The sequence below is a fragment of the Saccostrea cucullata genome, unplaced genomic scaffold (assembly GCF_032062105.1).
Source record: "Saccostrea cucullata isolate Sc308-1 unplaced genomic scaffold, CSIRO_AGI_Scuc_v1 ctg1386, whole genome shotgun sequence".
NCBI classification, from domain to species: domain Eukaryota; kingdom Metazoa; phylum Mollusca; class Bivalvia; order Ostreida; family Ostreidae; genus Saccostrea; species Saccostrea cuccullata.
In genome coordinates this window covers 32,700-159,686 of record NW_026923571.1, presented here as the reverse complement: position 1 = coordinate 159,686, position 126,987 = coordinate 32,700, and the positions used below count along the sequence as shown (strand labels likewise).

Here is a 126,987-nt window from a genome sequence, read left to right as displayed (position 1 = left end):
TGAGACTTCCCCCTCTGATTATAGCGCCCGGAACATTGTTTTATTATTTTAAAAATTCTAACAGTGTTAATTTATGACGATATTATCTTCCATATATGTGCATGTATTTATATATATTTATTTTATATGCATGAACAGTTTGAATATCGTTTTAACTGTTTGATATCCATTATAACATATGCATGTATATTGAGATGATATAATATGAGTCACATATATGAAATGTCCTGATTGTTTTCAGCATTTGAATAAAAAAAACTTATAGCATATATAGTTTTGTTTGTTTGTTTTTCTGTTTGTGTACAAACATTAGCTATTAACACATTAGATATGATTCAACTGATTTAATAAAAAAAAATGTTGCGAAAATAAGAAAAATGTATAGTACTTTAAGACTATGCGAGAAATAAAATAATTGTGCTCGAATGTGAAAAATAAAACATGCATATGCATTCCAAATCTCACTTATACGGTGGTATATTTAGGACACGCAATTATTTTTTTTTAAATACCAGAAAAAAATTATCTTGTGAAAACGACATAATTTTCTTGTGGAAACGAGATATTATCTTGTGAAAACGACTTATTATCTTGTGAAAACGAGTTATTATCTTGTGAAAACGATATAATATCTTGTGAAAACGACATAATATCTTGTAAAAACGAGATATTATCTTGTGAAAACGAGAAATTATCTTGTGAAAACGACTTATTATCTTGTGTAAACGAGATATTATCTTGTGAAAACGACATAATATAATAAAAATATTATTATCTCGTTTTCACAAGATAATATCTCGTTTTCACAAGATAATATGTCGTTTTCACAAGATAATATCTCGTTTTCACAAGATAATATCTCGTTTTCACAAGATCATTTTTTTCTGGTATTTAAAAAAAAATAATTACTTGTCCTAAAATACCACCGTACAATTATCATGATTTTCTAAGTTCCTGACTATATTTATCAAAAGTTTCATGTACTCGTACATAAAGTTTAAATCTACTTTAAGGATAATTTTAAGCATCATTTAGATATGCTAAAATGTAAAATTGATGGGAAAATATTTCATTTACTTTATCCACAGGGACGTTTACAATATTAAAGACTTCATAGATCAGTGGTTCGACAAAAAATTACACTACAGCACACAAATCTCAGATTTTTATGAAATGTCCGTAACTGATCATGATTCAATTAGCTGAAATCACGTGAGAGTCAGTGATTTGAGCGCCGTGGTCGTTTTTCTCCAATTGACGAAAACCAGTATGCACGCATTTTATAAAACAAACTTTAAAATTATTACAACTTTATATATTAAGTATAAGCAGATAAAATCCGTTTTGATAAAAAATATTGGAAAAGTAATAGTTCACCGATTTTCTTGAAATAATATATTATTTAACTCAGGATCAGAGGCGCTTAGAAATATTTTTATTAAACACATATATTTCAGAAACATATACGTAATTTTATTTAACCTGACTGAGGAGTTTAAAATTTAAAAAAAAAATACAATATAGGAATGACTAAAATATACATGTTTAATATGTATTTTGCATATTTTTTTGAATATCTCCTCCCTGGCCCTCTCTCTCTACTAATATATGTACGTGTATATCTCTCAGTGTGATTTTTTTTTTAATTCTGTCTGTCCGTTTGTAATAAAGTCCATGTTTTTCGTTCTGTCTATTCCTTTTTAGCTCACCTGAGCCGAAGTCTCTGGTGAACTTTTCTGATCAAATTTGTCCGTTTTCTGTCATCGTTGTTGTCATAAGCTCTTCACATTTTCATCTTCTTCTGAAGATCCACTGGGCCAATTTCAACCAAACTTGGCACAAAGTATTCTTGGGTGAAGGGGATTCAAATTTCTTCAAATGAAGGGCCACGCCCTTTTCCAAGGGGAGAAAATCATGAATTAGAGAAAAATTATTGGCATTTTTAAAAAATCTTCTCAAGAACCACTGGGCCAGGAAAGATGAAACTCATGTGGAATTATCCTCAGGTAGTGTAGATTTAAGTTTGTTCAAGTCATGACCCCGGGGGGTAAGGCGGGGCCAAAATGGCCGATCAAAGTTTTACATAGGAATATATAGGAAAACACTGGAAAAATTGCGTTTAGGATTTAAACACTTCCATGACGTGTTTAGATCTAAACATGTATAGAAATATGTTTAACAACTAAACACTTATGTCTAAACATGTTTTATATCTAAACGTGTTTAGAAATTAAACACCTTCTGATGTAAAGTACAGAGTTATCTTCCCGGAAATGACACAAAATACTCGTATAATTGAACGTTATTTTGAGCGGCCATCGAAACAAAGCAAATCACAAAAAGCTTATGTGACGTATCAAGGAGAATTACTGACAACCCATAGGATAACCATGAAGAAATATTGAAAATCATTTGAAAGGCACCTTCTTACTAGCTGTATTATATCAAAGGTATGTTTCCTTTTTCTACAAATTTACATTTATAAACCACGATGAGCAATGTAAAGAGTGACTTGGGGGTTGTTTATAAACTTGTAGGAGAGGAGTTTAAATTGAATTTCATAGAAATTAACCATTTTAATATCAGTTTAGTTTGAATACAACTTGATAAAAAATTGATGTCAACTTCAGTGGGCAGCGTACGGTACTTTCGTTTAAATCTAACTTTCTTTCATACAGGTTTTGTGAATAGTCCAGATCGAACTTAAAGCATGCTTCAAGTACATGTACCCGGCGTCATCTTCAAGTGCAAATTGTTGTTCCATGATCAACGCTAAGAAAAGTATTCCTATGAAGTGCATTGGATTACCCCTAATTCGGCAATGTTCGACAGTTTTGAATACATGTACCTTAAATTATCCTTGTGCATTTGAAATGGATTACTTTTCGTCAGTTACTGATGATATAATATATCATGTGGTGCTTTAGGACTGCTGAAAGTTAATCAAGTTTGACATTTTGGTGACAGACATATGGGAAACTCTGCAACCAATTGATACTGTAATTAATCATAATTATGTATAAAAAATAAACATTTTGTAATTTTGATTTAAATATCTATAATAAATCATTTTAAAAAAGATTCAGTGAATTTTTAATCTAAAATTGCCAGCTTATTATTTTTTAAAATAAAATACTGTGTATTATTTTGAAGATGCATAGTTCGTTGCCCTGCCTGCGTTATAAATATAATATATCTTATGCTGATTGAACTTATGGAGATAAAATTAAATTTGTGTAAATTAAGTACATCATACAATTGTAAAGTATCTACATATATAAACATTCAGAGGCCTTATGATAAATAATTTAATCAATTACTATTTTGAAAATTTTGACAATAATATTATGTATTCTTTGTGTCAAAATTTACAAATGTTTATAGTTTTTTCTGCAGGTACACTTGTTTTAATGTGTTTAATCTAGATATGTTTATTTTCTAAGCACATGATTAAGAAATGTGTCTAGAATCCATACACTTTTCTAAACACTTTTTTGTCACCTTCTTTTTTATATGTTTAAATCCTAAACATGTAAAATTTCTAAACATGTATGAGAAAGTGTTTAGAATCTAAACACGTATGTGCTTCGATTCTAAACGATTTCTCAAATGTGTTTAGAAATTAAATATGTTTAGGAATTAAACGTATAAAAAAGAAGGTGACAAAAAAGTGTTTAGAAAAGTGTTTGGATTCTAAACACATTTCTTACAGTGAAATCTTTAAAAATCTTCTTCTCAAGAACCACTGGGCCAGGAAAGATGAAACCCATGTGGAATCATCCTCAGGTAGCGTAGATTTAAGTTTGTTCAAGTTATGATGACCCCCGGAGGTAGGGCGGGGCCAAAATGGCCGATCAAAGTTTTACGTAGGAATATATAGGAAAAATCCTTAAAAAATCTTCTTCTCAAGAAACATTGAAACAGGAAAGATGAAACTCATGTGAAATTATCCTCAGGTAGTGTAGATTCAAGTTTGTTCAAGTCATGACCCCGGGGTAAGGGTGTGGCAAAAATGGCCGACCACAGTTTTACTTAGAAGGTTTATTCCCACTTAGCCAAAATTCTGAATTTCTTATTCCCATCTAGCCAAAATTGGGATTTTCACACCTGAGTGGTCACCTGTATATAGTCTGTTTTAGGCTTATTACCTGTAATATTTACCTGTGGTGTAATGGTTCATTAATCAAATAAATATCATGAATATTTGTTTTAGATATAAGACTAATAAAGTTCTACTTTGTATCAATTAAATATTTAAAAAGAACATAAAATAATATTTGTATTTTAAAGCACAAGTTATGGCAATAGCTATGAAAAGAGAATGGAGAATGTTAAGTATGATTTATTTAAATGAATTAATTAAAAAATGATTTAATAAATTGTTTTTCAACATTGATTTAATTTTTTTTCTAATAACTAAAAAATAAAGAGATCGATAGAAAAATTGCAAAGAATAGGAATTGAGTTAAATTTATTGTGCAGAAATATTAATGCTAATTATTAGAACTTGTGTACATACATGATTGAAATTGAGATAAGTGCTTTTATGCATAGGTGTTTAAAATTAATTTATTATACGCATAATTACAATGCACATGCACTTGTTTCGGAATAAAATTTTATCACACAGTATGTTATTACTATAGTATGGTTAAATTTTTTTAGTGCTTGTGGTACAATGCCATAGAAGTCTTTTTCTGATAAATTTGTTATCCGATAAAAATAAATATTGACAAAAAAATCAAAACATTATAAAACACAACTCAGATAATCCTCTATTGTTGTAATATTGAATTTGTTTATATGATCATGATATATTTGATTAATTCAGTATACTAGAAAATGTGTCCGAACTGATATTTAATTCATAATGTACAAAAAATCTTTCAGAAGTAGAATCTTTATAAAAATGTCCATATTCCTTTGTAATTGCTTGTTTATAAGGATTAGAAATCCAGCATTTTATGCATGAAAGAAAAAAAAAACTTAGTATCAAATGCAAATTTAAAATGAACACTATTTGCAGTAACATTAATTTTATAATACAATCATCCTATTAAATTCAATTGTTTTTTTTTTTATTTGATTTTTTTTTTTAATTACATGAATCAGAATTTTCTCATTTTCATTTAATCACATGATTTACGGTACAGATTCCAGATTTCAAAAGCATTACCAGTACCTTACTTTTGCATGACTGTATTAATTTTTTTCCCCAGTACTGTGATACTGAGTGTAATAGAACTGGCACTTAAACATTTCAAATAAGTTAATATATCAAATCTCATGAATTAAAAATGAGTAGATATAAAATAAAAAAAAAATACAAATTAAATCAATGCAAATAAAATTTAAAAAAAATTATTATAATACTTAGTAACTATTAATTTGAATTAATTAAAATATGAATTCATTAATAAATATTGATTTCAATACAATTCATTAAATTGTCAGACTTTTTCTAGTGTTCATCTAAAACAGACTATAGGTAACCTGTAATTAATTTCTTTTGTTCTCTCCCTCCCCTTACCTGTACACCATTCCCACTTAGCCAAAACCAGTTACCTGTACATTTTCAGAATTTTGGCTAAGTGGGAAGACACCGTCTAGTCAGACTTCCCGGGGGGAAGTCTCACTATGGCGGAAGTCTCACTTATATGACACCGGTCTAATGATGTACCGGTATTTCAGACATAATTAAGACCTCTTTAAAATCAACTTCTAGATTTATTTCGATGAATATTTTTAACCATTAGCTTTTTAACGATAAACAATTCGCATGATTCTCAGCAGAATTTAGCCATATTTTACCTTCTGGCTGCGACGTTAGAGAGCTAATCACTTAAATGATTCACCAATCTAATATGCATAATAAATACCACACAAAATGACATTATACAAAGCTTTCTAAAAGGTATTTTCTAATAATTACATGAGCAAGAGAAATTACAAAATGTACGATAAGTGCTTCCAAACAGGTGAATATAACATAAATGCAAACTTTCCGTGTCTGAATGTTTGTTAAATGAAGGAAGAAAATCATACATTTATTCATTGCATTCATCTTAAAATTGTATGAACTGTATACCTAATGATAATACGAATCATTTTCGAAACAAAGTGTAGACATAATCAGGCTACTTACCTTCAACGAAACTCTTTACGTTCAAATTTATCAATGAGTGTGTATAAATAGCAACCACGATAGCAACCGGTAATATACTGTAGTGTTTCGAAATACATCAAGCAGATCCAGAGAATATGGATAACAGGCACATGGGTCACAACTCCTACCAAATTCACGATGTTCTTGCTGTTTTTAGTAGAGTTAAATCCCGAGATAATAATTAAGCACCACCCTCAGATTAACCTGTCTGTATTCCCCCGTCAATCAAGTGAATTAAAGGTCCATCATTGTGTCACAGGGTGAATTATAATTAATAAATTAACATTACTAATTATCATTTATATCATTTTCATATCTTATTATAAGGCATCATATTATTATAGTAACTAGTGAATTCCGTCGTCACTACGGAATTTACTACCTTCATTCACTGCCTTATTCATTCATTCATTCATTTATACGGGTGAGTGGTCAGTGAGAGTATCCGAGTGTGTGAGTGGTCAAACTGGTTTTTCTTTATGTCTCCTGCGCATTCGCGCCAATACTAACTTCTCGAGCACTCCAACCTTAGATTTTGGGGAGGGAAGACGTTCTCTCTCCCCAACACAAATTATTTTATGATATTGTGACGAATTCAGTCTAGGATTACGGTCACCCTCTTCTTTTTCTGATTACGTATAATATATTAAATAGTATCGAACCCAGCAGCCGTATTTGTGTTCATTATTACAACTACAATACCTAGACTAGGCTGTGACAATGGCGCCCACACGTTGGTATATATTAGCTACGTTGGATTGAGGGTGATTCGTTAAAATTTTACAACATCGTTGGAGTTCATCATCCATTCATTATATCTTCCATTTTCCTTGGATAGCCGTTTTGTTTTTCCATTTTCCACTACTACTATACCTGTGCGCTATTTAAACCCGCTCGAGCATGACTGAACATTGGTCACCATTCAACAAACTTTTCGCCGATCAGCTGTTTAAATATAGTGATCGACATGGATACACTCGTCCGTTAGGCCTGCACCGCTGGAAAACGTGTATATCTTGACATTCCGCGTGCCATCCGAAATTCCAGGGACTGTGACTTTTCCTATAATTTAAATATTTATTCTATTAACTGTTAAATTTAATTCTATTGTGTTTAACTGTTTAATATTGTATTGTCATTGTTTTTATTTATATACGTGAGTGAAGTGTGCGCGCGTAAGAAAGTGTAAAACTTAAATAACGCAATTTAATTCAAATTTAGTACATTCTCAGGTATTACAGCGAAGTAAGTGACAGATTAACATGTCAGCATGTGCTAACATTTTCATTGCACTCTATTAACGTTCTCATTTTTTTAAGCAGAGGAAATTCGAGTGAGCAGGTGCGTGTTTGATTGACACAGTTTAAAATCATCATTTAGATCATTCATTTCATTCATCATAGTTATTATATTGACATTGCTAATATTTGACTAATTTTATTGAATTGTATTTTGTATTTAGATAGTATATCTTTTGATTTACAGGCTCCTGATACATTGCTTGCAGTATTTACAGTTCTAATATTTAAAGGTACTTGGACACAGATTTGAAGTTAATATTTTCTCATTTTTTCTGTATAGTATCACGAATTATATATTTTAATAGCATTTCACACAAAAATGAATTAAATATCTTATTTCATTTAAAAGTTATTAAAACTTTAAATTTTTTGGCGGGTTTGATTGACACATCCTAGCACTTTCACAAATTTTAAATTTATTCTTAATCCTTAGGAAAAGGGGCAATTTTGATGTCTTTTAATGAGAAATATTAAAACTTTTATCAAGAAAAATAATTTTATTCAGGGTAGAAATGTTAAAAAGCAAAACACCTTCACAAGTATCGTCATTCCGAACTAAGATATGCGTACAGAGTTTAGCAAATCGAGCACACTCGTGTTATGTACACAGTTTTTGTAAACAGGGCTCGAGTTCTGTTATTGTTTATATTTAGAATTCACCGGGTGCGTTCAATCGTCACAGTCTGCTTACCACAACTGCACGGACTGACAATATATTGTGTGTTTGTTTTGCTTTCGAACGTGTCTACTCTGAATTTTCTGGATTATAGTATTAATATTTTTCATTTATACAAAACGAGATTGCAACTTTTCCTAAGGATTAAGAATAAAATTAAATTTGTGAGAGTGCAAGGATATGTCAATCAAACCCGCCGAAAAATTTGAAATTTCAATATCTTTTAAAGGAAATAAGATTTTTAATTAATTTTTGTGTGAAATGCTATTAAAATATATAAGTCGTAATAGTATAGAGAAAATAATAACTTCAAATCTGTGTCCAAGTACCTTTAAGATTACGTACGCGATACTGGGGTAGCAATTTCAAATATATAGTGTTTTCTATATTCCAGATTACCAGGAATTAGCAGAATTTAAACCAAAACTTACATTTGTATTTAGTTTGTATTTATTTGTTTAAGGAGTTTGATTTACTTTACTTAGCTTTGATATTTAATGAGTAATAGTAAATTACAGAAATATTTAGATAAACCAGTAGATTAGAAGAAATAAGTCAGTCAACCAGTATTGATTAGTACAAGTTTAGGTAACTACCTGAAAAAAACATTAAGATCTATTGAAAGAATTTCATTTATACTTGCATTTTGAATGTAGACCTGGTGCTCGATTTACAGATTTTTACCGTTGGTTAAATTACAATTTACGTGCTCTTTTGGAACAGTACGGTCATTTGACGTTGTATATTTGGCTGGGTACAATGCAGGACACCAAGGTAGGGATAAGACATTATGGTTAGCAAAACAAAGATTTATTTTGGAATGGGATGGATAATGATATTAAATCTAGAGTAGAAACCTGTGGAAGGTGTGTAAGAAGAAAAGTAGGTGATACCCCAAGGGCTGATCTTGTTAACATTCAAAGTACCAAACCCTTAGAAATTCTGTGTATAGATTTTTTATCTCTTGAAAGATCAAAGGGTGGTTTTGAAAATATACTGGTGATCACAGATCATTTTCACTAGATATGCAATGGCTGTGCCAACAAAGAACCAACTTGCGAGAACAACTGCAAAAGTATTATTTGAAAATTTTATATGTCACTATAGTTTTCCTGAAAGATTACATTCAGATCAGGGAAGAAATTTTGAAAGTAAAGTTATTAAAGAACTTTGTAAATTAGCAGGTGTGAGTAAATCACGTACAACACCATATCACCCCATGGGTAATGGTCTGGTTGAACGTTTTAACCAAACTTTGCTAAAGATGTTAGGATCTTTAGAAAATTACAAGAAAGATGATTGGAAGTCTTACATATTTCCGTTGGTTCATGCTTATAATGCAACCAAACAAGAGACAACTGGTTTTTCGCCACATTATTTAATGTTTGGTTGGCACCCAAAGTTGGCCGTTGATGCATTTTTGAATTTAGACGCTTCTGAAATATCTGATAAACCAGTTAGTCATCAAACTTATGTTGATAAACTGAAGAAAAGATTAAATTTTGATTATAATGTTGCAAAATCTAATGTGCAGAAGAATTCTTTCAGACATAAAGAAAATTACGACAACAGAGTTCGATTTTCAAAATTAGAAATCGGAGACAGAGTTCTAGTTCGACTTTTAGCAAAGACTGGGAAATGCAAACTATCTAATAGATGGGGAAAAGATCCATATGTTGTATTAGATATTCCCAGTAGTGACATTCCTGTTTATAAAGTACAGAAGTCATCTGGCAAAGGACCAGTAAGATTACTTCATAGAAACTTACTGTTACCGTTTATGTTCTTGTCAGATGATGACTGTTTTTCAGATAACAAGACCAAAAAAAGTAAGAAAATCAGTAAACAAAAACATACTGTTTCTGCAGAAAGTGGAACAGATTCTGAATCAAGTGATTCTGAATCAGAGATATTACTGCTGACAACACCAGCAAATACAAATAAATGTAATAATGTTTATAACACTTCTCGTGTTAACCATAATACTCATCTCAATAGTTCAGATGAACAAATGAGATCAGATGGTTGTACATTTAACACATTGAATATGTCAGATTTTAGTAGACCTACCGTATAAGTAGAATTTTTAGCGAGGATTTAATTTTGGCATTATTAGCGAGGGTTCTGATATCGCTAAAATTAAATATCGCTGAAAAATAAACTTTAACTAAATTGTAATAGCTTCTTAAGTGAGGATTTTAAAATCGCTAAAATAACTTCTCGCCAAAAATAAAACACCATATTTTCAGGACAAATCGCTAAATTTGCGTCTCGCTAGAATTTCCACTTATACGGTATTTCAAGGTTAGAAGATAATTCTTCCGTTGACCCTGGATATCAAATTCAGGACAGTGGTTCTTTTAATTCAATATCGAGTACAAATTTATTCGAAACGCGTGATAATTTGTCGCGAGATTGTACATCGAGCCCGTCTACTATTCAGCAAGGTATAAGACGTTCCACTAGAGTAAAAAATCCTCCTGATAGATACGGACAATGGGTTATAGGTGAGCATAAGGCTCAAGTATGGTATGTCTAGGAGGAGAATGTCACAGGAATATTACAGACAGAAATTACTTAGATTTCAGATAGTTAGATGTATATAGTTTTATGACGTAGTATTATTATAGAATATCTTAAGTTAGTAGTGCTAAGATGTACTGATATACTTGATAGTTTTATGACTTACGTGATCGTTAGTTGATCATAGTACTTATATTTTAAGATACATTATTAATCATGGATTGCTTTTCAGCTTAGCCATTCATGATGCCAGTTCTATGATAATTATACATACATGAATTGATTAAATTATTTTGTATTTCTGCTTGTGCTAATACAAAAAGGCTTTCTTTTCTGCTACAAAGCAGAATATGTTACAAAACATTAGAAATCATTTGTATGATGATATATTTTAATATTAATAATTGTTTTATTTCAGTTGATATATTTTGTACTTAGTCTATATTATTTGATGAAATGTGAGGACACATTTTTCTCAAAGAGGAGGAGAATGTCACAGGGTGAATTATAATTAATAAATTAATATTACTAATTATCATTTTTATCATTTTCATATCTTATTATAAGGCATCATATTATTATAGTAACTAGTGAATTCCGTCGTCACTACGGAATTTACTACGTTCATTCACTGCCTTATTCATTCATTCATTCATTTATACGGGTGAGTGGTCAGTGAGAGTATCCGGGTGTGTGAGTGGTCAAACTGGTTTTTCTTTATGTCTCCTGCGCATTTGCGCCAATACTAACTTCTCGAGCACTCCAACCTTAGATTTTGGGGAGGGAAGACGTTCTCTCTCCCCAACACAAATTATTTTATGATATTGTGACGAATTCAGTCTAGGATTACGGTCACCCTCTTCTTTTTCTGATTACATATAATATATTAAATAGTATCGAACCCAGCAGCCGTATTTTTGTGTTCATTATTACAACTACAATACCTAGACTAGGCTGTGACAATTGGAAACTTAAAATTTATTGACATTTAGCTACTAGTTCTTGTATATATACCTTGTCAATCGGAATATCACTCGGCCTTTTCCCGCCCGGTGGTCTAGTCGAGAAACTTCCGAATCGATAAGTCGGCATTTTTCCCGTCAAGTCGAGAAGATTCTGATTCTCGACTTGACGGAAAAGGCCGAGTAATGTTGCTTGTGATACCTTGTTTGACACTCATGGCGACCATCAAAACAAAGGGGCATGTTATCCACTCTTTTCTCTACATCTCATTTTTATATATGAACATGATGAAGTAGAGAACAGAGTGGATAAGATGCCTCTGTGATCAAATTAACAAGTTTCGTGGAGACCAGTCCTTCGGATGAGACCGTACACATAAACCGAGGTGTCGCAGTAGGTGCTGGCACGAAAACGATCCCTCCCTGCTAAATGGCCTCGTGACGAGTATAGCTCTCCATCGGCAATTGGCGGTGTCTCCATATTAGTGAGAAATTCTCGAGAGGGACGTTAAACCAAATACAATCAATCAAATTAACTTTCGGTCTTCTGATGCTTACCGCATATATTACATGTACCAGCGCAATAACTGCATGATTCATTCATTCTTTATTTCCTCATAATTTGAGATTATTTCACAATCAGAACAAAATTAACTATTTATTATACAAAGGAAAAGAAAATAAACAAACAAAAAGAAAACGAAACTGAAAATAGTTCATGGTTATATACTAAGTACTACATGTACTTCATACAAGAGGGAATTTGTCAATTGTCCCCCACTGGCATATGTTGATGTATCGCCATGTAGTTATGTGCCGATGCATCCTGTATAAGTCGGAAGTCATTGGAAATCTACAACGTCCTGTTCTACTTTCCTGGTGTTTGGAGCGCGACCGAGGAGTATGACATACAGATCTTCTTCGGTGAGCGCACATAGTTCAGCTGAAAGTTCAATACAGAACGTGTTTATGATGTCACTCCACCAGTTGTTCCGGATGTCCGAGGTGATAAGGCACGAACAGCTAACATGGACAAACAGATCACGGAATGCACTCCCACAGAAGCGATAGATATCCACTGAGTCACGCGGCGGGCCAGGAGTTTGCATATGAATTTGTATAAGCGAATTTCATAGCAATTCTTTGGTGTTCGCCATAAGGAAGATGGGTCGTTATCACTGAAGACTGCAAGAAACCTAGAGATATCAATGTTGTTCGCCATACGACATTGTCTAAGATCTTTCTATTTTCTGCTGGTTGTAGATCTTACAATGTTTCTCCAAGTTAACTTAGAAGGGTAGACGCCGTCAGCTACCCACTCGTACAAGAATTGAAGAAGACCATATGCACACAGTAAGTTAATAACATCTGGAACAAATCCGTGTTGGCAGTTGCTTAAATTAGCAAAGAAGGAAAATGGACTAAAATATTTTTTGTGGTAAAATATTGCAGTTCATGCGGCAAAGACGTCCAACGAACAAGAGTTTCTTGGCGTCTACCTCAACACTTATTGGAAGGACGTTGAAGAGGCTTTCACAATTATCGGATCTATTTTGGCGTGGAAGGTTCTGTGAGGACTTGCATATAGAATGTTGGAAAACATGAAGGCGTTGGGAATATGTTACTGACAAGTTATTCCACAGTTCGCAGCCGTACAATACAGAAGGGATGATGACCGATTTGTAAAGACGGACTAAGATTAGAGAATTATAAGGTAGAGAGATCCAATGTCTGTGAGAGCATAAAAGGAGTTTCTTCCTTTCCTGCAGGCAGCATCTATTAGGTCTGTTAAGGAGCAGTTTCGGTTAAGAATAATTCCTAAGTGATTGCAGGAATCGATCAAGACAGGGAATAAAAACATCACATAAAGTCCAAACATGTTGCCGGTTAGCTTTATTGCCTTTAGCTCGGAATCGAAGAATGCAGGATTTTGGATGCGTTAAATTTAAAGCGCCATTTTCTGGAATATTCAAATGCCATATTTAACATGATTTGTAGCGAGTTAGGTGTTGAACCTATACATGAGATGTCATCTGCCAGTAAGGGGCAATTGCTATAAACATTAATTTCGTACATGCTGAAGATTGTTCAAAAGTATAAATCAATTCATTAATAAATACAAAGTACAAAAATGCAGACAATACACCATCCTGCTAACACCTTGTTGAACAGAGAACCATCAAGACTGTGTTTGGTAAACAATTACAGCACTTGACGTTTTATAATGACAGTCATTAAATTTTGGCCCCGCCCTAGCCCCAGGGGTCATGATTTAAACAAACTTGAATCTACACTACCTGAACATGCTTCCATAAAAATATGATGAATTATGGCTTTGTCATTCTTGAGAAGAAGATTTTTAAAGAATTTTCCTATATATTTCTATGTAAAAGTTTGGTCGGCCATTTTGGCCCCGCCCTACCCCGGGGGTCATGATTTTAACAAACTTGAATCTACAATACCTGAGCATGCTTCCATATAAATATGATGAATTATGGCTTTGTCATTCTTGAGAAGAAGATTTTTAAAGAATTTTCCTGTATATTTCTATGTAAAACTTTGGTCGGCCATTTTGGCCCCGCCCTACCCCATGTCATGATTTGAACAAATTTGAATCTACACTACCTGAGGATGTTTTCCCATAAGTTTCATCTCTCCTGGCACAGTGGTTCTTGAGAAGAAGATTTTTAAAATATTCAAATTTTCATTAATTCCCAATTATCTGCCCTTGAATGAGGGCGTGGCCCTTCATTTGAACAAACTTGAATTCCCTTCACCCAAGGATACTTTGTGGCAAGTTTGGTTGAAATTGGCCCAGCGGTTCTTGAGAAGAAGTCGAAAATGTGAAGAGTTTACAGACAGCAGACGGACTCTGGACAAAATGTGATCAGAAAAGCTCAGGTGAGCTAAAAACCGATGCACAGAATCATGTATCTTAGTATAATCTACTTCTGTGCCAAGTTAATATGAAATCAGACCAAAACTCCAAAGGAGGAGTAGCATTTTGAAAAATTTTTTACAGACAGACACCTAGACAGACAGACGACAGCTAGATGGACGGACAGGCACATTACTATCAAATAAGTTCTGGTCTCTGACCAGTAGAGCTAAAAATTGCATGTTTAAAAAATTATATGGAGTTTTGAGGGTTTGTAACTGTTCATCATAAGTAATATTAATGCAGCAACATTCCAAAAAAGAAAAAGATTCTCCTTTCGTTTTCTGAAGTGCTGCTTGAAAATGACTAAAGTACACATTTTCATTGCTCTAGTTGAAAAATCTAAAAAGCAACAAAACCGATATACAGAATTGTACATATGTATATCTTAGTGTAGTCTACTTGTGCCAAGTTATATTGAAATCAGACCAAAACTGTTGTAAGAGTAGCATTTTGAAACATTTTCACAGAAATTTCTATTTTTAGTAACCAAGTGCTAATCGAAAATCTACTTGATTTGGATCACTAGCTATATTTGTTTGGATCATTCGAAGTTTCTGTCTGCACATTTAGACAAAAAATGTCTTTTATTTACGTGTTCTAACTAAAAGTAAAACTACTTCAACCAATATGAGATTTCTTCTTGGTATATTTAAAGATTATCATATTTTTGTGTCATCTACCCCTCCTTAAACACCGGTAGCACGCGTTTTTCACGCATCTGATGATCATTTTTCGACTAATCATCCATTGGAATGGACTGTTGACATAATTTAAAAAAAAAAAACGTTTATTGTAATGTTTAACATGAATCTTTATCAAAAGTAAGCTCTCAAATTTGACCACAAGGTCCTCTTTATATCTTGACAATTACATCAAATATGCACCTACCAAACTTTTCCAGAGTTATTTTAGGTTTGCGTAGAAAATATCCAGAGAGCTATCTTTGTTGTCATGACAGCTATGCTTTTTTCGAGTACACATATAGCAATTAGGCCTAGTGCAGTTAGCAAAATGATTTATGGAAGTTACTTTGTGTTTACAACAGTATTGTACAAATTTTCCCCCCAGACTCCTCTTACATTTCAACAATGGCCCAGTCCATAGGAGGTCCATGTGTCATATGCTCACCTTAAACGTTTTATGCTCAATCGGTGAGTGTGATACATATGTATTTATATAAAATATAGAAAAAGTAGTGTGGCCTCTTGGTAAGTTACTAAGGTACGAAAGAGAGAACAAACACACAGGCATCTGACGTTACTTATTAATCTTTAAATAAAAAAAAAATTATACCCCTATCTAATAACATTTTGAACCTTTCGTTAAATTATCTTTTTTAATTTCTAATGGAAACAAATTTATTCATTCCGGAATAAAGGATGGATCCAGCATTAATTTCTTCGGGAAACAGGAAGGGATTTGACATTGTTGTCCATAACACTAAAAGATCCCAACACAAAAACCCTACTTTATGACTGGGGATGGGGTCGGCTTAATCGGTGGACAAGCTACATTCTCATTTTTCCTATCTACTTATGACAGTCATTTATCAACAAAAACAAACCAAATCAAGAATTTTAATGTCGCTCACCAATTTACTATAATTGTAAAATTTTATACAATTTTAAAGATCGATTTCAACTCTTAGACTTTACTTCAAAATTTTGATATGAAAATATCAAAGGCCTGAAGGGCCTGCGAGTTGACTCGCTCGAGTCAATTGAGCTTTTTCATACATATGGGCACTTAATATATTTGGTTTATTTTGCATCTTAAGAGATTGAATATTATATGTCTGATCTATGTTCGGTTCATAAATAAAGTGTATATTGCTTTTCCTTTATTTATACAGGTTGGCACTAATGGTCTTCCGTATTATTTTGACTGGATTCTATAATGAATTTCAGCACATTAGTTGAAGTGGTCAGTGTTATGGGATAATTAGGTTAAAGATTCCCACAGCAAAACTGGATTCTAAAAATAGATTTTCAACAACAACTAGCTGCAGCTAATGAGAGCATCAGGTGTTTGTGTTAGGGAGTATTCTAGGTCAATTATAAATAAACTTCAGATGGGAAGATTAGATCCGCCTAACATGCTTGAACAATATATTCATACGCAGTAATTTTACATCATACAGGTATTTAATCGAAATTTTCTTTAAAAGCATATGAGGCAAAAATAATGTTACAGTATGAAATTTTATACAGTTTTTACCTCTTAAGTTTATACAATCACTCAAACCAAAGCATTTTTTTGCTAGAACTATTATATCTGGCGTACGGATCACCTTGATGAATGCGTAAAAATTTTACAGCTCTGAAACGGCCATGTCGACAGGGAGTAGCTTGCTACGCGAGCCAACTCAATAATGATTAAAACGCATTCAACTTCAAATCTTAATGCCGTTTTGTTCAATTCAGCCAAATAAGCGATAAGAAGAGAGTGCATGGAATATTAAAAATGTTTTCATGTAATAAAAAGAAAACAAACGGTTACCACATTTCTCCAAGAAATGCATGGGTCTTTTTTCATAGAAATCATAGCATATCCCTGAAAATCAATAAACTTCCGTAACTATCTTCTTTTATCGTAGATCATGTAGATTGACTGTGAAGAGTTTGTATTTCTTGGGGAGGGGGGGGGGGGCAGAGTTATTTTGATATGATTACTTTAACAATCTTAAGTTTTAGTGAATTTTAAAAAATTATCAGGTCTTAATCCCCTGACCTATATCCGCTTTTCTGGATCTGTCTATGGGGATATAATGCCAAATTTTTTATTAAACTTTTTATTTTCATAGATTCTAATTAAAATTCTTAGTTTTAAGTTCTGATGTCTGATGATAGTGTGAAAATAGGTGAAATATTACAAAAGTTGCATTATAATCTATTTATCATAGATTTTTAAAAGAGAGAGAAAAGTCTATATGGCGAGGACAATCACTCTCTGTATGACGGAAAAGTTTTATTTTTCTAAAATTATGTTGTCGGTAATGTCATCTTCAACATATTAGATTCATATATTGTATTGAAAGACATATTGATTGAAAATTGTTTTTAAACAAAGGTACACAAAGATATTACAGTTGGGTGAAAGAAATAAGCCAAAAAAAAAAGCGACCAAAGATAAATTAAATGATAAGTTGAAAAACATTTATTTGTCTCAACAAATTTGTTTTTTAAAGCAAACTGACACACAAACATTAAGAAGACATCGTACTTATAGTGGTTAACGCATTCAGTCTTACGCCTATCATGAGCTTTGGAAAAAGTTCGAATAGTTTGTGAAGCCCTTTTTTCCGTTTTACGTACCTTTAAAACAAAAGTGAAAATATATAACGTGTATTTATCAATAAGTTATTTAATGACATAAACTTGAGAATGTGTCTTTGGATTATCTCCACCTATATACACCTCCATTCTTCAAGAAGTATTCTAGGCAAATCAAACATAGCATTTCTGTATCAATCGCAACAACACGCAAATCAAGTATCGCACAAACACCAGCAATGATAGCACATTTCATCAAATTCTATGATTATTTAATTCTGTTTAACTTCTCTTAAAAGTTTCTCTTATGATAATGAATGCCAAGATTTTTTCAAAACTGTTTAAAGCGCGATAATTTTATCAAAAAACAATAAATCTTAATTTCATGCAAATCACAAAAAGGATCCGAAAAAAGTATAGCCATCGCAAAAATATGTTGCAAACATATTATAGCATTCACTCAAAACAAGAATAGCTCAATTTCTCTAAAAAGCGTAATTTATAGAACTCAGATGATGTTTCGTGGGTGAATTGAGGCGAAAACTTAGATCCAGTAACTTTTACAACAGAATATAGTTTGAAAAAAATAAGAACACCGTCAATTGAACTAATTCAAAATGAGCGAAAATTCCATTTTAACTTATAAAATGAGAACGGTATCGAATTTCTAACATGTTTCAACTTAAAAATTTTCTCAAATAAATTTACATTGATTCTATAAAGGTTTGATAAGTTATCTATTATTTCTTAAAGTTACTTTTACCCATATTTTGCCTGCAGAATTTTCTTTTTGACCCATAATGCATCAGAGTACCCAAAGCAATATAGCTAGTGATCCAAATCAAGTAGATTTTCGATTAGCACTTTGTATACAGTGATGCAACAACGTTCATCGAAATCAAAAACCGATATTCAGAATTACGTATCTCAGTGTAGTCTACTTGTGTGCCAAGTTATATTGAAATCAGACCAAAACTGTAGGAGAAGTAGCATTTTGAAACAATATCACAGAAATTTCTATTTTTAGTAACCACCGAAACAACGTTCATTGACATCAAAAACCAATATACTGAATTATGTATATTAGTGAAGTCTACTTGTGTGCCAAGTTATATTAAAATCAGAGCAAAACTGTAGGAGTAGCAGTTTGAAAAATTGTTTACAGACAGACAGCTAGATGGACAGACAGACAGACGCATTACTATCGCTACAGCTCTTCTTTTGGTATCTGACCAGTAGAGCTGTACTGTCAGATACTAAGGATAAAATCAAAATTATATCTTATTAGTAATATCCTTTTTTTAACCCGGCATTTCTATATACGTGGGTTGTTACTTCCTATCCAGGTGTTAAAAATAATTTTGCACCATTGCTTATCATAATTATACCCTTAGCATGCTTACTTTGGTTACTTAATACCCAGAGGTCGATCAGAGTAACAAAGAGAAAATGCCTCCCACTTAATAACCACCAGCAGTGCCCCCCTCCCCTTAACCCACAGGAACCACTGACACTGGGGCCACATATTTCAAAATTTTGGAAATATAATAATAAATTTTAAATTTTATTTTATCATAAATGGTTGATTTTTACCAAAGAGCAGATTTCAAAGCATTACTTTATTTTCAGACTATGTACCCCCCCCCTCGCAGTACCCCTAACCCAGGGGCCCTGAAATGCACCATTTTGGAAGAGGCACCTTTCTTCATCATAAATATGTACCTAGATCATTGGCATAAATAACAGGAGCAAAGGAAAAGATTTCAAAAGAATGCATGCATTTTCACAATATAATCAATAGAGCTCAACCCTAACACTAATTTTTTTTTATTTCAAAAAGTGACATGTCAAGTTACATAATAAGATTTTTAGTCACATTCACACACACATTCACACTTCCCCTCTGATTTTAAACAAGAATGAAATATAAAATATTTAAAATTCAAGAAATATTTAACGTTGGTGTTTTAATAAATGTTTATAACTCAAAAATATTAATCCGTGGTGACCATAGATTATCAAAATTGTTCATTGTAAAATTTTGAATTGATATGCATTTTTCTACTTTGTACTTAAGAATTAAATGATGTAGCAGCCCAGTAATCATAGGCATTTTGTTCTGCTTTAAACAAGAAAAGATATATTGCTTTGTATATAAAATAATGAAATTTATCACCCTATTATGATAAGAAAATTGTGTTTCACCTAAAATGATATTGCATTTGTTAAATCCAACTCTTTTAGAAGTTTTTGTAAATATGTGCATGCTAAGATTACTCCATAGTGAAGAAATTTTTGTACAATTTAAAAATATATGTTGTATTGTTTCTGATTTGATTTGAATATATTTATTGTAATATAATTACAAAGGGATTGAGCACAAGTACTGAATACTTATAACGCCCTCTCCCTATACATATAAATTACATATTGATATTGATATTGTCACAGTTAAACATGCTATATAAAGTATTCAGAATTTGCAAAAGTAAACAGATTGATGCATTTTGCATATACGTATAAATATGTAAAATATATTGTTTCTGTATCCTGTTTACAAAAGGTACAGTGATCATTAGATAAAATACTTATTTTTCTTCAAATAATATTTCACTGGAAGGATTAATATTCTATGTAGGATTCTATACTGTAACCATTGAGCAGAAGTATCCATAGTTGTTTGAAAACAAACCTTAAAAACATCTTGAACACAAATATCAGATTCTAAAAACATTGATAGTTCCTGGTTCCATCTAAATATTGATGTAGGAATGATGTTGTTACTATTCAAATATCTATAAATTATTTTAGTGCACTTTTCATATACATTAATATTTTCAAAATACAAAGCAATATATCTTTTCTTGTTTAAAGCAGAACAAAATGCCTATGATTACTGGGCTGCTACATCATTTAATTCTTAAGTACAAAGTAGAAAAATGCATATCAATTCAAAATTTTACAATGAACAATTTTGATAATCTATGGTCACCACGGATTAATATTTTTGAGTTATAAACATTTATTAAAACACCAACTTTAAATATTTCTTGAATTTTAAATATTTTATATTTCATTCTTGTTTAAAATCAGAGGGGAAGTGTGAATGTGTGTGTGAATGTGACTAAAAATCTTATTATGTAACTTGACATGTCACTTTTTGAAATAAAAAAAAATTATTATAAATTGGTTGATTAATAGGAAAGAGCAGATTTCAAAGCATTAATTTATTTTCAGACTATGTACCCCCTCCCCCTCCTCTGACCAAGGGGTATAAAAAACCACTTTGCTAGATGCACCTTCCTTCATCATCAATTTATATACTTGGATCATTGGCATAAAACCCAGAAGCAAAGGAAAATACTTTCAAAGAATAAATGTATTTTTACTATATGATCAATAGAGCCCCACCCTAATATCAGAACCCCTGAACCTGAAGTCATAAAATTCACAAATTTGGAAGAGGCACTCTTGCATATCATAACTATGTACTTAGTTAGTTTATTTAATACCCAGAAGCAAAGAAGAAGATTTTCAGAGAATAATGCATTTTCACTGTATAATCAATAGAGCCTTGTCCTAACACCAGAACCCCTGACCATGGGGCCCTGAAATTCACAATTTTAAAAAAGGCACTCTTGCTCATCATAACAATGTGCTTACTTAGTTTATTTAATACCCAGGTGCAGAGAAGAAGATTTTCAAAGAATTAATGCATATTCACTATATGATCAATAGAGCCACGCCCTAATACCTCAACCCCTGATCCTGGGGCCATAAAATTCACAATTTTATAGGAGGCACTCTTGCTCATCATAACTATGTACTTAGTTAATTTAATACCCAAAAGCAGAGAAGAAGATTTTCAAAGAATAATGCATTTTCACTGTATAATCAATAGATTATAGAGCCCCACCCTAACACCAGAACCCCTGACCCTGGGGCCATAAAATTCAAAATATTGGAAAAGGCTCTCTTGCTTATTATTACTATGTGCTTAGTTTGTTTATTCAATACTCAGAAGCTGAGAAGAAGATTTTCAAAGATTTAATGCATTTTCACTATTAAATCTTTAGAGCCCTGCCGTAACACCATAAGCCCTGACCCTGGGGCCATAAAATTCACAAATCTGAAAGAAGCACTCTTGCTCATCATAACTTTGTACTTAGTTAGTTTATTTCATACCCAGGAGCAGAGAAGAAGATTTTCAAAGAAATAATGCATTTTCACCATATAATCTATATAGCCCCGCCCTAGCACAAGAACCCCTGACCCTGGGGCCATGAATTTCACAATTTTGGAAGAGGGCTCAATGCTCATTACATTCATGCCAACAGTTTGACTGCTTGATGTCCAGGAGTAAAGAAAAAGATTTTTAAAGATTGCAATAATTTTAGTGGTTTTGGCCCCACCCCTCAGGCCCCAGGGGGGCGGGGACCATGAAATTCATAATTATTGTTTCTCTTAACCCATAGATACTGTATACCAAATTTGGTTAAAATTGGTTCAGTGGTTTCAGAGAAGAAGCTGAAAATGTTCAAATGTTAACACACGACGCACGACGAAAACGGATAGCAATTAATAGGTCGCCTGAGTTACTCAGGTGACCTAAAAACAGATAGCAATAGGTAACCTGAGTTTACTCCAGACCTAATAAATTGTAACATTATTGAGCCCTTAATGATTATTTCTACACATAACTAATGAAAACAAGCTAAAAATTTGATAGATTTATTCAGAACTTGTGACTGAGATTCAATATTAACCATAATCAATATTAATAACACAATATTACCTTTACTGATACAAAAATCATTGCACATTGATAGAGTTCACTTTTCGACAAGCCCAGCATCCCTCATTTTACCCATGACAAACTTCTCCAGTGTGTTGGCACACTTGTAATACTCAGTGTCAGGTTTGTTATAAGATCTACAGTTTGTAAAGATCCGGGTCATGTCCGCTATAAATAGTCTCTTGTGGCAGTAGTAACGATTCTTTAAACGCTCAGCCATCGTCTTCAGATCTGAAAATCAGTTAAAAGCAATTTATCAAATGTGATTGTCCAAGTAAGACAAAATTAAAATACGAACAAAAAAAATACTTGTATGATTATTTAGAATATTCTTTTATTATCTTTATGATCAAATTAAAATTCAGATTGTTTTGAACAGTTTTCTTTTGTTACAATATAATTAAAAAATAAAAATTATATTTACTAGAAATGTCCAAAAGTACAAACCCATGGGAAATTTAATGTGGTCGTAATAATCAGGAGCCTCAGACTTCTCTACTGGCTTTAGGAATGGCCAGGCACTAGCATGGCTCTGTAAGTTACATAGAAAAGAATTTATTAACAACTTACTGTAACCCAGCTTTTATTCCGTGCATGATTTTCATGAGTTTCTCTTGAGTCCTGTCATTGCGAATATTTCTAGCCACTAACAAGTCTTTAAAGTTTATGTGCCTCTGTCATAACAACAGATCCAAACTAGGCTTGATCGCAAAAATTAATCGCCGTGAACTAGTTTATCCCCAGTAAATCATGAAATAAAGTTGTCATGAATAAAACTTGTTTTACAGCATACAATGTAAAAACCACTATATCAAAATACACTGGGATAAAACCAATTTACCCTGGCTTGTTGGATGATAGTCTTTAGAATATTGTGTAGTTGATCAGGGTCCATTGGGGGGTCTTTGCTGAAAAATAAAAAGTTTGAATTACAACTGTAAATTTTACAAGTACATTTTTACACATCTTTGGGATCATTTGTTGAATTTATATTTTGATTTAACTTTCAAATAGTTTTTCAAGCCAAAAAAAAACTTCTCACATATACCCCAATAGACTTATGTATGATTGTTCAAATTTAAATGCTTCAATATATCTTTAAAACACTATTTGCTCAAAATCAAACATTCCTTTTTTCTTCTCTTTGTTTATCAGTTTACCTATATTTTGCGTGTCTCTAACTTACTTGTATACTTTATGCATTTATTTTTGCCTTTAACCCTGTCTACTTTCTTGCCTATCCTCTGTCCAGGACTCCAGGTACATTCTCTATAGGTATCTACCCCCCTACCTTTTATCTGGGTCAGGTTTCCAGCCTCTGTCCAGCACACCTGGTATATTCTCTATAGGTATCTGTCTCACTCCCTCCTTGAAACATTTCAGCCCTGGGTACACCTTCTGCATTTCTTGCTGTTTTCTTTCTATTATTTTCTTTACAATCTGAAAGATCAAAATATAAATTCAAAGGACACTGCTTCACTATTTCTTAATTATAAAAAAGGACAATGAAATCAGGAATTAATCTATCATAAAAGATCATCTATGCCCCTTTCTTTATTTATTTGTACTTAAAAACACACATATATAGACTGTATTCAATTACATATACTGGTATATATATAGTTATTAATAACAAAATATTCCATGTTTATGTAATTTAATATTAATTACTGAGAATTACTGTAGCTACCTCTCTCTGTAAGTGTATGATACTGGAGAGGTTTGTATATGAGATCATAGGGTTCAGTACTTTTAATTACTGAGAATTACTGTAACTACCTCTCTTTGTTTGCGTATAATACTGGAGAAGTTTGTGTACGAGATCTTAGGATTCAGTTCACAACCCATGAGTGTGGCACCTTCATAGTCCTTAATGTACCCAAGGTAGGCAGACTTGGCTAATTTTATCTCCTTTGAAAAGCCCTTCAACGAAAACAAAGCAGATACTCAGTTAAGTTTCGCATTTCACTAATACAGTGTATACTGTATACATATTCGATTTACTTATACATGTACATGTTAGTTATGCATGCATGTATTTGTAAATGGATAAAAATGTTCATTTATTTGTTTTGAATGACAATTACAATATTATGTAGAGAAATACACTTTTTTTCCAAATAATGAAAATTTAGAAAAATGAATTTTATTATACAAGTCTCCTTGTATGAATACACTGACAATCTTTGAACAGTACATATATACCTGTTTTTTGAAGTACCCAATAGCGTACTCATCAGCGAATGTGAGGAAGTGTAGAATACTGTGACTGATGTGGTAGTCCTTCAGATGGTTCATCATGTGGGTACCATAACCCTGGAGAATACATTATATTAACTTCAGGTTCTTGTGTAATTATCATCAGGATCGTAAACCTGAGACTTTAATAAGATTTTATAGAATAATAGGAACTTCAATTCTTGTGTACCAGATTGAATCCAGAGATGCTAAAATACATGAACTTGACCAACGATATACATATATGTAGATAATCAAAGACAAATATCAGTGAGCAATACTGATCAATTCTTGTAATATTGTGTAACTTGTTTTAATGTACTTGTTTAAATTCAAAAATGAAATGATAATCTTTTTAGAAAATTAACAAGTTTTTTTTTCTCTACTAATGCAACTGTCACAATTCTTCATCCTACATCCGTCACTTTATTGCACCTTTAACATCAACATTTGTCATAAAAGTTAATAGTAGAACTCTATACTGACATCTCCTTACTATGACTTGTTTGGTATAATTTATTGTTTTTCTTACCTTGACTTGTTCGTTAGAGGAAACAGCACAGAAGACGATCTCCGTGAACCCCTGGGTGGGAAACATTCTAAAGCAGATTCCTCCTATCACCTTATTATCCTTCAGGAGGGCCAGGCATTTGTGTTTCCTGTCAAAAAACATCCCACTCAGTAAATAATCATAATATTATTATTTCCATTATTTTTGTTAACAAATTACAACCAATTTATTTTCATAATGTACTTTTGAAAATTTTTAAAATAATGACTCACGGATCAAACACAAGCCTGGTGATGTATTCTTTAGGCATTCTGGGTAGCTGGTGAGAGAAGACATTCTGTAGGCCGATCAGCCACACCAGGGTCTGTTTGGAAGGCTTCTTACTGAGACTGTTCCCCACCACATGGAACTCTATCACCCCCTTATTCTCCTCCCTCCTAGCGGCCTCATCACGAGCCACGTGGGCCGGGAACAAAGTGGGCTACAGGGAAGAAGGAAAATTAGTATTTTAAAGGCAGAAATCTTACCAAAAAATTTTGCAGATGAATTTTTTACCTTACCATATTTCACAGGTGTTGTTTTCAAAGATTTTCACAATGACATACAATGTTCTTTCATTAAGTTAGTGTTTTCTAATTTAAATTTAAACTTAAACAATTATATTTCATTTTAAGACTCCTTAATTATATTCAATACAGTTAAAAATTCACAAAGTTTTCAGCTTAATAAATAAAATAGAATTGCTGCAATAAAAATTTCAAAACTTGCTGAATACTTGTTTAAGGATATGCTATAACTTGAATTCAGATATACTACAGTAACAAGTTAAACTAGAGCAGTGTACTTACATCCGGTCCCACCATCTGCTCTGGTTCAGTGATGGTGGCTACAATACTAGTGACCATTTCTGAGGACACATCCCCTTCTATTCTCTTCCTCTTCACGTCCTCAGGACCAAACGACTCCTCAAGTTTACGCTTCAGCTCGGAACTTCCTGTTAACAACAGAATATTGTTAGATTATTGGGAGTTTGTCTATCTAATATTCTCATGTCTATGAGGAATTGATTATTAAATTCTAACTGAATAAGCATGACCAAATAAAAAATGTATTTCTAAAAAGAAAATACATGGTGTATACTGTATTTAAAAAAAAAATTAAATATTGTACACAGGGTTATTTTGGCAAGTATTCTTTTCACCTTCTTACATTTGCAAACAATTTTGCCCTGTTTTAAATTTGCCTGGTTACAATTCTGTTTAAGAAATTGTATTGTCTTTTTTTTATTTAGCCCCAATTTGAATTTCACCCACCTGTGAGTCGAGCAAAAGGGGCACATATAAAACAAATGCAAAAAATTCCCTGTATACAGTAGTCTGTTGGACAGAAATTTTCATAATCTTCACTTGATTCGATGATATTGATTTATACACCTCTAACTCTGATCTGGACAAACACCTTTACTTACCTGTGTCTGATCTTGATGATCTTCGTGCTGCTGCTACCCCGGGGCTGAGATTGATGGAGGTGAAGTTCTCCCCCGCTACCTTGTCTGTAGGGGTGGAGGGCACTGACCCAGTGGACAGGAATCTGTTTAACCCACTCACACCAGTAGCTGAGGAAGGGGTTGTAGCTATAATTAGTAAATAGGAACTTATAATTACGAAAATACACCATATTCTAATAATAAAATGCACTTAATTCAGTGATTTTTTTCTTTCGATTATCAATTCATTTTTATAATTACATATGGTGTCAATTCAAAATTAGCATTTTAGGAAAGTTTAAAATTCTTTCACTTTTAATAACGTAATACTCCTCAGATCATTTTCTGTTGAAATTTCAAGATATCATTTCTTAAATTTCACATGAACAGAAAATCTTTTTCCTAGCTATGTGAATTTGAAGATGATTTTCACTCTCTTTTATTCACTGACAAGATAATGTCCTGTATGAGTAATCTCTAATTACTTACGTGTAGTGGGGGGTGATCCAGCAACATTTGCTGCATTCTGTGAAAAGTCTGGGTCCCAGATCGGAGAATTTGTACCATAGACTTCCTCTTCCAACATTGATAAAAATCTTCAAGCATATCAATTTTGATATATGAAATCACTTTAATCAATATCCTATTTTTCCCCAACATCCAATGAAAAAAATTGAATACTGGATAAGTATGCTAAGCCTTTATCACTTTTGAAAGATTCATTCAACAATTAAGCTCTTAATTATACCCATCATATCTCATTCCTTTCAATACACCCTGCATAGACACGAATAAATCATTTATCTATCTACCAAAAAATGACTTTACACCCACAATTTGCTGCAATTTACTTCTTATGTTCACCTTGGAAAGTGGGTGAGTACTAGAGTTCTTTTCTCTGGAGGCATTCTCTCTTTTTCTGCCCGGAATTTGTCCAGGAGTTGTCTCCTCATGGTTTGGAATACAGAGCGCAGCACCGTCCTTCCAAAGATCAGAGTGGTCTCATAGCGAGGCAGACTGTCACAGAAGGCTGGCACATGACAGTAACACAACCATCTGCAGAGACAAATTGTATGACAAAAACTCAGATCTCACATGACCTGAAATAGTAAACATTCCTTCCTTTCTGATGTTTAGATGATTCTATGGGAGATACAGTAAAAGTACTTTTTTCTGCGTGGTATTAATTTACGCTATTTACGCAGTCACAAATTTTCTGCGGAAATAAGACCCATCAAACTTAATACTAATAAAAGTACGTAAGGGTTGCCCGCAACCCTGTGTCTCGCCTGCTGTCGCTGTGGTTAGTAAGAAATGATTGTCTGATAAACTGAAGCATTTATTGACATTTCAGAAGGAATAACTCAAAAAGTGGATCGAGTCATTTTGCTGGTTTTTAAAGAGATATTGTCATGGACTTAATAAGAACTGTAAAACGTTTCTATCTGGACTGACTATAGGTATATTTTATATGGATTTAATATATAACTTTTGCATACTGATGAACACAACATTTTCCTCTTAGTCAATGAAAAGATGCTGAAATGATTTTAATGAATTACATACATTGTAACATGTCAAGAAAGTTTTAAAATGTTGAAGTTATATTTACTTGATTAATATCTGGAGTCATGTGTAATGCACTGCATATGCCAACTGGTAAACAGAAAAGTAGGTAGGATCCAAATGCATCATGTAGGTTAAATCTCATATATATACATATACCCTGTAAATTCACAAATTATTGTGATGTTTTTATTATTGCGAATATTGCAACGTGTTATGAGTCGCAATAATTTGAACTTGCATTTTGAAATCAAATCCACTGTATATGTATCAAGTCATTCATGCAGAAAATGTAGGTGAAGATTACCTAATTATGGTACTGATATTGTTGGTTACCCATGATGTGTAGACTGACAAATTATCATGCCACTATAAGTTATAGTTGCTGAGATATGGACCTCCACCATAAATTTATGCAAAGTCACTCATGCGGAAAAATGTAGGTCAAGATGACCTAATTCTGGTACAGGCGTTTGTGGTTACCCATGATGTATCCACTGACAAATTATCATGCCACTATAAGTTATAGTTGCTGAGATATGGACCTCCACCATAAATTTATGCAAAGTCACTCATGCGGAAAAATGTAGGTCAAGATGACCTAATTCTGGTACAGGCGTTTGTGGTTACCCATGATGTATCCACTGACTAACTATCATGCCACTATAAGTTATAGTTGCTGAAATATGAACCTCCATTATCAATTTAACCAAAGTCATTCATGCAGAAAAATGTAGGTCAAAATGACCTAATTCTGGTACTGATGTTGTTGGTTACTTATAACCTGTACAATGACAAATCATCATGCCATTATAAGTTATAGATGCTGAGATATGGACCTCCACCAAAAATTTAACCAAAGTCACTCATGCAGAAAAATGTAGGTCAAGATGACCTAATTCTGGTACTGACGTTTGTGGTTACCCATGATGTATCCACTGACTAATTATCATATCCCTATAACTTATAGTTGCTGGAATATAGGTCTTCACCATAAATTATCATGAAAAAACTAAGTCCAACTTAAGGAAAAAATACGGAAAAATTTGAATTTTTTTTTTCAAAATCATACTTGGGATATAAATTTTTATCCATACTGAATATTGTGTCCAAATTTCAAGAAGACTGAATAAAATTTGAGAAAGTTATTGCAGTTTATAAAACTTTGACATTTGGGTTAACCAAAAGTTGGACGCCGACGACGACGACGACGACGACGGAATCTATGGTCGCTATGTCTCGCTTCGCGACATTCGTCGCAGGCGAGACAATAAGGAGAGTCTTAAGATACCTGCATAATTTTCTACCAGCGGATGGTACAGAAATAGAGATTCCGCAGAATTAGGACCTCGTGGAAAAGAGTATGTCTACAGTACCAACAAATTGTAACAATTGAAAACAACTGAACCTTGTGTAGTTAACTTTATAGGTCTGCATGTCCTCGGGTCCAGCGTGCTGTTGTCGACTTGTGGGTGTCTCTAGCTTCCAATGATTAAGGCAGTGTAGGAACATCTTGGCTAAATCGTACATGGTCTGCCATTCTCTCTGAGCTAGATGTCCAAATTTATACACCACAAAATTTGTCACCCCCTGTCCCAGAGAACAAATATTCATTTAAATTAATAAACAGATACTGTTGAAATAGTTGAATTTTACAAACAAAATCAAGATAAACTGTAGTATCAAGTTAATTCATTATTCAATTTAAGAATTTCTTTTATATGTTCTTATGTACACATCAGACCTTAGCTATAACTATGTCATTATAAGATATAGGAATTGATTGCCAATCAAACCTTTGCAATACTTGGTTTTTCAAATGGAGGGCTCCCCAGTGGTCCTTCTATGGTGGGATTACTCATGTTCAGTATGCATTTTCTTAAAAGCTGTGAAATAAAACAAATCTATGAACTGTAAATAAACTAAAAATATTAACATGTTCAGTAAAGCCAAAAAAAAAAAAAACCAGATTAGACAACTAATCAAATAATTTTTTGCAGCTATATCATTTTACCCTGTAGCACAAAACAAAATTACTTTAAACAGGAAGAAGTAAACTTGTTTGGTTTCCGCGTCTTCCTCTTTGTGAACACACATGAACAAGTTCTCGACGTCCACCACGATTCTCAGCAGGCGATTCAGTTCCTCCTCAGCTGTGTTGTCCAGGTGTGAAACGTGAGCACCTGTATGAAAGAGCATGAATCAATGAAAGATTTCAACTGCATTTTTGTCTGGTATTACAGTACAATCAAGCCTTGTTATCTCCCATATGATGGAACCAGGTAACAGCTTCAAGATATCTGAGGATTTCAGATATCTTCCGGGGGTAAAATACTTAATAGCGAGCGCAGCGAGGCGGCGCGAAGCGCCGCTCGCATAGCGAGCTCAATAGACTAACGTGTACGAACAGAGGAAATTCAGGTTGAAATCTGCACATTGTTCCAAGAAATTTTTATCTCACCGCGTGAAAAAATTCCAAACTCCCAATAATCCTTTGCGGTGCATAGCAACATGGTGGCTAAAACATAGCAACAACTTACTTGAAAAAAATTACAAACAACGTTTTAATGCAATCTCCATGCCACAAAACTATCGTTTGTGTTCTAAGTCAACAGGACTTTTTATTTGACGTCATACTTTCGTCACTTAAACGACTCGGGTATTTCCAATTTTGTCGGAAACTTCCGAAAAGTTCGGAATCTCGATAACGATGCCTGGGAAGTGATTTCTTTTTTTTTTTAAATAAACTGAGGGTAGGCAGTGCAAGTAAAAGCATAATGGTTTTTGGTAGTAAATAACTGCGCTCGCCCCAACGGTCGCACCGTAGAACATATTAAAGTATAAGTGGTTGAAACTTCCACATTCCTTCAAATTGTCAATAGTAATTGAGATATCTGTGTTTGAGATCGACCTATTGAAGTTCAGCTGTGTAGCGAGTAGAGTTACTTACTGAGTGTGTGGTTACAGCTTCTGCAGGGGTCTGTGAGATTGGCGAGCGGTTGAGATACATCAACTCTCGGAGGGGTGGGTGGGGGGTTAGGGTTCTTCCAACCATTGCACTTACAATTCTCTGTCTATAAAACAAGAAGATGCTTTAAAACACTACTTCCAGGACAGTTAGCTTGAAAATTCTTGTTGCACGATGGTAAAATTAAAAATAAAAAATAAAAACTGCATTTTGCATTTGATATAATTTAATAATTAAGGTCTTCCGTCTTCAGCGGAATTACTTTTGTTTTTGGTTTACTTAAAATGGCTTAAACATGCTCAACATAATGTGATAATTTCTGAAGATTTTCATTAAAACCTAAATATTCTCTTATTTTCAGGGAGATAACTCCATTGTTTACAAAATTGTGTACCTTGCAGGATGAGTACACGGCCAATTTCTCCAACTTTTTCGTTCTTGAATAATTCTTAACCATCGCCTTTTTCTGTGCAATTCGCTGTAGATTGTTGGGACGAGACATTTCTCCCGTTGTTCCCTGTGTAAGAAGTTGCTTTCCTGGATTCTGTGCATCTTGGTCATTTTGCTGCGGCTTCTCTTCGTCGGCCATACCAGTCGCTTACGTCGTTTTAAAATTTTGTAAGGCCGCTTACGCACGCAGAAAATCAAAACTTCCGGTTTGCAAACACGTGTTGGAAATTTTGACAGAATGGCTGCAGATGTACAACAAGCCCATCGTCCTGGGGCTCTGAAGCAACAAAATAAAACACACAAACACGGAAAACACAAGAGTAAAGGTCAACTAGACAAAGAAACGAAAGGTTAGTAGAATAACACTTGACAACAAAATCTGAAAGAGCCAGTTCGAATTTCCTTTAAAAAGTTAGAAAACCTTACATAAAATGTATTTCTCTAACATTTTTTAAGGGAGAGTCAATGTGAAGACATCTACAAAGAAAAATAAAGCTCAACAGAGAAAGCAGGACAGAAAACACCACGTGAGATTTTATTCCTATTTGAAATTTTTAGATTTCATGTTCATTATCAATTTCTTCAACTTTCATAACAGAATTTGTGATCAACTTGAATTTTTAAATCTGGATATGAATTGATGGATCCATGACTTAGAAATGAATTGTATTTAAAAAAATCTTGAGAGATTTTCTCATAGAAATTATGTTTTTCAGATTGCACAAGTCAGAAAACAGAAGCGAGATGAGATTTTAAGCCAGAAAAGGAGCAGGGGAGGCAACCTATCACCTCCTCACTTTGTGGTCAGTGAATCTTAAAATTAATATCTTAACTATAAAGGCCTCCATTGCAGATTTTTCAAAGAGGTCAAAACTTTTAAATGGGTTAACAATAGTTGATTCTGCTAAAAAGACATTGGATTGTAAGATTATTATGAACAAGAAAGATTCCTATGTCCATACATGCTTTGATACAGGTAGTGCTATCCCTACATGAAGATCTGGATTTGAGTAGTGTGTTAGAAGTCTTGAAGTCATGTGACGAGTCAGCTGTTGTCACACAGAATGAACAAGGGGTCATCCATGTCAGGTAGAAAGCAGAAATCATAGACAAGTCTTTGACTCCCTGAACAGAATTAAAAAAGGAAAATCCACTATCTCTAGATCTACTTTATATATTTCAAAAAATATTGATACTGCTGTTGTTTATGATGAATATTTATACACAATGTCATACTAAAAATACAGCAGAATATAATGCAGTATTAGGCCATAATAAAAATATTCCTAGATTCTCATCCCCGCCCGCCCCGATTTTATACCGCCGCCTCGATTTTTTTATTTCTGTTTTTCTTCGTCTTAATTCTGATCGGGATCGGTATTCATCTACCATTCTACTTTCCTTTTAAATCCCGCGAAAGTTGACATGATTTTGACAGCTAAAAAGATGGTAATTGCTGTAATACATGCGTGTATATTTTAAACAAGGGTCATTGGTTGAAAAAGATAGGTGATGATGTGAAGTAAGAGATAATTGAACATTTACTTTGACTTTTATTCGGGTATTGTAGATGAAATTACACAGAGTGACCAGGTCAATAAGAATTCTGCAAAATTGAAAAAATAAAAAATATAAAATAAAAGCCGCCCGCCCGCCTCGATTTTTAAAAAAATTCGGATGAGAATCTAGCTATTTATTTATTATGGCCTTACTTGCACATTTTTATTTATTTCATGTTTTAAAAATTTAGTCTAAATGAAACATTGAAATTTACCTATGAATTTGGATGCATGTGTACAATTTTATAGATTCTCAAATTGTTCATTACTTTCACTATTTGCTTGATTATTACATTGTACATGTATTATTTATGTTTTCTCTGCAGTGTGCCAAGATTTAAACAGCGAGTGTCTTTTTACGTCCCTGAGTTTTCAAACTTGTACGCTGTCATGGACGCGGTGAAAGTGGCGGACTCCCTGCTGTGTGTCCTCTCCCCAGAGGGAGGGATAGACGATTACGGAGAACAAGTACTGAAGTGTCTGTTCGGCCAGGGAATTCCCTCAGTTACATTTGTGACACAGGTTTGAAAATTAATCTCTCGGTAAATGTGAAAGCTTACAGCACTTTGAATATTTTTGCATTGGAATGGCATTATTAAGTGATTGATTGATTTATATTGTTTAACGCCGAGGCGGCAATATTTCAGCCATATTTCGGTGGACAAGTTTGTTTATTGAACAGTTTTGTGAAAGTGAATGTTAAAATGGAACAATTAAGAATTATAAAAATGACAAGATACATTTTTTTGAGTTGGCTCGCGTAGCGAGCTACTCCTTGTCGACATAGCCGTTTCAGAGAGCTCTGTAAAATTTTTCACGCATTCATCAAGGTGATCCATACGCCAAATATAATAGTTCTAGCAAAAATGCTTTGGTTTCAGTGATTGTATAAACTTGAGAAGTAAAAACTGTATAAAATTTCATACTTTAACATTATTAATGCCATCATGCTTTTAAAGAAATTTTTGATTAAATACCTGTATGATGTACAATTACTGCGTATGAATATATGTTCAAGCATGTTAGGCGGATCTAATCTTCCCATCTGAAGTTTATTTATAATTGACCTAGAATACTCCCTAACACAAACACCTGCTGCTCTCATTAGCTGCAGCTAGTTGTTGTTGAAAATCTATTTTTAGAATCCAGATTTGCTGTGGGAATCTTTAACCTAATTATTCCATAACACTAACAACTTCAGCTAATGTGTTGAAATTCAATATAGAAGCCAGTCAAAATAATAAGGAAGCCCATAAGTGCCAACCTGTATTTATAAAGGAAAAGCAATATGCACTTTATTTATGAACCAAACATGGATCAACATATAATATTCAATCTCTTAAGATGCAAAATAAACTGAATATATTAAGGTATGGTGCCCAGATGTATGAAAAAGCTCAATTGACTCGAGCGAGTCAACTCGCAGGCCCTTCAGGCCTTTGATTTGAGAGGTACATGTACATGTTAAGAAGATTGTTTAGCCTTACAATCTGTTTCAATGAATTCTACAGATGTATAGAAAGAATTATGTTTAATATGACATGCATATAAAAAAGAATTATGATTAGTAAGCTATGTTAAAAACTTGCGTCCTTCCAACAGAAATTCATGTATGATTGCATGATTACATATTGTCATTTGCTTGATTTTTTTAGGGTCTGAAAAAATTGGGAGGGAAAAAGCAATCAGAAGCCAGAAAATTTATACAGAAGAAAATTGAAAAGTGGTATGCAACTTGAAACCATATATCACCACCTTTTTCTTTATCACTCCATCTCGCCCTCTCCTCTCTCTCTCTCTCTCACATATTTCCTTTCTTCACAAGTTTCAGGCAAATTTTATCAAACATCTTTGCAGTGACAACAAATTTTTCATTCATGTTGACAGGTTTCCCCAAGAAAAGCTTCAAAGCCTTGACTCAGAACAAGACGGGCTGCTGGTGATGAGGAATATAACAAACCAGAAAATCAAAGCTGTACACTACAGAGACAACAGACCACACATGATAGCAGAGGAAATTCAGTTTGAGCTGGACAATGAAGAGGTGGCTGTCATGAGATTTTTTGTTTTACAGTGTTGTTTGAGAATAATAACCTACATGTAGGAGGGAAAAGAATATGTTATCAATATAATTAATGTAGTACACCTTTAATGTTACTACTTGTCTGTGTAGAATTTGTAGAAGAATCCATAAAATAATTTAAACTCAAGTTATTTGAAGAAATATATGAATCAGTTCCATCTATGGAAGTTTTGGACTTGCTTTCTTATCCTGATTGACAGGAAAATGTTAAAAGCTAATGAACACTCTTGTTAATTACAGGCCCCCACTGGAACTCTAAAGGTGACAGGATTCCTGCGAGGGAGGAGTCTTTCTGTGAATTCCCTCGTACATATAGTGGGCTGGGGAGACTTCCAGATGACACAGATTGATGCCAGGAATGACCCCTACCCCCTTAATGCAAAGACCGACAAACAGAAGGTTTATATTTCTAGAAATCTTTCTACCATGGTTGAAAAATTTCTTTTGGTACACAAATGACAAATGTACAAAATTCTCACCTTGTCCATGAAAGTCTTAGAATTGTTTTCTATGCAGCAAAACAAATATTGTACTTCTTTAAGCTATTATTTTAGTTTTGCTGAAGTAATATTTCAGGCAGATCTTTCTGTTTAGTTTTTACAGGTAGATTGTAAGCCTTAGAAAACTGACTTTTATGAAAATGAACATTTTGAAGTTTACTGACATCAGATGATGCTAATAACTCTTATTTCTGACCTGCTGTAGGAGGACACTATGGAGGAGGACACTGAGGACGTGCGGGTCCTAGAGCGGGCCGCCCCGGGGCGTCAGGAATCCCTACAGAGTGAGAACATCCCCGGGGAGATGGAGGGGGAGCAGACCTGGCCCACAGAGGAGGAAATGGCCGAGGCCGAAGGTCAGGCATCCATAGTTATTACTTTAGCCTGAAGTATTTGTCTGATTTGATCCCTCACAAGTTGAATTTAAAATTAGGTCTTGTTGAGAATCCATTCTAGGACGTACATGTACTTTTAAAAAAAGGGGGCATTTATTCAAATGTTTTTAGCTCACCTGAGCCAAAGGCTCAAGTGAGCTTTTCTGATCACATTTTATCCGTCGTCCGTCCGTCTGTCTAGCTGTCCGTCTGTCTGTCCGTCTGTAAACTTTTCACATTTTCGACTCCTTCTCAAGAACCACTGGGCCAATTTTGACCAAACTTGGTACAAAGCATCCTTGGGTGAAGGGGAATTCAAATTGTTAAAATAAAGGGCCAAGTCCCATCACAAGGGGAGATAATCAAGAAAAGACAAAAATAGGGTGGGGTCATTAAAAAATCTTCTTCTCAAGAACCACTGGGCCAGAAAAGCTGAAACTTATGTAGAAGCATCCTGGGGTAGTGTAGATTCTAAATTGTTCAAATCATGACCCTTGGGGGTAGGGCGGGGCCACAATGGGGAATCAAATTTTAGCATTGAAATATATAGGAAAAATCTTTGAAAATCTTCTTCTCAAGAACCACTTGGCCAGAAAAGCTGAAACTTATGTGGAAGCATCCTGGGTAAGTGTAGATTCTAAATTGTTTAAATCATGACCCCCGGGGGTAGGGCGGGGCCACAATGGGGAATCAAAGTTTAGCATTGAAATATATAGGAAAAATCTTTGAAAAATCTTCTTCTCAAGAACCACTTGGCCAGAAAAGCTGAAACTTATGTGGAAGCATCCTGGGGTAGTGTAAATTATAAATTGTTCAAATCATGACCCCCAGGGGTAGGGCGGGCCACATTGGGAAATCAAAGTTTTACAATGGGGAATCTAAGCATTGTATGGTAGTGTAGATTTCAAATTATTTTAATTATGATCAGTGGGATAGGGTGGGATCACAATATGTATTACAAGGGGGAAATCTTTTAAAGAACAGAATGATCAAAGCTTCTCAGGTGAGCGATGTGGCCCATGGGCCAATAAAAGAACTGCCCTAAAACCTCTGTTTGTCATCATTAAAGTATTTCATTTGCAAGATTCCTTAAAATGAGTGTACATAATGAATATGATTTCAACTTATATGTATTTTGTAACTGTTTTATTTGTATTGTACATGCAATATGACTGTACAAATGAATTCAAGAAATTTGTTCTTATGAAGCACATTATTTACTGGTAATGATTTTAATATAATTATTTTGGGACAGCTGCTTTAAAGGCTAAGACAAAACTGGTAAAGAGGGTTCCTAAAGGGACATCAGAATATCAGGCCTCCTGGATTGTGGACAGGGAGGAAGAGGAGGTAACTATTGTACACAAAGGGAGGTCACCAGTGGTTGTCTTATTTATACAAGCATGAGATTTAAAGGACATATAAAAAGAAGTTGAAGTTTAATATATCCATTCTTAGTGGCAAATACTGCAATTACACTTCAGTCTATAGTGTAGAATAATGATATTTTAATTTCATTTTATCAAAAAAGACTACCATTGCATAAAATGTATTGCTAAGCCTTGTATTATTCTATGACCTTCTCAGAACAGAGTTGATAGATGGTGTAAAGATTTTCCTACATTGTTTTAATCATCACTCATTCTAGATAAATGATGATGATGAGAGTGATGACAGTGATGAGGATATGGAGGAAGAAGACATGATGGCCGTTGATGCCTCGGGGTCAGAATCAGGAGAGGAAGTGGAGTATGACACAGTAAGTACACAAAGGAATTTACATTGTATACCTCAGTAAGTACATGGGTTCAGGTACGCAGGGATTTACACTATACAATGTCATGCTCAGCAGGTACACATTTGAACCTTTTGTTCTTTGATTTTATTTAGCTTTATTTGTGATTTGATCAATATTGTAATTTGTAGTTGACGGTAACAGAAGCTGGAGATGTGGCTTTATAACTATAACCAGACAATTATTTAGATTTATTTGTGATTTGACCGATATTGTTCTTTGTAGTTGACAGTAACAGAGGCTGGAGATGTGGCCAATTATGACCAGACAATAGACATGGATGAAGAAGAGAGAATGTGAGTAGTTTTTCTCACCTGTTTATTTTTCTTTTAAATAATACTATATAAAATGCTCTCATGTATACAAATCTTTTTTTGGTCATGATATAAGAGTAAATTAAGGTATAAAAGAGTTAAACAAAAAAAACTTAAAACATAAATTGTAAGAATCTAATTTTCAAAAATAAATTAATTGAAATGTAATTTGATACATTATGGTATATTTTTAGACTGGAGAAAATCAAAGAAGAGAGAAGTCATGTTATGTTTCCCGATGAAATTGACACCCCAAGAGAGAAGGATGCAAGAGATCGATTTCAGAGGTACATGTATTGAAATAACATCATATTTTTACGTATAAATTATTTTTTTTTTATTTTGATTTTATTACACATACAGCCTACTCCGGATATATTGAAATTCAGGGGACTAAGCAAATTATTTCAATATATCCGTAATTCAATATAAGCGAAATCGTGAAGCCGCCATTTTTACAAGTTCAATCCCGATCTAAAATTAGCAAATTAACAGCAAGCATTTTATTTCAAATTTTTTTTTTCTAGATCTGTGGGGGCTCTATTATAATACCCAGATAGCATGACTATGTTGGGCCAACGTTGGCGCACAGTTGTTGACTGCGTTGGTCCAACGTTGGCTACCTAACGTTGGCCCAATGCAAGTTTGCTCATCGGCCCTACGTTGGCCCAACATGTTGGCCCAACGTTGGCACAACGTTAGCCTATTTTATTACAGCATTTGGTCAACGTTGGCCCAACATTGGCCCAACGTCAATTACCAGCAGTGATTTTATCAACAAAGGCCCAACATTGGCCCAACGTACTTTTTGTGTTGGCCCAACAATGGCCCAACGTCCGTTCACCAACATACCATCGGTGGCTCAATGGGGGTCCAGTGTCCGGTACCTGTGTTGGTCAAACAATGGTCAATTATTATTTTACGGATAGTTATTTTTTCAATGTAGGGCCAACAGAGGCCCAACCTATCCTATATAAATAATGATTTCCATTCAAAATTAAGCCATCTTGACAAAAATTAATAACTAGCTAATGTTGACAATGAGGCAAAAGAAAAAAGTGAGTGATAAACTGTACAATTTATTTGTTAGTTTCTAACAAATTCTGTTAAGTTTGCTTCAATATTAGAACAATAATTAAACAAAAACATTTGCCAAAGCTTACAGAGTTTAAGAATAAATAATAATACGTCTTGCTTTCACGTTTCTGCCTTAAAATGTATTCAAGATGTCGATTTATACTCCACACTTCTTCTGCATCACTTGCTTCTACGATTGACTGGATTCGGCACACAGTCAAATCTAAAACGTTTAATATAATGAGGGAGTTGAAATTTCAATTTCAAACACAATCTTCTTTCAAACATCATCTAACATCAATTCCAGAACCATCCCTTTGTTCACAAAAACTTGTAAAATCCCATAACTATAGAATATAAAGGAGCTTAAAGTTCACAACACAACTTGGCAATATTTGAATTTCAATTTTTATCAATCCCTCTTTTCAGTAAAATATTGTTTAAAGACACAAATAGTATAATCCAAGAGCATTTGAAACGTCCTTCTTTAGTCTTGTTCGGATTGCAATTGTTTTTTCACATATGCACTTTTTTCCCATTTTCTTCCTCCTTCTTCATTGTCATCAATGAACCAGTATGAAGTTCTATATCTGCTGCAAATTAATGCACACTGACACAGCACATTTCCCCGTCTAAGAACAATATATAGCTGTTAAGAAAAGTGAATATATTAATATCTTTGAAAATTGATGAAATATTTATTTTTTTGATTAACTCATGATGCATTTAACCCTGTTTAAATACTTAAGAATTTACCATTAAACACACCTTACCATATATACTGAAATTTTCTTATCTATTTCATTTCTCGTCATGATATACAATGTAAGATATTATGTCTTTCATATAAACTGAATCATTTTATAAAAGAAGTAGCTATAGTTTTCAAATATAATAATACTTTACTTACATTTCTTTTAGGACTTCGCCGTAAGCCGTTGTGTGCACCAAATTTTTAAAATCCCAACCTTACTGTAACTTCCTCTGCATTTTGAGTTTATCAGCCAGCTGTGAGTAATTAAACTTGACAGCTCTCCACATTTTGGTGTTTTAAATTTGCTGCGACTCTTTCAGTTTTAGCGACTCGCCTAACTTTTGTTTGAATGCAATTATAAAGCTGGCTGGGTTATCTTGATTTATGCGTCATTCACATCCCGTCCCTGGGAACTTTTAGTTTCCATATTATGCTAACTTTTATTCGGTCGTTTATATATTAACGGGTAAACTAATGTAAGAAAAACTTTTATTTAGTCTCCTTTTATAATGACTTTTCGTTAATTGTATACGAGAGAAACAAATATAACAATTACACTCAAAGTTTAAGATAATTAAGATTTCAAAATTTATAAACAGACACTATATAGAGAAGATTTTTTGAGAAGTGGATACTAATAACAGGAAAGTATAATTGTCATCAATAAACCATAGTGAGTTTAGTCTCATTGCTATGGAAGAAATTAATGATCTTTTCATAAAAGCCTAGTGTATAACAAACACTGGGCCAATGTAATGCCCCCAACTCATGCACATCATCCTTTAGTTTGCAATCTAACTGTTGGCCCAACAATGGCCCAATGTACTTATTCTAACTATAAAAGAACACTTAAAACAAACACTCAAGCTTACATTGGGCCAACGTTGGGCCAACATACTGCTACCAGATTAAGTTGACAGTTTGGTTAAGGTTGCATTACAAACGTTGGGCCAACAGTGGGCCAACATTGAACCCCAACTTCATTAGAAAATATAACGAAACGAAATTAGTTGATGTTGGACCAACGTTGGGCCAACGTAAGAAACCCAACATGGTTGGGTACTAAAGAGGTTATTCACATGGTAACGTTGGTCCAACGTTGGCCCAACATTGTCTTCCCAACGCCAACTAAAGACCAACCGTACAACCTTTAGCCAGCGTTGGCCCAACGTAGTCATGCTGTCTGGGTACATGTATTATGTTAGATGTTTAGTCTCGATATGTCCGTATTATATACATGGACGCAAAGAATTTAACAGTTAAGAATTTATTTCGTAAGAACATGCAGTATAAAAACACATAAGGTGAAAACTTAATTATTCACACCTTTGCATATCACCTGGTCAATCAGGCATAATTACCGTCACCAAACGTAACGACAGCCGCCAGGGAGTACTTCAATATAACCGTTATGAAAACAACTCATTATCACCTGTGGGGACCGATCAGTGGCTTCAATATAAGCGAAATTTCAATATATCCGATTTCAATATAACCGTTATTTTAATGCAAAGAATATGAGAGGCAAAAACTGGGGATTTATTTCTAGTTCAATATAAGCGGAATTTCAAAATAAGCGAGTTCAATATAAGTGGAGTAAGCTGTATTTATGTAAAAAATCAACATAAAAACAGACCTCTGTTAATTTTGTTGAACTTTGAAAATGATTTTTTTTTTTCATTTTGCTTTGAATTTACTTGTTAGCATAGAGGAAGTAAAAAAAGTTTAATAAAATATTCATTCCAAGCATTCTTACTATCACTATGAATACATACCTGTATGATAGAACTTTCCTTTCCCCTGTCACAGGTATCGGGGGTTGAAGAGTTTCAGAACCTCCCCTTGGGATCCTAAAGAAAATCTCCCCTCGGACTACGCCAGGATTTTCCAATTTAAAGATTTCAAAAGGACAAAGAAGAGGATTTTGAAGAATTTAGAAGACGAGGGAGTCATGGTAAGTCAAAATGTTGATAAATACTGGAAACCATGATTTTAAGAATTTATAGTAGTTTATGTATCTATTAATTTGATTCGTGATGATTGAAAAATTAATTTTTTTTACGAATTTAATATATTTATAGAGTGGCTGGTATATACAAATCCATATTTCCAATGTGCCAAAAGATTTTATAAGTAAGTAGATCAATCAGCATTTATCAAAATGTCCCGACTTGAGAGTTAAGAGAGCTCTGAGTTTTTAATATTAAGATTTAATATCATTAATCAACCATTTAAATATGAAGTCATCTTGACTCAGCCTGGTAGACTCATCTTTATTTCAGCATCCTATAAACCTGGCACACCTGTTGTGATTTTTGGCCTGCTGCCACATGAACACAAGATGTCTGTTCTTAACTTCCTGTTGAGGCGGGTACCAGAATACAGGCCACCAATCAAGTCCAAGGACAGGTTTATCTTCCATGTTGGATTTCGGAGATACTCTGCATGTCCGATTTTCTCACAGCACACAAATGCTAACAAACACAAGGTTAGTAACCAAGGAGTATATTGCTCATTAAGCAGAATTGTTATAATATATTTTCAATGGCCTTTACTTAACAGGACCAAGTCACAATCTCTTAACCAATCAGTAAGCAGATCAGAATTCAGGTTTAACTTATTTCTAAGGACATTTATTTATTTTCCAGGTGCCTTACATTGTATGCCTGTTCTTGACATATATTTTAAATAGCCACTTTATACTACTCGATATCAGTTCTGAAATGGTATAAAATTTATTGATGTGTATTTTGTTGCAGTTTGAAAGGTTTTTTGCCCATGATACCGTCACCATGGCTACCATTTTTGCGCCAATATCTTTTCCTCCATGTCCTGTCCTAGTGTTTAAAGAACAACATGATGGTGAGATATTCCTCATTGTATTGCACCAATAAGAATAATAGTTGCATGTGTATAGAGAAGACTTTTGAAGTGAGTATATACCTGTTTAAATTTCAATGTTCACCATGCACAGATGTTTTGTATTTATGTATCATTAATAGGTCAGCATGAGTTAGTAGCTACGGGAAGCTTACACTCGGTAGATCCCGACAGAATCATCACCAAACGTATCGTACTCAGTGGCCATCCCTTCAAAATCAACAAACGGTCAGCTGTCGTCAGATACATGTTCTTCAACAGAGGTGAGTGGTCCATGACATCTGCACTGATAGTACAGTGAAATCTACATGTATTTAAGCATTGAATTCATATTTTTGTCTGTCTTCGGTCCTATAACACACCTGGCCGTGCCGACAAATTGAATACCACGCGTTAGCGCGGTATGATAAATTTGTCGGCACAGCCAGGTGTGTTATAGGACCGAAGACAGACAAAAATATGAATTCAATGCTTATATTTACATTCTTTAATTTTTGTTCTTCATAATTGCTTATTTCGTTAATCTTTAATGTGAATTTAGCGCCTTTCAAAACTGCCGTGGTTAATAGATGTAAGAGCCGTTTGCGACGTCAAATGACGTTGCAAAGTTAACTTACGCAAACAAACATTGCGAGGAAAAAAGTGACAAATTAATTCTTAACGCACGTTACGTTAATTTTTACGTTAATTTTTCAGGGTTATAGTTTTTCATTAACTTGAAGTAAAATATTTTACATTTTGGTGTTCCTAGAGTATTGAAATTGCATATAGTTCCTACTATGTATTCTAACGCGCGGTGACAAGGTTTCGCGTGTGTTATAGTAATTTGAACGTCGTGGATTTCTAATGAATTTCATAAGGAAAACCACACTGAATGTAAATATCTACTCTTACATGCTCTTGGAGACAAATGTTTTGTCAGAATGGACAGGGTGTCAGATTAAAAGGTGTAAAGAATCTCAGTGGAAAATATAGGAAATTTACAGTAGAGTAAAACAAAAAACCATCAGCTTAACTTCTCTGAAGGCATTTTGTGATTTGGAAAAATGAATAATTATGCTACAAATTGTGTACACATCTATATTTACCTAAAAACAAAACATTGTTACAGTATATCTTGGAAAACAAATGCATACAAGGACATGTATTTCCTTGGAGAGTGATTGCATGTCATTTAATCATCCCCTCAATTCGTATGCATCTGTGAGCAGAATTACATGTATCAGGAACATTTATTAAATTTGCAGTGCACTGATTTATCTATTTTGTTTGATTTACAGAGGATATTGAGTGGTTCAAACCTGTGGAACTCCGCACGAAATGGGGAAGAAGAGGCCACATCAGGGAACCTCTAGGTTTGTAAAAAATTCCTTCAATCTGTATTTGTACACAATCAGTTCATACATAAAGGTCAAATACATGTAGTACTACATATTAAAGTCAAACTTGTACATTCTGGAGTATGTGAAATTTTAAATTACTTAATATAAAGAAACTTTGTGTGTCACTAGATTCTTTCAATTTATTTGTGATATTTGTTGCAAGAAATTTTGAATTTAACTTTTCTTATTGATCTTTGTATTTAGATTTTCTGTGTGAGGGTAAATTTTATATTATTTCTATCAACAGGAACCCATGGTCACATGAAGTGTGTGTTTGATGGACATCTGAAATCGCAGGACACAGTGTTGATGAACTTGTACAAGAGAATGTTTCCAAAATGGTCCTACAATCCCACAGTACTAAACCCACCTCCAATGCTGGAGAGTTCTAATGCTATGACAGCTGAACCATCAGGCTATCAGTTGTTTGATGACTAGATACTTATGCTTATATTTGTTTTAATAAAGGCTCAAAAATTAATAAATGTTTGAGTTGTTATATAATTAAGGTGTATGTCAAAAAGCGAAGTGATAAGACTGAACGAACAAATGTATGGCTTTAATATTTTAAAAATACAGTATTTGTTAGGATCAATGAATAAGGAAACTTTTTTATACCATTTAATAAACTCTTCACATAAAATACATGTATGCAATTGAAATATGCAGTTATCCAGGTCTACAACGACCATGATATTTCCCGAATTCCCCAGCGTCTGGTACACAGATCAAGCCATGAGCACATGGACATTGTTCTATCGCGTGCTGGACATAGCAGACGTCATTCTCCACCAACAGAGGAGCGCAGTAATTGGTCACTCTCCGATGACGTAATGACATGGCGTCATATGACCCCCTTTTCCCCAAATCGTTCCAGATATGGAGGCAGCACTCATTTACACCACATTCCGGATGGCATTTGTACCAATCGAGATTTTGTGAATGGGCAGAATGAATAAAAACCTAAAAAAAAATAAGACCCTAAAGATATGAATTTATTCCAGGTCCAACTGAGTCTTACCGCATTGCTTCATATTTACGTGTACTTGATTTGGACCAATCTTTACCCAGAGTTGTAGCGAAGCGAACGACAACTCTGGGTAGAGATTGGATTTGGACCTGGACTTGAACAATAACTCCAAATTTAACAACATGTATTTATTATGATAAATTATACAGTGTTATATTAAAACCTAATCAACCACATCATCTGGGGTCTTTCCATCAGAGGTCACGGGTTAAATTTTGGTCTGAGAATCACCTGTCAGGCTCTCGTTCCGTATATGAGGCGTCCCTACTTATCAAATTATCATTAATAAAAACATACCCCACCCCTATCTAACCACAACCAAAATTTCTCTTTAGCATCAAACTCTCTAGCATACATAATGCCAAGGAATTGTGCATTGGGAACACTAACATAAGAGAGTTAATCATATTGTCAATAACATTTCGATAAAAATGTTCAATACTACATTTATATACAAACAGCAAAACTATTCTGAACTGAGAGTAAAAGGAATATATGATGGGCTGGGGCATATCCTATATGTGTCTTCATACATGGTGAATGAGTTGTATAAAATCATTTTTGCAACTTAAAGATCCGCTAAAATATCATTGTTAGAAAAGTCCTTGGCGTAACTGAAATACAATATTATCTAAAATGCTTACCAGGATATTCACTACCAAAAGAAAGTTTAGAAAGAACATGTCATAAAATCAAGGTGGTTGACACTGGAATTCCCGAATTTATCAAGGATCTCCGATAAGGTAAATGCGTGTAAAGATACATATAGATAACTTTAACACGATATTTACACGGTTCACTATTGAAGTCAATGTTATTTTTATATTCAACATTGAAATAGTGTCATTAATTTTTTTTAATCAATTTAAAGCGATATTCTATCAAAGTGAATGTGGAAATATTAGAAAAACGACAAAACACCTTATTTAATTTTTTTCCCTTTCTCCACATGCAATAAGTGCTGTAAAATACTTAATTATACATCTAATGTTATTACTCTATATAATTGATACCATATAAAGGTCTGTCTATTTCACCGAGAAGAGACTATTTCCCCCATCTGAGGACTACTCCCTGAAAAATCAGAGCGACTCCCTGTCAATTAATTTAATATACTATTAATTAAAATCCATATTTACAAGATACAAGATATTTTATTTACCAATCAAGGGGCCCGAACGGCTTTTCAACATATATAAATGCACAATTTAATTAAACATTTATTTTCTATATACAGTGTACGTTTTCAGTTTCACAGCCTCCGTGTCTAGCAGTGTATTCTAACCCGCGACGTACAGTATTCATGATCGTTATGACTGGTGGGTAATGGCCTAATGATTAATACAAAAACTTAAGTCAGCATTCGACGTAATGATAGATTTTGTTTGTTGAATGACAATAACGTTGTATCGAACAAGGGAACAAGGGTGTAGCAACGGGGGGGGGGGGGGGGGGGGGGGGGGGGGGGGGCTGACCCCCCACTTTTTTTCCCAACCTTACTTACACATGTAATATAGGAAATGTTAATAGAAAGCCTGGTTGCCCCCCCCCTTCCCCATGCACTTTTAGTGATATTAGAATTGGTACTAAAAGTAACACTGAGAAAAAGGAAACTTACCCCCCCCCCCCCCCCCCACACACGAAATAGGATTTTCGACTTTGGGCAACTTTTTCCTCATTATCTTTTTTTTTTTTTACTTTTTCAGGTAAGTAAAAAAAAAATTCTTTGCCCCCCCCCACTTTCAAAAACGACTGAAGACGAACATGACAAACAGGCGCAGATCCAGAAAATTTACCCAGGGGGGGGGGGGGTCCACCCCTGTCAAAAAAGAATTTCAATCCAGAAGAAATTTCTTGACAAGCAAAAAAAAAAAAAACCTAAAGTCGTCAAAATTTCAAAATCCTATTTCATGGGGGTTGGGGGTGGGTGGGTGGGTAGGCGAAGACTTTTCATGCTTCAAATCTTTAACTTTTCAGACAACTTTTATACAAGTTCACATTAACTAGGGGGGTCTGCGTTTTCTGAGGGGGGGTCCAAGTTAACTTTTTCCTTGCTTTTGTATATAAATTTAATAACCTGGAAATTCCAGGGGGGGGGGGTCCTGACCCCCCCCCCCCCCCCGGGGCATAACAAATGTTCAAAATGCTACTCCCCTATACAGCTCGGATCAAGTAGTTAAATTGCAAACATTTCTTTACTTTGTGAGCAAACAATTAAGCCTGTCTTTTTTTCTCCGTTCGATTCTCTGCAACCACATGACTTTCATTTTTACCCAGATGCGTGATAGTGCGCATATTACGTAACTGCTGTTTTGACGATGGGCAACATGATGTGGACTAGTATAGAATTGAGTGGAGTGGAGTGGAATGGAGTGTGTCATTTGAACGATGAAAGATATATATGTAAATATAACGAACAGTATTCAAGATCAAAAGTCCATAAAACAATACAAATAGGAGCAGAGGAAACACGGATCTCTAAAACATCAGAAATGGGATCAGGTGCCATGGAGGAGTGAGCATCCCCCTGCTGACCGGTCACACCCGCAGTGTGCTCATTGTCATGATCGGGAAATAACGGGAAAATCCGTCGTCAATTCACTGTATAAATAATGGACTAACGATTAGCATGGAAAACGTCAGTCAGCATTTGAATCAATTAAAAATTGTAATGCTGACAAGGTCATTGTATCGACAATAGAACTTACGAAATGACGACTTTAAACGAGACTGTTGATATTCTTGTTGCATAAACTTGATAGTCAATAATTTACCTCGTTTTAGAAATTGTTCATACGCAGAGCATGCTCTTGCGTATCGAATCAACTGAGATATATTAACTACGTACAGGTGATGAAGGTATATTACTTCATAAGTTAAGGAGGTTGACGATAGAAAATTTAAAGTCATCACTTTTATTATTGTTTTCAGTTAAGTGTGAAGTTTTACGTTACGTTACTCACAATCTATTTGACAGCTGCGCTCAAGGTAAATAGTACAGGTCTCCTAACTGCAAGCTTTACGACTGGAACTTTCTTCTTATCCCTGATTGGCTGCTCGTGCAACAGACTATTTCCGTGTCAATGTTGATAATATGAGTTGACCAATCACATGAATTGCTTACTCTGGATGCATCTGACGAAAAAGATCGTGACATAATGCAAAACTTCACAGTTAACTGCAAACTATTATATCAGAGCTTGGTCGTTAGAATACCCTTAACGTCTTTTTCAAGTAACATATTCAAATGTGAAACAGCTAGATGTGTCAAACTCTGTGGTATCTTTTATCTCAAGCTCACCAGGATATATCGCATCGACATAAGAATGGAAATTACAATAATTCATATGGAGAAATGACGTGCAGTTTATTCATGAGGTTGCTCCCGCGTGATTTACTTCTCATTAATATTCATATGATCCTGCAAAAACTCAAATTATACCATTTCTTTAATTTTTTAATATAAAAACATGCAAGACTTTTTTATTTAAATTTCTTTAAACACTCGACATATCTAAATGGGTAGAATTTAGCGTTATCGTCGGTTGGCGATTAATGATACCGTATAGGTCAGGCGAATGCAAAAAATTGCCGTTTTTGATTTTAAAAGGCGGTCGTAACTCTTCGTACAATTTTATAACAGCAATATTTTCTAAAACTAGACCTTCGTTTGCACCTATAAATCGGGGGAAGAACTCTGTCATCATGCAATAAACACTTACATTTAATCACCAAAAATGATAAAAACACTAATTCAATTATCTTTTCTTCAATAAAACATTGTACTCTCGCTTCGAATTTTCAAATCAAAAAAGGCGGTCGCAACTTTCACTTTGGCATCAACATTATTGTTATTTCCGGTAAAGGATATAAAGAAAAAACAAAAGATCGGTGGAAGAACTTTATCCGAAATAGTAAGAATATAAAAATTGGCAATTTTTTGTAAGTTCTCTATATAATCCTTTTTAGAATCTGCCGCCATTATAGCTCCAATATGGCGAATATGTAAATGAGCAGAATGAACACCATTTCTCCATATGTGTTAATTAACAATACGTCGTCGATATATCTAAATGTCGAATTGAAGGCTATAGCAAGTGTTTTCTTCTTTTCACGCACATTAAGCTTTCGAACAAATTCCGCTTCATATGAATACAAAAATAAGTATGACATACCTACATTAGTATATTTCTTCTTTCCTTTCCTTTTTTTTCCGGGGGGGGGGGGGGGGTGGTGTTACAAGTACGTACATATGCTCACACAGTATGTACTATTATACAGGACAGGTTTCTTTCTGAATTTTCTCTCAGTTATATGTTTTCGTGTCGATCGCCCACCTGGCGCAGTGGTTAAAGCATGTGCTCTAGAGTCGTGAAAGAATGAGTTGAAATTTACGTTGCGGGTTTGAATCCCTCAACGGGACGTGGATGAGACAGCATAAACCGAGGTCCCGCCTGTCGCAGTAGGTGATGGCACGATAAAGATCTTCCCGCTCAATGGCCCTCAGTGCCAAGTAAAGCCTAGGACACAAGGTTGCATATATTTATATGATGAAAAAAATTCTCGAGAGGGACGTCAAACAACACAAAAACCCATTATAGTTTTTCGTCTCATTCCGATCCGCAATATTTTAACCCATTCTATGCTTTACAGTGAGCCACGATAAACCACAAATTCAAATTTCGGAGCTTAGAACGATCGTGAGCCATGGCAGTTTGGGGTGTTATTGAATGCAAACGTAAAGCCAAAGGTACGTTGTATAAGAATATAGGCCTTGTTTAGAATTGATTTTTAGATTTTACTGAGCTGTAAATTCTATTTTAAAACGAGAAAATTACAGCAGAGTTTAAATGTTTCCGCCACAACGCTTGATCGACCTTGTTGAGAGGGCTGTTCTTTATCTACCTAAACAGTCCAGTCCAATACGAAAATTTGTAATATTACAAGTTTTCGTAATATAAAACTTTAATTACGATTTTTCGTAATGTAGTTAAATTACGAATACGCGTAATATAGTTAATTGTAAGAAACTATATTACGAGTTTTCGTAATCAAGACAAATTCAAGCATTGAAGAAATTTAGTGGTGGGTAGCAAAGTATGACGTCAGTAATATATCAGATTTCACGGCTAATGATAGCATGCGGTCAGATTGGTCAGTTACGCCTATCAGAAAGCAAGGAAATTCAAGAAGAAAGTATCGCCAGCGATGGGTGAGTGGACAATTTCTTTTATTATTCTTTTATAGGAATTTTCCCACGGATAAGACCAATTTTCCAGTAAATTTCAATATTCGCTCAAGCATGTAGCATTGGTCTATATCACCCGAACTCCCTACTTTTCTTCCGAAGTCTACCCTAAAAATCACACCCTCGTTTCATAATTCAACTGTTCGTGCAATTCGTATTAAAATACACAGAATTTCAAATCTCAGTAAGCGTCGTACAAGTTATCGCCCGTGACATCTCGTATTAAACGCCATACTTTGCTACCCGCCACTCAATTTCTTGCAATGCTTGAATTTGTCTTGGATTACGAAAACTCGTAATATAGTCTCTACAATCTGCTATATTACGCATATTCGTAATTTAACTACATTACGAAAAATCGTAATATACGAGGGTTGATCCAAAAGTTCGTGGAATTTGTTCACATTCTATTTATTTTTCAGTGGAATTGGTTGAAAATTACAAATGACAATATAGGCACATGTTGATTATTTTAAATAAAAAAAAACATTTTAAATATTAATGATAGTAACTTAATGGCAGTTGCCATAGAAACGGATGTTTGGAAAGGCGGGGGAGCATGAACGCGTTTATTATCATTCTAATTCTTAATACCTGAAATGAGAATAAAACCCGCCCTATGTGGTATATAAAACGAAAATTATGTCATTATTACGACTGCTTGATCTTTTATAAACCTTTGTGTGAAGGTTTTTACCGATTTTACTGGATATTTAGTTCATTAGTTGATGATTTATTGTTCATCTTTAAGTTGTTAGATAACGTCAAATTTCGGTCAAGTCACACGTTTTGTGAAAATCCCGGAATCACTCTATCTTAAACGCGTATATTATTGACATAGGCTTGGGAAAAATGCATTTAGTTACTGGTTTTCCAGTGGCATATGAAATTTAAGAAAAATAGAACTTCCATGGACGTTGATAAAAGGTGTGATCGCTTTTTATAGGCTCTGTTTAAGTACGTATCCCCCTAGACAAATTAAAAGCGTTAATGGACGTTGTTGTCTGCCGTACTGTTCTTGACATTGCTACTGAAATTGGAACATCATATGGAAAGATGGGTAGTATCTTGAAATATGAGTAAAAAATGAAGATAAGTTGGTGCGAGAGGATACCCAGGCTTTTCTTAAGAAAAAAAATGGAGAAAAGGCAGCATTTTGTAGAATTACCTATTATAATTGGACATTTGGGCGAGATGCTTCTATAACGTGACGTGACATATCTAACGACGTTACGTCGAAGTCTCCCCCGGGTTTCCCAACTATCCATTTTCAGAAATTTCCTGTGACCTTATTGGTAATTGGAAAGTTGTGAAATTTTCCAATATTGTTGCATTATGACTCTATATTATGAATATGCCTGTTGATTGATTTTATCAAATCACGATAAAATTTTAGAAAGAAATTCCACGAACTTTTGGATCAACCCTCGTAAGTTTTATATTACGATAACTTGTAATATTACGCTTTCTCGTAATCTTACGTTTTTTCGTAAAATTACGAATTTTCGTATTGGACTGGACTGCTAAAGTCATGGTGGTAGACTTGTACACGTAATTTAATTATGCAAGTGTTAAAGGGGTATTTTAAATGTCTACACATCATTATGATCAATACATGTGCGGCTAGGTACGGTGAAGATTCTATATTTATATCAAGGGGATTTCCTTAGTTATATATATATTTTTAATACATGCGATAACGATAGCCAGTCTGAGGCCTGTTCAGCAGAGCGAACGTTCGCGAGCGCTCGCAAAAATTACTTTTTGGAGGTATAAGGAAGTTTGGCGAGCGCTCGCGAACGTTCGTACAGGCCTCAGACTGGTGTAGTTCTCAACATCATGAACATCTGCTGCATTTTTTTAAAAATAATATCCTATAGATACTTAAAAACGAGGATAATCGCATTCAAAATCCAGACAATGTGTTTGACTTTGAGTGTAAACTACTAATGTGTGTGTATTTTTTATGTAATCTTTCTTTTCCAGAATCTATATTATGAGTTTATTGCAAATGTTTGTTGATGATGAAAAAATATGGAGGGGTATCAGCGCCACAATTCATTGTAATTTTTTTTTAAAGATATAAATTTATTCTATATAAAGTCTTTCAAAATGAAATAAATTGATATTTTTTATTTACTTTTTTTTACTTCAATTAAATTTTACATTACTATTATGTATTATGTTTTTTGATTTCATTCTTAATTTTGTTTTGTAGAACTTTATACGACGAAGTGATGATATGATCATTTCTCTCTTATACATCTATAGGGGTCGTGCGGACATAGCAGGTCTAATTTTCATCATTGTCAGACTTTGACTGCCGAAGGAATAGTTACAATCCACAGTGCACATGTACATGTATGATAAACTTTGTTTGGCGCAACACTATCTTAGGGACTTTGGCCAATCAAATTCTAACTTCCCCATGGCTTTAGAAAACTAGTCACCTACCACTAGGCTACTTGTTGCAGTGCCCCAGTATATTAAAAACGTTTTTCAAGGAGCATGAGGAGGGGGGGGGGGCAAGAAAGTTTGATGAGCAAAACAATGAATAATCTGTAATATAAATTTAAAGATACCACGGAAGGGTATTTTGGCCGCAGCAGTATACTAGTACATGTATATATAGTTAATTTGGTTTAACAAATAAGTAATTTGTTATTACAAATTGATAATTTGCTTTATCAAATTATTAATTTGTTATATCAAATTATTAATTTCATTTTGATACATGTATATCAAATTAGTAATTTAATAAATAAGTAATAGATTAGTGATTTCTTATAGGAAATTATCAATTTGATTCAACAAATTATCACTTTTCATTATATAACAGATAAGATGCTAATTTCAGCTTGTACAAATTTAGACGGCACCAGTTCATCTTCTTAATATTAAGGCCATCATGACTATTCAGCCGGTACATGCGGTATGCCAGATATTAACAGAGGTCGTTGGTGTTGGACATTATCCTGGAAAGGTAGGAGAATCTTCGTTTTTTTTTTTACTTAAATCCCTCTTAAAAATCAATTATTTAAGTGTATTTTAGTAAACATGGTGATGCAGGTCTTCATCACATTCTTTTAAATTGGTGTTTTGAAATTATTTTAATCTTTTAAAACACCACCTAGAATACAAATTAAGATCTGTGAACTTGGAATCTGATATTGCATATCTCGCGTCTATTATTTTGGATATGTAGTAGTTTTGATATTAAATTCCACTGAAAACATAGTAGGCATGATGTCTGCTTCAGCCACCATGTCAATGTCAGATTCTAAAACTGTTAGAAGATTATTTAAATATGAATGATTGTGTGTTTTTCCCTAATCTGACACCGCTTTATATTTTTCCTCCGAAGGATTTGTTATCATAATTTCATAAATTTAAATAACGAGAACTTTACCAAATATACTCAATGCACAAATCGAATATATAAGATATTTTTAATATCAGCATGGACAAAGCTACTCAGGTGAGCGTTATGGCCTATAAGCCTCTTGTTCGTATCTTTTAGACGAATGTTAAAGCAGTTGTTCTGCTTCACAAATAAAATATAAACATTTTTTTTAAATTTAATAATAGCTTAATGATTTTCTTATACTGTTGGCTATTACAGGACAACATCTCTTTTTTAAACACCGAGCTTGTTTTATGGAGGGAACCATTTAATGAGGACGACCCTAATGCTATCCAGGTCAGGAGTCTGGAGGGGGATATGGTGGGACATCTCAGGAAAGAGCTGGCCGCATCACTATCACAGCTACTCAAAGATGGCGTCATTAAAATCAACCACCTCATTGTGTACGTATTGCTGGAAAATACTGATGTTGTAAACAAAAAGTAGCAAACATTGATTGCTACTCTTTAAATGACTATAGCTTTTTTTCTTCTGAAACTAGTTAAAGAGAAACTTATTCAGGGTAAGTAAACATGCAAGCACTTAAAGAAAGAATCAGAAAGATTACATTATCAATATGTACTGATTCTTGCTGGCTGAGCAAGATTCAAGACACAAGATTTTATTAGTCTTATTCTGCCTGTATATCGCAGATAGTATAACCACACAACAATCGGTGCATTGATTTATTGTGATAACGGTAAAGAACTGAAACAAAACAAAAACAAAGAATTACTCATCAGTTACATGATAAATAATGTCAATTTATAACTATAGATGTAGCATAAACTGTGTAATAAGTTGTAAATAAAAAATATTCAAAAGATAAATAGACATAAGATTCACTATCAGTTTCAAAATATAAAGTTTTGACACAAATGGGTTTCTATAGAAAAATGTTATGAACGTACTTCAGTTTTAAGTATAAAGATTATGACAACAACAGTGTTCCATACTTTCCAGAGTTAACATTAGATATTCCTAATAAACAAATTACAAACATTTCATACAAAAACACTGTAGATATAATAAGTATACGCGTAATAAACAAAAATAGCACAGGTTTACTTACAGTGTGTGGCAGCTTAAGTCAAAAAATGAAGAAATCTAGCAAGGGTCTCCATGTGTGGGTCACACATGAAATAAAGACAGGAAGTGAGGATTTTAGGAAAAAGTAACTCCAAAATTTACAAGTAAAAAGATAACTCTTGAAATTATGACAGATAACTATTAGATTACTAGAGGTACTGTGAGCAATGAGCTCACTAAATGATACCCCCCGCCTCCCATAATGTCGATGTGTTGCTTTATATTGTTTTACGGTAATGTGTAAAGAGGAATAACTCGTTCTATCAAATGTTATCCAGAAGCTTCTATTATGTGACGTCATAGGTAAACAAAAATGGCAATGTCCATGTTTTGCTCTGGGAAACCTAAAATACGTGTCGAATAAAAAAGTAAAATAGGAGGTGCACAATGGCAATATGTAATAAAGATTCTGTGAAAGTTTCATTAAATTTCACTCAGTAGTATAAGAGGAGTTACGGATAAGAGAAAAAGCGTAACAGACGGACGGACGGACGGACAGACGGACGGACGGAAATCCCGATCACTATATACCCTCCCGCTTTTCAAGCGGGGGGTATAAAGAGAGATAACTCTAGCTCTGAAATAGATACAAATGATATAGGAAAAATATAAACATATAAATTAAATGTTCATAAACATTACACTCCCCGTCTGATATCTAGGATATCACTATGAACCTAATTACATAAAATGTTCAATATATTAAATAACAGTCTTGAAGAATTTGGGACATTGTTACATGAAATTACACCGCAATCAGAAGGACAGTCTCTGTGACCGGGCGCGTATAGAACACATTAACACCGTCTCTGTTCACGCGAAGTCTTACTTTACGGACTTTCTTGTCAGATTCACTTGGGTACACTTGTTCCACCACTGCCATCTTCCAGTCACAACGATGCGCTGAGCTATCTTTGAGTAACACAACATCACCAACGGATAAATTTCTCTGGTTGTGTGGCCACTTCTTTCGACTTTGTAGCGTGACTAAGAATTCTTTGCGCCATCGTTTCCAGAATAGGTCTGCAAATAGCTGAACTCTCTTCCACTGTGCCCTGAATGCGTCTTTCTCATCAAAGGGTCCAAGTGGTTCTCCGCCTTTGTCCGTCTTCTGGGTCAGAAGAGTGTATGGCGTAAGTATGAAGGGATACTCTGAGTCCGTTGAAACTGGAATGAGTGGTCGTGAGTTTATGATAGCGCTTGCCTCTGCCAAGAATGTAACAAGGCTTTCATGTGTCAGCTTCTTTGCAGTTCCATCTATCAACAGGGAGTCTAGGATCCGTCTCGTGAGGCCTATCATCCTCTCCCAGGCTCCACCCATATGGGAGGAGTATGGTGAATTGAAGATCCATACTGTTCTGTTGTCCAAAAGAAACTTCTTGACAGGTCCATCTTCCACATTCACCACGTCAATTCCTAGACTTTCTGTTGCTCCCACAAAGTTTGTACCACGGTCCCATCTGAACTCTTTAACATGGCCTCGTATAGCGATGAATCTCCTGAGAGAGTTAATGAAGGATGAGGAACTCATCTCTTCCACTACCTCGATATGAACAGCTCGAGATGTGAGGCAAGAGAACATTATTGCCCAGCGTTTAGCATGAGCCAATCCTCCTCGTGTTCGACGTGCACTAACTTCCCACGGTCCAAAGGTATCCACCCCAACACTTGAGAATGGTGGTCCAGGTGACTTATGGTAAGTCTGCCATGATCTGATGTTCAGGTTTTCTTCTCATCTTTCTGCATATCACACAGTTGTATATAACTGAAGATATTAGACGTTTTGCTCCTGTAATCTAATAGCCTGCGGATCTGATAGCGCCCTCCGTGAAATGGCGTCCCTGATGTTTAGTGAGTTGGTGGTAATGGCGCACCAAAAGCGTGGCTATGTGTTGCTTTCCAGGAATAACGATAGGATTTCTCTCGTTGACAGTCAATTCTGAATGCTTTAATCGGCCTCCTACACGCAAAATACCATCACAGTCTATGAAGGGGTTCAATTTCGCAAGTGAATTGTTCGTGTTGAGTTCTCGACCTTCTGTGATGCATCTGATTTCTTCTCCAAACACTTCTCTCTGGACCTCTCTGATGATGTGTTTCTCTGTTTCCAAATAAAGGTCAACATTATTTGCCTTGCTGCAGATATGCCAACCTCTACACGATGCTGTTCCACTCCAACATCTGACAACATGTTTTAACTTTGCGATCCCCGAAACCAAACTCTTCCATGTTGAGTAGTTGACTAGTCGTTTAGTTCCCATGAGAGAATCTCCAATGTGTAGCTTTTTAACTGCCACGGCTGTTCTAATCTCCTTATCAATCTCGGAATCTATGAGATCAAACTCCAGTGGAACAGGTTCACCTGTTTCAAGTATTTCAGATGTGTCTTGGTCTTGACTACTGAGAAACCATCGCTTTGGACCAAAGAGCCAGGGACTGTGCATCATATTTTCAACTGCTATGGGTCTAGTTGCTTGGTCAGCAGGATTATATTCTGATGGCACATAATTCCATTGTTCTGGTGATGAGACTTTATGAATTTGCTCAACCCTGTTGCTAACGTAAGTGTAGAACCTTCTTGTCTTGTTGTAGATACAGCCAAGGACAACTTTGCTATCTGTATGGAAATAAATTTCTTTGGGTTCAATGTCTAACTGATCTGAGATGATTTTGGCAATTTCGGTACCGAGTACTGCAGCACATAACTCAAGACGAGGGATGGTAACTGCTTTCTTAGGCGCCACTTTTCCTTTACCGAGTACGAAACCTTGATGCAAATTGCCATCTAAATCTTTTGCTCTAAGAAAGGCAACTGCAGCAATGGAATCTTCTGACGCATCTGTAAAAATGTGAACATCCTTCCTGACGAGACTCTCGCTTGGTACAGGTAGGTAAGGACGAGGGATTTCCAGGTCTTCAAGATGCAGTAGTTGTTGTTTCCACTGTTCCCACTCCTCTTGGTAGTGTTCAGGTAGATGTTGATCCCAGTCTGTAGATTCTAATGTCAACTTTCTCAGTAGCAATTTTCCTCTAATGAGAACTGGTGCTATAAGTCCCAGGGGATCATAGAAGCTGTTCACACAAGACAGAAATCCTCGGCGAGTGTATGGCTTCTCATCTAAAGAGAGTCTGAAAGTAAATGAATCGGTTCGTAGATTCCAGCTTATCCCAAGACTACGCTGAATGGGAAGGTTATCTTTCAAAAGATCGAGTGACATCAGGTCTTTTGCAAGGTCTTCAGTAGGAAAGTGTTTCATCACATCACAGCTGTTGGATACAAATTTGTGAAGTCTGAGACCTCCTTCTTCCAGTAGAGCTTGCTGTGTACGCTTCATCAGGCTGACGATTTTCTCTGCAGATGACATGGAAATCAAACCATCATCAACGTAGAAATTGCGCTCCACAAAACTGCGGACGTCACTTCCATAGGTAGCTTCAGCATTCTGTGCAGTTCTTCTAAGTCCATATGTAGCAACAGCAGGTGATGGACTATTGCCAAAAACATGAACGCACATCCGGTATTCTACCAAAGGCTTCTGCGGATCGTTGTCTAAGTACCAGAAGAAACGTAAGTAATTTCTATGATCTTCTCGCACCTTGAAACAATGAAACATTTGCTGTATATCGGCCATGATACCAATATCATCAAGTCTGAATCTCATAAGAACACCAAGTAGACTGTTCGTCAAATCAGGGCCGGATAGAAGCACGTTGTTTAAGGATACACCATGACACTGTGCAGAGGAGTCAAACACCATTCTAACTTGGTCTGGTTTCTTAGGATGGTAAACGCTGAAGATGGGTAAGTACCAGAACTCGTCTGTGTCCTTTAACGGTGGTGCTAACACTGCATATTGTGCATCAAGAATGCGCTTCATGAAGGCAACTGCATGTTCACACTTCACAGGGTTCTTCCTCAGGCTAGTGTCTAGAATCCTTGCTCTTTTCAATGCTTGTTGTCTATTGTCTGGTAGTTTCTGTCTTGGTTCTCGAAACGGTAATGGTGTAATCCCACTGGCCACTATCATCACGAGAAAATTCCTTTTCCATGATAGCCAAAAATTCCTTGTCCTCCACAGACAACCCAGGCTTATCATCATCGGGGGATGTCTGAAAAATGTTCTCTCCAATCGACTCATGTCTATTCTGATGTTCAATGAATACATCACACTGTCTCTCTTCAGGTAAGTTTTCTTTCACTTGAATATTATTTGGACATGGTGTAGATAATGTGGCTCTTCCATCTGACAAAACTTCATTTTTGTTTGCGACGACGATATCCGGTCAGTGAGTTCTTCCAAGACATACTTCTCCTAAAATAACCCATCCAAGACGAAGTTTCTGGGCATGTGGCGTATTAGGAGGTCCAACTCTCTGTTCCATAACATGATGCACATCACCAAGGTCACGTCCTATCAATATGAGAATGCTGGTATTTGCATCTAATGGCATCAGGTGTTTTGATATGTCCTGTAAATGAGGGTATCTGTCTGCTACTTCAGGTGTTGGTATCTCACGTCTGTTATCAGGGATTTCATCGCACTCGATAACAGTTAGAAGGTTGAACTGACTACTTCCATCAATGGCTTCTACTACTAGTCCGTTGACTCTTCTTCCACTACAGGTGGATTGTCCGCTGCATGAAAACAGAGTATATGATTCTGCATCACTCCGGATCTTGAAGAAGTCAAATAGTTCGGATCTGGCTAATGTTCGATTACTCTGTTCATCGATGATTGCATTCACCTGATAGCATTCTCCTTGTTATCCTGATGATAAATACGTACAGGAAGGACCTTTGCGCATGATCGACCACTGAAAGTAGTTCTGCAAAGTTCAGTACACTTATTGGAGACATGTGTTTTCATCTGCGTTTTCTCCCCGCCGTAAACAAATCCTTTGTTTACTCCAGACTGTTCCTTCTCTCCTTCGCCAGCAGGTCTGGGATCAAACTTTCTTTGTTCTGTGTGCAATGCTGTTGCATGGCGATTGCTTCCACAAAGTTCACATTTAATGCTGACTTTACAGTGTCTTGACAAATGTTTGGATTCACAGCACTTATAACAGAAATCCTTTTCCCGGAGAAAATCTTTCCTTTCTTGTAACGGCATGGCTAGGAATGTTCTACAGTGGTTCAGTGAATGAGATGCTTTGTGTATAGGACATCTTGGAGACAGTTCTTGTCTATCTTGCTTATTTCTGTCATCATCAACTGTGAGGTCGGTTTTCCTATTGTGAACACTTAATGGTCGCTTCGGTTCATAAGGTCTTTTATCCACTGTTCCTGATGTAGTTCCGTCATGATGGAAAGCTGGGTCATTCTTCACAATGCTGAGTTCCCGTATGAAATTCACTAGGAAACTGAATGGCGGAAACGGAACACTGTGGTATTTCTTATACTTGGAAGCTTGCGATACCCACTTATCTTGTAGACTTTGCGGCAACTTGCTGATGATGGGAATAATACCAGACGATGAGTCGTAGTATGACAGGAGTGTAGCATACTGAGCATTCTCCTTTGCTGATTCTATCTCTGTTAGGATGTCTAGCAGATCGTAAAGCATTTTTGGTTCCTTCATGTTTATTTTAGGAAATTTGTTGAGTTTGTTCTTCAAGGCAGCTTCTATCATTTCTGGTCTACCATAACGCTCTTCGAGTCGTTCCCAAATTCGATAGAGTCCTTTGGGTGGATCATCGATGTTCGAACCTCTAATGCTACTTGCGAATTTCTTCGATTCTGGTCCTAACTGCTTGATCAAAAAATCCATTTCTTCAAATGCGGAAATATTCAATTCTTTCACTATACTTGTGAAGCTTGCCTTCCATATTTGGTAACAATCTGGTTTATCATTGAACGGACTGAACCGTGACATCAGGAGATCTTTCTTTAGAAGAAATTGTGTCAAGTTGGCAGTCGCTCCGATATGTGAATATGGATAGAATTCCTGAGCTGCTGGATTCAGGTTGAAGTTATTGGCATTAGGAGCGGCAGGTTCAACTGGTGTCTTCACATTGGTTTGTGATAAAGTGTCTCTAGCATCTTTGTTATCCTCATTGTCCAAGTAATCCTTTTTATGCAGTTGTTCAAAGGACACATAATCACTCTTTGCTTCACTAAACTTTGAATGTTCACTAACATAGTTTTCTGCGTATTCTCGTTTAACTGCACGTAAGGAATCATTACTGTCTAAGGGATGTCGTTCCGGTAATGAAGGTATCTGAGATCCTTGATCCTCAATGTCATCTATTTCCGCTTTCAATGAATCTACATTCTTCTGACATTCTAAGAGTCTAATTTTGGCTTCAAGTAAGGCTTTCTGCTTCTGGAGCTCTGTTTCCTTTTCAGCATATTGGAGTTTCTTTAACTGTGTCATAGTATCCTGCTGTGTTTTCTTAGATGCTGAGGAACGACGACTGCTGCTTGAGATGGAGACTTCAGATCTTGTTTCAAATTTTTCAGAAAATATTTCAGCAGCATATATTAGCAAGTCTTGAATCTGATGATCAAAATTGTTTATAAGACTCATACATTTCCGGTGTCGAATCATCTGGTTGTCCATTTCTGAATCAGCTTCATCTGTACGAGAGCGTCTGAGAAAAGAAATGAGGGTCTCATAACTTTCCATGTATTCAGATTTGCTCTCCTCGAATTTCTCTTTAATTTTCCTTAGGTACTTTATATCTGAGCAGGAGTCATCAAATTCCGTCAAGATTGCTACAAAAACTCTCCAGACTTTCTTGAGGGCGCTCAAGTAGGACTGCAAGTTGGCTTTGTACAACTCGTGGCCCCCTGGAATTAACGTGCATATTCTTCCTTCAATTTCTGACATCGCTGTACACTTTCTTTACTATTCTGCCTGTATATTGCAGATAGTTAACCACACAATTTTGCAATCCACTGCATTGATTTTTATTGTGATAACGGTAAAGAACTGAAACAAAACAAAAACAAAGAATTACTCATCAGTTACATGATAAATAATGTCAATTTATAACTATAGATGTAGCATAAACTGTGTAATAAGTTGTAAATAAAAAATATTCAAAGATAAATAGAAAAAGATTCACTATCAGTTTCAAAATATAAAGTTTTGACACAAATGGGTTTCCATAGAAAAATGTTATGAACGTACTTCAGTTTTAAGTATAAAGATTATGACAACAACAGTGTTCCATACTTTCCAGAGTTAACAATAGATATTCCTAATAAACAAATTACAAACATTTCATACAAAAACACTGTAGATATAATAAGTATACGCGTAATAAACAAAAATAGCACAGGTTTACTTACAGTGTGTGGCAGCTTAAGTCAAAAAATGAAGAAATCTAGCAAGGGTCTCCATGTGTGGGTCACACAGGAAATAAAGACAGGAAGTGAGGATTTTAGGAAAAGTAACTCCAAAATTTACAAGTAAAAAGATAACTCTTGAAATTATGACAGATAACTATCAGATTAAGAGAGATAACTCTAGCTCTGAAATAGATACAAATGATAAAGGAAAATTATAAACATATAAATTAAATGTTCATAAACATTACAAGTCTCATTTGGGCCCCCGGAGGAGAAAAAAAGATTTACAAACAAAAGAAGGAGGGGGGTTTAAATGAAAGAACAAACATGATCTCACATAATGAGAGCAATTGATCAAAACGTATATAAGAGATATACTGAATATACATCCATGTATTGTATATATGTTACAATAATATAGTCAAAAGCAGGTTTATGCATATCAAAATAATTTCAATTTAGGTAGTTTACTAAGGGATCTAGCAAGTGATCTAAGGATGTCAGGGTCTTCATTAGTCATGAGCCCATAAAATTGATTATCATAAGATAGAGACTGAATTTTTTTTTTTTTACATCCATTGGTCCATTGATGGTATGATTGTTGAATACGTATGTAACAATATTGCTTTTATTATTAAATTATTAAAAGGACTTGTATCTGGTTTTATAACTGATAAATAAATGTAATATATTCCATGTACTCTGTCATATATGTAGTAGACTTTTGTGAGAAGCGCAGACTTAATTAAACAGTCAACGGCTTACGTTGACATTTAAACTGCATTATGTATACTTTCTTACTTACTTAGGTCTGTCCTTTTGCGAAAACATAGAAATCGACGACAGTCCTTCAACGAACTCAATTCTGAGATGCTTTAGCTGCATCCTGTCAAGTCATATCCTGTGTCTTTATCTCTGACTCCAAGTCACGCTTCCAGGTGATTCTAGGACATCCTCTCTTTCTTTTGCCCTGTGGGTTCCAAGTCAGGGCCTTCCATGTAATGCTAGATGGGAACTTCTTTAACGTGTGTCCAACTCAGCCCCAATTCCTCTGTCTTATTTGTACCTCCATTGGTTCCTGACCTGCTCTCTTCCATATTTCTTCGTTTGGGATCCTTTAAAGGCCATCAAATGTTGAAGATGCGCCTGAGACAGGTGTTGTGAAATGTCAGGATCTTCTGCAGGATTGCTTTGTTCAACCTCCACGTCTCTGCACCAAGCAATAGGACGGACTTTACATTAGAGTTGAGGATCTGCAGTTTGGTGGTAATACATGTACGTATGTTCTCTGAGGCCCAGATGTTCTTTACCGTGGTAAACACAGTTCTTGTCTTGCCAATTCTTGACTTGATGTCCCAGTCTGTGTCACCCTGTCTATCCAACACACTCCCCAGGTAGATGAAGGACTCAACACCTTTGATGAGGTCACCACCAACTGTGACTTGTGTTTGAACATAAGTTTTTATCTTCATCTATTCTGTTTTCTTCAAATTGATTTTAAGGCCTGTTCCTCTCAATGTTGTTGCAAGGCGACTTGTTTTATTTCACATCTGACTGTGGTTGTATGAAAGGAGAGCCAAGTCATCTGTAAAATCAAGATCGTCAAGCTGTGTCAGGAGTGTCCACTTCATACCATTGTTCCTGCTTGACGTGGTAGTCCTCATGATCCAATTAAGGCCCAAAAAAATAATCAGCAGTTTCTCAGGCACCGCCGCATCAGTTCAAAAACGGCCGCATTGATCAATTTTATTAATATATTGAAAAGGGAAATAACTCAATTTACTATTTTTCCAAGTTGAGAAAAAAAATCAAGTTATTCCCCTTTTCATAAATGCTAAGATAGACGTTTTTATTAGAAAACTATACATTTTTTCTTAATTTTCAGTATTTTATTAATCAACTTTTAAATAAATGTTTTGAGTAACAATATTTACAGTTAAATACATAATACAAACAATTTCAGAGAACAAAAATTAAGAATTGGTAGTTATTATGATTTTATTGAAAAAATGGCTTTAAAAAGGTGTTAAATCTGCTTTAAAAAAAGCCTGCCTGCATGCCGCATTGAATTCTGAATTTTTTGGCCTGAAAAACTATTGATTAATTTTTATGGCCTAATGACCAAGAGAAAAAGGAATGGTGACATCAAACATCCTGGTTTTGATCTCGATACTCTCAGACATCTGGTCAGCATGAGCAACCCTGCATATCATGCCTTTGTAGGTTTTCGAATCAGGGAAACTAGCTTCTCTGGCCCCGCCGTCACCAACATCCCTCAACTCAACACTCAGCCTCAACTCTGAGGTTTTCCCTCAAATATCTCACCTCACCCTCAAGTCACCGTCACCAAAAAAAATTGAGGGATTTTCCTGAGGAAATCCTCAAATATTTAAGGATAGCTTCATAGCAACCTTAAAAATTTCCTCAAGCAAATTTAACATGGCTGGCAGACGTCGTAGACGACGTAGGTTTCGGAGATATCGCAATCGACCGTCAAAAAGGGTGATACGAGATCGACTGAACCCCTTAGAAGCCTACACAGACGATGAACTTTTTGACCGCTATCGATTTAGACAGGCTTCAGTCGTGTATTTACTGGACTTGATAGGTGGGACTTTGATAGATAGTACAAAAAACAATGCCTTACCTCCGCTCTTACAGCTCTTCGTGTGTCTGAGGTTCTTTGCGACAGGAGCCTATCATAAACTGATAGGTGATAGCATGAATGTGTCTGAGTCAACTGTCGGTAGATGCTGTAGATCAGTCACTAATGCCATCCTTACTGTAAGACAACAATTCATTGTTTTCCCTAGAGACGAACAAGCACGGAAAACGAAGCAAGAGTTCATCAAAATTGCCGGTATGTTGTTCGTCGTTTTGTTTTCTTTTCTACTTTCTCTTTCAAAACTTACATGTAGGAAGGATAACTCGTTCTTTTCGATTTCGTGCATGTACAGGGTGTTTCAGGTAACGGGATGTTTCGCGCCTATGCATGGTTCGCACCGCGATGTTTCGCGCCAATTCAGTTTCGCGCTGAGATGGTTCGCCCCGCGATGTTTCGCTCCCAGAACATAAAATGTATGCTTTTTATTTCGTTCATTTTGAAAAAGAATTAAAAAAAATAAATTATAATATCTGTGAATATTGATGTAAGTATCGAAATTTTGTAGAATATTAGTTTATATTTTAATTGTAGAAGTTTATTTTAAGTACTAAGTCTAATTGTATATTATTTTTACACTCTGATAATTATGTTTATAGTAGTTACTTTAGCATACCGCCATCTAATTAAGTAATTCTGTAATCATTGCCGGCTTGGGGAACCTATCAACGTAAATTTGCTGGCTTGGAGAATCAAAATTTGGAGACTTAACATTATTTCAAATAAAAATAAATTTTAAAAAAATCTTATTTCATGTAAAATTCATTGTAACTTCAATTTTGAATATTTAAGAATATATTTACTTCAGATCTGTGTCTATGCACCTATAAAAATAAAAAGTTGGTGATCTACCGGTAGATTGTATAAATCAAATATCCCTTCTGCATAAGCAAAAAATCTTTCAAATTTTATTTTAGCATTTCTATGTTACTACATGTGCGCAAAGTTTGTCTGCCCCCTTTTTTTGTCCATGTATATTTTAATAGTTTCCCACAAAATACTTTAATTTCGGTTTTAAAATTATAGAGCCTGATCTCATGAATTTTGAAACATATTGACATGAAAGTACAATATTTTATAGATTTATAATAATAATTATAATATTATAAAGTCATGATTTTGAGCATACAACACATATTTATATCTATGATTAAATAAAGATCTTAATTTATTACAAAATAAATGAAATATTAAAAAAAGAGGGGGAGATGTTTCGCACCGAAATCGGCGCGAATCATCCCGGCGCGAACAATCTCAGTGCGAAACAGAATCGGCGCGAAACATCCCGGATTCGTGTTTCACAATATATGTCACACATCTAAAGAACACAAGCTACATATATTATATATCATTTTAATCAGCATTTATTCAATTTTTGTTTGAAGACACAGTTAACTCAAATGTAAGATTTGTAAATTATAAATGCCAAATGGACCCGATTCAGGCAATAATTGATATTTTTATTAAAATATTATAAGAATGTGTTTTTATGAGCAATTTATTTTTCTTTAATTTTACATTCTCATAAAATGCAGTGATTGTCGATTAGCGACGATATTTGTTTTGAAGCAAGGACTGGTAGAGCGGAAACGCTGATTGAAAATAGTATTCGCCGACTCAAATTCGTTTTAATCTCAACTAACCTTGAAAATTCAATGTCCACCATGAGTATGCTACAAGTGCATCCTATCCACCAAAATAGGGACTTCGATATGTGTATAATTTGACAAATATTCGAAGAAAATAACATTGCTTATGCATACGACCATTCAGTTGTTAAAGAGATCTCGAGTTATGCATGAGATGAAGGATAAAATGTTACGATAGTATTATGCAATCTCCATAATTCACCTCTTATACTATTTTATTTTTGGTAATTATAAAATTTTAAATATTGGCTATAATATAAAGACGTTGCAGTGGCAGATCTAGCAATTTAAAAAGAGAGAGAGAGAGGGGGGGGGGTGTCCAGGTGTCCAACACTCATGCATAAAAGCACTTCAAACCTGGCAACACCGAGTTTTCAACAGTTCTATGGGGGACTTTGACAAGCCAAAAACAAACAAACAAACAATTAAAACAAAAACACAAACAAGCAAGCATTAGATGTACATGTAGCTATAATTCGCTGGGATCTTCCATTGGTTTCAAAGTGAAACATTGTGTAGGACGTGTTGGTAGTCCACCCAGGGCTGGCATTGCATGTCATGTGACGGTACTCGGAGGAAAGCATATTAAACAAGGGAACTCTATTTGACCCCCTCCCCCCCTGCACGATTTAAAAGATTTAATAAATCATTTTTTGTGTATGGCGATGGGCCTCTACCCCGACCTCAAACTGCCCCCCTCCCATAGCCTTTACAAGATCCCACCTCTGCTAATGACTATGTTTTTTTTAAAGGGATGTCATATCTATATATATGTATGTACTATTTTTACCACACATTGCAAGTTAGACAATAAATAAAAACTTAAACACTATACATTGTATAATAAATTTACACAGGATTCCCGAACACACTGGGATGCGTTGATGGAACATTCATTAGAATTATGGCTCCAACTGAAAATGAACCGGATTTTGTGAATAGAAAGGGATTCCATTCTTTGAATGTACAGGTCAGTATTGTATTTCTTCTTTATTTTATTTGTTGTTTTATCTCATATCAAATGCTTCCAATGTTGAAGTTATAGACTATTTAATCAAAACATCAGTGATATGAGCGTCGTATTTGAAAGCGGCAGCCAATGAAAAAATCTATTCCCCTGAAAAAAGGACTTGATAAGCAGAAATTTTATTTTAAAAGTCGTTTGAACTCCTAATTACTAAATCATATTTATCTGACTATACTGCAACAAAAAGTTGCCTCCCACACCCCTTCTGATGCTACGAGACTACATATCAATATTATTTTTATTTAAATTCTTTAACTCTGCAGCATTATATGCAATTTATCAGCCATCTTAAAAAGTTAGGGTTTCATTTTGATTTCAAATAGATGGTTTGTGATGCCAACTTCCAATTCACGAGTGTGTGTGCCAGCTGGCCCGGTAGTGTCCATGATAGCAGGATTTGGCGGGAATCCTTCCTTTGTCGACAATTCGAAAGAGGTAAACAACTTTATTTATATTTTACTAAAAAATATTGATACATTTGTTTATCGATGGAGAAGGGAAACAAATTTGAAATGTTGAAGGTTATTATTCAAGAAATTCAATTAAGAAACTCTTGTACGTTTAGGTGAACACAATGGCATTTTGTTGGGCGATTCTGGATACCCCTGTCGACGTTATCTAATGACACCATACCTCAACCCGCAGACAAACGCTCATCAACGATTTAATGCATATCTGTGTCGAACCAGAGTTCTTATTGAGCAAAGTTTTGGAATTCTGAAACGGAGGTTTTCCTGTCTTCAAGGAACTCTGAGGTAAAGAAGCTTTGCATTATTTGGATGAAATACATGCAACTTCTAAAAAACATATTTTGCTATATTCAGTAAATAATACCCTCTATAGTTTTTTAACAGATAAACCGTCAAAATATTTCATATTGGCTCCAACTAAAATAATTGACAGCCATCTCTTGGGGAATACCACAATCAAAATACATCTAATTAAGTAAAAATTCAAATCTAATTTGATTTTTTTTTACAGAACGGCCCCTGAACAGGCAGTAGCATACGTTGTCGCTTGCGTCATCCTTCATAATCTTGGGATTCGAACTGGTGATGTGATGGATAGATTGGACCAGCAAGAGGATGCATTTGACCCGACGGCCCACCAAGTTGTGTGCAATTCTCCAGAGGGAAGTCACTTGCGAGACTATATCGCACAGACGTATTTCGGGTAGAGCTACATGTAGGTATGCACATATTCATAAACACTTGCATATTTTTGAATTCATAATACCGAAGATCACACAACTTACGTGTATGTATACAACTATACATTGATTCAATCAATGACAATTATTTATATAACATTTTTTGTCTATTTCAGGTCATTTTCAAGTGGTTGACGGTTTATAGTGACATATGTTTCAGAATTTCATTTGATATACTGAAGTACATACTTTTATTTATAGTTTAAAAAATAAACATTTCACATTTACTGATCCCAATTCAAGAGTTTGTGTTCTATTCAGAGCCTCTCAAAAGTAGTTAGTCATTGACAAACAGGGTTTATGATGAATTCTGGAAATTCAGAACTTAATTTACACAATAAATATGATTTTTTAATCTCAAGCATTTCAATCTCCGTTTGCAATTTTTTCTCCTCTAAGGCTAATTTCTTTTGTTCTTGAACAAGCTTGTTTATTTGTTGTGTCAGCTTCTCATTTTCAAGTTTACTATTTTTTATCTCTAGATCATCCAAGATCTCTCGTGGTACCATCTTCCTCTTCTTTTCCTTAGGCCGTACATCTTTCACAAAAAATATAAATGCAAATATATACACTGTACTTGCATATGTACCATCTTATCAAAGATTAGTGTTAATATATTTTTAAAATGATAGGTATCTTACCTGAATTTGTACTAAATGATAAACTTAAACCGGGGCTCTTAGAGGATGTTGAAGCATCACCGGTTCCTTCAACAACTGCTGCTAACTCTTGTGTTTGGACAGATGTTATTGGTTCTATAATTACAATGTACATGTATATTAAATGTTTAAAGTTTTCCGTGGTCCCAAAATATGACATTTTTTAAATCTTAACTCTACTAGAGAAGGAGAATTTTACTCTGGCAAAGTTCTACCTCTGAAATAAGTGACATTGTTTAAATTACCATCGGTATCAATGCTTCCCACCAGGCCAACAATGTTGGGTCGCGTATCCATTGCCTGATACAAGGCCTCCTCTGCCTGAGTGAGGGGCGCTGATGGTGGACCTCCCCCAGTCTTGGGCCTGCGTATGTCATCAATTTTCTCTTTTGCTACAATTGATGGCGATTTTAAACATTTCTCATTGATAAATATTTCCCAAAAATACTTTGCTCAACTCTAAAAAAAAGTAATAACATTTTACCTCTCTGTTTGATGTTGTCATACTTTTTGTAGATGGAGTCAGATGTTCTGTCGTTTTTAAATTGTCTGTATAAATGAAATTAAAAACAAAACATTGATAAATTCTAGTTTGTGTTTGACAAATTTGACATCTCACTTTAAAAGTGTTACATTTTCTTTTAAATATAATAGTGGATAATCACACAGAATATACTTAAACATACCCGGTAATTATATTTTGTTTATTTAAATAGTTATATTTTTGTTTTGTTTGTTAAAAAAATTTTTTTTTGTAGTCATTTATATTCGTTTTCTTGTATCCTATTTCTAAAAAAATCTGTAGGGTGGTCAAATTATTTCCCCCCCATTTGGGACTTGATTTTTTATTTTAAAATGAATTTCTTTAATCTCCAATATTATTAATGTCTGAAGCCGCGGTCTGAAGTGGTTTGTACCTATATTTGAGCCCCCACCCGCTTTCGTCGTTTATGACCAGAAATGGTATATAATACACGACATAACGGTGTAACCAACATATGTGATGCTGTTTAAGATGAGATTTTATTAAATTAACGGAGGAATTTTGATTAACCGTGGGCATTTACGGTTACGACAGAAAACATATTGTCCGTATTAATTTAGGACTGGAATATACTGGGATAAAATTTGTGTTTACACCTATACAAAGGGAGATCACAGCGAGAATCGTCTGGTCATGGGTCAAAACAAAAAGTAAGTGAATTCAGATTGATATAACAGTACTTACAAATTCAGTGTGTCAGTGATGGACTTCCAAGTTTCTTCTTTTACCTTTCCATGTTTCCCTTTAACCCCCGCCCCTTTCATCTTTCCAAATAGTTGTTGTTCGAATTTTAAAACCTCTTCAATTAAAGTTATCTCCTCCTCGCTGGTCCAATTAGCCCCCCGTTTCCTTTTACCCCCTGATATCAACCCAATTATGTCTTTCTCAGCCATTTTCATACAAAATAATACACAGACGACAGATATTTATTGCGTAAAATCATTACGTAAAAATTCCGCGAAAGTGCGCGATGTTATTGATGTAACACCTCAGCTGAGTTGAGGGAAAAAAAATCACCTCTATTGAGGTGATACTCAGTCTGTTTGGTGACGGTGAATTGAGGAAATCCTCAGTTAGGGAAACCTCAAGGGGTTTGAGTTGAGTATTGAGGGTGAGGTTGAGGAATTTTGGTGACGGCGGGGCCTGGTACTACAAAGTGCCTTTAAGTTAGTATCTTCCACAGTGTTTCTCGGTCCACGCTGTCGAATGCATTCTCATAGTCCGCGGAGTTGACATAGAGGGGAGACATCCACTCCAGTGATTGTTCTATAATGATGCACAGACTGGCTATCTGGTCAGCAAAATATCTGTTGGCTCTAAAACCAGCATGCAGGTCAGGAGCTTTGGGTCCACTGCTTTTTTTTTATTCTGTCGAGAAGTATTCTGTTGAGGACCTTGTCAGGCAATGACAGGAGCATAATTCCCCTGTATTTACTGCAGTCCCTCAAATCTCCCTCCTTTGGCAACTTGATAAGGATGCTTTCTTTCCATTCCTCCGGAATGATCTCTTCTTCCCAGATTTAAGAGGTTGTAAAGGATGTTAACGGCTGTATCTGTATCAGCTTTGATGGCTTTTGCTAGTATCTCATCAGGATCTCATCAGGCCCTGCCGCTTTTTTTATTTTTTATTTTTTTTTAATTGCTCTCCTGATCTGTCTTTGTTGGCTTGTTGCAGTTGATTGGGAGGTCTGTATTGGCTGGTCGTATATATGTCCGGAGGTGTTTCTGGTGTTGGTCTATTTAACAGCTTTCTAAAGTGTTCTACTCTCCTCTTCAATTGTTCTTCTGTTGTGAGAGGTTTTCCGTTCTTGACCTTCACTGGCTTGTCTGTTGGCTGGAACCTGAGCTCCTTTGTATTCAAATATAGTTCTTTCAAATTCCATTGCCTTGCTGCTTCTTTCGCTTATTTAAGCAGGTTGTTGAAGTAATCCCGTTTATCTTTCCTGATGCTTTCCTGAACTTAATCTGTGGCTATGTAGTCCTCCTGGCCTTTTGCCTTTGCTGTTTTTGTACTGCTTGTATTCAGCACCGCTTTCTTTTGTTTCCTCTCAACTAGTTTCCTCATTGTATCATCAGACAACCACTTCTTGTGCTGAGTCTTTCTCCTGCCTAGGACTTTCTGACATGTGCCTTGAAACATTTCTTTGATGTGCTGCCATTGGGTCTCGATGTTGGTGTCATTGTTTTCTATCTGGTCTTGTAGTTGCTGGAGTCTATTTGACAAGCTGAGATGGAATGCTGTCTTCACTTCCTTTGTTTTGAGGGCACTCACGTTGTACATTGTCCTCCTGTTTGTCATATTGTTGAACTTCTTGAGGCGTAGTCTTAATGCCGTCATCAACAGATGGTTGGCTGAGCAAATGTCTGATCGTCTCATCACCCTGACATCTTTCCATGCTCTTCTAAATTTTCTTGTTGATGCAGATATGGTCGATCTGGTTCTCTGTTACATGGTCCGGGGATCTTCTTTTAGCCTTGTGAATTCTTTCATGATGAAAGATGCTTCCCCCTGTTACCAGGTGGTTTAATGAACAAAGGTTTGCAAATCTCTCACCGTTCTCATTCATGAAGTCCTTATGTGCCCATGACTCCATTGTAGCCATTGTTGTCAGCTCTAATCTTTGCATTGAAGTCACCTATGAATACTGTCTTTCTTCCCTGTTTTATCCAAGACTGCCTGTAGTTGCTGGTAAAAGTCATCTTTCTTTTCCTCATCAGCATCATTTGTTGGGGCGTAACATTGTATGACGTTCAACTTGATCTTAATTCTTTGGTGTTAAACTTTGGTGTTATTATCCAGCAGCTGACACGGTCCCGTCCGATAAGAGCACGTTGTGCCTCCAGGGATATCATTAGACATACACATTCGGTGTGGTGGGCTCCCTCCTCTGTGTGTCCTGAATACAACAGTGTTTCTCGGTGTTAAACCTCAGATGTCCTGTCTGTAACCAGCTTGTCTCAGTTAGTCCAGGAGACATATTGTAGTGCTTCATCTCATCTGCTACCTGTGCTGTTCTTCCTGCTTCACACATTGTTCTGATGTTCCAAGTACATGTAGCAAATCTGATGGTTCAGGGTTCTCCATGAGTTTTTTTACTGTGTTGCTCCCAACACAGTACAATTTTCTCCGACACGGTAACGATTCAAGATTTTATGCATGCGAAACAGTAAAAATTTTGCCGACACAGTAAGATCTGTAATAATTAGAAAATCTAAACACACAAATTCTCTCTAACTGAAACTTTAACAAACAATTCTACCGTATTTAAGTTCTGAAAGTTAGAGCACTTATTACTAGGGCTTCACCTTGCATAATCATTTATCTCTTAAACCATCGCTGGACTTTACGCATGTCGGAACATGTTAGGTAGTTCGATTGTTTCGGTAAGAATTTCCTCTGCTTTTCATAACGTGGTTTTACTTTTATCAATATGTACGACCATACTATTTGTATAACGAATTAGCGATTTTTAAATAGGTCTGTGCATGTATATTTTTAATTATAATGAATAAGGTTCAGTTGCGAATTTGATCGCGAAAATACCGCGAAATTTTATTGTTTTGCGTAAACTCTCCAACACAGTAAAATTTCAAATAATGGAGAACCCTGCTGGTTTTTCTGGGTGTCAGAAAGGAAGTCAGCTCTACAGTTTCCTTTCGTGTTTTATTGCACAACATCATAGTTCCCCATGTAGGCTCAATCTGGTCCTGTAATGTTGGTTTTGGCTTGTCGTTGATGCATCGGTAACTTGTTGTTTTTTATAGACAGGGTTGTTGGCCCTTTGCAAACCTCTAGTAGCCTCAAGGAAAGGTGGTTTGGTTTTGGAGTTTTCTTCCTGGACTGCTTTTCTTCCGTGGATATTGAGTGCAGTCTGCCCATCCGGTTTTATGTCATTGTCATTCACCTAGCCTTTCCAATATGAGTTAGTATGGCTGCAAGGCAGGGTAGGTTTGGAATCAGAGTTTTTCTCCTCTTAGATGAGCTATCCTCCCAGACTGATAAACCCTATCTGCCCAAAGCACTGGTTTTCAGACGCCATGTAACTCGACTTCACTCCTTCTTCTATCAGTAGTAGCAGTTTCGCAGAAATCGATGAAAGCCACACGAGCAGGCTAGGAGCTGGACTTTGGTTGTCAGAGGCTATTTGAGGCGCACGTACGTCACAAGGAGCACTTTACAGACAATGGGAGCTTATCCCCATTTCCACCCCTTGGCTATAACGGCCTTTGGAATTGATAATACTAGATAAGATAACCTACAATAGAGGTTTTAAGTATTGTGTAAGGAGTGCTAACAGGATTTAACGATATATAATATACAAAGAAGGGAGGCAGGATAACATAATTTGATTTAAAATACCTGTATTGCCTTATTTTGAGAGGACAGTAGATCTCATTTTTAATTTTATTTTGCGGAAGGAATTGAGAAGAAAAACATTCTGGAAAAAAAACTAGACAGGAGTTTATAAAGGAGGAATGAGAGGGGATGGACTATAGCATAGCTGTCGTTCCCTTCTGAGACGACGTGTTATGTGCTTGAAAATGATTCCTCTTTATTGTATATTGTCCTAAATGTAGACGTAAATCGTCGATCTTAAAAGTCAGCGCTTCTTGCAACGGTCTCATACCCCAAAGAAGGAAAATATTCTTCGAAATCACAAGCATGTTTTGAAGAATTTTAATATTCCCAGCAATTAAAATGAAATTAAATTGCCATATCTTTCCAACAATTCACAACACTCATTACAAACAAAGATACAAGGTGGGATCTATTAAATGATTTATCGAGCCTCTTTCCCACTTCCTTAAGAAAATAATAACAGCCTTGAACATGTTCAAAAAAAACAAAATAAGTGGTAATATACATCAACATATTTAAGAAAAAATGGATGCAAAAAAATTATGCAGAAAATTATTGAATAAAATCACATAATTTTTATAAAAACTAATAACATCAAAACATTACTTAAGTGACATTTATAATAGTTTTCGATGTATTACGATTATCATAATTCTTGCTCAACTCTAAATTTGTAAGACTTAAGCAGACATACATGTATGAGTATGGTTCATTACTATCATCATGATCATATATGTTATTTTGATTGTCTACATTTCTAAATCTATTACCGGGAAGGTAGAAAAAAAAACTGGTTCAATTAAAGTTGAAACATTATTTTGTCTTGATCATTTCACAGGTACACCCTCCCACAACATAGGACTTATCAAATGTCTTGCCTCGAAATCAAGATTAATGTTTATGGAAAAGAAGAAAACAAACCAGCAATTTTACAAAGTTTAGAACAGAACAGATTCATAGACGCCGACACACCTAGAGCAAAAGCACACTTCTCAAGAAAACGTCGAAGTGATAGAACTATTGAGGTCTATAAGCTTCAGGTATTCCTTTAAAGATGCAAATGCTTTAAAAATGCATGTATATGTATAGTGGAGTTTACTTAACAGTAAATCATAATAACAAATATAACGAAAAATATTTTACTATCAGTATTGTGTTTCATGCACTTAAGCATCTTGGATATTTACGAGGGTTGTTCGAAAAATTTGTGGACTTCTGTCATATGTTTTTTATGTTTGACGTCATATGTTATCCAAATTTGGTAGAAATGTGTTCAAAATAAATCTAAATGATTTGCATAATTCTTTTTATAATATTATGATTTATTCAAAACTTTTCCAGATGTTAAAATGCAAAAATCGGACCGCGGAGCAGATCAAAATTTAGTTGTTACAAACAATACACTTAAAAATGTGTGTAGTCACATTCTCTGTAAAATGAAGCACAAACAAAAAAAAAACAACATAGAAATTCAAATTAATAATTGTAACAATGATTAGTGTTCAAAATTAAGGCTTAATACATGTATTTTGCTTTGTTGAAAAGAAATCAATTTGAGAAGATAAGCAGTTATTGAAAACGACAACAGCAGATGATGATGCAATTTTGTGTTTTACTCAGGAAAAATCCTGAAAAACTCAAAAAATGTTGGGAGGAATAAAACAAATATGTCACAAGCCAGTTGTGTATGTGTGTACAAATAGTACAGGCAGTATTTGAGTGACATAGACTCTGTATGGGATGCTCATGGACAATCTGTGAAGAAACGGTTTAATTGTAAAAATCTGTGCAAAAACTTTTAAAAGTTGGAACGTCAAGGAAACTTGTAGGCGCTTCAGAGTTGCTTATCCTGTGAAGGAAAAGTGAAGAAATAAAAGAAATTAAAACCTTAAGAAACGAAATTATACAACGAGAGCAATTCTTAAAAATTATAAATGTGATGTATTAGAAAAAGAAAAATGATGTAAGAGTGGGCATTGAGTTATTCTGTGTGAAATGCTATTCTAGAAATTCTTGACGCTATGTTTTGACGTAACAAGTGTGCTCCGCGGGCAGAAAACATGTTGATTTAAATGAAGTAAATTGATTTCTATTAAATCGAATTGAATGAAACTTCACACATCAACAAAGCAAATGTTATTACATATTAAATCGTGCTTATTTTAAATTTCTAGTGAGTAATATAACGAAGATTGACATCGTCCACGAACTTTACGAACAACCCTCGTACATTGTACATTATCTTTATTCTCTTATGGCTTGTATTCTGCAAACATTCTTTTTAATGAATGATTTAAATTGGTTGTAGGAAAATTTCTCAAGCAGTGATGATTTGTCTTCAAAAGGTATTTGTATTTTTTCTTTTCGTTTCTTTCACAATTTAAAACAGTGCATGTATCAACCTAACACAGTAGGATAATGGATATTATGTAAGTTTAACTTATTAAATATACCAGTTAACTGATTAAATTAAAATGAGATAAAATTTACCTATAGATAAAAATTAATACAGATATTTTTAGCTTATAGAAGTAGAAACTATCTTTAATTAAAAACTAACCAAAATCAAATAGCACATTTGATATATAAATCTATATATATTTAAGGTAGTCCGATCCTCAGGTTTATAAAATTAGCAGTTAAGTAATCAAAAATACTCATAAAAGTATCACTGAATCCACAAAGCTATGTCAATTTATCCACAGTATTTCTTTACAGTTAAAGAATAAAGTTAATCATATTAAATAGGGAAAATTGTCAAATCTCCAATATTTTTGCAGAAAAAGCGAATTGGAATATCAGCAATGCATTTTCTAATTGCAAATTGATCAACAAATATATTTTAGGTTAATAAACGATAGGTATCCAGGCATTCGGAGAAATTGTCATGATTTTTATACTTATTTGGTATTTTTTTGTCTTTTATTTCCGTCATGTTTTCTATAATACATAGTGTAAAGGACTTTTGCTATCGTTGCAAGGCACCACAAATCACTTCTCATTTCATATCATGCTAATAAGCATTGGTATCCAAGGCTGGGTTCAAGAAAATCGTATTTCTCTAAAACTGTATTATTTTCTTTCCTTTCATAGGGTAAAATGTCAACTTTTATAAGACCATTTCTAAGACTTCCAAAAACCTTGAATCTTATAAAGGTTAAAAAAATTTCATTTTCAAGCTTCATTTTATGCATTTCAAATTAAATATTAATTTTTGGAGTTATCCTTCCTGGCTGAGGATCGGATATCCTTAAATATTTACTGTAAATATATTATAAAATATAAAGTGTTAATGTTCTTGATACCTTTTTTTACATGACACCTATGAAGTTATTTTTATTGTAACACAATTCTATAATGCAGGCTTGTTAGTAAACTTTCTGAGACGAAGTTACTCAGACAGGAAATAAAAGACCCCTTAAGGTTCCTGACCATTACACAATTCAGCGAACAATTATCACATTTCGTCAATATGATTTTAAAGTTCGAAGAAACTCAAGTTTGTTGAAATGTTATTTTTTTTTAACAATTATTTTTTGCTGTATTTGTTTTTGCTGTTGATTTTGTTTAGTTTTGGCTTCTTTCCTTTCCCTCTTTTGTTTTAAACAATATACACTTATTAGCGTCCTATTTTGTTACGCATCGTTAAGAAAATTATGTTAAATTTCAAAAGACAAGAGAAAAGAGATGTAACTCTGTTATTGTTTTTCAGAAACAATTAATCTGGAGGAAAAGTCTAAAGTTCTCCTTTATTCTGTTTTGCTGATGACTAATTATACAGCAAGGGAAAATGATGAGCAGTGGCTTTTGAATCTCGAGGAACTGCAGAGAGCCTTCCACCTGCCAAGCTCGGTGAATTCTTTACGAGTACGTCCCCTGAATGAATACTTGACAGTCTGTACAGACGGAGTAGTTACTTTCTTATCTAAACGTGAACGGGATCTCGTGATAGAGTCTGTAGACTCGCCCGAGTATGGTAGAATATTTTTGATGCGTGCGGACAGAAATTCGGTGATAGAGTATTGCAGAACATCACTGTACGAACAAAAACCTGGAGAAGTAATTCTACGCATTGACTCAAAGTTTAATGAAGACTTCATTGACCGCATTGGTTTGAAAATTTTGGATCATCCTACTATAGAAGATTCCAGCATACATGAAATGATATCTAAAAAATGTTAGTACATGTATTTGAATTTGAATATCTGAGGCATAAATATCACAAGACGATTGTTTATTAAGTATGTTACATGTATCATGTGAATATATGCTAACGTGTTCTTTTTTCTTTACCAAATTTTAGTGCGCATTCCAATCGAAATTCTCACTTTGGGAAGAGATGGTTATAGCCGGTTTGTTGACCTTTTAAGGAAAGGAGAAAGTGAAATTTGTCATGCTTCAGTAATGATACTTGGATGCGGGGGCGTCGGAAAGACAACGCTGCTTAAAAGATTGACTACAGAGAATAGTATAGACGAAATAAGAGCGTCTACGGAATCTACCCAAAGTGTTGACATTCATCAAACTAATGCTAGCACTTTACTTGGTAATTGTCATTTTACATTCTAGGCATACATTGTGACCAAAATATGTTATCTCTCCCTCTAGAATAATTGTGCCGGTTCACTTGGAAGGTAATAAGGGATTTCCGATTTTCTAAAATGTTAATGGCGAGTTCATCAATCTAAAACATATGAAGAAGGCACTGTGTCTAAGAAAACTTCTGCACATCATAACGCTTTTAGCATATACATAATTGTTTGTTTTCAATACTGTCAAAAATAACCTAGCATTTGTGAAGGGGGATATTTTCTGCTTTAGATCGAAATGTGTTTTATATATCATGTTTGTCTTTTCAGCCTTGCAATCTGATGATCACAAGAGAATAAAAATTGACATTTCTCCCATCTTACATACGGGTAAACATCAAGAAATTGGAAAATCACCAAAGAAAGAAAACATTTCAATCCAAAAACCAAAGAGAGAAGACGAAAGCGAGAGAAAAATGTACAACTTAAGAAATTTTAATTACGGACAGGATCAGGCATTAGAAAATACCACCATCACAAGTAACAATGATAGAGGAAACAAAAACGTACAACACACATGGAATATTCAAGGTTTTCCAAGCGCCGGCGAAAGTAGAGCAAAAAGAGGGAAAGGCAAGCCTGAAGAAGGAAATAAAGAAATGAAATCCAATGCTCTCCTTCAGCTTATGCCGGATGCATTACAAAAAAAAGGTGACGTTAATAAAACCATTGACTTTTATGATTTCGTTGGACAACATGTGTACTATGCTACACATCAGATATATCTACGCCGTAGTGCGTTTTATATTCTAGTAACAGACATGAGAAAAGGATGGACGGAAAAAGCAGAACCGGAGGATCATCGAGGTGACATGATGTTCAGAGGCATGACAAATGAACGTAAGATTTTCTTAGTGAACAGTGTGTATTAAGTCCACTAAAATCATTCCCTGACAATAAAAATATCATATTGCTAGGATTTTTTAGTCTGCTGGATAAATTTTAGCCCAGTTTTAAAGAAATTGACTGATTGATTGTATGTTGTTTAACGTCCCTCTCGAGATTTTTTCACTCATATGGATACGTCACCGTATTACGCCTGTGAAGGGCTTCAATTCTAGACCTATACTCGGCACTCTGGGCCATTGAGCAGTGATTGAGGGTTCTTTAACGTGCCAACGCCTACTGCGACACGGGACCTACGTTTTTAAGGTCATATCCGAAAGACCCCTGCATGACTTTTACTTCTAATGCCTAGCGTTTAGCGAAGGAACAGTCATAACCTATGTAAACGTCTTAGTTTTAAAGAAATTGAAATTATGAAAGATTTTTATCAAACCTTATGAAAGATAAATATTTGTAACAGAAATTTACTATCAGCATATACTTTTAAATTTAATATCTCTATAACCATGACCCAATTTTTCATCATTTCATTTTTACTTAAGTTTCAAAGAAACTTTTAGATATTTAATAAAACTTTTTAGTTCTTTTTTGAAACAAATATGTGAGAACAAGTAAATTTGATTTTTTATCTGACCTTGGCTTTTCAGATAACTGTGATATTAACTTTTCAGCACTATATCAAACTTTACATAGGGGAAATATTTATGAGAAGTTCTTGGGGTGCTGCTTGATAATTTTTGATTATGTCCATTCTTATTACCTTGATCTTTTTTTCACAATTTTTTTAAAACTTTGTTAACAGATGCATGTATATACAGGAAAAAAATCGCTAATAACGGGGTAGTATATTATTATAAACTAGAAATTTCATCCATACTATGGGTTTTATCAAACTTCTTACAAAGGTAGATTTTTTAAAGAAAAAAATCAAGTATATGATTGTTGGAATTAAATTTCGATATTGCATCGAACATACTTTCCTACATGTATTCAAGATATTTTTATTAAACTACAGGCACTGACCCAAATTAGTAAACGCAATTCAACTTTGGATATTTTCATGACATTGAACTTCATTTTGTGTTTATTTTGCTTGTAAATTCATCATTGACCGAAATATTCGACATATCCCTTTTGGATATGTTTCTCTTTTTTTGTTAATTTTGTCCTTAATTATATATTCATTTCTTTAATATATTTAAATTCGTATATGTTTACAGAATACTTAAACTTCTGGCTAGAATCTATACAGGCTTTCTCTGGAAGTAGCCAACCAGCAATAATTTTGGTGTGCACTCATGCAGAGGGAAAATCAGAGGAGGTAAGGTTTCCTCCTTTTTCTTATTGAATTATAATTCAGATAAATTCAGGTATAATGAAGTGATTTATTTTACAAGTTTTTGTATATTATACGTTTTCTGGAGCTGTTGTCAAGATCTTACTGAAAAAATTATTTTTCTAGAACTGATAATAGATAATAAAATCATAGGCACTTAGGGTATGGAACCCCCCCCCCCTTTTTTCATTTTTTTTCTTTTTAAATCTGGGTTCGAGTCACCTTTTTCCTATTTTTCTATATAAATGTAGCAGTGGAAAACGGCATTTTTAAAAACAGCTTGTAGAGACAAAAGAGTTGCATTTTTGATAACATATAGTGCATAATAGAATAGAAAAATAGGAAAAAGGTGACTCGAACCCATATTTAAAAAGAAAAAAAAAATGGAAAAGGGGGGGTCCATACCCCAAGTGCCTATAAATAAAATGTAACTGGATAGCATTTATCATTTAATAACATAATCTTCCAATAGAACAGATATTTTTTTTTATTCTAAGCAGGTAAAATTCAGAGTTAATTTATTAACTTTAATTTTAGTTATTTGTTCTGAATCCTCATTATTCATTATTAGATATATGATAATCAAATTTGCAATGATGTTCTTCTCAGGAGATCTCTGAATATTTCATATACCTTCGAGACAGAGTTAAAGCAAAAAAGCTCCTTGATATGCTATCCTATAATAGGGAATTTGCAGTCTCGTTTGAAACAAGCCACACTCTCAATGAAATCAAAGATTGTATAAAAAAAATTGCCAAAGAAAATGAGTATTGGAAGCGAAGAGTTCCCAATGTGTGGACTCTCTTTCAACAAAAACTGAGTGAAATTAGGACAAACCACAACACAAAATTAATGACATTTGAAGAACTACAGGAGCTACAAGTCAGTTTTCCAGAGGACATGAGATTACCAAATGAAGATTTAAAGTTCATGTTGAAGTTCTTTCATGAACATTTTATTTGTTTTGTATTTTGACGTTAAAGATCTGGAGAAATTCTTTATACTCGATGTAAACTTTTTCAAAGATGCGTTTAAATGTATCATTACTGTGAAAAGTAATGTCATACCAAAAGTTACCAGGAATTTCCACAAACTGTGGATAGCGTTTCAAGAGAAAGGGGAACTTCCGCATCCTCTTTTGGATACAATTTGGAATCCTGCATTCATGGAACACAAGCAGCATCTTCTCATGTACATGAAAGAACTTTCTCTAATTACTGAAGTAAAGAAGAGGAATACAGAGAACACTTCACTCTTGATAGTTCCCTGCATGAATACAGTTCAATTTGAACCAGAAACATTTAAAAACTGTCAAAAAACCTCGATATTCTGTATTCAGCTACCTGCTCTTGCGCATCTGATCTTCCAGCGACTCGCAACTGTGCTTGCCAATAAACTGTGGCCTATCGCGATAGCAGAAGGAAACCTTTGCTTATACCAGAATGTGGTAATATTTGAACATAAACATCTACTCATTGCTGTAGGAAGCATGCACGATACCATACAGATTCAATTGCTTAGCTACGATAAGGAAAAGTCAACTGCAGAGAATATTAAAGTAAAGGATGCCATCATATCCAAACTAAATGATATATCAAGCACAATCCATTGCAGTTTTTCACATATTCCTGGATACAAGTGCAAAAATACAACCTTTTGCGATAGGACTAACACTTGTTTTATACCTGCAAACGATATTGATTACACGAAAGAGTACACTACCTGTGAAACTTGTGCAGTGGGAGAAAACAGGATGGTAAATATCAAGGAATTGGTTTCACACTGGAAAATGGTATGTAGGGAATACTGTATACTTCAGAATCTGTATAAATAATGCTTTGTGATCGCCAATTTTTCATAGGTTAATATATTTTATTTTATATGTATGAAGGGACCCATATAAATTCATATTCAGCACAAATGCTAAATGTCATGTACAAAATTACTAAACAATTCTTCATTCACGATATCAAATATTCACCTAAGTAATAGTTTTTAGCTCACCTGAGCCGAAGGCTCAAGTGAGCTTTTCTGATCTTTTTTGTCCGTCGTCCGTCCGTCTGTAAACTTTTCACATTTTCGACTTCTTCTCAAGAACCAATGGGCCAATTTTAACTAAACTTGGTACAAAGCATCCTTGGGTGAGAGGAAATTAAAATTTTTTAAATGAAGAGCCAAGCCCCTTACATGGGGAGAAAATCAAGAAAAGACAAATATAGGGTGGGGTCACTAAAAATCTTCTTCTCAAGAAGCACTAGGCCAGGAAAGCTGAAACTTATGTGGAAGCATCCTCGGGTAGTTTAGATATTAAATTGTTAAAATCATGACCCCCGGGGGTAGGGCGGGGCCACAATAGGGAATCCAAGTTTTACATAGAAATTATATATAGAACAAATCTTTGAAAATCTTCTTCTCAAGAACCACTGGGCCAGGAAAGCTGAAACTTATGTGGAAGCTTCCTTGGGTAGTGTAGATATTAAATTGTAAAAATCATGACCCCCGTGGGTAGGGCGGGCCACAATAGGGAATCCAAGTTTTACATAGAAATATATATAGAACAAATCTTCTTCTCAAGAACCACTGGGCCAGGAAGGTTGAAACTTATATGGAAGCATCCCTTGGTAGTGTAGATATCAAATTTTCAAAATCATGACCCCTGGGGGTAGGGCGGGGCCACAAGAGGGAATTCCAAGTTTTACATAAAAAATATAGAACAAATCTTTGAAAATCTTCTTCTCAAGAACCACTGGGCCAGGAAAGCTGAAACTTATGTGGAAGCATCCTTGGGTAGTGTAGATTCTAAAGTTTTAAAATAAAAAAGGGAACGGGGTTGTTGGGCATGATAGGTATAGCAAGAGGGGGAATCTGCTAAAAATATGCATCACCCAAGTTACTCAGGTGAGCGATGTGGCCGATGTGGCTCTTGTTTCGTAAACCTTTACCCCATGAAATGTGATTTTTCTGTTTATGATTTGTCCTACATTACTGAAACGCACTAAATAAACACATGTATTCGCATTATTTATGTTAAAAAATAATGATTATAAATAGTTACTCTGTTTTTTCGATAGATCCAAGATGAGGATTCTAGCATGATTGACAAAGAAGGTAATTTTGATAGATATAAATTGGTGCTTAAATATGAATTTATATGATGGTAAAATGAATAATTATAATACCAATCTCTAATTTTCAGACACGATGTTATTATTTGACTTTGTTTCCGGAAAACTATGCAAGGAAAAATCAATTTTATGTGCTAGTTTGCTTGGAGAGAGTCACTTTGCTGATGCCTTGATGACGAGTATGACGCTTTCTTCAGAGGAGCAGGTTTTCCAGATTTTGAAGACTTCGAAGGAGAGGAATCCAAATATATACCACATAGAAGAATTGAAAAAAAGAATCATTGATATATTTGAAAACAGACAGCTTGCAGATGATATCAAATGTTTCACTAAGGAGAATTATTCCTTCCCAACAATTGTCAAACCATTGCAACTAATTTTATCATCAGAATGTGAGCTAATAGTCAAATCTGTAACAAAACAAAGGAGCAGACTTTTGCGTTTTTTGGGTTTGGAGGAGAGTCTAAGAGAAGGAATAGAAGAGGAAGTAAGGGATCCACACAAATTAATGCGCCGCTCACTGAAGTGTCTATCTGACGAAAACGTTTTAAATAGAGGAAATCTTTGTGCTGCTTTGAATTACATAGGAAGGGTAGATATTTTAGAAAAATTAAATATGCTCTGGAAAAAGCATAACACCGATTCTGCCAAAATATGACTGCTAGCATATTCAAGAAGGTTCAAAATATGATACGCTGTTTTGATTGAATCACATTTTAAGTTTTTTCAAGTTTTGATATCATTATTTTGTAATGAATTTAGCCACAAATACTAGAAAGTACTAATCTATGCATCAGATGTTTGTTTCTAGCTAGACGTAAGTGTTGTATACAGTGTATAAGGATATTAACCTGTATCCCCATCTGCTTGAAAAATAAAGGCTTAAGAAACATCTTGTTTTGTTAGAATATAGATTTAATTAACAGGATTTAAGAATTATAAAAATTAATTGAAAATTTGAAAGATTTTTGTGTTTATATATAAGTGGAACATTAATTTTGATAACGTTAAACTCTATGTTTACCAAAAAAAAATATAATACACGTACATGTATATACTAAAACCAAACGTTTTGTTTGATATATTCCAACTGAATATCTTTTTTTTATCAGACCTTAGCTTCAGTAGGACAGTAGAAAGGACTTACATTAAAAGAATTTGTCTTCAACACAAAGTGCGCTTTTAAAGTTAATTACTGTAATTAAACCTCAATGAACAATGCAAATGATTGTTTTCGTTCTATAAAATTGGACCGCCTGTAGGTAATACACTCTTAGTTTTATAACTCTCCTCTTTACAGAAATGACCATATGCATATACAAAACAATAAAATAGTTAAATTTAGCTAAGTACAGGTAACTGTAATTTACCATTACTTCTCATTATCATTCAAAGTATCAAAGTCTTTGCCGTAGTCAATCAAGGTAACAAGAGCATTGGAGATCATAGTTACGTTATATAAGTTAAGCATCTACTTTTGAATTTTTAATTAGAAAATTGAACTGAACAGACGTAGACGTGTTTTTCATTTTAGGAGATGCTTTGGAGAAATTCTATTGAGCAACGTAAAACAATTTTTAGGAATGCATTTAATTTATCATTAATGAAGTCATACCGGCACCCTTGCGCCGACTTCGTTTTGTTGATGAGTCTTAAATACCTTAAATGAAATTGCACAATAATGTAATAATCAGGGATTTTCCACACCATTTTGGGAATGGGGCCCAGGCCCTTGGAATTAAGAAGGTTACGGCATTTTATCAATAAATAGAAAATTTGAAAGCATGATGTTTTTTTTTTTTTTTTTTTTTTTTAAAAAATAAACACTTATAATTAATAAATTTGATGTTATCCTTAATTATTCAGAAATGTCAATCAGATGATAGATCAATAATAATAAATTTTTAGCCAAATGTCATGAAAATTTTGTTTATTTTTTTAATTTTTAATAAACTGGCTATTATTTTACCAGAAATTTAATCAAGTTAACTTTGTGGGTTCAATTATGGGTAAAATGGATGGATTTTTAAATTGGGAATGGGACCCATATTCGTCCCTACACAGTGTATGGAAAATCCGTGCATAATATGACTTCATATTGTGTACTTGCCTTTACGTGCTGTGGGTGCAAACTATGTATAAGAAAATAAATTTGAACTTTTTCTGTATAAAAGATACGCATTTTATGAATTTTTAGCTCACCTGAGCCCAAGACTCAAGTGAGCTTTCCTGATCAAAATTTGTCCGTTGTCTGTCGTCGTTGTAGTAAATTTTTCACATTTTCATCTTCTGCTCAAGAAACACTAGACCAATTTCAACCAAATTTGCTACCAAGTATCATTGGGTTAAGGGGATTCAAGTTTGTTTAAATGAACGGCCACGCCCTCTCCAAAGGGGAGATAATTATGAATTAGTGAAAAATTAATGGCATTTTAAAAAATCTTCTCAAGAACCAATGGGCAAGGAAAGATGAAACTCATGTGGAGTCACCCTCAGGTAGTGTAGATTGAAGTTTGTTCAAATCGTGAACCTCGGGGCAAGGGTTTGGCTACAATGGCCAATCAAAGTTTTACATAGGAATATATAGGGAAATCTTCAAAAAATTTTCTTCTCAAGAACCGCAAAGCCATGATTAGTGATATTTATATGGAAGCATCCTCAGGTACTGTAGATTCTAGTTTGTTCAAATTATAAACCCCAGGGATAGGGTAGGGCCACAATGGGGGATCAAAGTTTTAAAATTAAAATATATTTTAAAAAAATCTTTTTCTAAAGAACAGCAAAGCCATGATTAGTGATATTTATACGGAAGCATTCTCAGGTAGTGTAGAATTAATATTTTTCAAATCATAACCTCTAAGGGTAGGGAAGGGTCTAAATGGTAGATCAAAGTTTTACATAGAAAAATAAAGGGAAATATATTAATAACAGAAAAACTATGTTAAGTCATATTGCATCCTCATGTATTGAAGATTTAAATTTTTTCAAATCATGACTACCCTTTGGGGTAGGGAGGCCAGGAAACAATGGGGAGTCAAATTCGAATTATTACACCTGTCAGTAATATATATAAACAAAATGTTTTAAAAAATCTATAAAAGCTTTTTAAAGAACTTTCTCAAGAATTTGTATACAGAATATGAAGGCAATATCAAGTAGGAGCAGAATTCAAGCCCCCCCCCCCCCACTCTCCCCCCGTAAACTTTTAAATTCTGATCTGATATGTGCCTTTTCCTTGCCGATGTGCTCAGGTGAGCGATTTTGCTCTGGGCCTCTTTGTTCTAGTTCCTATGCATGGAAACGCATAAACCTTAACCCACTTGCATATTTTAACATGCCAGGTATTTACAAGTATGCCAGCAATCATAATATTTTTGTTGCATGTCTATAAAATTATGTTGCATATTAGCATAATTTATCCTGCATGATGGGACATAAATATTTCACCATAGATTGTCCGTCTTAGCCATTTGTTAATCTGACACCAAAAATACAGTACAGTTCAAATGCAGATATGTTTGCCTAAATGAATTTGAATAATTTATAACTGCAAAAATAATGTCATAAAGAATACTTATTAAAGTTTGAATGAATCCATGAGAGATTGAAGTAAATTTCCTCAGATAAATGGAATATTTAGGAAGTTTGTTCCTACCGTTCCTTACACATGTACACAATTATGATATAAGCATATTCCATATTACAAAAAGTTCTGTTAATACCTGAAATGTGATTAATAAAGTCTAAGTGGGATATATTATCGAACAAAGGGACGACTACAGAAGGAAGGGAATCCTATACTATGGACTCATTTTTATTCTAGGCCAGGGTGCCAATGTTCTTGGATAAGTAAATTTTGGTAGTTCATCGGGACTTTAATTCCATGGGTAACTCGTATACATAGAAGATACATTAATTATATAGTTAAATGTTACCAAAGTTAACTGTTCTTTTGGATATTAATCTTTGGATAAATGTGACACAAGAAATCCATGAATATGGGGCCCCACAAAAATCATGTTTTCACAGTAGTCTCCTCTGGTTACACTAGAAAGTCACTAAATAAATATTGAAAAAGGTTTTTTTTTCATTTTGTGATGAGAAAAATTGAGATGGAATATATGTCAGAATTCAGATCAATTTCTGTATATGTCTTGCTGTTTTTATTTCATAAATACTGAATTTGTAATCAACTAACCTAAAAAGAATTTGCTTTAAGGGTGTTTACTTATTTATTTTTATAATGCATAATTATGTTGAGAGAAACACAGTTATAAAGTGCATATTAAACTGTAAAAACAAAGATAATTAGTCAAATATTTGAACCTCTTGATAGGTTTGTCCCATCAATTTGTTTGTTCATCAGTATAAGTGCATTTTATTGCGTGCACTAGTATATTTTGTCAGTTTGATTTATTGATGCCAAGTTGGTTGTATCCAGGGTCTAATCATTGAGAAATGTACTTTAATATTTTTAAACCTAAAGCTGCCAGAAAATGAAGAATGAAGTAGTAAGCTATTACAGTAATTACATAATTTTGTTTTTACACTTTTGTACCTTTTTATTAAGTTCCCTTATCTGCAGCTGAAAAAGAGACCAATCATTTATTAACGACATACTCTATAGTTTATGTTTAATTTATGTAATAAGAGGGTTGTCCCCAAAACCGCAAAATACTCAACACATTTGTTTCACCCAGACTTTAATTTAGTGCAAGGATGTGTCAATCAAACCCGTCCAGATATTTAAAGTTTCAATTACTTTTATAGATGAAATAAGAGTTTTACTATATTTTCGTGTGAAATGCTATTGCAATATATACGTTGTGATATTATACAGAAAATGTGAGAAAATATTAACTTCAAATATGTGTCTATGCACCATTAAGAATGATCCAGGACCATTCTCAGTAATTTCAGAAACAATTTAGGACAAAGTTTGGTCAGTCATGAAGTGATTTGATTTTTTTTTATAATAAGAGAGACGCCTATTCAGCAAAGAAATGTGATTTTTGGGATATACCGGTATCAAACCAATATGTAACAGACTAGTGTAGTTCATCATTATGGAGTGCTTTTATATTGATTATATGATATCTACGGATTATATTGTCCGGACGATGTGTACTGAATAACGGCTCCTGAATGATTGGGAGCTTTAAAATAAATATTTGCTGCTTCTCTAATAATTTTCACGAACAGAGTGTTCAAAGACAGATGCATATGAAGGTAAAAATGTTTGGTTTTTCTTTTCTAAAATTATAAATGCATTTTTTTTTTATATTTCAAGGAAGTTTCTTTTAAACTTTTGCTTTCGACATTTTTTTAATGCGTATTTCATGTACAGTGTATTTTACAATTTGAAATATTGAGTATACATGTACCGGGTATGTCATTTGGAAAGAGAGGACGTAACGCCTAATAATTTGATCAAAATCAATTGCAATTGGAGCTAGATTAAATATCTCTTAAATCGATGCTATTCAAAAAATGATAATTGCTATTGCGTCGTGTAGTCTCTCTGATCGTCTGTGACTCAAACAATTCCTTATTTTTAAGGACAGAAATATGGTAAGAAGTATCTTTATTTTGCTGTGGTTCCTCCAATGTTTGTTTATTTTTGGAAAAGGAAAGCATCCAGGTATGTCCACGTATTTCTAGCTCATGAAAAGTACCTAAACTTCTAAATTACAGTTTTGTGAGATTAAGTTGTTGTTAACAGAATAAATTTGAAAACAGTCTGTTTCAGCTTACTAAAATATGATAAATAATGCGTGTTATAGTTATGCAGTTTGATATTTTTTTCAATAGGCCTCTTTCATATTTTCAATGATATAAGCTTTTTTGCGAGCGCGCAAGCGACAAAGTCACGTGACACCCGACATTCCAAGGCGGTCTATTTTGAATCCAAAATGGTGAAACGCTGTTCTTGGGGCACATGTAACAGCGATAATAGGTACATGCATAAAGAATACATGAAAGGAGTGGAATTTTTCCCAGTACCAAAGCCTAAAACACGATTAGACGACACCATACTTTGGGTAAAGGCATGCGGAAGAAAGTTTTTTACCGTTGACAATGTAAACAAACATACATATGTATGTAGCAAACATTTTATTGATGGTCGCCCTACCGCATCCCTATCCATTAAATGCCAATTCAAATAGAGTTATTTTGAAAGGTAGAAAACATGCGACAAGAAAGCACACCTTCACACCAGGAGATAAACAGACGAATACCAATCTCGGCAAGGATGGATTTGTACCACACCCCGTGCCAGAGGCTTCCTTGTTTGTTACCGTCGAAGAGGAAGAAATCAGTGAAAAAGTCTCAACCCAGCAGCAGCTCACAGAAGGTAAAATATAATTCAAATTTTGAATAAACTCACATGAGATAAACATGAAACATTCGCAGAGTGAAATCTAGATTATTATGTGTAACAACAAGTGTAAATAGACCAATTTAAGCTAAATTTCAAAACATTACCGTAAAAATATTAAGGTTCCAAAATTTGAGTGGAAGATCTGTATATATCCCAATGACCCCTAGATAAACGCATTTCACTGAGAAAGAATGCACGACATGCAAACATTTACAATGAAATGGAAAAACCCAAAGTTATTTTTAGTCGAAAAAACATACTTTTCAAATACTGACTAGATTTTTCAAGGTTCCATAGGAATTTGAAAATAGAATGTATCGGCTTTTCAACTCGCACTCTGGTGTGTAAAAATGTCATTTAATATTCAAACAAAACAGCTGCTGTTCTTTTTCTTCCAGACTATTTTCTTTGAGACTATATTACAAGTGGGAGTGGATCACAATTTTTTTAGAAAATGCAAAAGATTAAGAGGAGAGCAATTTTTAATATTAGCATCACAAAAAAAATTATTGCAAGCTGATCTAACTTGTAACTTCAATTTCCAACATTTCAGTTGATGACCACTTATATGCTAAACCTGTGCAAATGGTTAATGTTGCCACCCAGACCAACCCGGACATAGAGGGAATGTCAAGCAATGAGGAATCCCAGGATAGGGGGAACACAAAGAGACGCCTTCTGATGGAAGATGTATATAAAAATGACATGTCCTGCAAATTTTACACAGGTTAATAAACTTTGTTTCATTTGTAAAGATAATTACTACTTTTGATTGAATTAAAAAATTCTCAGAAATATCATTTTAAATGGAAGAGAGATATAGTCTAAGGTTTGGCTGAAAATTAGTATATCTAATATGCATTTTAAATATATTTCTGACTTTGTACATACCTATAATTATTTGAAATCTCATCATGTTACATTTAATAAACTTTGTATCATACTTTATATAATTATATAGTACATCATGTAATCACTATCATTTAAGACCAGTGCTAGTTGTTCTCAGATGCCCTAGTTAATCACATTCTAATAAATAAATAATGTATTTATCCTTGATCCATACAGGTATAACATTGGCAGTTTTTACTATCATCTTCAATGTACTTAAGATTAAGGCATCCTCAATGGTGTACTGGAATAGCACAGAAACAAATGAGCGACATGATTCCAAGGTAATACAATGTCATTACTCTTCTTATCATTATGACCCAAACAAATTTTCTGTGAATCTAATGTGTATTAATTTTAAAAAACCTGTAATGTCTATAAAAAATACACAATTAATTAATACCAACACAAAAAAGCCACAATAATGATTGTATTTATTACTTTCATGTTAACAGACTCCAAGAAGAGGACCTAAACGCTTGCTTTCATTGAAAGAAGAATTCACTCTAACCTTGTTGCGACTACGAAGAGGATTTGACACCAAATCACTCAGTGATATGTTTGCCATTTCTGAAAGTTCAGTAAGCCGAATATTTACTACATGGATGTGTCTCATGAGCATTGACCTTGGCTTTCTCATCAAATGGCCATCCAAAGAACAAATCATGGAAAATTTGCCCAAATGCTTTAAACATTTCAAAAAAACAAGATGCATTATTGACTGCACTGAATTCTTTGTGCAAAAACCCAATCTTCCATCTGCTCAGAGAATAACATATTCATCTTACAAACACCATAATACCTTCAAGTGTTTAGTAGCAATAACTCCATCGGGTTCATTTTGTTTTGTATCTGATTTGTACACTGGTAGTATTTCTGACAAGAAAATAGTACAAGAATCTGGCTTTTTGGATAATATCGAGTTTGGTGATGACATTATGGCGGACCGTGGCTTTCTCATAAGAGGCGATCTAGCATTAAAAGGTGCAACACTAAACATTCCCCCATTTTCTTTTGGAAGACAGATGGGTAGCAATGCCACCACTAAAACGAGAAGGATTGCTCGAGCTCGAATCCATGTAGAACGAGCAATTGGACGTTTGAAAAACTATGCAATTTTGCAAGGTGTTATGACTCTCCAGATGAAGCCTTTGTACAGTCAAATTGTAAAAGTATGTGCAATGTTATGCAACCTTGACTGTCAACTTGTGAAGTAAATCTTATGTGTGTAAATCAGTATAGCACATACATTTGAATAATAAATGACAAAATAATAACAAAGCTTTGATAATTTTACATTTTAATGTTACATGTAACTGACATACAGGGATCTGATTAGTCCTCCTTTCAGAGGAAATCATCCGATTAGCTTAATTTTACAAAAAAGTGAAACACTGAAATAGATCTTATGTGACAAAGCATTTTTCACCAATAACACAGTCTTAATTCTGCCTACCAACTCCATTTTTTCAGGAGGTAACAGTACAGTAGTTACATATATTCTGTAGTAAATTAATAAACGCAGCTTTTTTGCCTAATTTATAATGCAGGTACATAAGCAGTTACTGTTGCATTAAAGATTTAATTACATGTTGTTTAAAAAATGATTCAAGTTTGCTGAGCATCTTCTGGAAGAAATCTGGATTAAAATCAGTATGAGCAACACATATTCCTTTCTTTGTATAAAGTACAAAATTAGATTGATGTATACCATATATACCCATCTGCCCTTGCATCTGATGATAGTATTCTGAGTTTTCAGAAACAACCATCTCACCTCTCTCATTAATAACACAGCCTTTTTTAAGACAAACATTCTTTGGTTCATCGTCCCTGTGTGTAAAAGGACATTTAACCTCAATAATAGTGCTATCATGGCATTTACATGTAAAAAGACCATCAATAGAACAACCGATGAAATTCATGGTTGGATGTATTCTTAAGCCTTTATGTGACAGAAGGGGATGTACATGTGACTTATGACATACTCTCATGTAATGTTGAAGAGCTGCTTTTTCTTTCTTCTTACCCCACACCAATGATGGAGCTGAAATTTCTCCATATTCACCTAAAATAGTCTTTAGAAGTGAAGGTGGACATTTGTTAGAATCAACTGCTTTGCAGACTTTACTAAAATTAGATGCAGTCAATCTGCCTTTCCTCAGCTCATGCCAAATCTTGCAGTCGGATTGCTCACTTGTGCATGATTCAATGTGAGAAATATTATCACTGGAAAGAGTACATAAATTCTCAGAGTTATTGAATTCATTTGCATTACAAGATGCTATTTTCTTTAACATGTTTGGCATGGTAAAAGCAGAACATTCAGGACATTGCTGATCAGCTTCATCTCCCTTGTCATTCTGCACTGGTTTTTGTACCTCCAGAATATCTAAGGCTTGTATATTTGGGGATATCTGGAAGAAATTTAAAAAATGTAAATTGAAAGTTTTAAATAACAAATGAAATGTAAACAAAAAATTAGCACTTTAATTATATGATGCTTTATAATTGTTGTATTAGATAACAATGGTGGGCAATTTCAATTGGTTTTTCAAATCAGATAAAAATACAATGCAAAGACAACACTGAAAAAATAAATACACAGAACATAATTATGGGAAATGGGTTACCTCTCGAAGATTCTTTGCTATTTCACTGATTTCCATTTCTGTGTAAGTTTGTCTCTGATCTACACTGCACGGGTCAAAACTGTGAGCAGCAGACTGGTGATAATCCACACTTGCATACCTTAATTGAAATTTGTGTCAGTCTTGAAATGATTTGTTGTAGGTACATCATCATTTTTTTTTCAATATATTTTTTAAAGTCTTAATTCTTACCATTGATTATAATGGCATAATAAAACTTACTTAATAATATTTGAAGTGCATGTACATATGATAGTATGTAAAGCACAAACAATAGACAAAATATAATACTAATTAACACATTACTCAGTATGTATCCTAATTGTAGTCTCTGTGTCAATTAAATGTTCATTTAAGAATCAATCATTCAGACCTAGAGTTTACTTTTAAGAATAAAAGATTGCAAATTTATCATAACATTCTACAAGAGTCATAAAAGAACAAATACCTAGCTTTCAAGATTTTAAGTTGCTTTATAGGCACTGGGCAATCATGATGTCGTGGTCGTTTTACCCACAAGTTATCTCCATCTGTCACTGACTTGACATCAAAAGCCTCAATTTCATACAGGGTTGCTCCGATGTGGCGACATCCTCCATCAGCTCTACAATAACAGATTGATGTCATTTGTAAGAAAACATCACCCCCCTTACTCAATAAAGTCATCAGTTGCAGTGGTATATATATACACGTACTTGGATTTTTTTTAAACATATAGATAGATGTGTGTATAATGCAGGCTGCATTGAACCTACTTCTGCAAATAAAATTAATTACATGTCACAGGTGTTTTGTGTGGTCATTCACTCATTGAAACCAGCTTACATCCTACTCAGTGTACCTGTCTCACTTATATTTATAAAAGTTTACTTACCCTCCAATGCATGTGCAGTAAGCACAATTTACGCTTCCACTTTTACACATAACCACCCAAACATCATAAGCTGTTTTATTTAGGTAAGTCCTATCCTTCTGCGTAGGTTTCACGAAGGATTTGATAAGGTAATTATCTCCATCTTCAAGTTCTTTCATTTCTAACTTCTCAACATACCCATCAAAGAATAGTCTATAATCTTCACAAGATTTGTACGCTTTTAATTTCCTTTGATCATAATTTGCAGTTTTATATAACAAGTAATTAAACACATCATACAGGGAAAAGGTTGGTAATTTTGTGAGATCGTTAGAAAGTCCTTGGATCTTGAAGGGGTCAACAGAAAACTCGCCGAGAATATCGTATATTGACACTGGATGATCGGCGCACATATCGGGATCATCTGGTAAGTTCAGCTTAACAACTGCCTCACATAGCTTTACCAAGTTCTCTCGTTTCACATTTGAAACAGAAATCCCTTTTCCTCTCAAAATCTCGTGCAGTTCTACCACTTTCAAGGATGTAAACATTGTAGACGACATGTTAACTATAGACGCTTTGTCGGGTATCACGTGACAATGTAAAACTAAACGTTAAAACCATTCCGGGTTCAACGTTTTATGAAAGAGGTCTATTCTTCAGGATACGACTACATAAGCCTATTCAGAACTTAGGGTTTAAAATAATGCCCCCCCCCATTACTCAGCTGCTTAAAAAAATCTAATGCTGCATTTTCTTTTTTGAAAAATAATGTACTGTTCTACATGTAGTGTACGTTACAAACTACAGCAAAGCTCATTTAAACATTTAGATATGAAACCAACCAGCATTCAGCGTTTTAACATTTAATAATTGTTCGGTTATTTATAGGACTTAAAACATTTCTGTTAAGATCATTGTAGTTTGCTTCTGTTCCTTGAAATCATACAATATTTTGTATCCTATTGAGCTGAATATTGTTTTCTTCTTTGCATTCTAATAAATTACACTGACTGATTAATTCACTAAATTCTGTTAACGTCCCTCTCGATAATTTTTCACTCATACGAAAACGTCAGCGTATGTAGGTGAAGGGCTTCTAATTTAGACCTATACTCGGCACTCAGGACCATTGAGGATTCTTTATAACGTCCCGTGTCACGGTACGCTGGTACGATATATCGTACCAGCGCGTACCGTGACACGGGACGTTTTTAAGGTCATATCCGAAAGACCTGTGACTTTCACTTCTGATGCCGAGAGCTTGGCGAAGGAACAGTCACTACATGTACCTATGTTTAAATCTTGGGTTCGATTCGGCGCCGTGAACGAGAATCGAACCCGGGCCTCGCGATCACGAAGCGAACTCTTTACCACTAGGCCACCGTGAACGATATTAATAACTTCGAACTTGTGCATACAATTACAATGCAATATCTATTACTAGTAGTATTATTTGATGTAGCAACTGGAGACACCAATCATCACACTTTTTAGAATATATATCATATTTCATTATATTACAGTTGATTGTGACTTTGAGAAGGATTTGTGTGGATGGAAAGTATTTTATCCCTTAAAACAAAGACATATCGTTTGTCGCTACAGATATGGACTCAATGACCACTGCAAATCGTATTTTATAAATATGGTAAATTTTGAAAGTAAAACATTCAATTCGACTCCCTGGATCAGGATGACAGCAGAGGAAGCAGAAAAAATACCAGAATTAAAAGGTTACCTTCTTTCCTATGCTTCTAATTTATGAAATTTATATTTCAAATGCACACTAATAATTTGTGCAGACTAATTATTATCAGTCATTTTTAAGATCAATATATATTCTGTTTTAATCTTTTTCCATGCAAATTTTTTTGACAAGACAAGTGTTCAAAAACGACTTTTGAATTTTTTTTTCAAAATATGATTTATAGATATGCAAGCACATAAATTTTAAAGACTTGTGTTATGCAGGCTTTACAATGAACACAGTCACGTTCCTAAACCCCTTTCAGTGGTTTGATCATGTCACCACCTACATATATATCAGCTATGAATATTTAGCTACATGTATTCTCAATATTTAGTGTGTTACTTACTAAATTAGTCCTTCAGCTCATAAGGCCTTGTGGCAACGAACTTTCATAGAATTAGGCTTTGAAATTTTTTTTCAAAGTGCGTTAAAAAGTATGAAATCTTTAGATTGTTTAAATTCCATAACCTCCCGTAGATGAGCTTTTATATGAGTTGCTAAATGAAGACGAATACTCGGCTGTACGGGTTGTTACACTGTGACATGAGAGATAGAACTCCCTATCTCTCTCTGTATTATGTGAATAAACTAAAAAAAATTCTTAACTGATTAAGTTGAAATCTTTGTAGGATAAAATGATATCATTTTCCTGAATCAATATCTGGGCCTGTATTGATGCTTGATTATGTGAGTCCTTGAATATGACAACTTATATCATATCAGTACACAGATCATTTCGTTGCCAAATGTACAAACAGACTCTACGATCTACAAATTGGTATGACACAAGTCTCAGAGATTTGATAAAAAAGGATATTATAAAATCATCAAAGTATGAAATCTTTAGATTGTTTAAATTCCATAACCTCCCGTAGATAAGCTTTTATATGAGTTGCTAAATGAAGACGAATACTTTGCTTGAAACATAAAACCATACAGGCAACGTCAATCATTCTATAAAAGGAAATAATAATTTCGTATTATTCCAGGTTTTGATTTTAAGACTGCTGCACTCATATCTTTTGCTAATAATAATAGAGAATTCCCGAGCTGGAATACAAAGACAGGATGTATTCCAAATGATGAGCTTGTTCAAAATCATTATCTGGTGAGCGAGGAGCTTCCAGAAGCTCAAAATACCCAGTGCCTTCATTATTCTTATGAACTTAACGGATATGCTTCACTGACTGTGGCTTACACACCAAGCAGCAGTGATATACACAAAGTCCTGAATACTGACGTAGAAGCAACAAGCATCGGTTTGGCCACCTCCGATAATGCAATCCTTACGTGGGTACATCCGATTTACGATTATGTCCAGAAGATGTCTGTCGATCTTCCAATTAGAGTCAAATCTAAGGTATACAATCAGTTCTTATGGAAGAGTTTTTAATATATATATATTATATGTTTTGTAAGTTTCCATTATATTTGTTCATCATCTTTTGGCTCATTCTAGATCAGGTGATAAAAATTTATTAAACGTAGTTTCTATTTAAATCCTTTTAACATTTTATAAACTTGGTATTCTTAATATTAAAGCATCAATAATAATGATGTAACAGTAATCTTTGATGCTGGATTCTTAAACTTTATTATATCATATATCACTTAGCATTCCAATTATATTTTTCAATATATACTCCCCGTCAACATGGTCAATGAAAACGCAACACTCTAATTTTAGGGTGAAAAGTATAAACGGTATATAACTATGTACCAGAAAAGTTAGGACATCATTTACTTTGCCAAACCAGTTATTGAATGGTTGAATGGTTTTCATTCCCTTACCATATGTTGATTTTTTAGCCCTTTTAACAGATAACATTTAAATAAAACACCCCCCTTCCGACCATTTAATCAAAACATGCTAGTCCGCCATGTACGACATATATATACAGTCCGATTTTTACCATGCATTAGTTTTATCAATGTCTTTATCTGAGCGAAATAAATATTCTTGGGCATTTTTAATTGCCTGTTGTTCAGATTCTGCGGTCGAATTTTCTCTAACATGGCGTAGTGTAGTAAATCTTGGACGTCCGGTGAAGAAACTGTTATTTATGCTATTGAAACACATGAGCCTGATGAGTTGTTAAATAGTGTACATATGCATCTGCAGCTCTTTTTTTCTTTATTTTGAGAATCTCCAGCATTAGCAATGAAAATCAGTCATTTTGAGGAAATATAGGCATCACATCTGGAAAAGGAAGAATGATTTTTTCCTCGGTAATTTAGTACAATAGTTATGATAAACAGCTACAAAACCTTGAAAACCCAAAATATTGTTAAAAATTTTATTAAAAATGCAAAATTTTGATTTCTGTTAAGAGGGCTAAAAACAACTTCCGGTAAAGGAAAGAAATTAATTCAACCGTTAAATAACTGATCTGGCAAAGTAAAAGATGTCCTAACTTTTTTGTAGAGTTGGGTATTGCGAGTGAAAACCATATTGCAATATATTGCAATATTTTAGGTTGAATATTGCAATATATTGCAATATATTGTAGATTAATTATCATTAATATAATTTGAGCAGAAAGGTTTAAATGCTGTCAAGTTCAAAGACTATTTGAATTTATTTATAAATTTTAAAGAGGGCGGGGGATAAGACATAAATCGCACACATAATTATAATAACTTTCTATCAAAAACCAGGTAAAAAATAAAAACAAAATGTACTCATTTGATGTATTTTCAAATTGAAAAAAAAGTTTACGCATAGTATATTCTTTATATGTTTTTTTTTTTCGGGGGGGGGGGGGGGGGGGGCAGTTGTTTTATCGGAATAACATAAAATGTAACTTAATGTTTAAAACAATATATACTATATAGAAAGTTTATGTGGTCACAGAATAAAATTAAAGCCAGAAAAAATTGTGACCTATTTTCGGGCGTTTGGTGTTTTAGTCTGACCCGACCTAATTTCACATTATTTTATGACATACGATCAGGAATGGCATTGGCCTATTTCTATTGTTTTAATATAAATGCTCCTGGTACATGTATAGCATGAAGGTGTTTAAAATGGCATGAAACGTGTTAAAAAATAATAAAAAGCAACACTGTATCAAGTGAAAACATGGATGGCCATTTATTTGTAATATGTATCTTGAACTTAACATTCATCGTCGATCGTGTAGATTCCATGAGATTTTGAGAACCGCAATACACATGGTATACACTCTGTAGAAATGTTTTATGTATTTTCTTTCGTAATAATTTTATTTAAAAGTCTTTTTATTAATTATTAATTTTATTTTAAAGTAAGATGTTTAAAATTGCGACAGTGAATGAAAAGCTTCCCCCTCTCTCTCTTTTCTCTCTATCTGCCTCTGAAAGCTGACGAAGTATTTTTTTACTAAATTGAAAAGGCCTGGGGAAGTTACAAGTATTATTTCAGCAGTTTCTACAATAAAGGAGGTTTTTATATATTTTTTATAGATATCGTGAAATACCGGTATCTGATTTTCATATCGCGATATATTATCGTGGTGGATAATACCGCAATATACCGATATACCGGTAATATTGCACAGCCCTACTTTTTTGTATATAGTTATAACCTTTATATACTTTTCACCCTAAAATTAGAAATGTTGTGTTTTCATTGACGGTGAGTATATAATGTATTCAATATTTAGCTTTCTGGCCCCTTGTGACTCTTAGTTAGATATATTAGATATTTCGATATTTTACTAGAAAATAAATAGACGTAAATGGTGACCTTCCGGTGATAAATGAAAAGGTTTATGATAAGTAATAGCTTAAACATTTCAATCGTCAACTTCCCTTACTCATTCAACAATACTCCTGAGTGCCCTCATTACCTGCATAGGATTTATGTCTCTCGTTTTATTAGATACACAAGAGCATGTCCTACATATGAAAGAATTCTAAAACGAGGTAAGTTGTTAACAAACAAGTTGATGAAACAAGAATATAAATAGTGCCGTTACTTATCATAAATTTCTGTGGTCGATAAGATGAGCTAAACATCATAAATATGATGTTAAAGTCTAACTTTTCAATTTGGTTGCCATGGTTGCAAGGATGTTATATTTAGAACCCTCTGATTAATTTTGCTCTGTTTTAATTAAATTAGTGCACATTCAATAAATTAGTATAAATTTACATGAAAATTATATTGCGTGAGCTCATATTACTCAAATCTGAAAAATAAATTTCATTCAAAGATATTTGAATGAAGATTAAGCGAATTTTCATTGCAGCATTAAGGCTGTTAGCAAATTGGCAATTAGCCAAAGAGGTAGGGGCTCCATGGGCGAAAATCGGCCCCAAAAATACGGAATTTTCAAAGTTAGTGAAAGAAATCGACTTGACTTATTTTTCACAGTTTACCATCATTGCATTCCATAAATAGCAAAAGTTCGGGAGATTGACCACTTATGACGTCATATTTGTGACGTAAACCTGACGTAATTTGGCAAAAATCATTAAAATCTCATAATTTTTGCCATAAATAAACTAAATAAAATACCTCCGCACGCACCCACCAAAACGAAATTTCTTGTAAATATTCATTATTAACAAATCTATCAACAGTTGAAGTACCGTATTGGTGGAGGCCTGCGGAGCATGAAAAATCGATCGATGAAGGAAAAACTTTCCTGTCATTCCAAGTTATCAATTATCATAATTTACATCAATATAATTTCCATTAGATATGATTTTGTTTTTTATATCACCGTACATATTTTAAAAACATGTTTTAATATGTTTACTAATTATAAATCTAAGAAATTGTTATCAATTTAGGACATGGTAGCTGAAATAGGCAGTCATTTTTGGGTATAATTCCAAATCATTCCAAATCTCGCTACTCTCGGTAATTTACCATACCGCTGTACCTCGTATTACACATGCACACCTGTGTCAATCCAACCTTTATTATTAAACAGAATGGTTCGTCAATATTACATGCAAAATTTAAAATAAAAAGGCATAATGTATTAATTAAAATATATAGCTTCAACGAAATCATTCATAAACTTGCTACTCTTTTCGAAAATCTGCCCGAATGAAAACGATGCATTGGATTTCCCATCGAAGTCGTGACGTTGTTGCCTAATCAGTTGTTAATTGTTAATGGATGATCATAATGAATTAGGTTACGATAGAATGAGCTTCCATGAACATTATCTGTTTGATAACATCTAAAAATATACGATGTTATGACTGCTATTGTACCCCACTCTGGTGTAATCTATTTTCGAATCAGACGTACAAGACTGCAGCTGAATTAATTGCCCATTCTGCACACACATTACATTTTTTTTTTACAATGTTCTATACGTGTAATAGATTAATATTGGTTTCTTTAAATGCAACTTAAAGGGTATGTAAGTAATGATTTGATAAAACAAAACGAAAACTATTCCAAAGTCAAAACCGGGTAAACATCGGTCGGCGTCAGTGATGTAAATACCCCCCCCCCCCATCTCTTTCCAATGCGCCGATTTGTCGAAGATATCTTGTTCTATTATATTGATCTGATTTTTTTTCAACTTGGACAACTGGCTTTCATATATTGAATACTGAATTCTGCATCTTAATAATTATTATGTAACATTCACAGTTAAAATGAGAAAGATGATTCGAAATAAAATGAATGTACATGTAAATATTTGATCCACACACCACATTACAATTCTGCGTGTAATTAGTCTTTCATAAAAAAAAATTTAAGTGAACTGAAGCAATTGAAGACAATTAAAACAAAATGAGAGGAAATCAGTATTTGCTTTTCTGTTTATATAAAAGAAATTAAAAAAGTAATCTAAGCAGAAATAAATTGGATGCCGAAAATAAAATCCAAATAATATTCGGGTGGTAAGAATTATCGACCGTACACAGATGCAGTTTGGCCGAAAATAAAATCCAAATAATATTCGGGTGGAAAGAAATTACAAAAGATCGACCGTACATACAGTTGAAGATCGTCAATTTTCTTTTAGCTTAGCAAACAACGATAAAAAAAAAATCATAACGACCCCCTCTCGTTACCGTAATAGATAGATAAAAAACAAGAGGCCCATGGGCCACATCGCTCACCTGAGCACTGTGGGAATGAAAAAGTACAAATTGGTTTATAAAAAAGTTTAAATCCAAAAGTAGTCCCATGACCAATCATGGCTTTGGCATTCTTTAGAACATGATTTTAAAAGAATTTTCCTACATATGTCTATGTAAAACTTTATTGGCCATTGTGGCTCCGCCCTACCCCCCAAATCACTACACAACCTGACGTTGCTTCCATATAAATATGACCAATTATGGCTTTGCATGGAATTCTTAAGAAAAAAGATTTTTTATATATTTCTATATAAAACTTTGGTCGGCCATTGCGGCCCCGCCCTACCCCCGGGGCTCATGATTTGAACAAATTTGAATCTACACTACCTGAGGATACTTCCATTTAAATATGATCAATTATGGCTTTGTTATTCTTGAGAAGAAGAATTTTAAAGAATTCTCCTATATATTTCTATGTAAAACTTTGGTCGGCCATTTTGGCCCCACCCTACCCCCGGGGGTCATGACTTGAACAAACTTGAATCTACACTACCTGAGGATGTTTCCACATAAGTTTCATCTTTCCTGGCACAGTGGTTCTTGAGAAGAAGATTTTTAAAACATACCACCAAATTTTCATTAATTCCCAATTATCTCCCCTTGAATGAAGGCGTGGCCCTTCATTTGAACAAACTTGAATCCCCTTCACCTAAGGATGCTTTGTTGCAAGTTTGGTTGAAATTGGCCCAGCGGTTCTTGAGAAGAAGTCGAAAATGTAAAAAGTTTACAGACGGACAGACACCCAGACAGACGGACGACGGACAAAATGTGATCAGAAAAGCTCACTTGAGCTTTCAGCTCAGGTGAGCTAAAAACTACATATAATTTTAACTTGTATTAACTCATATACATAACTTTTTGCTTATGCGTAGTACGTATTGATTGTACATGTCGAAACTAGTCACACAGACTTATTAACGTATCATGCATGTAAGGTTTTCTTTGGAAAAGGGCTGGCGTCTGTTATGTATACCAAAGGCAAGCACATATACATTCTACTTAAAAAATGAAAATGTTAGGGAAAACAAGGCGTTTGGTAACTATATCAAAGCATAGATACATTCTACTTAAACAGTTAAAATATTGGGATAAAAAAAAACAAGGGGTGGGGGATGAAGAAAATGAGATTATCATAATAATAATTACCATTTGGAAATAGTTTGTACTTAAAATGAAAGATAACAGTGAAATTTCAACTCACTTGCACATTACTTGATATGAATAAATGGAATGTTGTATTTTTAAAAAAATCGGAGACATTCTTTTCCAAGGAGGAAAAACTTTGTGTAAATCAGATAGCTATTAATTTCATATGCTGAAGCTAAGTTGTTTCAGCTCGAAAGGGGGGATTAATTGTTGTTTATTGACCCCTTGAGAATCTTTCACTCATGGAAACAATGTGCCTTGCCCATTTGCGGATCTAAAAGGGATAAAGGTAGTTTGGTCCGCCCCCGGAATTTGCAGAGTTAGCAAATTCATATATTTAACCAAATAAAAGAGACCTTGGACACCTCCACCCCCACACCCCCCCCCCCTCCACCACCCCCCCCCCCCCCCCCACCACCACACACACCTTTGGAAAACGCGGAACCCACCTTGAAAACAGATACCTCTATGTGAAATGAAAAGTCAGTCACTGAATGTGGTTTTAGTGAGTGTTGATCGAATACATTTCGAGGATTTTCACTTATATGGAGACGCCAGATGCCACTAGTGGAGAGCTACACATTTTATCTTACACTCGGCACTCAGGGTCATTGAGCTAGGAGGGATCCTTTTCGTGCCAGCACCTACTGCCACACGGGAACTCGTTTTATTCGAAAACCGGTTTCAACGTCTCACAGTGGGATTCGAACCCGCGATGTAAGGATCTCTTTACTTCATGACTCTAGAGCAGACGCTATATAACCACTGTGCCATGTGGACGACCAATGGCACGATTCATGTTTGGGAAATGCGTTAAGTTTTTGTTTAATTTGTTTGTCAGAATATTTCTGGGTTGACAATTTTTCTTTATCGGGGTGAAACCCCCCCTCCCCTCTGAAGAAATTTCTGGATCAGCACCTGCTTATTTATACCCATACTCAGTACTCGGAGCCATTGAACAGCGAGGGTTCTTTTTCGTGACAAACAACAGTGGACACCGATTTATACGATCTCATCCGAAGTGTCTCAACGTCACACAGTTAATTTAATCCCACGACGTACATATAATGATAAGTTCTGAACAGGAAGGGGTTTGTCTTGATCACATGACATGAAAAAATGTTATAGTTCAGCCACGTAGCATCGATTTTGAAAGTGGGGGTGGGGCAGCCAGAGAATTTTTTTCACTTACCTGAACTAGTTGACTAGCTAAGAAAAAAAAGTTGTACAAACACGAAAATCGTATTTCGTGTGGGGTGGGGGCTGTGTGTGTGTGTGTGTGTGTGTGTGTGTGTGTGTGTGTGTGTGTGTGTGTGTGTGTGTGTGTGTGTGTGTGTGTGTGTGTGTGTGTGTGTGTGTGTGTGTGTGTGTGTGTGTGTGTGTGTGTGTGTGTGTGTGTGTGTGTGTGTGTGTGTGTGTGTGTGTGTGTGTGTGTGTGTGTGTGTGTGTGTGTGTGTGTGTGTGTGTGTGTGTGTGTGTGTGTGTGTGTGTGTGTGTGTGTGTGTGTGTGTGTGTGTGTGTGTGTGTGTGTGTGTGTGTGTGTGTGTGTGTGTGTGTGTGTGTGTGTGTGTGTGTGTGTGTGTGTGTGTGTGTGTGTGTGTGTGTGTGTGTGTGTGTGTGTGTGTGTGTGTGGTGCGTGTGTGTGTGTGTGTGTGTGTGTGTGTGTGTGTGTGTGTGTGTGTGTGTGTGTGTGTGTGTGTGTGTGTGTGTGTGTGTGTGTGTGTGTGTGTGTGTGTGTGTGTGTGTGTGTGTGTGTGTGTGTGTGTGTGTGTGTGTGTGTGTGTGTGTGTGTGTGTGTGTGTGTGTGTGTGTGTGTGTGTGTGTGTGTGTGTGTGTGTGTGTGTGTGTGTGTGTGTGTGTGTGTGTGTGTGTGTGTGTGTGTGTGTGTGTGTGTGTGTGTGTGTGTGTGTGTGTGTGTGTGTGTGTGTGTGTGTGTGTGTGTGTGTGTGTGTGTGTGTGTGTGTGTGTGTGTGTGTGTGTGTGTGTGTGTGTGTGTGTGTGTGTGTGTGTGTGTGTGTGTGTGTGTGTGTGTGTGTGTGTGTGTGTGTGTGTGTGTGTGTGTGTGTGTGTGTGTGTGTGTGTGTGTGTGTGTGTGTGTGTGTGTGTGTGTGTGTGTGTGTGTGTGTGTGTGTGTGTGTGTGTGTGTGTGTGTGTGTGTGTGTGTGTGTGTGTGTGTGTGTGTGTGTGTGTGTGTGTGTGTGTGTGTGTGTGTGTGTGTGTGTGTGTGTGTGTGTGTGTGTGTGTGTGTGTGTGTGTGTGTGTGTGTGACGTACATATACTGATAAGTTCTGAAGGCCAATTTTTTTTTCAATGCGGGGGGGGGGGGGGCAACCAGATTTTAAAAGAACATTTCCTATAGTATAAGAATTTTTTTTTAAAGAAATAATAAAAAAAAAAAAATCACTATTACTAAATATTTAAAGCATTTTGATTTGAGGGGAGCATAATTTTCGGCCGCAGGAGCGGCCGATCTATTTGTGGTTGTATATATTAGAGACGTTATTTTTTTAGTACTTCAGTAAAATGTTTTTTTAAATGATAACATGTATAAAATCATAAATAAAATATTTTAAAAACATCACCAATTCCAATTCTTACGTGCTTTATTTTAATATTTTTTTCGGATTATCAAAATGAAAAAGTTTAGTAATGTCCACACAATAATTTATGTCAATCTAAAGAATAACAAGGACGACAGAATTAAAGCTGAGCATCCCCTTGCAATCATATCGATCAAGTTCAAGACTACATTGGACATCGATCCCGATGCAAATTACGTCACCTCCGTTTTGCACGGAATTAACTCGCTCATTAGCCCTCATACAAACACACACAATTGCCTTACAATATCCCCTAAATATTATTGTAGAAATAATTAGACATGTACATCTTTTAATATCCATATTAACAAGTACTTAAAAATCCTAAATGAGGTTCAAAAGTCACATTTCATGAACGATATTATATACCCCCCCCCCTCCCCCCGCCCTTCTCATTTAGAAAAAATTGTTTTATTAAGAGGAATAATAAACTGAACAGAAGTCTTCACATTAATTTACTGATGACCTCTACTTGGCAACAAAACATATCAACGTTTTGAAAATGGCTAAAATTGTCAAGTTTTTGAGATATTTCCTTTCTGTTTTTAATGTAGTCAGAGACATATTTATAAAGAAAATTCGTTGCTATGACAACCATCAGATTATCATCATTATACCCTGACAAAAAAAAATTTAGCGGTTGTAACCTATCAAAAACGTTTTGTTGTTCTTATCAATATTAGTGAGTATGTTAACTCTGTGATCTTTGAGAGGGGTACTGAGTAACTGTGTGTGTATTACGTAATGACGCTACTTTTTAACGTTAACGTTACTATTAACGGTGGTCAATCAATGCCTTAATTTTCTCCTTAAATTAAGTTTTTTGGACAAATTGGTGGTATTTTTAAAAAATAGACATCCACAACATATAATCAAAAAAATAAAATTTATTTTTGAGCTGGGGCCGATTTTCGCTAATGGAGCCCCTACCTCTTTGACTTTTTTAGTCATATTCAATGAAATTTTTCACACCATTTTGACAACTGATATATTTGTAACCATGTATCATTAAACAAACTATATATTCTAAGGTTTTATGAGAAAAAAATGGGTAAGTCAAAAACTTTCTAGAAATTATTGCATGAAAATTGGCAATTTGCCAAAATTGATTTTTTTAGTCATATTCAATGAAATCGTTTACCATTTTGACAACAGATATATTTGTAACCATGTATCATTGAATAACCTTCATATTCTTATGTTTTGTGAGAATAACAAAGTTAATAAATTAATGGGTAAATGTACAACTTTCTAGAAATTATTGCATGAATGCCCCCCCCCCCCCCCCCCATTAATCACAAATAACAGAAGATCATCTAAGAACATGTTTTACCAAACTGAACAAATTGTTTCATGTATGTTGTATGAGTATACAAGGGTCGTTAGAAAAGTTCGAGGACACATTGAATTACGGAAAATCTATTGAGTACTGTGAAGTATGATCTATGTCTGAATTAATTCCTACATTTTGTTTATTTGTATGTCAAAAATCAGGTCCATATAATAAAATCTTGAAAATTTACAACGATTTTTACTGTGAGGTTATGGGATTCACGCAGCAATCACTTGACGTAAGGCGACGTAACAACCAGATTTCAACCTGTTAACGTTTGTCGCAGTTCTATAAATCTTTAGATTTTTCTGATCTTTTTTCTACTTTAAAATTGAATATCTATATATCAAGAAATGTTACTTTTCTTCGACAATGTCTTTTGTACTGATTCGGATATTAATGAGATCTTAAAAAAGTTTATGCAGTTAATGGATCAGGTATGGAAACTATGCATTACCATATAGGCGCAACGCAACGTCCATGCGATACGGGGGTACTGAAGTATCGCTGGAGTTAATCTTTCAAAATGTCAATCCTTCCATTCTTATGAAGCTTCAACCATTTGAAAACTTCTCCTTTGTAGGTGTAGGAAATTCCCGGCAGCATCTTGAACATTTTAATCTCTTTTTAGACATTTTCCAGTCTGCATACATAATTTTTACGTAGTGCAGTGCTCCATGACGCTCAATGACGTTCCGATTTTTGGCTGTGTTTTTACGCAATGATCATATACAAACGGCTATAAAACAGTCATGCAGATACCCTCCAATTTAGTTCAAAATTTCTCCCAGTGATGTTTCATGAATACTTTAGCGGCAGGTAAAATATCATAAACCTCTTTGCGTTACAATTGTGCAATTTTTAATTTTAATAAAGAGTCTTTGTGATGTAAACGTGCCAAAATGTAGCATGCTCCGTGAAGCAAGTTTTATCAAAATAAAAAAGCTGTATAATTTTTAATAATCACCGGAGAGAAAAAATTTCTTGTATATTTATTGGAAAAAAGGTAAAGATTCTATCTGGAAAGGTTGACCGGTTTCGTGGAAATAGCGCGCTCACAATTGAACTTGTCCGCAAACTTTTCTAACACCCCTCGTATGTCAATATGTCAAGTATTTAAATTTCTTTCAGTAATTAAATAGAACTTCTGAAATTAACTCAGTGACAGGTAAATTTAAATGTTGCCATGGAAACAAATCACGCTTCTAGTTATTTTAATCTAAATATGGAATAAATTCTTACAAATCTTTTAATGGCCCCTAATTGTGTCCAATCCTTTCGATTTATTCACTAAAATATGTTCAAATTCCAAACTATTTTCTTATGGTTATTTTTTTTTAATGTATAATGTAAGTAAAAAGGCAAACTCATGTTTAATAAATGATATGAAAGTATCTTATGAAAATATGAAAGTTGGTCAGACAATATAATGTCAAAACAAGTTGGCAAGACCATCTAGATTATAATGTTTGTTTGCCCTCCCCCAACTCAGGGTAAAATTATTAAGTCGGTAGGTAGGTTGTAAAATCTTTTTTCCCAGAAAATTTCAAAATATATGTTTACGAGATAAGATGGATAAAAAAAAAATCCTGTCTTGCAATGTAACAAAAAAGGTTTTGAATTTTAGTTATTCTGTTGGGGGAAGGCAGTCAAATTTGTTTAAATGGCCTTTTATGCTAAATATTGTGGAATTAATTTTTATTACCACATTGCTTATCAAAATATTCAGATGATCAGTTATATTATGTTCTTTTAATGGGTATAAATATTTTTTAACATTTGACCTTGACCTTAGACATTGACCGACTTAAAAAAACTTTAACGTTAACCACATCTTTTGAAGTTGGACTAGATTTTCATATTTCACAGGTGTTTTCCTTGTGACAAGACCTTTCTTGGGATACCTCGTGGGAGTCGTGACATACGCTGTATGGGGGTATCAGTGTTTCACAATTAATCTTGTTCTCAGTATTGTTAAAATGAATTCATATTTTGTAATCATACATGACATACTGTGTGAAGCCTGCCAGTGTAAAACTCTAAATTTGTGAGCCCATGTGGGGGTATATAATAAATCAGTATACCATCACTCCTGCAGAGTGGGGATATAAAAAGGGGAGAAACTGCTTCTTTTCATAAAACCACTTTTATAGAAAAGAAATAAAAATAAACATGACATTGGAAGGAATCCTTCACTTAAACAGTGACATTTTTTTGAAAATACAAGAAATCAATTTAGAATCAATTTAGAATACACATTTTCTCTAAGGAAAACAGATGCTCTGCTTAAAAAAAATTCTGCTAAAATTTGTTCCTTCATATTCTCTCCTTTGATGTCAGCTTGGTTTCCTCGAATTCACATTTCTTTATGTCCTTTTGTGTACGTTTGAAAAGTAGCTCAGCCTTGCAATATTAATTTGCTGTGGATTTTAGTAATTATTATTAGAAAACCCTCTCTATATCCATCTTGCACCAGCGACAACTTTTGCTGGATCTTCTTTTCTTTCTGTTATTTTTCCTACTTTGTATATTTTGTTCTTCCAGTCCACTGTGATTTTTTTTTTGGGGGGGTGAGTGGGGGGGGGGCTATATGTCCTCTGCTCTGGTCATTTCTATCTGTTCACATGAAAATAAGAGTTATTTCGAGAGTTAGCGAGACTTCAGCGAGATAGGGTAAATTATTCACGGAAATGTGGTTAGGAAGTGACTAGCATGTGGAAGCATGGTAAACAGAAAAGTTGTGTTGCGTTTCAGTTTTCACCACCCTAGAATCAGCTGAAAATATAAGTACAAATGTAGCATCAGTGAATACGAATGTAAACAAAGTTTTGTCCATTTAAATGCATAAGAGATGCTGCTCGTTTTCCTTACCCTTGAAGCGCTAGTGTTCTAAACTAGACACAAACTACATAGTTTTTTATCTTTGTAATTTGTTCGTTAGAACATTTTTTTTATTTTGCACTTCCATTAACATGATCGTAGATTGACCTGAACTACGTGTTCGAAAATGTAAACATGTATTTGGCGTAAACGTTGCTATTCATTTAACGATTGGTCAGCTGCTCGTGGTATGATCCTCTGTGCGCATTTATAACAATAGTCATATAAGGCAAACAAAGGTTTGTCAGTGTAGATGAAAGTGCACATTTTTTACCAGCGAATCGGTCACTAGTGAGCTTTAATTTTCGCCGAAAAGTATAAGATATATTGTTATTTTAACACCCCCTACTTTAGCCACCCTTTATCAGTTGAAAATCATGAAAGTCTTTCAGAAAGGTATGGAAACATTTAAAACAGGACATGTTTTCAAAAGAAACAGGCTATAGCAATATCATGTTTACTGTCAATTTTATTTATAAACCGGTTCTATCCTATAAACTTTGAATAGATCAACCTAAACCACGTGTCTTGAATTTAAATCACAATAACATTAGTAGGGGTCACCATGTTCAACTCCCATGAGAGCTTTTAGTAACCTGATTTTTTTTTTCATTTCTTGTGTTTATTTTTTTCAAATTATGACCGGACGTATTGAACATCTTTTTTCTGTAAAATCAAGCAGCGCTTAATACCTCATTTGAATTTGAATTTTGAATAAAATCAACGTTTAGAAGTTTAAATTAAAAGCATTATGATGAGAAGATTGTGGATAAGGCGGGGAAGTGTCTATATTGCGACAGATATAAAATGAAAAAATTATTCTCAATTGTATATGAATTTTATTTGATATTTTATCTAAAATCAAACTATATAATATGTAAAATTTCTACAATTTACAAAAATCTCACAAATACTGAAAATATTCGCTTATGAAAAAGTATACCTACACACTTAAAGAACAAAAACTGTAATTTTCTAATTATTAACATTTTTTGTCAATTTAAGTGGGTCTTTAATCCCAAACGTTTCCAATAGAATATACAATTCGTAATTTACCGAAACCTGGAGCGAATACCCACCATATACCTCAAAAGTACACATTTATGACAAAACATTCACATCTTCCAAGAAATACTTCAAGTCCATTAAATAAATTAGGGGTCATATCACAAACATGATTTAAATGCACAAGTTCATTATGAGCCATGTAGCATAATGGTTAGAGCGTTTGTCTCAAAGCAGTATGATACATCGGATTTTTTGTTTTTGCTGGGGGTTCGACTTCAAACAAACTTGCGTGTCCTGCTGGATGGCTTTGTATTTTTTGTTACTAAAATCTTTTTAAGAATGGGTTCACAAGATCTGAAAAGGAAACTTCTCAGAAGTTTGTTTTGAATTAGTTACATCTACTCAAACTTGCGCATTTTTGGTAAGAATATATAGCAGAAATTAATACTGTTGTGACACCTGCAGTAAAACCGAATTTTCTACTTTAAAAAAATTGTTGTCTAAGAATTAAGGTTTTATTTTGTGAGTTTAGACGGAAAATGAGAACTAATGGCATTTTTCGACCGTCATCGCTGTTCGTTTATGTTTAATGGAGCTTGAAAATTAGTCCAGATTTCCTCTAAAATAAATTATGTTGGCCACACCACGACCTGATTTGGATGTATCGGGTTGAGAGAAATGCATGAAATTTACAGGACATATTTGAAAAAATACCTTGCCATCACACTCCTTAACATTATTTTCTCATAAATAATTTTAAAATCTATAAATTTAAAAAATGTAGACCACATTCGGAGCAAAATAAAAATTCTGAATATGTGAAAACATCGGTTTATTTGGAACACATTGGTAACAGATAAAGAAATCCGGTCGGAAAAAAATAATTATTGAGGCAACTCAATCGTAATTGAGCATTAAACACCTTAATATTTCAATAACATTTATTTTTTCAATGCCCTTTTTTTAACCCAACCCCCAACCTTATGACAAAAAAACTATTTCATTCTCCCTGTTATAGAAAGCAAACTTATTTTGAACAATTTTTCATCCTCATATGAATCAATTGCAATATGCATCCAATGAAAAATTAAAACGAAAAAACTGCACAAGTTTGACTCGCAAGATCATTACATATAGTTCAACTTTTGCCATATTTTTAGAAATCTGTGTTCACCGTGAAGTCCCCTGTCACCGAGTTTTGTTAAATAATCATCATAGATCGGGAAAACAACAATATACCGGCAAAGAAAAAAAAAGTTAAATTTACACTTTGGTTCACGTGAAATCATGGCTGACGAAAAATAATCCCGGAATCTTCCCTTCCGATTCGGGCATTTAGATACAGGACTGGAGCTGAATTTTTTTATGAGATGAAAACAAGATGTATAGACTTCCTTATTGACCGGATTTAATAAAATTTAGGGCGTGCTGATTTTTCTATATACTGTCAGGAGTGGGGAGTGATTAGGCCCTGGACTAGATGTTCAGGCACCTGCTCGACTTCGACCGAAACAAACTTGCATGCCTTGCTATATAGCTATGTATTTTTTGGTACTAAAATTTTTATAAAGAATAGTTTTACAAGATCTGAAAAGGAAACTTCTCAGAAGTTTGTCTTGATTTACTTAGTTACATCTACTCAAACTTGTGCATTTTTGGTAAGAATATATATCAGAAATTAATGCTGTTGTGACACCTTGAGCTCGCTATGCGAGCGGGCGATTCGCGCCGCCTCGCTGCGCTCGCTATGATTTCTTAAAATCGGACGCTTAGGCATTAGCTTTAGTCTGCCTTGATCACTAGTCATTGTGAGGAGGTAGTAAACTGTTGTTATTATCGTTTCAGATAGTATTTCAGTCTCGGTTTAATTTCTTCAGGAACAGTTCCGTGATAATAGATGACATCTATATCATTAATGGTCCATGTAAATGTAAGTAATATTAATTTATACATTACATATCGTTTTCTTCTTTTAACTGTGATTGATTGTTGGATTTACATTTTATATCTTAGAAATTGATTAATTGATTTATTTATAGGATTTTAAGATTTTATTGGTTTTTTTACACATGAAAATCTTTTATAATACATCGGTAACGGCATTTTAATTAAAAACGTTATTAAATTTTAGAATTCAGTACAACCGAACTTGTGAATATAACTCCTTTCAAGATATGCGGCCTAGCTCCAGTAAACTTATGTAGTTTGAGACACAGGAATATCTACTTGTATTTAATTTCTCATGAATGTGAACCGTTACTATTTTTCAGTCACTCCACAGTGCAGTGCCGGAGACTTTCGATGTGTCAAAAGTAAAGAATGTATTCCACGGAGTTTTTTTTGTGATGGAAAAGCTGACTGCAGTGATGAAAGTGACGAAGAAAATTGTAAGATTTCAGAATTCATCCATGAAAAATTTCTTATCAAAACACATATATCTTACATATTTCATTGAAGAACCAAGTTGAAAAAGATAATTTAAAGATAAATTTTAATTTGTAGAAGATAATATAATCATATGATATCATGAACGTTTACTCCAATAATCAAATATTGTTTTTAGGTAAAGTTAATCAGAAAGCATCGAGAAGGCACAGTACTGTACCTGTTGCAAATACCCTAAGTTGCAATACTTTGATATATAATTCAAATGAGGCCAAGCACAAAAGACAAAATACTGCAAGTGATTGTTCCTCTGATGTCCTTACTAATGGTTCTGATTTGAGCCAAGTCTTTGAAAGCAATGGCAGTTTAAACAAAGTTGCAAATTCTCATGTTTTATTTCAACACTCAAATAATAGCATGAGAAATCATCAATGTATTTTTTCTTCGAGTTTATGGAAATGTAACCAAAAATGTCCAAGATCATGCAAGTCTTCAAAAGTCGTGGGAAAATGTTTCAGTTACGTGTCAAACGTCCATCATTTTTTAGAATGGCGCCATATTACTTGCCAATATATTTTCTCCAATGAGCTATTCTCGCTTCCTGTTTATTCTCTGAATTTAAAAACAACGAATATAAAAGTCCTTCTAATTGACCGAAGGCTTTTGGACAATTTACAGCACATCAATATTGTTCATAGTACGATTGATAATTTAACAATTATTCAAGGAAGCAGAATTTCACAACAATTACAAAGACTACATATGAAAAACTGCACAATAAGATACGCAAAATTATTAATCGTGATGTATAATATGGAATTTTATTTCACAGTTGAACTTTCTTCATTGACCGATTCGAGGATAAAGGGCATTGAAGCAATCTTTTCTTTTTATGATGAATACATTGACATGACATTGGATTCATATATAACTAAGAATATGAACATATCAATTCGTTTAATAGATTATAGAAGACATGCAAGAATGATATTTCCATTGGAAAACATTTTTGAATTCATTTCAAGCAAATTACATGCATCACTTTACCTTCATTTTTTTGGTATTAATTTCAAAATATTATTTTTAGATAACAGCGAAAAGATTTTAAGCTTAAATATTTTCAAAGAGGAGTCCTCATTTTCAGGAAACTATTTCACGATACATAACAATGGCTTGAAGTATATTGATAATTTTGGATTCTTCTACAGAGACGTTAAACTTGTAGACCTTTCCTACAATGATATCGAAGTTATAAGGAGTAAGGATTTCAAAAGGTCGTATTATTTGCAGGAGATCCGTTTACAGAGTAATCGTGTACGGAATATTGAAGACAACGCATTAAAGGATCAGATATCACTCTGTCTACTTGATCTTTCTAATAACTCATTATCCTATGTCAACCAGCACATGTTTAGATCATTAACACGTCTTAATTATTTGTTTTTAAATTCTAACAAGATATCATTTATTCATAAAAAAGCCTTTTTCAATTTAAAAAAACTCTATACTTTGGATTTATCCAACAATGACATTACCCATTTCGGTGATGAACTATTTTTAAACTTGGAAAATTTAGAGAACCTATTTATACAAAACAATGATATTATTTCTGTGAAGGATATGTTTCTTGGATTGTTTAATCTTAAATTACTTAAGGTCGATGTTTTTTCTATTTGTTGTGCAAAACCACGTAGTGTCTTTGAGGTTCAATGTGTGGCACCTAGAAATGAAATATCGTCTTGTGAAAATTTAATCAGCGTACCTATCCTAAATATCGTTCTTTGGTACATAGCACTGTTTGCAACATTTGGTAACATCATAGCTTTTCTTTACAGCATAACGAAGTTCAAAAAAAGATTTTCCTTTGCATACTTTGTTTTTTGTAGAAACTTGAATATTGCTGATTTGTTAATGGGTATTTATTTATACATTATAGCTACAGTGAACTTGATTTATACCGGTAGCTATGGATTTCAGGATCACGAATGGCGTCATAGCTTTCTTTGTACTTTCGCAGGGATAATAGCAACAGTTTCAAGTGAGGCATCGGCACTTTTTGTCTCGTTAATAACGATTGACAGAGTTGTAGCTATAAGGCATCCTTTACATCAAAGAAATATGGCTTGGATTGTTGCATCATCATTTCTATCGTGGTCTACGGCAATTTTTGTGTCTGTTTTACCCATTATGCCATTTCAGTTGTCTATGTTTAAGGACTTCTATGCTCAATCTCCTATCTGCATATCTTTACCATTATCTGTATATAGACAAAACGGCTGGCAATATGCTATGATCATATTTATTGGATTTAATTTCTTTATATTTTCGGTCATAACTGTTGGTCAGTTTGTTATTCTGTTTGAGGCTGTCAAATCCGGTAGAAATAGTAATGCATCAAACATGCGTCGAAGAGAGATATCTTTGGCCAAGACTGTTGTTGCAGTGGTTTTGACTGATCTGTTCTGCTGGATACCTATCGGAATTATTGGTAAGTTTTTTTCTTGGTTAAAGGATGTGTATCAGTACATATTTTATGATATATAAAAGTAAAATATGTATATTTTACAGAATATAACAACACTTTTATTATTTTATACATTGTTTCAATGCACCTGAATAATATCAAACGTCATTCCTTTTGAAGGAAAAAAAAAATAATTATGAATTTATTTTAGATGATTTGAAGCTATTTTTTTTAGGAATGCTGACTTTTTATGGAATAGACATATCAAGTGAAGTTTACGCTTGGATTGTAGTGCTAGTTTTACCTATAAATTCTGCATTAAACCCAATATTGTATACATTATCGGCCATTTTAAGAGACCGAGGGCGAAGAATGGTAAACACATTTGTTATCTTAGTCCTTAATCAACATTTGTTTTAAGTTTTATAAGTTTAAAATCATCAACCGGTATAACATGTACACAGTGTCAAGGAATGTGTTTTTCCTAATGTAAGTATATCATCTCACCTGTTGACAGAGGATACACATTTCTCCAAGGTACATGATCTAAATTCTAATGTTGTGAAGGCTGCTCTGCTCAAAACTATTGTTTCATGGACATTTGAGCTTGAATATTTTCGTTCATATAGTTCATTCAGGAAAACACTTCGTCACTAAGAAATCCTACGTGAATGTGTATCACAGAATAAGTATAAGCTATGGCAAAGGTATAAGTTTTTAATGTTTCTCCTGATTGGTCAAATTCAAAGATCAAAATGTCAAATGGAGATAACAAACAGTATTCAAGATCCAAACTTCACAAAACAATGGAAAACAGGAGCAGAGGAAGCATGGACCTCCAAAACATCAGTTGTTGGGTCATGTGCGATGGAACAGTGAGCATCCCCTGTCGAGCGTTCATATCCGCTGTGTTCTCCTTGTCATGATCGGGAAATAATGGAGAAATTCGTCGTCAATTTAGTGTATTAATAATGGACGAACAATTGGCATGAAATACGTCAGTCAGTATTTGACTCAGTGATAAATTGTATTTGTTGACAAGGTCATTGTATTGATAATAGAACTGATGAAATGATGAGTTTAAACGAGACTGCTGATATTCTTGTTTCATCGTAGGGCATGCTCGTGCGTGAATTGATAAATTGTAGTTGCTGACAAGATCATTGTGTAAACCATAACTTGTGAAATGATGATTTTAAACGAAACCGCAACAAGTCAAATAAGTTGGTACAGAAAGAATGGCCTTATCACGAAAATGCACTTGTAAAATAAAAAAGCATTTGCTCAAATCAATCAATTATTATTGGCGGCAAGTTAGCGTTTTGAGGATAAACAGACAGACAGTTACGTAGACAATCAGACAAGAAAACATCAATTAAAATACATGTATATTGAAAAACATTTAACATGTATTTCCAAAAATAACCGATGACATAGATTACTACCTTTTGTGATTCATAATAAACTGATTCCCAATAGTGATGTATTTATATACATTGTATACAAGGTACAATCGAAACACAAGAATGGTTATAATTCTTTTCAAAAAAAAGAACGAGGGAAAATATCTGTATAAAATTGGGGATAAATGAATGTACTATAAGAAGAATATGGAGATAACGAACAGTATTCAATCTCAAAGTCCATAAAGCAATACAAATAAGAGCAGAGCAAACACGGACCTCCGAAACATCAGAGGTGGGATAAGGTTCTATGGAGGAGGGAGACTCCCCTGCTGACCGGTCAACCCCCCCCCCCCCCCCCCCGTGTGCTCCTTGTCATGATCGGAGATAACGGGAAAATCCGTCGACAATTTAGTGTATATATAATGGCCTAACAATCAGTATGAAAAAGACATTCAGCATTTGACTAAATGATAAATTGTATTTGTTGACAAGTTCATGGTATTGACAATAGAACTGATGAAATGATGAGTTTAAAAGAGACTGCTAATATTCTTGTTTCATCGTAGAGCATGCCCGTGCGTATCAAATCAACCGAGATATATATACTCCGTGTGCAGATGATGAAGGAATATTGTTGCATAAGATAGGGAAGTTGACGAAAAAGTCATTACTTTTATCTTATAGCTTGGTTGTTAGATTACCATTAATGTCTTTTTCAAGTGAAATATCCAAGTATGAAACAGAGGTGAAATACCTTGTGGTATCTTTTATTTCAAGCTTTTCAAAAAAATTGCCGACACAGTAAGATCTGTGATAATTAGGAAAACCATACATATAAATAATCTCTAGCCGAAACTCTAATCGAACAATTTCACCGTCTTTCATTTCTAAAAGGTAGAACACTTAATGTCTAGGGCTCGCCTAGACCCTCGTCGGACTTTAAGCATGAAGACAAAATATATTAATTTGTTTTCAAACTATCATGTAACAGTTAATTGGTATTTGCGTTAAAAGGAGTACATGGCGAGTGTGACCCGTCAGCAGGGGATAGTTGATGATTCGAAGGTTTGTGTTTGCTGTGCTCCTAATTTGTATTGTTTTATGGAATGTGAGATCGAATACTGTTCGTTATCTCCATATCCTTTATTGTAATATCTGTTTTACAAATGTAAGTATCTAAATATGTCTTACTATAGAGCCACGCCTACATGTATATAGTTATGTTTATACTGTAAGTCTAACACTACCTGTATCGAAGTATTTCAATTAACTTATGTAAATAAATTGCTTAAAAGTTTCAACATGTTCATGAAACTCAGAGGGTTTCAACTATTCTGAAGTTTCTTTCTCTTTTTTTTGAAATTCGATAATATAATTCTATTTAAAAAAACAACTTAAAAATAACTACGACAAATATACTTTCAAAAATATTACATAGTTCGACTGTATCGACCAGGTATCATATTATGGGATATCCTGTATATAGTTCGGCTGTATCGACCAGGTATCATATATTATGGGACACCATGTACATAGTTCGACTGTATCGACCAGGTATCATATATGATGATGGGTCAAATATGACATGTTCTGTTTTTTTCAGGCAAATGAAAGTAGTTTGCAGAGAGAAATAGATCGCTTGAAAAAACAGTTAAAAACTTAAATGTAAGTAAGCGATTAAACTTTCCCTGCTGAAAACAAAGAAATATACAACTTTTTTCATAAATGAAATTAAACAAATTTATACATAGACAAGAATATAAAATTTCAAAAGATCAGTTTTATTTTTATATCAAGCTAAAAATAGTTGCAGATAAATTCACACTTTGGTTGTAAATCTTGATATAGAGGTAATTAGAAAACATTGTAAATCGGCATTAATTACAAAACTTTATTGTGATCTATTTTTTTTTTAGCAAAAAATATATAATTTCGACATCTAACAAAGAGCTCAAAGGAATTTTAAACATTTTTCAAAGCAATATATTTTATTCTTTTCATGTTTAATTCTTTCGTTATTTTTTTTCGGTTAAAGAACAAGCAGCTATGTATTGGTGATCAAGAAGTACGCCAAGCAGGACAAAACACACAAAAAGAAATGGTTAATGAGTAAACTTTGTGTTCGCCTTGTTTTATTTCCTTTACAACTTAAATTGGCTTTCCATATAGTGTAAATGCGGTTCATTATGTCATGGGCATTCCATTTGGTGCAAAAATGAACGCAAGCAGTTTTACTTTTGGAGAAATTAAAACCATTCATTTAGGTCTAGTTTTGAATTTTGTTTAAAATTTTCTGTAATTATTTCTCAATAGAACTGATTTTGGATTTATAACAAAGAACGAAATAGTCAAAGTATATACAACAATGCATATCATTTTCTAATATTTCTAATAAACTATTTATTTATATACTTATTCACTTGTGATATTTTCTCTGAGCAAAATCTGATCAAAACAGACTACTAAAGTGTATCGACGTGCTAGACTGTATGGAGTAGTGGCATTGTGATCACAATTGAGTTTTCAAGTTTATTTCTTTTTTGTGATACATATTTCAAAAAATGGAATTCGGAGTATATATCACCTGTGTACATCTTCGAACAGATGCAGTGATCTTATTTTCGGTTATGGATAAGTTAACAGCCTTCGAAGTTTTTTTCTTGCTTCAACTGCATATAGACTTGAAAAGCAAAAACGTTGGTGGTGCTTTTTTGTCTAATCATGAATAATTTTAAATTGTGTATACGAGTTTTGCTGCTTTATATGTCAAGTTTATTCTGCATATATTGATGTTCTGTAAAATACTTACTCGTGTAACTAAGTTTAAATTACTTCCAAACTTGCAATTTCTTTCTTTTCTTTATACTTTGTGATTTAAAACAATAATTAATATTCATAATTATCATTATGACCTTTTTAATCTGTTGTGGTTTTGAAATGTCTTGATAAGCCCACGTTTTCTAAAATAATAAACCATCGGAGATGTGCAAAAGTAAATACCCGACTCAAGAATCATTTAAGTGTAACGAGCGCATTTGGGTATATATCGTTAAAATAAGACGAGGTATCCGAAAGAAATATGGTGAAATACGGCTATACCGAACATTTTTTTCAACAGTGAACCAATTAAGTTTTCTTATGCGTAAAAACTTTTGTGGAAACCATTTCTCTAATACGTTTGCTTCTTGTGATTAACACCTTAATCACCATATAATAACATGAATAAGGTTAGCTTTAAAAGCGTAAAATGTTAGTATCATTTAAACGTCAGTGTTGAAAATATACATGTACCTTTAAAATAGGAACAACGGGGACTTTTACTCCAAAAGGATATTTTATCTCATTACATGTGGGGGATACTGCCGATTATCAAACCTCCGGTTTTGACACGACCCCTAGCTTCAAGATTTTATCGAAATTTTTAGTTGTGAAAATTTTTCCCATATAAAATGGATGATAAGGAGCAATAATATCGTTAACAGAAGGATGATTTCAATGGCAAACACTGACGACAGATAATCATATGGATAATGGCAATCGGTAACAACTTGGTTTTCAGTCAGTTTTCGATGTTCTCATCACAAAAAATGTTGACTATCGCATGCGGGCCGATAGGTCTCCTTACAAAAGGAATACTAAAACTAAGTTCTTTAAATTTACTTCATTTATTTGGCTTAATACATATGAAATATATTAAGTTTTAATTATATCTGTCGTCAGTGTTTGCCGTAAAAATCATCCATCTGTTGTACACAATAGCCAAAAAATGTTTACCCACCAAAATCAAACGTTTGCAGCACGCTTCTTAAACAAGTAAGACTATTCACATTTTGTACTTAGATCGTAAAGAGCCTTAATTTTTTATATACAAAAAGAAATCTGACACGTTGAAGTAACAGTTTTAATGAAATAACCTGAGTTTGACCAATTGTTGGTGGACGACTGTTAATTTTTAATTTCCTCTTTTTTTTTCCATTTTAATGAGTAAATCATGGTTTTATATTCTACAAAGAAGAAGTTTATGGTTTGACCAAATCTGGAAACCACAATACTGTAGTAACTGGATGTTTAAAATTGCCACAAATTTAGTAAATAATCACCTACCTGTAATGCGATAAAAAGCTTTCGTGTCTGTTGTCACAGTTGCATCTGTCGTCCCAGTTGCCGGTAATAGGGTGTGAGTAGCCTGGCCTTGCCTTTGCATGTTTTGTACTGCCATCGTACAAAGAGTTAATATTCATAATACCATGGTCCTTACAACTTTCAGTCAGAAGTTCGTTTTATGTAAAGCTATTGTCACAAATTATAATGTTTTCAAAGGTACAGGTAGCAAAAATTCTAAATTTTGAACACGATCTACTTTCTTTCGAGGCATGTCAACATCAACGGTGCTATGTTATCAAGTTATACCTCATCAATTTGAATAACTAATCATTCAAGTATTTTCTCGAAAGTCGTATGAGATAAATAGAACATTAAATAAATAGAACATCTATAATTGTGTGATTTGATATTGGCTTTATTGAACTCGTTGGAATGGTGTATATTCGCTCGTCAATCCTTGCCAATATATAGACACTATTCTAAATCCTTGAATAAAGCTTATACCAAATCACACAATATAGATATCCTCTATTTCTTTGAACGATCAGATGAAATACAATGTAGGACTTTTCTTAAAAGAGAAATCAAGAAATACTTTTGTAGCACTCATGCGCCTGATCAAATCGACACAGGCGATTCCTAGACTCTAAGCGACGGTTTGAAACAAGCAAGTAAATAAGGACTCAATATTGTAGTGTACAAATTAAGTGGATTTATTAGGGTTCAAATTCTATATTTTGAATCCACTCGTGGGAGAATGTCAAACTTTACAACATGATAATGGGCTGGCATACACTGTATTTGCCGATATCAAACAATTATCAGAAGCCTCCATTTATACGGTCCCATTCGAAGGACTGGTCTCTACGTCCCACAGTAGGATTCGAACCCGCGATGTAAGGGCCAACTTCTTTCTTCGCGACTCTAGAGTATACACTCTAATCATTGCAACGAGCAGTCGACCGCAGACCAGAGACAATATAAATAAAATACAAGATTTTCCATATGTTCTAGGTATGTCGTAGAGAGCCTAAATATATTAATATAGCAAAAATGTGACCAGGAGTAGCAGTTTTAAGGTTTTAAGCTTTCTTTGATCGATTTTCTTTTAACAAATATTGAAATTTAGTTTTATGCAGTTCTTATTCTAATACGTTTTACTATGAAATCCTAGTTTTATATTCAACTGTTAAACAGTATATGGTACAAATGTATGATCAAAATGGAAAAACACGACACGAAAGTAAATAAATGTTATTTAAATAGAATATTATAGTCAAAAAGATGATATTAGTTAAGTCTCTGTTTCAACGAAAAATAACTTAACAATCAGTCGTCCCAGTTTCATCGATAGTACTAGTTGCTGGAATATAGTAGGGTGAGTGATAGTTGACGGACAGTTGCATGATATACATTCTGGATGCCATTCCCAATTAAGTGAATATACATGTGTAATTTTTAAATGACAAATACATATTCTTGAAATGATCACGTCATCTCGGAGTCTCAAGCCGAAGTCACATGATTTGTTGACTTTGTTTTCTATAGCATAAAGTTTACTTCTATTACAAAATATAAAATGATAAGTAATTTTCCAGGTTGGATTTTGATTAAATTTAATGAAATTTTACATATCAGTGTATGACATTTTGGAAAAGGTAACATCATACTGAAGTGCTGTTTTTGCAGCACCATCAGATTTGGTGTTTCCAGAGACGCCAATGGCACTCAGGATCCAACAAAAGGGATGTTACAAAGTTTGCTCCATGATGAAATATTTTCAAAAACTTCAAAGAAGTTCTTAAATAAAGAGATGAAATTTCAAGTATGACAAAATCACATGACTGATTTATAGCAATTCATTTCTAGCATGAAGTTAAAGGATTTTTCGTCTATATGAAAATATATGTAACATCTTTGAAGCATCCTAATAAAAGAAATGGAATGCTGGTCATTTTGAACGGAAAGAAAGGATAATTTACTTTCGTTTTTTCATAGCTAATCTTGCATCAAATAGATTTGTGAACGAAGTTATAAGAGCGACTGATTTCTTTTCAAGATTAATCTTGATAATGTTTGCATAGTAATTGAAAGGATATTTGACCAGTGTGCTTAATATAATGTATGTCACAAATATGTATCATCCTTGATTTTTCTGCGCAGACATAATGTTATAATCCCTGCCCCCTCCCTACAAAAGACAAAAAAATAAGCATGATATATCACAAATAGTAAATATTTTCTCATCGTATTTCTTTTCGAAAATAAACGGAAAATGTGGAATGAACTTTTTCAACAGCCTTTAGTTTACCTTGATGAGTAAAACGATAATATTGAATTATTAATAGATTTAATATGTGTGGTTGTTTACATATCTTCATATTTTCAATCGATTGTAAGCAAGAGATCTACAGCAAGTCAGAATATATTGTAAATCTGTTCTCAGTAGATTTGATATATTTAAAAGCAAACTGTGTGGCTTTTGCTTCTGCTGTAAAAATAGTTGCTCCATCGGAAGTGACGTGTAGAAAAAAAAGTTTTGACAATCACTGCAGCTGCTACCACTTTGTTTATATCTTTAAAACCATCTGTGTAAATATCGACTGAAGAATTCTTAGAAAATTTTATTTCGGTAAATTTCTGTTTAAAACCATGATTTACCTCATATTTATTATCTTCAAGGTTAGTTAAAGATGTATCTACACTTGGCTTTAATAATTATTATAGTGGTATCTCAGAATAGTTTGTGGGTTTAATTATATCTTAACGTATTTTACAATCTTTTGTGTGTTTTAGATCTTATATGTCCTAAAGGTTTTATACAGGATTTACTTTTATTATACAAATCTTCATACCAAGTCAAACTCTACAAAATCATGACCAATTAAGATGTTTCAATGTCGCTTTCAGATATAACTAATCTGACCAAGAATTACTATTAGAACGGTATATCTGTAAGCAATATAGAAAACCTTTTAATTGTTTGATCGATTTCAACCCTAGGTATCAACATACACACATGAATGTGTAAACATTTGGCAATACATGTATACGAAAGTTGTTCGATAAATTCTTGAATTAGCTTCATAAAATGCTTAAAATCCCTTACTTATGCAGCAATATACCTTCGTCACCTGTATATGGAGTGTATATATCTCAATTGATTCGATACGCAAGAGCTTGCTCTACGTATGAACAATTTCTAAAACGAAGTAAATTATTGACAAGCAAGCTGATGAAACAAGAAAATCAACCGTCTCGTTTGAAGTCATCATTTCGTACGTTCTGTGGTCGATACGATGACCTTGTCAGCAAATTCAATTTTTCATTGAGTCAAATGCTGACTGACGTTTTACATACTTATTGTTAGTCCATTATTTATGCACTGAATTTACGACGGATTTTCCCGTTATTTCCTGATCATGACAAGGAGCACACGGTGGATGTGACCGGTCAGCAGGAGATACTCACTCCTTCATGGCACCTTATCCCATCTCTGATGTTTCGGAGGTCTGTGTTTGCTCTGCTCGTGTTTCTATTATGGACTTTTAGATTGAATACTGTTCGTGATTTCAATATCCTTCCTTCATATAAGCCTTTTAAAGATCTATAAATAAATTTTTTTATATTTTGATCAATAAATCAATTCGAGTCTTTGGAAACGTTCATTAAAATGAATACATGTTCAAGCAAATTTCGTAAAAAATAAAGGTTAAATATTTTTCACTTAAAATCATAAGCGGTGATAGGTTAATGGTTAAGGCCTAAAGATCACGAGTTCGCACCCCGGTTGATGCGATTTTTTTTTTTTTTTTGTAATTCGTTCTTTTTTTCTTATTTTTACCAAATGAAAATATTTGTGAACTTGATATTTATAATTTATGATAAAAATCACTATAACTAGAGGTACTGTGAGCAATGAGCTCACTAAATGATACCCCCGCCTCCTATATGATTATAATGGCAAAGTCCATGTTTTGCGGTGGCCGGCAAACCCAAAATATTTGTCGGATCAAAACATAAAATAGGAGGTGCACAATGGCAATATGTAATAAAGATTCTGTGAAAGTTTCATTAAATTTCACTCAGTGGTTTAAGAGGAGTTGAGGATAAGAGATGGGTACCCCAAAGCGTAACTGACGGACGGACAGACGGACGGACGGAATTAACGATTATTATATATACCCTCCCGCTTTTCAAGCGGGGGGTATAAAAATAATTTTCGCCGATAAAAAACTGTACTATTGACTGCATACTGGTGGTTTAATGGTGGCTTAATGGTTGCTTACTGGAGTTTAGACATTAAACATTAATAAGTTTGGATTAATGGTAGCTTAATGGTGATTTTAAAGTGGTCTGAAAGCTAGCCGTAAGTCACCGTAAAGCTATAT

The 126,987-nt window shown here is 34.3% G+C and overlaps 8 protein-coding genes across 9 annotated transcripts; 5 read left to right on the top strand and 3 right to left on the bottom strand.

Annotated features, from left to right (window-relative positions):
• Positions 1-22,625: 22,625 nt before the first annotated feature.
• On the bottom strand, positions 22,626-32,026 carry LOC134264375 (histone acetyltransferase KAT2A-like). Its single transcript, XM_062746674.1, has 17 exons — positions 31,800-32,026; positions 31,388-31,511; positions 30,475-30,620; positions 30,234-30,323; positions 29,846-30,027; positions 27,736-27,927; positions 27,361-27,467; positions 26,854-27,018; positions 26,234-26,379; positions 25,658-25,866; positions 25,407-25,533; positions 24,842-24,952; positions 24,416-24,559; positions 23,928-24,076; positions 23,478-23,544; positions 23,084-23,168; positions 22,626-22,867 (listed from the first exon to the last, which is right to left on the bottom strand). Exons 1-17 carry the CDS (start codon positions 31,992-31,994, stop codon positions 22,674-22,676), a joined length of 2,433 nt encoding a protein of 810 aa, XP_062602658.1. The 5' UTR covers positions 31,995-32,026; the 3' UTR covers positions 22,626-22,673.
• Positions 32,027-32,031: 5 nt separating this feature from the next.
• On the top strand, positions 32,032-45,052 carry LOC134264377 (pre-rRNA-processing protein TSR1 homolog). Its single transcript, XM_062746675.1, has 20 exons — positions 32,032-32,205; positions 32,312-32,382; positions 32,572-32,658; positions 32,832-32,944; positions 33,741-33,936; positions 35,070-35,140; positions 35,302-35,458; positions 35,738-35,896; positions 36,203-36,353; positions 37,627-37,721; positions 38,020-38,130; positions 38,392-38,462; positions 38,675-38,767; positions 42,121-42,265; positions 42,393-42,444; positions 42,594-42,799; positions 43,071-43,173; positions 43,314-43,454; positions 44,472-44,546; positions 44,821-45,052. The coding sequence occupies exons 1-20, from the start codon at positions 32,094-32,096 to the stop codon at positions 45,009-45,011; spliced, it is 2,400 nt and encodes a 799-aa protein (XP_062602659.1). The 5' UTR covers positions 32,032-32,093; the 3' UTR covers positions 45,012-45,052.
• An 8,707-nt stretch (positions 45,053-53,759) lies between these two features.
• Positions 53,760-85,627, top strand: LOC134264373 (probable serine/threonine-protein kinase roco6). Its single transcript, XM_062746672.1, has 11 exons — positions 53,760-53,834; positions 54,474-54,658; positions 75,587-75,788; positions 77,057-77,093; positions 78,461-78,925; positions 79,052-79,294; positions 79,608-80,177; positions 81,404-81,504; positions 82,129-83,311; positions 84,591-84,627; positions 84,716-85,627. The coding sequence occupies exons 1-9, from the start codon at positions 53,760-53,762 to the stop codon at positions 82,492-82,494; spliced, it is 2,244 nt and encodes a 747-aa protein (XP_062602656.1). The 3' UTR covers positions 82,495-83,311; positions 84,591-84,627; positions 84,716-85,627.
• On the top strand, positions 64,893-69,372 carry LOC134264369 (putative nuclease HARBI1). 2 transcript variants are annotated; one of them, XM_062746669.1, is made up of 6 exons: positions 64,893-65,497; positions 67,806-67,918; positions 68,299-68,410; positions 68,541-68,730; positions 68,957-69,160; positions 69,302-69,372. In XM_062746669.1, the coding sequence occupies exons 1-5, from the start codon at positions 65,077-65,079 to the stop codon at positions 69,150-69,152; spliced, it is 1,032 nt and encodes a 343-aa protein (XP_062602653.1). In that variant the 5' UTR covers positions 64,893-65,076; the 3' UTR covers positions 69,153-69,160; positions 69,302-69,372. The 2 variants fall into 2 exon arrangements, with proteins under 2 accessions (XP_062602653.1, XP_062602651.1); XM_062746667.1 differs by having other exon boundaries at positions 68,957-69,164; positions 69,302-69,367.
• On the bottom strand, positions 69,452-71,362 carry LOC134264368 (uncharacterized). Its single transcript, XM_062746666.1, has 5 exons — positions 71,073-71,362; positions 70,329-70,393; positions 70,090-70,236; positions 69,827-69,940; positions 69,452-69,723 (listed from the first exon to the last, which is right to left on the bottom strand). Exons 1-5 carry the CDS (start codon positions 71,285-71,287, stop codon positions 69,467-69,469), a joined length of 798 nt encoding a protein of 265 aa, XP_062602650.1. The 5' UTR covers positions 71,288-71,362; the 3' UTR covers positions 69,452-69,466.
• A 5,137-nt stretch (positions 85,628-90,764) lies between the features above and the next one.
• On the top strand, positions 90,765-93,171 carry LOC134264370 (uncharacterized). Its single transcript, XM_062746670.1, has 4 exons — positions 90,765-90,999; positions 91,580-91,753; positions 92,095-92,201; positions 92,373-93,171. The coding sequence occupies exons 1-4, from the start codon at positions 90,765-90,767 to the stop codon at positions 93,132-93,134; spliced, it is 1,278 nt and encodes a 425-aa protein (XP_062602654.1). The 3' UTR covers positions 93,135-93,171.
• A 354-nt stretch (positions 93,172-93,525) lies between these two features.
• On the bottom strand, positions 93,526-95,984 carry LOC134264366 (uncharacterized). Its single transcript, XM_062746665.1, has 5 exons — positions 95,443-95,984; positions 95,017-95,172; positions 94,551-94,668; positions 93,695-94,334; positions 93,526-93,545 (listed from the first exon to the last, which is right to left on the bottom strand). The coding sequence occupies exons 1-5, from the start codon at positions 95,982-95,984 to the stop codon at positions 93,526-93,528; spliced, it is 1,476 nt and encodes a 491-aa protein (XP_062602649.1).
• A 12,079-nt stretch (positions 95,985-108,063) lies between these two features.
• On the top strand, positions 108,064-117,636 carry LOC134264372 (G-protein coupled receptor GRL101-like). The gene is made up of 5 exons (XM_062746671.1): positions 108,064-108,067; positions 114,508-114,624; positions 115,710-117,110; positions 117,322-117,461; positions 117,604-117,636. Exons 1-5 carry the CDS (start codon positions 108,064-108,066, stop codon positions 117,634-117,636), a joined length of 1,695 nt encoding a protein of 564 aa, XP_062602655.1.
• Positions 117,637-126,987: the final 9,351 nt, after the last annotated feature.

Excerpts from the sequence above, each read along its gene's own strand:
- LOC134264375 (XM_062746674.1), bottom strand. The coding sequence starts at position 31,994 with ATGGCCGACGAAGAGAAGCCGCAGCAAAATGACCAAGATGCACAGAAT. Across the intron at positions 30,621-31,387 it reads AAGCTGTAACCACACACTCA|GTGCTCACGTTTCACACCTG; the intron begins GTAAGTAACTCT and ends TCTTTCATACAG. Across the intron at positions 30,324-30,474 it reads TTTACTTCTTCCTGTTTAAA|CTTTTAAGAAAATGCATACT; the intron begins GTAATTTTGTTT and ends TTTATTTCACAG.
- LOC134264377 (XM_062746675.1), top strand. The coding sequence starts at position 32,094 with ATGGCTGCAGATGTACAACAAGCCCATCGTCCTGGGGCTCTGAAGCAA. Across the intron at positions 32,659-32,831 it reads TATCACCTCCTCACTTTGTG|GTAGTGCTATCCCTACATGA; the intron begins GTCAGTGAATCT and ends GCTTTGATACAG. Across the intron at positions 43,174-43,313 it reads GTTTAAAGAACAACATGATG|GTCAGCATGAGTTAGTAGCT; the intron begins GTGAGATATTCC and ends TATCATTAATAG.
- LOC134264373 (XM_062746672.1), top strand. The coding sequence starts at position 53,760 with ATGACTATTCAGCCGGTACATGCGGTATGCCAGATATTAACAGAGGTC. Across the intron at positions 53,835-54,473 it reads TTGGACATTATCCTGGAAAG|GACAACATCTCTTTTTTAAA; the intron begins GTAGGAGAATCT and ends TGGCTATTACAG. Across the intron at positions 75,789-77,056 it reads TTGAGGTCTATAAGCTTCAG|GAAAATTTCTCAAGCAGTGA; the intron begins GTATTCCTTTAA and ends AATTGGTTGTAG.
- LOC134264369 (XM_062746669.1), top strand. The coding sequence starts at position 65,077 with ATGGCTGGCAGACGTCGTAGACGACGTAGGTTTCGGAGATATCGCAAT. Across the intron at positions 68,411-68,540 it reads TTGTCGACAATTCGAAAGAG|GTGAACACAATGGCATTTTG; the intron begins GTAAACAACTTT and ends TTGTACGTTTAG. Across the intron at positions 68,731-68,956 it reads TGTCTTCAAGGAACTCTGAG|AACGGCCCCTGAACAGGCAG; the intron begins GTAAAGAAGCTT and ends TTTTTTTTACAG.
- LOC134264368 (XM_062746666.1), bottom strand. The coding sequence starts at position 71,287 with ATGAAAATGGCTGAGAAAGACATAATTGGGTTGATATCAGGGGGTAAA. Across the intron at positions 70,394-71,072 it reads ATCACTGACACACTGAATTT|ACAATTTAAAAACGACAGAA; the intron begins GTAAGTACTGTT and ends TCATTTATACAG. Across the intron at positions 69,724-69,826 it reads ATCATTTAGTACAAATTCAG|ATGTACGGCCTAAGGAAAAG; the intron begins GTAAGATACCTA and ends TTTTTGTGAAAG.
- LOC134264370 (XM_062746670.1), top strand. The coding sequence starts at position 90,765 with ATGGTCGCCCTACCGCATCCCTATCCATTAAATGCCAATTCAAATAGA. Across the intron at positions 91,000-91,579 it reads CCAGCAGCAGCTCACAGAAG|TTGATGACCACTTATATGCT; the intron begins GTAAAATATAAT and ends CCAACATTTCAG. Across the intron at positions 91,754-92,094 it reads GTCCTGCAAATTTTACACAG|GTATAACATTGGCAGTTTTT; the intron begins GTTAATAAACTT and ends TGATCCATACAG.
- LOC134264366 (XM_062746665.1), bottom strand. The coding sequence starts at position 95,984 with ATGTCGTCTACAATGTTTACATCCTTGAAAGTGGTAGAACTGCACGAG. Across the intron at positions 94,669-95,016 it reads CTTAAAATCTTGAAAGCTAG|GTATGCAAGTGTGGATTATC; the intron begins GTATTTGTTCTT and ends ATTTCAATTAAG. Across the intron at positions 94,335-94,550 it reads TAGCAAAGAATCTTCGAGAG|ATATCCCCAAATATACAAGC; the intron begins GTAACCCATTTC and ends AATTTCTTCCAG.
- LOC134264372 (XM_062746671.1), top strand. Across the intron at positions 114,625-115,709 it reads TGAAAGTGACGAAGAAAATT|ATAACAGCGAAAAGATTTTA; the intron begins GTAAGATTTCAG and ends TATTATTTTTAG. Across the intron at positions 117,111-117,321 it reads GATACCTATCGGAATTATTG|GAATGCTGACTTTTTATGGA; the intron begins GTAAGTTTTTTT and ends TATTTTTTTTAG.